Source organism: Panthera onca, chromosome X (assembly GCF_046562875.1).
Source record: "Panthera onca isolate mPanOnc1 chromosome X, mPanOnc1 haplotype 2, whole genome shotgun sequence".
Taxonomy (NCBI): Eukaryota; Metazoa; Chordata; class Mammalia; order Carnivora; family Felidae; genus Panthera; species Panthera onca.
The window spans coordinates 27,758,843-27,903,021 of record NC_138357.1 but is presented as its reverse complement, the minus strand read 5'-3'; the positions used below and the strand labels follow the sequence as shown (position 1 = coordinate 27,903,021).

At 38.1% G+C, this 144,179-nt stretch overlaps 1 protein-coding gene and 1 pseudogene across 14 annotated transcripts; one reads left to right on the top strand and one right to left on the bottom strand.

The window, feature by feature from the left end:
* Positions 1 to 29,655: 29,655 nt before the first annotated feature.
* THOC2 (THO complex subunit 2) lies at positions 29,656 to 143,117 on the bottom strand. Of its 14 annotated transcripts, none has more exons than XM_081794261.1 (39): positions 142,872 to 143,117; positions 127,839 to 127,897; positions 122,732 to 122,823; positions 119,606 to 119,657; positions 115,738 to 115,808; positions 114,745 to 114,866; positions 114,054 to 114,187; positions 103,637 to 103,803; positions 92,833 to 92,925; positions 89,783 to 89,938; positions 89,016 to 89,188; positions 87,591 to 87,786; positions 76,093 to 76,134; positions 75,524 to 75,654; positions 75,325 to 75,426; positions 67,103 to 67,199; positions 66,419 to 66,512; positions 65,946 to 66,026; positions 64,263 to 64,359; positions 61,934 to 62,051; positions 61,265 to 61,444; positions 60,078 to 60,242; positions 55,401 to 55,676; positions 54,212 to 54,353; positions 53,599 to 53,756; positions 52,552 to 52,680; positions 52,074 to 52,205; positions 51,799 to 51,983; positions 51,127 to 51,305; positions 50,757 to 50,859; positions 49,413 to 49,843; positions 49,147 to 49,205; positions 47,472 to 47,603; positions 42,503 to 42,640; positions 42,091 to 42,160; positions 41,851 to 42,008; positions 39,633 to 39,708; positions 39,107 to 39,147; positions 29,656 to 30,501 (listed from the first exon to the last, which is right to left on the bottom strand). In XM_081794261.1, exons 1-38 carry the CDS (start codon positions 142,940 to 142,942, stop codon positions 39,125 to 39,127), a joined length of 4,884 nt encoding a protein of 1,627 aa, XP_081650387.1. In that variant the 5' UTR covers positions 142,943 to 143,117; the 3' UTR covers positions 29,656 to 30,501; positions 39,107 to 39,124. The 14 variants fall into 14 exon arrangements, with proteins under 14 accessions (XP_081650387.1, XP_081650383.1, XP_081650388.1 ...); XM_081794257.1 differs by having other exon boundaries at positions 39,107 to 39,152; positions 39,632 to 39,708; positions 142,872 to 143,116; XM_081794262.1 differs by lacking the exon at positions 29,656 to 30,501 and adding an exon at positions 32,504 to 34,646.
* Positions 31,927 to 35,528, top strand: LOC145713711 (tyrosine-protein kinase Fer pseudogene; annotated as a pseudogene).
* Positions 143,118 to 144,179: the final 1,062 nt, after the last annotated feature.

Sequence of the window (144,179 nt, the reverse complement as noted above, 5' to 3'; positions counted from 1 at the left end):
ATTTTTCTTTTCAATTTTTATCAAAAATATTTTTCTTTAATTTTTTTCTACTATATTTTTTACTTTTGGGTAATTTTTTTCAAATTCTATTTTACTTCCATCATTTCATTTTAGTCTATTTCAGTGACTATTCATTTTTTCAAATTTTCAAATGATTTCCTTTTTTTCTCTTTTTTTCCTTTTCCCCTTTTTCTCTAATCTATCAAGCCCCTTTCAACACCCAGACCAAAACACACCTAGGAACTAGCATCATTTATTTGATTGTGTGTGTGCGTGTGTTTGTTTTTAATTTTTTAATTTTAATATGTTTAATGTTAATTTTTTTAACTTTATTTTTTACCTCATTAATTCATTTTCTCCCTACAAAATGATGAAACAAAGGAATTCACACCAAAGAAAGAGCAGGAAGAAACAACACCCAGGGACTTAACCAACACAGATACAAGCAAGATGTCTGAACCAGAGTTTAGAATCACAATAATAAGAATACTAGCTGGAGTTGAAAACAGATTAGAATCCCACCTTGGAGATAAGAGAAGTAAAAGCTAGTCAGGATGAAAAAAAATGCTATAACTGAGCTGCAATCTCCAATGGATGCCATGGCGGCAAGGATGGATGAGGCAGAATTGAGAATCAGTGATATAAAGGACAAACTTATAGAGAATAATGAAGCAGTAAAAAAGAGGGAGATTAAGGCAAAAGAGCACGATTTAAGAATTAGAGAAATCAGTGAGTCATTAAAAAGGAACAACATCAGAATCATAGGGGGTCCCAGAGGAAGAAGAGAGAGAAATAGAGGTAGAAGGGTTATGTGAGCAGATCATAGCAGAAAACTTTCTTAACCTGGGGAAAGACACAGACATCAAAATCCAGGAAGCACAGAGGACTCCCATTAGATTCAACAAAAACCGACCATCAACAAGGCATATCATAGTCAAATTCACAAAATACTCAGACAAGGAGAGAATCACGAAACCAGCAAGGGAAAAAAAGTCCTTAACCTACAAGGGAAGACAGATCAGGTTTGCAGCAGACCTATCCACAGAAACTTAGCAGGCCAGAAAGGAGTGGCAGGGTATATTCAATGGCCTGAATTGGAAAAATATGTAGCCAAGAATTCTTTATCCAGCAAGACTGTCATTCAAAATAGAAAGAGAAATTAAAAGTTTCCCAGACAAACAAAAATTAAAGGAGTTTGTGACCACTAAACCAGCCCTGCAAGAAAGGGGGACTCTCTGAAGGGAGAAGGGATGAAAAAAACCAAACAAATAAAGACCAAAAGCAAAAAAGACTAGAAAGCACTAGAGAACACCACCAGAAACGCCAACTCTACAAGCAACATAATGGCAATAAATTCATATCTTTCAGGACTCACTCTAAATGTCAGTGGACTAAATACTCCAATCAAAAGACATATGGTAACAAAATTGATAAGAAAATAAAATCTATCTATATGCTGTTTACAAGAGACCCACTTTAGATCTAAAGACACCTTCAGATTGAAAGTAAGGGAATGGAGAACCATCTAGCGTGCCAACGGTCATCAAAAGAAAGCCGGAGTAGCCATCCGTATATCAGACAATGTAGACTTTAAAATAAAGACTGTATCAAGAGATGAAGAAGGGCATTATATCATAATTAAGGGGTCTATCCACCAAGAAGGCCTATAATTATAAACATTTGTGCTTCAAATGTGAGAGCACCCAAATATATAAATCAATTAATCACAAACATAAAGAAACTCATTGATAGTAATACCATAATAGTAGGGGACTTCAACACCCCACTGACAGCAATGGGCAGATCATCTAATCAAAAACTCAACAAGGAAACAATGGCTTTGAATGACACACTGGACCAGATGGACTTAACAGATATATTCAGAACATTTCATCCTAAAGCAGTGGAATATACATTCTTCTCCAATGCACATGGAACATTCTCAAGAATAGACCACATACTGAGACACAAATAAGCCCTCAACAAGCACAAAAGATGGAGATCATACTGTGCAGATTTTCAGACCACAACTCTATGAAACTCGAAATCAACCACAAGAAAAAATTTGAAAAGGTAACAAATACTTGGAGACTAAAGAACATCCTACTAAAGAATGAGTGGGATAACCAAGAAGTTAAAGAGGAAATTGAAAAGTTCACGGAAGCCAAAGAAAATGATAACACCACAACGCAAAACCTCTGGGACGCAGCAAAGGCGGTCATAAGAGTGAAGTATATAGTAATCCAGGCCTTCCTAAAGAAGGAAGAAAGGCCTCAGATATACAACCTAACCTTATGCCTTAAAGAGCTGGAAAAAGAACAGCAAATAAAACCCAAAAACAGCAGAAGACAGGAAATAATAAAGATTAGAGCAGAAATTAATGCTATCAAAACCAAAAAACAGTAGAACAGATCGATGAAACCAGAAGCTGGTTCTTTGAAAGAATGAACAAAATTGATAAGCCACTAGGCAGTTTGATCAAAAAGAAAAAGGAAAGGACCCAAATAAAATCAAGAATGAAAGAGGAGAGATCACAACCAACACAACAGAAATAAATACAATAATAAGAGAATATTATGAGCAATTATATGCCAATAAAATGGGCAACCTGGAAGAAATGGACAAATTCCTAGAAACATATACACTACCAAAACTGAAACAGGAAGCAATAGAAAATTTGAACAGACCCATAACCAGTAAAGAAATCGAATTAGTAATCAAAAATCGCCCAAAAAACAAGAGCCCAGGGCCAGATGGCTTTCCAGGGGAATTCTACCAAACATTTAAGGAAGGGTTAACACCTATTCTCTTGAAGCTGTTTCAAAAAATAGAAATGGAAGGAAACCTTCCAAACCCTTTCTATGAAGCCAGCATTACCTTGATTCCAAAACCAGACAAAGACCTCACTAAAAAGAAGAACTACAGACCCATTTCCCTGATGAACATGGATGCAAAAATCCTCAACAAGATATCAGCCAACCGGATCCAACAATACGTTAAAAGAATTATTCACTACAACCAAGTGGGATTTATACCTAGGATTCAGGGCTGGTTCAATATCCACAAAACAATCAATATGATTCATCACATCAATAGAAGAAAGGACAAGAACCATATGATCCTCTCAATAGATGCAGAGAAAGCATTTGACAAAATACAGCATCCTTTCTTGATAAAAACCCTCAAGAAAGTAGGGATAGAAGGATCATACCCCGAGATCATAAAAGCCATATATGAAAGACCCAACACTAATATCATCCTCAATGGGGAAAAACTGAGGTTCCCCCTAAGGTCAGGAACAAGACAGGGATGTCCACTCTCACCACTGTTATTCAACATAGTGTTAGAAGTCTTAGCCTCAGCAATCAGACAACACAAAGAAATAAAAGGCATCCAAATCAGCCAGGAAGAGGTCAAACTTTTACTCTTCACAGATGACATGATACTCTATATGGAAAACCCAAAAGATTCTACCAAAAAACTGCCAAAACTGATTCATGAATTCAGCAAAGTCACAGGATATAAAATCAATGCAGAGAAATTGGTTACATTCTTATAAACCAACAATGAAGCAACAGAAAGAGAAATCAAGGAATCGATCCCATTTACAATTGCACCAAAAACCATAAAATACCTAGGAATAAATCTAACCAAAGAGGTGAAAAGTCTATACACTGAAAACTATAGAAAGCTTATGAAAGAAATTGAAGTAGACACAAAAAATGGAAAAAGATTCCATGCTCCTGGAGAGGAAGAACAAATATTGTTAAAATGTCAATACTACCCAAAGCAATCTACATATTCAATGCAATACCTATCAAAATAACACCAGCATTCTTTACAGAGCTAGAATAAATAATCCTAAAATTTGTATGGAACCAGAAAAGGCCCCGAATAGCCAAAGCAATCTTGAAAAAGAAAACCAAAGCAGGAGGCATCACAATTCCAGACATCAAGCTATACTACAAAGCTGTAATCATCAAGATAGTATGGTACTGGCACAAAAACAGACACTCAGATAAATGGAACAGAATAGAGAACCCAGAAATGGACCCACAAACGTATGGGTTTTATATGGTCTTTGATAAAGCAGGAAAGAATATCCAATGGAATAAAGACAGTCTCTTCAGCAAGTGGTGCTGGGAAAACTGGACAGCGACATGCAGAAAAATGAACCTGGACCACTTTCTTACACCATACACAAAAATAAACTCAAAATGGATAAAAGACCTAAATGTAAGACAGGAAGCCATCAAAATCCTCAAGGAGAAAGTGGGCAAAAACCTCTTTGATCTTGGCCTCAGCAACTTCTTACTCAACACATCTCCAGAGGGAAGGGAAACAAAAGCAAAAATGAACTATTGGGACCTCATCAAAATAAAAAGCTTCTGCACAGCGAAGGAAACAATCAGCAAAACTACAAGGCAACGACAGAATGGGAGAAAATATTTGCAAACAACATATCAGATAAAGGGTTAGTATCCAAAATCTATAAAGAACTTCTCAAACTCAACACCCAAACAACAAATAATCCAGTGAAGAAATGGGCAAAAGACATGAATAGACACTCTCCAAAGAAGACATCCAGATGGCCAACCAACACATGAAAAAATGCTCCACATCACTCATCATCAGGAAAATACAAACCAAAACCAATACAAATGAGATACCGCCTCACCCCTGTCAGAATGGCTAACATTCACAACTCAGGCAACAACAGATGTTGGTGAGGACGTGGAGAAAGGGGATCTCTTTTGCATTGCTGGTGGGAATGCAAGCTGGTGCAGCCACTCTGGAAAACAGTATAGAGGTTCCTCAAAACATTAAAAATAGAACTGCCCTATAATCCAGCAATTGCACTACTAGGTATTTATCCAAGGGACACAGGTGTGCTGTTTTGAAGGGGCACATGCACCCCAATGTTTATAGCAGCACTATCGACAATAGCCAAGTATGGGAAGAGCCCAAATGTCCATCAATGGATGAATGGATAAAGAAGACGTGGTATATATATGCAATGGAGTATTACTCGGCAATCCAAAAGAATGAAATCTTGCCATTTGCAACTATGTGGATGGAACTGGAGGGTATTATGCTAAGCGAAATTAGTCAGTCAGAGAAAGACAAATATCATATGACTTCACTCATATGAGGACTTTAAGACACAGAACAGAGAAACACAAGGGAAGGGAAGCAAAAATAATATAAAAACAGGGAGGGGGACAAAACATAAGAGACTCTTAAATATGGAGAACAAAGGGTTACTGGAGGGGTTGTGGGAGGAGGGATGGGATAAATGGGTAAGGGGCATTAAGGAATCTACTCCTGAAATCATTGTTGCACTATATGCTAAATAATTTGGATGTAAATTTTAAAAAATTAAATTAAGGGGAGCCTGGGTGGCTCAGTCGGTTAAGCGTCCAACTTCAGCCTAGGTCATGATCTCACGGTTTGTGGGTTCGAGCCCCGCGTTGGGCTCTGTGCTGACTGCTCGGAGCCTGGGGCCTGCTTCGGATTCTGTGTCTCCCTCTCTCTGTTCCTCCCCCCACTTGCACTCTGTCTTTCTCTCTCTCTCTCTCTCTCAAAAATAAATAAACATTAAAAAAAAGAACTTATTACAGTTCAGACACCGTGCCTCTTTATATTGATTGCTGAACCTGATGATAGTGGTGATATAATTTGCTGTCCAAATCAGGACACTTTGAAGAGGAAGAGGGCACTATTACATAATCATGCATGGATAAAACACAAATCATGCATGGGATAGTCCCAGGCAAACTGAGATACAGAATCATCCTACCTATGAAACAGGTAGTATTAGCCTTCTCATTTTACAGATAAGAAAACTGAACCTCAGAAATGTAAAATAACTTTCCCAAGGTAACACAGCAAGTTAAGTAAGAGAAATGTGTTTCACACCCAGGTCCGTTTGTTCCCAAAGCTTCTGCTCTTGTTATACTACATGTTGCAAAGCTGCATTCATTGCCTTCACTCAAGAGAATGGGTTCAGTTGCTACATATATTTAACCCTCGATGCTCCAAAGTAGGTTCCCAGTAACCCCAAGAAAATCTTCCGGAAAAAAACTCATCAACAACTTCCCGTGGTTGCCCTACTATATTGGCTTTTATTCCTAGGACACTGGTTTCCAGTGGCAGGAATCCATTGTCTCCCAAGGGGCTTTTCAGAGTGATAACAAGTATACACTGGCCTGGCATGCAGTTGCTACTCAGTACTCAAAGCGGAAAGATGAGCTATCTCCCAACAACATCACCTGGGTGGTCCCTGCCATCTTGAAAGATGCTGATCTTGGCAAACTTGGTCCAACATGCACTTCGTAATCCTGGACCTGTCGAGCTTCTGCTTAAATTATGTAATAGGCGTCAATCTAAAATTGACTTCATTCTTTTAGTACATATGCCCACAAATGAGGACCACTGCAATATTACAGAAGTATCTTGTCAGGTATCCTGTCTGGGTCTGCAACATGATGTGCAAAAGTTAAGGCCATTCAGTGCTAAGCGATGGGTATTGCTGGAACAGTTCTGGTATGTTAAACGGCATGTACTTCCTCCGCCAGGCTTTCGTGCACATTGGATGTAGAAGCACAGTGCAAGCTACTGTCCTCAGTCTGGGCAAGACTGAAGAGTCTGCAATGACCTAAAGTAATATGCAATGATGGCAAGATGCTTGTTGTTTCCCTCTAGGCAAGTACAACCTTTTCCATCTTGATTATGTCAAGACAGAACAAAAGTCTTGATACAGATGCTACCAGGAAGCAGGCCAGCTACCAGCAAACTTACCAACATGATTCAGAGCGGCCATTTTAGCATACAGTCTATTCGTATTTTAGGCTGGATCCTGCATGATTGTTTCTCAAGGGCAATTGGGAATGGCCTGTCAGAGCCAGCTGTTGACCAACTTTCTAGAATTCTCTAAGAGAATCCTGTCATTATCAGTATTATAACAGGCAGAGGCCAAGGCAAAATGAACAACAGAAACTTTTTTTTAAAATAGAGGTAGAGGCTATGTAACTTACCCCAACCTATTTCCTCTAGCTGTATTTAGCATATAAATACCAGCATTTTAAAGGGTCAAAATCAGGGGCGCCTGGGTGGCTCAGTTGGATAAGCGTCTGACTTTGGCTCAGGTCATGATCTGACAGTTTGTGGGTTTGAGCCCCGCATCAGGCTCTGTGCTGGTGGCTCAGAGCCTGGAGCCTGCTTCAGAGCCTGGAGCCTGCTTCAGATCCTGTGTGTGTTTCTCTCTCTCTCTGCCCCTCTCCTGCTTGTTCTCTGTCTCCCTCTCTCAAAAATAAATAAACATTAAATAAATAAATAAACAAACAAACAAACAAATAAATAGGGTCGAAAATCAAACAGAAAAAATTCCAACCCCCTTTTACCCATAATGATCCCTAACAGCCACATCACCCCTCTTTACAGCTTTCAAAGATGGTTTTGAATAAAGGGTACCAAGAATCCCTCCATCAACACTCCACTGGGGCATGGTCTATCAGTTGGCCTAGGATTACAGGAGTTATAGATCAAATAACTTTTATCTTCTTGGATAAAAAGGAGAAAGAGTGTGAGGAAACATGGCATGGGAATCAGAAGTTCTTCAAACCACATTCTCTGTGGAGTGGAAGTTTCCTTAATAAATGCCTAGAAATCAGGGAGCTTGGGTGATTCAGTCACTTGAGCATCCAACTCTTGATTTTGGCTCAGGTCATGATCCCAGGGTTATGGGATTGAGCCCTGCATTGGGCTCCACACTCAGCATGGAGCCTGCTTAAGACTTTCTCTCTCTCTCTCTCTCTCTCTCTCTCTCTCTCAATCTCTTTCTCTCTCTTCCTCTGCTCCTTTCCCCCACTTTCTCTCTCTCAAATAAAAAAAAAATTTAAATGTCTAGAAATAAAAATTTTAAAACATACCAGCAAAAGTATAAACAATTAAATGCCTGACTTGGAAATGCTTCATGAAGCTGGGCCTAATCTTCTTTCTGGACTGTGTGCACTCATCTCACTTAGGGAATAGTATCATGATCCAACCCCACATGCTAGGACAAGAGCAATGACAGGAAAAGGTGACAACCCAGGCTCCAGAGGGACCCGCTGGGATCGGAACAATAAAGGACAATAAACTCCTGCAGGGCCTTGCTCCTTCTAACTCTCCCCTCTCTCATCTGCAGAGAAAATTTGTATTTGCAAATCATGACTGTCTGCCATTTAGAAGCTCCTGAGACCTTAAGTTTTTCTAAGAGTTTGAAAAACCTAGTCTGGCTTTTCAGCCAGAGGTCAAGACGGCAACCACATTTCCAGGGTGAAAACTGGCTGGATATGACTGGACACCTGTCTTTCAGTTTGAGACCAAAAGTCTGGATATATATCATCCTGGCTACAGTAAGACTTACCTGAAAGTTTTTAAGTTTCAAAAAGTCGAATTATGGACTTACAGGGGTTTTGTCAGTGTTTCTCTTATTTAAGTAATTCCATGGATTAGGGATGATAAGTCCCAGATCAAATAGAAAGAAACTAGTGGTTCACATCAGTGTGTCATATGGCTGAATAATGGTGACTATCCCATAAAAAATTATTAGGATGGGCATTTTTAAAGTTTATTTATTTTGAGAGAGAGAGAGAGAGAGAGAGGAACAGGAACAGAGAGAGAGAGAGAAAGAATCCTAAGCAGGCTCTTCTCTGTGAGGGCAAAGACTGATGCGGGGCTCGAACTCACGAACCGTGAGACCATGACCTGAGCCGAAGTCAGATGTTTAACCGACTGAGCCACCCAGGCGTCCCTAGGATGGGCATTTTTATTTCTTTTTCCCTCTAGTGAATGTCACATATGTATTTGTCTCTGTATTTCCTTTTGCTCCCGGGCTAAAGACACTTAAGTGTGTGTTTAAGTGAGAAAAACTTTTACTCCCTCCTCACAGAGGAAATTAGCCATGTACATTCATCTGTTTGCAATCGTAACCCTTTGTGTCTGGCTTTTGGGAGGAGCATTTTCAGAGATTAATCGATGTAGGAATCTGCCATTTGTGCACCTGATGTGCACAATACCTAATCCAGACAGACAGACTTATTATCCAAGTAAGAGAAATAGACTTGAAACAGGCTTTGCATAGCTTACCGAGCAGAGTTTTCACTTCTAAAGAATTTACCTGGCCTGTGTAACAATAATATGAATGAGTTTATATAGGTACTTAAAGCCTTAAATTTTACATGGAATGAGAAAACAGGAAATGGGGTGTGCCCATCTGCTTTTGGTTTGTCCAGAAACTTTATGGCCTCTAATTATCTGAGAAATCTGAAGAATTCTTGAGTCCATTTTCTTTTTCTCTCTCTTGTAAGAAGTGAGGAAATCCTATAGACATACATGAATAAGCCAAGTCAAAATGTAAAAAAAAAAAAATGTGTGTGTGCTGACATTGAACCTCTAGCTCAGCTCATACATTGACTGGATAAGTGCTACAGAAAATAGCACATAACAAAATAGAGGAGCAAAAACTTCAGCCATGAACTCCAACTTGGGCATATCCAGCTTGTCTAAAAGTGTGATATGATTCTTCCACTATATGAATGTAAAGTATTTTCTAGAGAAATAATTTAAAACATTTCCTCTTACCTTCAGAGAGAGGTAATAAATTTGATTATAAGGTCTTAAAATTAAGAAGACATTCTGCTCTGTTTAGCTTATTGAGAGTAACAAGTGCTTATATAAACCTAGAAGGAAAGAACTCAGGAATTCCTACAGAAGGAAGAAATCAGATTTCTGATTTTTTTTTTTTGAGAGAGTACATGCGCATGCAAGAGGGGGAGGGGCGGAGAGAGAGAGAGAGAGAGAGAGAGAGAGAGAGAGAGAGAGAGAGAATCTCAAGCAGGCTCCACACTCAGCACAGAGCCCATTACGGGGCTTGGTCCCATGTCCCTGGGATCATGACCTGAGCCAAAATCGAGAGTCAGACACTTAACCATCTGAGCTACCAAGGTGCCTTGAGACTCCTGATGCTTTAAATGTACTGACCTTTTAAGAAAACTTGTTCACACACAGAAAGTACCAATTCAGAAACGGACAACCTGAGACAGTCAAGTGGTTGCATGTTAGGCTCCCAAGAAAGAAAGAAATGAAAATACATATCAAGCTATCAACTAGTAATCATAAAAAAGCACTACTGAAAACTTTTGTGAAGTATTTTTAATATTTTTAAATAAATATTAAAATTCACATATCCAGGTTCATCTAATATTCCTATCAAAGTGAACCCTCCCACAAATCAGTGATTTGATAAATTTGGTTTCTAAGAAGCTGAATGTCTTCTCCTTGATTTTACTCCATTAAAGACTATAACGCAAGTGTAATATTGCATTACATACATGCAACCATTTTTAAAGAAATTCAAATAAAGAGATACAGAAAAAGTGAAAATACCTGGTCATTATAAAAATTCACTTTTAATTCACTCATTAATATATAAATGTATTTGTTCTTCATGACATTTAGATTACAAGGGAAAACCCAGACAATAAAAGGTCTTACAATATGCTTGTAAGATTAACTTTTAAGCTAACATTTAAAGCTTTAGTGAGGTCATCTATCCTTTTATATATGTACATATTAAAGTCTACTATTTGACTGGGGCCCCTGGGTGGTTTAGTCAGTTAAGCGTCTGATTCTTGATCTCGGCTCAGGTCATGATCTCACAGTTCATGAGTTCAAACCCTGCATCAGGCTCTGTGCTGTCAGCGTGGAGCCTGCTTCAGATCCTCTGTCTGCCTCTCTCTCTCTGCACCTCCCCCGCTCACACGCGCTCTCTCTCTCTCTCAACAATAAAATGAGCATTAAAAAAAACTATTCGATTTTAAAAACAGAAGCTATGTAGAGGACTGGTAACTCAGGGGAAAAAAAGGTGGTCTTTGAGTATATGGTTTGTTCTCAACCATGAGGGTGTAAAATGTTATTTACCTCTGCAGGTTCTACCCACATGGCAGAAGGTTGTTTTTCTCACCCTACCCAAATACAATAGCTCAAAGGGGGCCTGTTAGTGTTCTTGTTTTTGTGCTAATTTTGCATACTTTAAAACTATACATGATTACAATTAAATAGAGTAAGGGCTTCTGCAGTTATAAAGTAGCTGAAATTACTAACCCTTGTTTTTTTCTTTCAGTTCTTACAAAGTATTTGTTTCCTGATTAATAACACAGACAAGGCTGTGGCCATTTCCTATTTGGGGATCTGTGTTATTAACTAGAAACCCTTGCTGATGTTGCCCTTCTCTGAGACGAGCCACAAATTCCAAGATTCAAAGAATTAAAATTACCTGGGTGTTTTTTATACCCAAATTATTGCCGTCACTTCCAAATGGCCCCTAGGTAGCACCAAAGGCTGCTTCCTCCCCTTTGTAACCTCTTGCAAAGCACTCACAACAAAGAGGATGCTAGAAAGAATTAGGTGCACTTGATAGCTTTTAAACTTTTCAGCCACTATTTTTCCACATATTTTGTCTTCCTTTTTTCCTCCTCCCCTTAAGGGATATCAATTACACATATGTTGGACCAGTGTCTCTTCCTGTTTCATTTTCTTCAGTCTTTTCTGTTCTTCAAATTTACATATGTATGAAACACACACATGTACACACACATATGTGTGTTATTCATCAATAACACATTTTCCTTTAATTCTTTCAAAAATTTCCTTTAATTCTTTGAACATATTCATAATATATGTTAAAAATTTGTCCGCTAAGTCTGATATTTGAACCCACTCAGAGTCCGTTTCTATTGACTGCCTTTTCCCCTAGGCCTGAGTCTCACTTTTCTGTTTCTTTCACGGTCTGGTATTTTGGTTTGAAAATTAGGCATTATAGAAAATATGCTGTAGTGACTCTGGATTCTGATGTATTCCTATAATTACTGGGTGTTTAATCTAGTAGACAGTTAACTTACCTGAATTCAAACTGTGAACTTTGTGTCCTTTGTGGTATGCAGCAAATGATTGCTTTGCTCTTATAGCTATCCACTTGGATTTTTAGCCTGACTCCCTGTGGAGTCTCTCATGGGCCCATGTAATTTGACAGTCGGCCAAGAATTTGGACAGAGACGAGGCTGAGCTTATCCATGGCTTCCTTGCCTCTAAGGTTTTATACCTAATTACCAGCTGTCCTGCTGGCCTTCAAGTCCACAGGCTTCATTTTTCTGCTGCTCCATCAAAGCACAGATGGGAATGCATTCAGTTAAAAACAAAAACCAAGCACTTCTAGATATATACCCAAAAGAACTGCAGACAAGTAACTCATAGCAACGCTGTTCACAATAGCGAAAAGGTTGAAACAGCCTGAATGTCCATCAATGGATGAATGGATAATTCTGGTATATAAAGACAGTGGACTATTATTCGGCCACGAAAAAGGAAAGAACTACTGATCTCCACTCCAACGTGGATGATTATAAGTGTGACAGGATGCTAAGTAAAAGAAGCCAGACAAAAAGATCACAGATTACATGAATCGGTTTATATGAACTATCTGGAATAGATAAATCCATAGAGCTAGAATGCAGATTGGTGAGTGCAAGGGGCTGGGGGGAGCGGGGGCGCTGAGGAGAAACCACTTAATGGGCGTGAATTTTTACTTTGGAGTGATGGAAATATTTTGGAATCAGATGGAGGTGGTGGTTTCACAGGTATGTATTAAATGCCACTGAATTGTCCACTTTAAAATAATTAATTTACGTTGTGTGAGTTTCACTGCAATGTTATTTCTTATTTTTTCAATACCATTAACCATTAAAGAAATGCGAATTAAGACCACAATGAGATATAAATACACACCTATTAAAACAGCTAAAATAAAAAGTAGTGACAATACCAAATGCTGTCAAGTATATGGAACAACTGGATCCCTCATACATTATTGGTGGGAACGTAAAATCAATGATTACAGTTTGACAGTTTCTTAAAAAACTAAACATTCAACTACCATACAACCCGGCAATCATAATCCTGGGCATTTATCTCAGAAAAGTGAAAATTTACATCTACACAAAAACCTGTACACGAACCCTCGCAGCAGCTTTATTTGTAATAGCCAAAAAATGCAAACCACTAAAAAATCCCTCAATAGGTGAATGGTTAAATAAACTATGGTACCTCTGTTTCATGAAATATTAATCAGAAATAAAAAGGCAAGGCGACTGGGTGGCTCAGTCGGTTAAGTTTCTGACACTTGATCTTGGCTCAGGTCATGATCTCACGGCGCGTGAGCTCGAGCCCCATGTTGGGCTCTGCACCGACAGCACGGAGCCTGCTCAGGATTCTCTCTCCCTCTCTCTGCCCCTCCCCTGCTTGCACTCTCGCTCTCTCTCAAAATAAATAAATAAACTTAAAAAAAAAAAGAAAAAGGCGGGGCGCCTGGGTGGCTCAGTCGGTTAAGCATCCAACCTCAGCTCAGGTCATGATCTCTCAGTTCATGAGTTCGAGCCCCACGTCAGACTCTGTGCTGACAGCTCGGAGCCTGTAGCCTGCTTCGGATTCTGTGTCTCCCCCTCTCCCTGCCCCTCCCCTGCTCATGATCTGTGTCTCTCTGTCTCTCAATAATAAACAAACGTTAAAAAAAATTTAAAAAGTAAAGAAAAAGGCATGAAATATTGAAAACGCATGGATCTCAGGGGAATTATGTTAAGTGAAAAAAAGCCAATCTTGTAGGGTCAAAAAAATTCATATGCTATATGATTCCATTTATATAACATTCTCCATGTAACACAATTGCAGTGATGGAAAACAGATCATTGGTTATCAGGGGTTAGGGATGGTGGGGAGGAGAGCGGTGAATGGGACTAATAAAGGAGTAGCACAAGGGACATCTTTGTGGTGACGGGATAGTTCTGCATCTTGATTGTGCTGCTGGTTACCCTAATCTATACACGTGACAAAATGGCACAGAACTGCACACACACAGTCTATCAATGTCAATTTCCTGGTGCTGATACTGTACTACAGTTATGTAAGATATATAACCACTGGGCGAAATTGAGAGAAGGGTACACAGATCTCTCAGTACTATTTTTTGAAACTTCCTGTGAATTTATAATTGATTCCAAATAAAAAAGTAAAAAAAAAAAAAACACAGCGTGAAATAAACCTCAATAAAGTTGGTTTTTAAAAATAAAGATAATTTTTTAAAAGTTAAACCAAACAGCCTACCAAAAAAAAAAAAAAAAAAGTAGCAAATACCCCGATCTTGTTCTATGTCGTGCCATATATCAAGTGTAGATTTCTCTCTGGTCTTTACCTGTTCTGTGTTGGGTCTCATGAATCCTCTTGCACACACATAGTTTAGCTGTCAAAAAGGATTTGGGCAGAATTTATATTTGAAATTTGGGTCTCATTCTTTCTATACTTCTCTTGCTGCCAGGATTTTCCTCATTTTTAAAATTTTTCTTATGAATATAATTTATTGTCAAATTGGCTAACATACAACACCCAGTGCCCATCCCAACAAGTGCCCTCCTCAGTGCCCATCACCCATTTTCCCCTCTCCCCCACCCACCCTCCACGCTCAGTTTGTTCTCTTTATTTTAGAGTTTCTTGTGATTTGCCCTCTCCCTCTCTGTTTGTAACTATTTTTTTCCCCTTCCCTTCCCCCATGGTCTTCTGTTAAGTTTCTCAAGATCCACATATGAGTGAAAACATATGATATCTGTTCTTCTCTGACTGACTTAATTTCCAGCTGATTTTCCAGCCCTGAAAGGCACCTTGAGCCAATAAGGCTGTGTTTTCCCGCTGCGACTTCTTCCAGCCATTAGCCATGAGGACCGAGAAATGTCTTCAGACCAGAAAGCTACAAACTCACAACTCACTCCTCGCAGTTTGGTCTTGTGTCTGATTTTGTGCACTTTCAGATGTCTTTAACGAGTTTTTTAAATCAATTTTTATAACTGTTACCTGCAAGAAGTTACATATGACCACTTCATTCCTCCACAATTACTAGAAGCCTCTGTTTTATATTTTAAAATTATATGAGGGTGCCTGGGTGGCTCAGTTGGTTAAGCATCTGACTCTTGATATGGGCTTAGGTCATGTTCCCAGGGTCATGGGATGGAGCCCCACATCACGCTCTGCATTGACAGTGTGGAGCCTGCTTCAGATTCTCTCTCTCTCTCTCTCTCTCTCTCTCTCTCTCTCTCTCCCTCATTCTCTCCTGCTCCCTCTCCCTCTCTCTTTCTCTGCCTCTCCCCTGATTGCATTCTTTCCCACTCTCAAAACAAATAAATAAACATAAAAAATTAAAATCATATGAACATTATTATAAAGGCTTTCTTGTCATCACACCCACAATATGAGAAACGTTGCCAAATAAAGAGAAGCTCCAACTCCACCAGTATTTTTTATAGGTCAAATGTTCTTAATACGAGTATTTCAGCTACTTTGTCCCTCAGGATGGACAGAAGCATAGTCAAGCTCACAAGCACTCTTCAAAAAAACTGCCCGTCTGGGGGTAATAGTTTTATTGAAATATAATTCACACACCACATAATTCACACACTTAAATCGTACGGTTCAAAGGTTTTTAGTATATAGAGAGGATTTTTCAATCAGTACCGTAATCAATTTTAGAATATTTCATCACCCTAAGGAAAAACCTGATACCTTTTAGCTACATCATTCCCCTTAATTCCTCTAGAATTAGACACTGCTTTCAACATCTACAGATCTGCCCATTCTGGACATTTCACATCACTTGAATCATATAATATGTAGTCTTTTGAGACTAGTTACTTTCACTTAGTGTAATGTTTTCAAGGTTCATTCATGTGATAGTTTCATTCCTCTTTATGACCAAATAATATTCCATAGTATGGATATAACACATTTTGTTTATTCATTCATCAATTGATGATGATCAATGGTATTGTTTTACTATTATGAATAATGCTGCTGTAAACATTTGGATACAGGTTTTTGTGTAGAAGAATGTTCTCAGTTCTCCTGGGTATATGCCTTCGAGTAGAATTGGTAGAGCAAAATTATAAACTCTGTGTTTAACCATTTGAGGAACAGCCACTCTTTTCCAAAGTGATGGCGCCATTTTACATTCCCACCAAGGGCATATGAAAGTTCTCATTGCTCAACATCCTGGTCAACATTTGTTACGATCTTTTTTAGTACAGCCATCCTGTTGGTCTCTATCTCATTGTGGCTTTGATTTGCATTTGCCTGATGGCTAATGATGTTGAGCATCTTTTTGTGTGTTTCTTGGCTGTTTCTGTATCTTCTTTTTTTTTCTCTATCTTCTTCGAAAAAATCATTTGAGATCATTTGCCCATTTTTTAAAGTTTTTACTTATTCATTTCAGGAGAGACAGAGAGAGCGAGTGGAGGAGCGGCAGGGATAGAAGGAGAGAGAGAATTCCAAGCAGGCCCTGCAGAGTGCGGAGCCTGACACGGGGTCAAACCCATGAACCATGAGATCATGACCTGAGCCAAAACCATGAGTCAGACATTTAACCGACTGAGTCACCTTAGGCGCCCCTCATGTGCCCGTCTTTTAGTTGGAATTCTGTTAAGGACTGAGTTGATTCTATAGATAAATTGGGGAAGTATTGCCATGTTAATACAAGAGGTCTTTCTATTTATTTACTTCATGTTTAATTTCTTTCAATAATGTTTTGTAGTTCTAAAAATACAAGGTTTGCACTCCTTCTATTAAATTTATTCCTATATACTTTAATCTTTTCGATACTATTAAAAGTGGAATTGTTTTCTTAATTTCATTTTCAGGTGGCTTGTTGCCATTGTATAAAAATATAATTGATTTTTGTATATTCATTCTGTATCCTCCAACTTTGTGGAACTCATTTATTAGTTCTAATCGTTGCTAATGGACTCCTCGGGATTTGCTATGTACTAGATCGTGTCATCTGTAAACAGGGATGGTTTTACTCCTTCCTTCACAGTTTAGATACCTTTAACTTCACTGTCTTGTCTACTTGCCCTGCCTAGAGCAGTGTTGAATAGAAACAGAAAGAATGGACATTCTCATCTTATTCTTGACCTTTGGGGGAAATCTCAGTGGCTTGCCACTTTTATTTTTTGTTCATATCACACGTAAGCTGTGGCCTTATGACAGGCTAGTTGCAACCATGATCAGCTCTTAGCTTTTCTGCATAGATATAAATAAATGTCTTCTCATTCTGGGATCCAGCCTGAGGCCTTACCTGGGCTATACTATTGTCCTGGCTAAAACAAGAGGTTAAGCCAAACTATGTAATCGCCTTGAACTTTACTTGGATGTGGCATGCATCATATCCACTCACACTCTATTAATTGCCAAAGCATGTCAGTTGTGCCCCAAGCCAAATCTGTACTCCTGCCACCAAAGGCGTGGCGGGTCACCTGGCAACTGGGCAGGAATACATAATCCTCTTACAGGGAAGGTGGAGAGTAAAGAACTGTGAACAACATCATCTACCCTACTGAGTCTACATCTAATTTCCATCACCTCCAAGAATTACAGAAAATGTGGGGCGCCTGGGTGGCTCAGTCAGTTAAGTATCCGACTTTGGCTCAGATCACGATCTCAAGGTTCGTGAGTTCAAGCCTGGCATCAGGCTCTTTGCTGACAGCTCAGAGCCTGGAGCCTGCTTCAGATCCTGTCTCCATCTCTCTGCCCCTCCCCTGCTCGTGTTGTCTATCTGTCTGTCTCTCTCTCTCACAAATATAAAATAAAACATTAAAATATTTTTTAAAAAAAAGAATTACAGAAAATGATTAACTAAGCAATAAGTCCAACTAATTGTCTTGACACAAAACCACAATGAGACCAGCTTTGTTGTGCGTGGCTAAGACCACTCTTTAGAAAGGGCCCAAGGTTGGGGCAACTGGGTGGCTCAGTCGGTTAAGTGTCTGACTTCAGCTCAGGTCATGATCTTACGATTCATGGGTTCAAGCCCCGAGTCGGGCTCCGTGCTGACAGCTCGGAGCCTGGAGCCTGCTTCGGATTCTGTGTCTCCCTCTCTCTCTGCCCCTCCCGCACTCACACTCTGTCTCTGTCTCTCAAAAATGAATAAACGTTTAAAAAAATAAGAAATGGTCCAAGGTCCCATAAGACTATATGGGAAAACTTACCTAAAACTTGAAAATAAGGAAAAATGATGACTGCAGAATGTATTAAATATCATGGCAGCACAGTTTCTAATAAGCCTGTCAGTCATCTGGCTCTAGGTTGTAACTTTAACTATCTACAACTCATTTAGGGTCCAGAGAATTTTAGTCTTATAAAGTTAGAGGCTAACGTGCAGAAAACTACCAAAATGCAATTTATTTCTTGGAGGATGTTTGGTTCAGTAAATAACCCCCAAAGTTTCAGTTTATTGCACTAGAAAACATTAGTCAGTTTTGAATATAACTTAGTCATCTTATTTTGGCATTCTTTTCCCAACTGGTTAGATGAAGCCCTATTTTTCAAATGCTCTTTGAAAAAGCATTCTTGTGTATCTGCTGATTCTTTCATTAATTGGTTGAATAAAACGTTGACATGTGCTAACAAATCACGTTGTCTGAGACTCGCACTTTTATAGACATCGCCTACCCCAAGCAATTTTCCCTGAACCCCTCTCCCTCCAACCTCCCACTCATCTTCTGTGCTCCCACAGCAGCCTGCACTTCCCTCTCAAAGTGCTATTCACGCTGCATAGGAACTGCCCATGGAGTCTCCTTCTCCTTTACCGGATGGCGAGTACCTTGGCACAGATCTTGCCTTGGTTGATTGTGGATCCCCATGGCAAGTACAGTACCTCCCACACCCTACATGATCAATCACCATTTGTAGAATAAACGATTGTTCTGTAACTGTGACAGTTGGCAACAAATAACCAAAATGAATAAATGAAGTAAGAAAATTTCATTTCTAGCATTCAGGGGGAATATCACAATAGCCATGGAAAAAAATGAGGGGCACCTGGGTGGCCCAGTCGGTTGAGCGTCCAACTTTGGCTCAGGTCATGATCTCATCGTTCATGGGTTCAAGCCCCACGTCGGGCTCTGTGCTGACAGCTCAGAGCCTGGAGCCTGCTTCAGATTCTGTGTCTCCCTCTCTCTCTGCCCCTCTCCCACTTGCGCGCTCTCTCTCTCTCTCAAAAATGAATACACATTAAAAAAATTATAAAAAAGAAAAAAATGAGAGACAGAAAACACAGCCAGTCCTCACTTTCAGGAAGGGAAATGTATGAAATCTGAATTTAGGACACAAGAGTACACATTTTCCTAAAGCTTCGTTGTTTCATGAAATAATTCACCAGAGTTTCCCTAAAACAGTAGAATCCCTTTCTGTGTTTAAGTACCTCTTATTAAGTATCTGACTGGGTTAGTTTAATAATCTGTTGACAAATGAAGATCAGAAGTGAAAGTGTGAGTTGATGAGAAAATTATTAGATTTATGTATGTGTGCACTCTGGAGAGCTTTCGAGGAACATAGTTATTGTGTAAAGTGAACCAGGAGTACCTAGGATGGTAAAGAAGTTTAGTTTACAGGCTACTAGCTCTCTGACCTCTCAAGGCTTTGGGTAAAAAAAAAAAAAAAAAAAAAAAAAAGGTGGGGCAAGGGCGGGGTGTTGTGCAGGGAATAAATGATGCTTCTATGCTTCATTCTAGCTGCTATAAAAATGCTTGCCATCTTGGGGTGCCTGGCTGGCTCAGTCCGAAGAGCATGTGACTCTTGTTCTCAGGGTCATGAGTTCAAGCCCTACATTGGGCGTAGAGATTACTAAAAAATAAATAAACTTTAAAAAAAAATGCTTGCCATCTTTTTTCACTTTCTCCCTGACCAAGCCCGTCCTCCCTCTCCCTCTAAAATAAGGTGTCCTACCATCCTTCCTCAAAAGAAAATACTGTTTTGTTCTGCTTTTTTAATTTTTTTCAATGCTTACTTATTTTTTTGAGAGAAAGAGAGACAGAGACAGAGTGTGAGCAGGACAGGGGCAGAGAGAAAGGGAGACACCGAATCCGAAGCAGGCTCCAGGCTCTGAGCTGTCAGCACAGAGCCCAACGAAGTGCTTGAACCCACGAGCCACGAGATGATGACCTGGCCGCTTAACCGACTGAGCCACCCAGGCACCCTTAAAAGAAAACATACTCTGGGGCGCCTGGGTGGCTCAGTCGGTTAAGCGTCCGACTTCGGCTCAGGTCACGATCTCGCGGTCTGTGAGTTCGAGCCCCGCCTCGGGCTCTGTGCTGACCGCTCAGAGCCTGGAGCCTGTTTCAGATTCTGTGTCTCCCTCTCTCTCTGACCCTCCCCCGTCCGTGCTCTGTCTCTCTCTGTCTCAAAAATAAACGTTAAAAAAAAATTAAAAAAAAAGAAAACATACTCTTAATAATGATAACATTTACCTAAGCTACATGAATCAGAATTTTAATAGAAATTCATTTGCCTCTTTAATTTTAGCTTGTATCTCAGTTAAGCCATTGAATATGTTCAAATGCGCTAGGTAAGTGGAAGTTTAGTTAACTGAACTATGGTTTAAAAAAGTCCTAAGGAAGCTTTCTGATTAAACATAAAAGTAAATCAATTATTCCATGCCTCAACAGATGTAATATTTCACCAAGACAAAGAACGCAAAGTATTTCTTACTTTGAGAAAGAGATTAAGCTCTATTTGGGCTAGCAGGCAGAGTCAGAATTTCCTGGACATATCCCACAGGGAACAGTGAGATGTGGCTCCTAAAATATTCCTAATGACTTCATCTTTCAACATACCAGCTCTAAAATAATTGGGAGCTGACGGCATGAAAGGTCCCTCTGGCTGATATCCTCTATTACCCATAATGTTCTTTCTTCAAAGGTTAGCCTATTCTAGTTCTTAGGACATTAGACATCTACATTTTATGTCTGCCAACAGAGTTGAACAATGACAGAGACCCTGGGAAATCTGCCATGTAAATTGCCTCAGTGAGTGTTATTTTGATTTTAAAGAGAAAAAAAATGTATTTGAAAAAATTTGAACTCCAGTATTTTTTTAAGTTGCTCTAAACTAATATCCTTCCCCAAATAATGGCCACTAACACCAAAATAAAAGTAACCAGAAAGAATTTTCTTTAGCCAACTCATCTTCTGTCAAAAATAATTATATCAACCTTGAAAAGAGAAACTTTTCTATTGGTCCAGAGTTATAGAAAAGGAGTTGCACCATTGTTATATATACAGACCAAACTGGAAATCCATTTACTCGAGCTTCGTGGTGAAAAAAGCGTGGATGAATTAGCCTAACAACCATCTCAAATTTTTCAATGGGCTGTGTTCCAAAAGTTATTTGTAGGTCAACTGTTTGGAAATCAGAACATATTTTCCCACAACAAAGGGTGGTCAGGGTCTCAGACCAGCTCACAAAAGTCAATAGACTGTAAATCTACCTCAATCATGGAACTACTGGTACCAGTCTGCAGGCTGGATCCTGAGAGCAATAGGTTGCAGTATAGAAGAGGAGAGGAAAAATACCTCCTTCTCCTTTCCTGTTCCTATTCACCTGGAAAAAATGACAAATGGGTCAAATATGTATTTCTAAAGATTTTATTTTAAGTAATCTAGGGGCGCCTGGGTGGCTTAAGCATCCGACGTCAGCTCAGGTCATGATCTCATGGTTCGTGGGTTTGAGCCCCACGTCGGGCTCTGTGCTGACAGCTCGGAGCCTGGAGCCTGCTTCGGATTCTGTGTCTCCCTCTCTCTCTGCCCCTCTCCTGCTCGTACTCTGTCTGCCTGTCTCTCTCTCTCAAAAATGAACATAAAAAAGTTTTTTTAAATTTATCTTAAGTAATCTCTACACCCAACATGGGGGCTTGAACTTACAACCCCGAGATCAAGAGTCGCATGCTCAACCCACTGAGTTAGCCAGGCGCCCTTGGGTCAAATATTTATTGAGTACCCTGTGCCATGTGTTAGGTGCTGGCATTAAACAACAGTTCTGCACTTGTGAAGCTTACATTCTAGAAGAGTACTGAACAATCCACAGGACCCAAACAAATCCTCAATGAAGAAACAAAAGGTGGGAAGGCACAACTGTTCCCAGCCCACCACCAGTTAGACTTCCAAGCCAGCCACCTCACCTTTTGGAGGTGAATAAAATATAAAGTAGGACCAAGTCCAAAATTGTAAAAGCCAAACAATTAAATGTCAGTTGTGACATATCCCTCTTACAAATGAACCTGGAGGAGGACAGCAGCAGATACAGAACCCAGAAGCTGAAGTTCACAAACAAACCCACGATAAAACCACCAATGGGGCCAGGTCCATTTGGGCAGTTTTCTCACGTCTCCTTTCACCCTCCGGCAGCCACCTCAGCTGCCCACTGTGGTGTTCTCCCAGCATCAGGCTGTGCCCCTTTCTCTGACTTTTGTGGAAGCAAAACCTCTCAGTGCCTTCCTAGGAAATATGGGAGCATGACGGGGTCATCAGAGATCATTTGTGCTTCGGTACTTCTGAGAAAATGGATTGACCCTTCTCACAATGCCTTAATGGATACGCGCATCTCCAAGTTCCTACAAAATGCTTAATGGTGAGAATTTCACACGCCTCGGCTGGCCAGTAGGGGGGATATTTGGGAATCAGGGCCTTCCAGTGCCCACTCAGACTACACCTGTAGACAACTACTTAACTGCCATGTATGTACATAACAGCTCTAGAACCAAAACTCTGGGCAGAGTTGACATCCTAAGGAGCTCTTCATCCTCTGATTAAAAACAAAATTTATCTAGTTCTATATAAACATGCACCAAGCACCACCATATAAGCTCTCTCACTTAATCCTTAGAAGTACTGTATGAAATGGTTGTTATGATTAGCCTCATTTTACCAGTGAGGAAACTGAAGCACAGTTCATCTAAAAGAAGGCAGGGAAAAAAGGAAGAGATGATGGGGCAAATTGGAGACAAATAGCAAGATGTCAGATTTAAACCCAATCATATCAATAATACACACCCCAATTAAAAGGTAGAGATTGCCAGGGTGCCTGGCTGAGTCAGCTGGCAGAGCAATATGACTTTCGATCTTGGGGTTGTGAGTTCAAGCCCCACACTGGGCATAGATATCAATGAATGAACAAATGAATGAATGAGTGAATTTTTTTAAAGGCGAGATTGTCAAATTGAATAAATAAGCTAGAAACCCATTTTCAAAATTAAAAAATATATATATATACCCTGCAAATGGAATTAAAAGCAGGAGAAACTATATTAATATGGAAGTGGATTTTGGAATGAGGAACATTGCCAAAAATAAAGACGAGTATTTCACTTTGATAAAGGGCTCAATTCGCCAAGAATACACAATCCCAAATGTGCATGCACGTAAGCACAAAGTTTCAAAATACATGAAACAAAAACTGACGAAACTAGAAGAAGAAATAAGATAAATCCACACTTCTCTTTGTAAATTTCAGTACACCTCTCTCAGTAATTGAGAGACCAAGCAGACAGAAAATCAGCAAAGACACAGATGTGGAACACCACCAACCACCTTGACCTAATTGGCATTTATAGGACACCACATCCAACAAAAACAGAAGACACATTCTTTTCGAGTGCGCATGGAATATTCACCACTGTTGACCGGCTATTGTGCTATCAAATAAGCCTCACTACATTTAAGATAATTTAAATAATTCAAAGTATGTTCTTTGACCACTACAGAACTAAAACTAGGTATCAACAACAGAAGGATACCTGGGAAATTTTGCAAAGATTTGGAAATTAAACAACACACTTCTAAATGACACATGGGTCAAAGAATAAATCATAAGGGAAATTGGATAATATTTTGAGCTGCATGAAAATGAAAATATCACATGTTAAAATTGTGGGATGCAGGGGCACCTGGGTGGCTCAGTTGGTTAAGCTTCTGACTCGACTTCAGCTCAGGTCATGAGACTGTGACTCAGAAGTTCGGGCCCCACGTTGGGCTCTGCGCTGGTAGTGCGGAGCCTGCTTGAGATTCTCTCTCTCCCTCTCTCTCTGCCCCTCCCCTGCTCTCATGTGCTCACTCATTCTATTTCTCTCTCTCTCTCTCTCTCTCAAAATAAATAAATAAACATTAAAATTGTGGGATGCAGCTGGAGCAGGGGTTGGAGAGAAATCTATGGCACTGAATTATGAAACACTTTATACAACCCGCCTCTCGCCAACATCAGGATATTATGCAAGGAAAAGTAAGGAATGGAGGATGAAACCCAGCCCTGAACACAACAATCATAGAAAAGTGAACCACTGCAAGTTAAAGGAGACAGTATGAGTAGTATTGAAAGCAGCTCTGAAGTCCAGACTGCTTACCTTGGTAGTGGACGCGTGCTGACGACATACGTCCAGGTTCACAAGCGGTTAGATCCAGGAAGGTAAGTGAAGGGAGGCCGTAGAAAGCAGGGGGTCAGAGCAAACAAGGGCAGCATGGGCTAGCAGAGTTGATGAACTCTGATCCCAGGACAGAAGCTGTCATTCTTACCTTTAAAATACTTCTTGCTAAGGATGAGTTGTCCCTGGAGCTTAATACTTGATAAGAAGAAATAAGAAGTCTTGGGGTGCCTGGGTGGCTTGGTCGGTTAAGCACCCAACTCTTGGTTTTTGCTCAGGTCATGATCTCACGGTTGGTGAGATCGACCTGCCCCCCCCCCCCCCCCATCGGGCTCCATGCTAATAGCACAGAGCCTGCTTGGGTCTCTCTCTCTCTCTCTGCTCCTCCCCTGCTCATTCTCTCTCAAAAATAAATAAATAAGCTTTAGGGGCACCTGGGTGGCTCAGTCGGTTGAGTGTCCAATTTCGGTAAGGTCATGATCTCACAGTTCGTGAGTTCAAGCCCTATGTCAGGCTCCGTGCTGACAGCTCAGAGCCTGGAGCCCAGAGCCTGCTTCAGCTTCCGTGTCTCCCTCCCTCTCTCTGCCCCTCCCCTGCTCATGCTCTGTCTCTCTCTCAAAAATAAATAAAACCTTAAAAAGGAAAGAAATCAGCAGGCTCTGGATGGGTTCTGTTTCTAACTGAGGGAAGAACAGAGACGTCAGGATTGCAGGCTGGTTAAACTCTGTAATTCCAAAATATCATCCCTACCTTAGAATCACCTGAGGAACTGCGTTAAAAAAAATACTCCAGGCCCATGCTTCAAAATATCTAATTCAGTACATTTAGAATGTGGAACCTAAAGTTTCCCAATTAAGTCTGATGATTCCCAGTTTGAAACTACTGGTATAAATATTATCACTATTAAAAATTGCTAACAGTTACTGAGTACGTGCCACTACCAGGTCCTCTTTATGTGCTTTACCTGTATTGTTAGATTTAATTCATTAACAAAAGGGCACCGCGAAGACCAGGTGAGGAAGTTTAAGTGGAGTTCATCCCCACTCAGAGGAAACAGGTACGGGAAAAATCATCTTGACATAGAGGCAATAACTTTGCAATTACCTGTAAAGTTATGAAAAATGTGATTGATGAATGCAATAAATAGACTGGTGATGTCAGACATAGTCATGAGAAAAGACAAAAAGGGGTGCCTGGGTGGCTCAGTTAAATGTCTGACTCTTGATTTCGGCTTGGGTCATGACCCCTGGGTCATGGGATTGAGCCCCCAATCAGCTCCTCACTGGGTGTGGAGCCCGCTTGGGATTCTCTCTCTCCCTCTGTCCCTCTCCCCCACTCGTGCTCTCTCTCTCTCTCTCTCTCAAAATCAATAAATAAACATTTTAAAAAAATATATCAAAGAGAGATAATTTTTTAAAGAGACAAAAGAAGGAAACTGTCTCGAGGCAGCATGGAACAGTATCCAGAGGAAGTATTTGCCTCTCAAATATGTTCCAATCTTGCAGTAGTATAGGAACAGTTTGGCTTCAAGGATTCTGCACGATACCAAAATGGGTCTGAATTCCAAGTTCAACATTCTGTCTCCTGAGAGAATGGCTTCCTGACCATCCAACCCTTCCTGAAGTCTTCCCAGATTGACCTGTTGAGAACAAGACTTCCCAAATCACACCTAGTCTTATGGCATTAACCCTGAGTAGCCCAGATGCATGTGCTAGGAATACCTGACTCATTTTACACTTCATTTTCTGCTTGTATCTTGAAAGCATGATCTTTTGTCTCTATTATTATTGATGTCCTGGATCAATTAACCTGAAAGGCACAAAAGGTGTCTGCATAATAGTAACTAGCAGTGGCATATCTAATTACAATTCATAAGTATTCTTTGATAATGATTATCTATGTAACCCTACAAGAGAAGTACCACAACAAACCGCATGAAACCAGGACCATGAAGTCCTTGAATACAGTACAAAAATATCATCCCATTTAAAATTCCGTGGGAACAGGGGTGCCTGGGTAGCTCAGTCAGTTGTGCCTAACTCTCGATTTCGGCTCAGGTCATGATCTGTCCACTGCATCCAACCCCATGTCAGGCTCCCAGCTGACAGCGCCTGCTTGGGATTGTCTCTCTCTCCTTCTCTCTGTACCCCTCCCCCACTCCCTCAAACCTTTTAAGTAAATGAATAAATAAATAAATACAACAAAATCTGTATGCAACTGGCATGAATTAGCATCTCTTACACAGCTCCTCTTTTTTATTTTCAACTCTAGACCCAATAAAATCTCTTTGGCCCTGACAGTGTCTCTAGAGATGTTACTTCAATTTAAAACAAATTAAACATTTAAACCATACTTCTGAAAAGTGGTAAGATAGAATATGAAGTGGCTGTAATATCATAAACTCCGTTCTACCTAAAAGGTAGCCTTAGAGATCAGTATTCATAAAAACAAACAAACAAAAAAAAAAAAAAATCAAAGGCCAGGCACAGCTTTTAAACTAAGGAGATCTTGTTTACGTTTCTTGTATCATGGAAACCAAACAATGGTCACATGAGTTTTCTGATCTTTGCAAACATGCTTATAAAAAGTAAGGCCATCACAAATCCCTGTTTAGAAAACCTGTCCTGAATATTTGAAAATGTTTTCCTGGACTGAACCAAATCATCAGAGACCTGGGTGCCTGGACCATGTATTTTGGTGTCATTGTAGAAATATCCTTACTAGAATGAGTTGAGGTGTTGGCCATCAGCTAACATTCAGGGCCCTTACAAGATATATCCCCTTGTTTTGTTTACCGAAGACCGCGCTTGCTCTTCATGAGAATGCGAAGGAGAAGTCTCAGGCTTCATTGTCAGAAAACGTTCTTCTCCATGACTGGTGTTTTATTTAATGGACACTGTAATTCTTGTAACTGACACATCACCTTCTGCGTGTGGCCTTCCAGGTTTCTCAGAACTGATTCAGGCCTAGGTGTACATGACATTTTGGGGTGTTAGCTTCATTTTAGGTATTCACCTCACCCAGAAATCAAATTTTCCCCTTTACTTTTTAAATACTGGACTGTTTTTGTTTTTTTTTTTTCATAAATCATTTCCAGAACATGGTAGGGTAGAAATAAAACAATTACACAATTGTTGGAAAAAAATAAGGCTGCTAGGATTTCCACCCATATTTGGCTAAGGTGCTTCCAGGAAATAGAGAATGGCCCTACACCATGGGCCAGTGACTTTCCAACAATAAATTGTTAATCACTTCTACATTGTTTGACAAGGCAAGGGAAGATATTCTAACTTTTGCCCCTACTGTTTAAGACGAGGTGGATGGAGGACTGTCTTCCAACTTCCCACCCACTCGAGAGAGACAGGTTCAGGGTTATCTGTATGTGTTTATGTAGTTTAGAGTTCTTTGGATCAAGACCCAGACAAACAGACTTGCCACCTTAAAATCCATCTTTTTGAGAACCGAGTGAAAGCTATAGACCAAGAAAAATGCACATACCACAAACTTGCACTCAATTTCTGGAGGGGGCAGGGGCCACAGATCTCCTCCAGGTCCATTTATGAGCCTAAAGGTACAAACTCCTAAAAGATGGCAAGATTAGGGGCACCTGGGTGGCTCAGTCGGTTAAGCGTCCAACTTCGGCTCAGGTCATGATCTCACAGTTCGTGGGTTGGAGCCCTACATCGGGCTCTGTGCTGACAGCTCAGAGCCTGGAGCCTGCTTCAGATTCTGTGTCTCTCTCTCTGTCTCTCTCTGTCTCTCTCCCCCTCCCCCGCTCACACTCTCTCTCCTAAAAATAAACATAAAAAAAAATTAAAGAAAAAAAAAAAAGATGGCAAGCTTAGACACCAGCCACTACAGTTCAGAGCCTAGGTCCTGAGAGGAATCCTGCATGTTACATGATTTTCATTTAAAAGGTTCCAAGATGGGTAGGGGGTTAGGGATGACTCCCACTCGTATTACTTAGTAATAAAATATTCATACCGGGGGAACTGCCTCAAAATATCCTGCTTTGCACCTCTTCATTCCACACGGTCCCTCTAAATAGAGAGCAATAAGCCCTGCCTCACCCAGGTTCCTATTTCCTCAGAGGTCCTCCCCCCACCTAACATCAAATATTCCTTTGGCCGCATTGAATAGAATGGAAGGCATGTGAGGGTAAGCAGGCACTTTGTTGTGCTCAAGGCTGTACCTCTACTGCCTAAGAGGCACTCAACTCTTTTTAAAATAAATCTTCTATAGGAGGCTCTATAGCAGGTTTTTGTAAATGAAATTCTACTAGAACTCAGTCGTGTTTAGCCATTTACATATCACCTGTCATTTGCATATAGCTGCTTCATGCTATAGTGGCACAGCTGAGGAGTTCCAACAGGGTATACATAGCCTGTAGAGTCTCAAGCATTCACTATCTGGCCCTTTACATAAATAGTTTGCTGACCTCCAATAGCATTCATTTGGCCCTTGTGTCTCAAGCTACCACGTACCCTAGGTACAGGAGTTACGTCTTAATAGTCCTTTGTACCAAAACACAGTAGATGCTTAAAAATAGCTATCACTACACAAATACAGATTTCCTACTTCCAACATAAACGATTTTGGCCCAGTTAAATCCAAAGTTAGCATTTTCTACCCTCAATGTATTTCTAGCAAGGATACAACCAAAGCTCACCTATATTCAATAATATGGGGGATAAGGAGAAGAGATACTGATGCCAAGTACTGAACTTTTTAGTTCAAACTCACAATCCTGTATTCTTTAAAATGTGAATGCAACATAACTGGGAAGCCCCCCTCCTCCCCGGTAGGTTTCAGACCAATGATTTTGAGGTTAACCACAGTTATTTTCTCAATGTCAAAATCATTTTAACAATGTAGAGTTTCTTTTTATGCCAGGCTCATTATGGGTGCTCAACAGTCACTGAATGGATCATTCTCCCATAATTATTGTGCCCATCAATTTTTGCAAATTACAATTACCTGAAAAGGGGCATCAAGATTTGTATCCCTTTGCCAATTCTAAAGTATGCTCAGCATTTTTCAATCCTTTAAAAAATTATAGCCTTGTCATGCTCTAAAAATTAATTTGCACAGGTATCACTGGTTCCAAAGAAATAGAGTAAATGGATCATTCTAGGCATGGTTTCAGCCCACTGTTTACCCGCCCCGGTGCAGAGGTGAGCAAATAAGATTTTTTCATATTATTAGGTGAGATATCATTTCAAAACACTGTAGACCACGGACTAGGACAGAAATGAAAAGAGAGAGCTGGGAACCCTACTGAATTATCTTTGCTAAGTTATTGTGAATAAGCAACAATATACACAATGATATACAATCATTTGAGAAAACTATTGTTTATTTAGAAAAAAGGTTACACTGGTAGAATTCAGTAGATAAAAAAATTTTCTTTTAAAAATGTCACTGTGAAACTTTTCCAGACGAAAGTTCAGCAATACAAAGCTCCTGTAGCTGTAGAATTAAAACACAATTAAGTTTTTGATTTTTACCCCCCAGATTTGTCTAACATAATTACAAGAAAAAATGGCAAGGGACAAGTGAGTGCTAGTACCTTTTTCTTTTTTAAACAGGTTTTAATGTCATACACGTACTATATAAAATGATTCTTAAGCACTGCATAAGACACTGCTCCCACTTTGTTTTTAGGGACTCATATTAAAAACAGGCCAAAAAATAAATTAAAACTTGAGTTTTAAAATGAGGTAAATTCAAAATGGTTCAATAATTGTTTATTTTCAGTTTCAAGCAATAAAAAGGAAGCATCTCAGATCGAAAGAAAACAAAAACAAAAACAAAAATCAAACAAAAACCAAAACAACTAAACCCAGGCAATATTTATAGTTAGCCTAAAGTGAAATTCTGTACACAAGTAACCTTATTTGCTTGTTGGGAACTGTATGCAGCACATTGTGCTAAAAATATGGAACAGTTAACACTTTCAGCCATTTACTGAAAATAAACATGTAGAAAACTAAGCAACAAGTTAAATACAGTAATGCACAACTCAACAATTTTTAAGTTTTCGGCATGGAGCAATAAAGCAGATAACTAAATAACTTAAGAAGATGCAAATGGGCCCTCTTGATTCATAATCCTTGGCAATCTACTCAGGAAAATAAATTTCTGGTCACAGCTGAACCATTTCATTCCAATCTCACCTGAAAGAAACAAAGTGATTATATTGATAGATAAGGAAGGAAGAAAAGAAGGCAGGCAACAGGGAGAAAGGGAAGGAGGGGAGGAACAGGTGGAAAGGAGGGGGAGAGGGAGGGAAGGAGAGAAAAAGGAAGCAAGAAGGGAAGGAGGAAAGGAGGAAAACAAGAAGGAAAGAAAGAAGGAAGACTTAAGAAATAAAAGCCAATGAGCTCTGTCAATAACCAAGGCTTGAATTAAGTCTCTAGATAAGAATGAAGTATTTGTGTATTTCTCATTGCCCACTCTCCGAAACCATTAAAGATAGGTACACTGTGAGGGCTTAAAAAAAAAAAAAAAAAAAAAACCACTGAACATTCTGTGAGGGAGGGAGGATAAAATGAAATAGAAACAAGTAAAATACTCCACAGGGGCAAGCAACAGCTTGTCAAAAGGAAACAGAACACACGGCAATGAAAAGGAACCGATTTTACATGACCAACAAAAAAAAAAGAGAAAAATGACATCACATTTTTCACAAGGACACGATTTTAATAGTGACTTATATTAAGATGCAATGTCTGCTAAATTATAAAAATTGCTTTAAAAATATATTGACTTAATTATACTCATTTCCTTTCCTTTATGTACTGACATTTTCAAATACTGCATATTGAAATAAATTCAAAACATGATCATTACAACATGTGGCAAATAACTTCATATCTGCCTAACATTATTCTCAAATTTTAAACTAATGCTTAAAGCATTAAACTTTATTGACGAAAATACTACATTCACATATTTCATAAAACCAGAGCTAGAAGGGCCTTGGAAAGTAATCACACTTGCATGAAATGCTGACAAATAATTTACACATCATTTCTATACAGCATTCTGTTCACACCATGTATAACCTTGACATTACCAATTATAGTTGTGGATACACTAATGTTGAACTTACAATTTTAATACTTAAAAATCATTGTTCCTGTCCATCACGGATGAATGGATAAACAAAATGTGGTACACATTCATACAATGGAGTATTATTCAGTTATAAAAAGAAATGAAGTTCTGATACATGCTACAACATGAATGAATCTTGAAAACATGATGCTAAGTAAAAGCCAGACACAAAAGGCCACACATTGCATGATTCCATTTTTATGAAATGTCCAAAACAGGCAAATCCATACAGACAGAAAGTACATTAGTTGTTTCCAGGGGCTGGGGGGAGGGGAGAACCAACCGGGAGCGACTACTAACGGGTATGGGGCCTCTTTTGGGGGTGATGGAAATGTTCCAGAATTAGTGGCGATGGCTACAACATAGTGAATATGCTAAAAACCATCTTAAAATGGCAAATTTTAGGTCATATAAATTTTATCTCAATTTTTCAAATTGAAAAAAAAAAAGTGTTGCAATAAAGAGATTATCATGGTATCGGGATGGCCATAACTAGAATAAGAAATGAGGGTCTCAGTCATGATGATGTCACAGTAGGAGAATTACCGGGCAAGGGAACTTTTGCTGACGTATATTTAAGGGCACATTAAAGGATAAAACTGCTGTTGCCATTAAAACATGTAAAGATGATCTTTCCTGGGAACTGAAATTAAAATTTTTACAAGATGCCAAAATCCTCAAGCAATATAATCATCCTGATATTGTCAAACCTATAGGAGTTTGCACACAAATACAGCCTATCTATGTCATTAAGGAATTGGTTCCAGGAGGCGACTTCCTCTCCCTTCTGAGAAAGAAGGATGAACTAAAACAGTTAGTGAAATTTTCATTAGATGCTGCTTCTGGATGGCGAATTTCGAGTAAAAATTGTATACACAGGGACCTTGCTGCAAGAAACTGCCTGGAGGTGAAAATAATGTTCTGAAAATCAGTGACTTTGGAATGTCTCGTCAAGAGGATGGTGGTGTGTATTCATCTTCTGACTTAAAGCAGATTCCCATTAAATGGACAGCACCAGAAGCTCTTAATTATGGGAGATATCGTTCTGAGAGTGACGCATGGAGCTTTGGCATCCTCCTCTGGGAGACCTTCAGCTTAGGGGTCTGTCCATACCCTGGAATGACAAATCAGCAAGCACAAGAGCAAGTGGAAAGAAGATACTGGATGTCAGTCTCTCAGCAATGTCCAGAGCGTATTTATAAAACAATGCTGAAGTGCTGGGATTACAAACTTGAAAACCACCCCAAGTTCAGTGAACTTCAGAAAGAACTGCCATCAAGAAGAAAGTCGTATAGTGATGAAACAGTGCCAGACTCAGCCTTTAGGACTCTATCTTCCGGCAGAGTAATATTTTCTTCTTATTACCCATGCGTTTATACCACATTACCCAGAACATTCTCCTAAGATTATTTTTTTATTTACTATTTTTTTAAACATGTGCCACTTTAACAATTGTAAACAAGAAAGCACAGACTCCAAATGCAAGAGATAACACAGATCTTTTTCTCACTTAGGACTGTGGAGGTTTCTCACAGAGTTTCTACTTCGGGCTTTGGTCCGGTCGTCTGTCCTCCACCCTACACATCTCTGCTCTATCGGTGCTACAAACTGCACTGGTAATACCACGTTTGCAGAAAGACAAGATTACATCTGTAAACATTACTTTCTACTGGGTATCATCTGGACAGGACATCCTGAGGTTTTTTTCTTTCCTCCCTCCAACACCCCCATTAATAGGCCCTGATGTATTAGTAAGGTTGCAATCTCCCTGATGCTCCAGCATACCCTCCCCTCCTTTGTCAGGGCATCAGAAAACCATGCGTGGAATGCCCTCAAAGAACACCCTCTCAGAGCTGAGGCAGCCAACTTTAAATAATGTTACTTTATAGAGAGTTGTGACAGCAAGAAGCAAGTTTGAAAAGTAGGGTGGTCTGGAGAAAAGTACAGCTAGACTGGTGATCAAAGTAGAGAAGAGAGGCAAACATAAATTCAGCCTTCTTACCAGAGGTATGTCTTTATGCACGTGCGCACGCACGCGCACACACACACACACACACTCTCTCTCTCTCTCTCTCTCTCTCTAAGATCAGATTCACCAAAAAAGTCCTAAAGAAATGTTTCAATAGTACATAGATTCTTCATAAAAGAGCCCTCTTAATGGCAACAAAATTTTTTTAGAGAAACTATAAAATATGAGCCCACAAAATAGATTGTTTTTGGTTAAGTGTCTTCACCTCAAAGGAGGCATCTGAGAGCTTAGTTACCTTCATTTTCACGAGTTTCTGAAACGGTCAGGATTTCGTGATCCTACTTCTCTCTCTCTCCCTCTCCCTCCCTCCATCTCTCTCTCTCTCTCTCTCTCTCTCTCTCTCTCTCTCTCTCTCACACACACACACACACACACACACGCACGCGCACGCAGTAGAAAGGCATGTATGGATGAAGCTGACAGAAAGTCAAATGAACATTTATGAGGAAGAAAGAAGATACAGGAGAAAGACACAGCGACAACCATCCTAATGCCACTTTACTCCTTTCATTTGTCCTTACACTGCTACCTAGGAATTCTTATCACAATAAACACACTTCCCAAGATGTTTCATGTAGAGAAATGTAACACAGAATTAAACTGGGATTCTGATGAACTGAATCTTAGCACACCCAGGGGTGCCTCTTAGGATAATGGCACGTGTAAGGGACAGTCACACTCAGAGGTATATGTGGCATGGGAGCCCTCTTCTAAGTGCTCATGCCTATGTCCCGATAGAAACAGCACAGCACCTAGTCAACATTTGGTCTACCTTAAATGGAAAAAAGGAAAAGAGAAAATTCCTCCTATTCTGCCCAATTGTTTGGTACGTACGAATAGCAGTATAAAGAATGCACACCCATTAAAGAGTATAAGTGATGGTAACGAAGAGAAAAATAGTCGGTGTCTATCGTTTCAATCTCCTAACAAAACTTTCTAACACATTTAATGATTACTACATACAGACCCAAATAAAAGCATGTAAACCCGCCCTCAAAAAATACGTTGCAGTATACAAAGAAAACTTCTTTTAAACAGGGTAATATCAAATACTGTAAGTAAAGTGAACCACCTTTTGAGGGCAATAAAAAGTCAACGCTCTTTCTCATCAATCCCAAAGAGGTATACGTAATACTTCTGTCCATAGCTCTCCATATGAAGTTAACAGAGTATCTGAAACATAGCAGGTAATAAAGAAAAATACCTCGTTGTGTGATTAGAAGGAAAGGATGAAGTCACTGCCTTCAACAAGATCAGAATCGAAGGAGGGGGATAAGTAACATACTCGTACATTACACAGGAATCTGTGGCTAGGACTCTAGGCAAACTGACATGCCCACATGTAAGCAATGGGAAACTGAAAAAGAAACTTAACCGCACACTCCCCACTCCAACACATATTACAAGTACCTAGGACTGTGCCTCACCATGGCAACATGTTCCTAAAATGAGCAATCTCTGAGCACTTAGGAAGTCAATTTCCAAGTATGGACTGAAGAAAAAAGGCTGAGAACAGGAATTGCAAAATCAATTGTTTACAGAGGCTAATACGTAATGGAAACAAATGAAGTCAACTGGGTGGGGACTGATTGAGGTAAACTATTTAAAAAAAAAAAAAAAAAAAAAGACCCACTCTCTATATAAGGGGGGGGGGGGGGGGGGCGGGGAGGTAGCCAGCACCTAGGCAGGTCTAGCAGGACGCAATGTTGCCAAATATTCCAATTCTTCGAGAAAAGCGGAAATTCGGATTTTGTCAACTCTTCTGATTTTTAAAGGAAATCAATTAAAACAATGTTAAATATTGTGTGAGGCCAAGAAAATACACTGACAAGCCACATTCTGCCCTGGGGCTAAGAATCTGCAACCCTGGGTTTAAAGGATAAAACAGGTTACAAGGAGGATACTGGAGGTGAGAGAAGAACAGGAGACCGATCGGGCCTGGATGGAGTGGGGGATCACAACTGGAGCGTTAGGACACTACGATTGCAGATGGACAGGGTAGCGCTTCACTGCTCATGTTCTCTGAAATCAAAAATTGAAGTCCAAGAAGACTGAGCTTCTCAAAGTCTAGGAGCAAGCCTCAGCACAGCGTCCGGCTCACAAAGGACTCTTAAAAGTTAGCTAACCTTGACACTCATGAACTGAGGACCACACATATCAAATAAATACTGAGAAGCTAAAGGATTGTTGTAAGAGACAAATTTTAATAGGCAGGAATTCTTAGAGATTAAACCTCGGGGAATAAAGGCAAAGCAGCTAGTAGTGTTCAAAAGACTAAATCAAGGAGATAAGATAAATGTGGACAAAAAAACGTTAGTAATAACAAGTAACAGAAGATTCAGAGAACAAGGAAAAAGGATTTTACCAATAAAAATTATGAGATAGGAAAAGATTACAGAAGACTTTGGAAGGAATTTAATCTGGGTCACATTTATGTATTTTATTCTCTTATCTCTAATCTTATCTCTTATCTCACTTTATTTTTTCTCAAATCAGGGCGATACTTACAAATCAATGTCATTTCCCTATCCATCCTACTCAAAAAAAAAAGTCCTAGAAACCAACAATGAATCTTGCAATTAATAACATTAAAAAAAATTTTAACATTTATTTATTTTTGAGAGACAGATAGAACGTGAGTGGGGGAGGAGCAGAGAGAGAGGGAAACACAGAATCCGAAGCAGGCTCCAGACTCTGAGCCTTCAGCACAGAGCCCAACACTGGGCTCGAACTCGAGATGGTGACCTGAGCTGAAATTGGACGCTCAACCGACTGAGCCACGTAGTCGCCCCAACAATTAACAACATCTTTCACGGGGTGCCCGGGTGGTTCAGCCGGTTAAGCATCCAACTCTTGATTTCGGCTCAGGTCATGATCTCAGGGTTCGTGGGTTTGAGCCCCACACTGGGCTCCGTGCTTGGGATTCTCTCTCTCCCTCGCTCTCTCTGCCCCTCCCGCGCTCACACTGTGACTCTGTCTCTCTCCCTTTCCCTCTCTCAAAATAAATAAGTAAACTTTAAAAAATAACATCTTTGAATCATGGAAATGTGACACGCGTCGCAGTTCTCTTTTCTGTAGAACATTAAAGGAAGCAGGAAGCAGGGAGCAGCAGATTTAAAGTAGCCTAAAGGTAAATGGTGCCAATCAGAAATGATGAAACTTCTAAAAGAAAAAGAAGAACAGAAAGACTTGACCAATTCTAGAATGTATCCAAATAGGAAGAGGCATCCAGGGGGGCGCCTGGTTGGCTCAGTTGCAAGACAGTGGGACTCGTGATCTCGGGGTTGTGACTTCCAGCCCCACGTGAGGTATAAACATCACTTAAATAAATAAAACTTAAAAAAAAAAAAAAAAAAAGAGGCAGCCAGAACAGCCAGAAGAAGGAAAAAATCAACCAGAGCTTCACAAAATTCAGAATCTACCCAAGGAGAAAGTACAGGACACAGTGGTCAAGAAGAAATTGAACAGGATGAACATCAAGCCAAATGTATCGTAAAAGGATATCTGAATTGAGAAGCTTTGTTACAAGACCACCGACCTAACATCTAACACCCAAGCCAATCTTTCATGCCTTTGGTCCTGAAAGAGTATAGAGAGAGGTAAAGTACAAATCCATGGCCCATGTGAGTAAGAACTCAAAGAAATCTGCAGTAAAACTTTCACGTGCCAAAGAATAATATTTAGGTACTGAGTAAAGAGAGAGTTGTATAGAATCACGGTGAAAGTGGTCAGTCACAATGGCTGACTCATTTCTAATGAAGATATAAGTGGTAGGTGTTTTCCTTCTCTTTAATAAGGAGACCAGGTGAGGGGCGCCTGGGTGGCTCAGTCGGTTAAGCGTCCAACTTCGGCCCAGGTCATGATCTCGCAGTTCATGGGTTTGAGCCCCACGTCGGGCTCTGCGCTGACAGCTCGGAGACTGGAGCCTGCTTCAGATTCTGGTCTCCCTCTCTCTCTCTGCCCCTCCCCAGCTTGCACTCTGTCTCTGTGTCTGTCTCTTTCTCTCTCAAAAATAAATAAAATATTTTTAAAAATGAGACCAGGTGAAAGCAAGCAGTTTTAAAAAGCAAGGGGCGCCTGGGTGGCTCAGTCGGTTGAGCGTCTGACTTCGGCTCAGGTCATGATCTCGCAGTTCATGGGTTCGAGCCCTATGTCAGGCTCTGTGCTTACAGCTCTGAGCCTGGAGCCCGCTTCCGATTCTCTGTCTACCTCTCTCTCTCTGCCCCTCCCCCACTCGCACTCTCTCTCAAAAATAAACATGAAAAAAAAAGTTTTTTAAAAAGCAAAACGTCAAAAGAAAGAGTAAAGTGAAGAGTAAAAAAAGAAGAAAGATTAAGAGTTTATAGTTCACTAGGGAAAACAGCTAGTTGTTGGGGGAGAGGATGACTTGAACTGAGGAATGGGCAATCTTTCTAAAGATTTTAAAGAAAGTCTATTAAATTCTCAACGTTCTCTCCTAACTCTCATTTACCCCATTCTACTACATAGATAACAAGCAGACAATAACAAAGCTGGAAAGGCACACCACCCATCAGGACATTACCAATCTGGCAAACTCAAGTCCCCACCCTGCGGCCAAAATAAATAGGACAAAACCCATTCCCTAAAACTCATACCCTAATACAGAACGGGCTTTCCTACATTTCTGACTCTTAATTTAACTGTGAACAGCCTTGGTTCTCTCTCTGGTTTCATAAAAGCAGCAGCAAATGTTAGGGGGAGGGTCTAGATAGCAAGCATACATTAGGAAGTGACAGCTAATAGGGAAGCAAGAAAAGGAGCTACCACAAAGTCAAGACCTTCAAATACAGTCATCTCAAGCCATTAAACGTAGAGGGCAAAGCAGCCTACGTATCCCAATAATCCTAAGGCATCACCGAACAACAGCTATTCAGATGATCCGAGTGCTCAAAAAAGACTGTATTAGGTTCTGAACACTCTTTTCACTAAGACAGAGTGAACTACTGTCCACATACCATTTATTTAAGATGGTTAAACACTTTTTAAATCTCATATAAGGCATAGTTACCTTGAAAACAAAGTTGCATATTTTAAATTCCAGAACTAAAAGCACAGACGGTATTTTCTGGCCTTGCAAAAACATGGGTTGTGGTAGAAAATGAGGCACAGAAACTTAGAAATTTCTGGATAACACGTACGCATGAAAAGGCAAAAAGGAAAACAGAACACTAAAGGGCAAGGAAACCTAGGCTCTGAATATTGGCTCTGCCAGCGCGTATCTCTGTCAGCCTCTCCAGCTTAACCTCTCAGAGTCTCCATTTCTTCACCTGTAAAGTGCAGATGCCAGCACCACCTACAAGGCTATACGTACTTAAAAAAGGTAAATAATTATCCAGAGAAGACGGGAATGAGTGCTGAAGAGAAAGCCAGATGTTCTTAAATATATCTTGGTGCTAAGAAAAAAAACAGTGTGGCTAATCAGCAAGCTTAAGATGAAAACAGTTTAAAAATAACTGTGAATCTTATTTTACATCTATACCCAAAGACCTGGTCATTACAGTTAGGTGCAAACTTCTAGTTGTAGCCTGCAAAACGTATCTAGTTTCCTCAGCATGATCAGACCTCATTTTATATCTCTCCCTTTAAACGAAAGGAGGTGAGAGAACACTCACCTTGATTGAAAGTCTTCATTATCTGTGCTTGTCCGAGGACTTATGAGTAGATGACAAATTAAGGGAAAACAACTTTGAAAAAACAAAACAAGAAAGGAATGGTGTCTCAACTTTTAGTGCAATCAATCCTTCAGCTCGCGGTTCTACTCGCCTCTGACTAGCCTGGTAGCCTCAACCTCTACCAGCCCTGCTCATCTGCTTCATCATCTTGCCCTTCTATTCCCCACGCCCCAGCCCAAAGGACTCTCTGTTCCCTTTCTTCCTCTTGGTGGCAATACAGCCAGAGAGAATCTTGGTGGCGTAAAACAACCTCAGTCACCACAGAAGTTAAAAAGAAAACATATCAAGTCTCCCCCTTCCACATTTCATATACTTGAGAGGGTTAACTGAAGAGACTACTAAAAGGCTAGTTAAGCCCTTCAACTTTATTCAGACTGCATACTACAAGGGTACAATTCTAAACATGACCAGTATCAAAGCTTTCCGTTACACTGATTAAATATGCCAATAAGATGAAAAGGATATTGTTTCTTCTCTTCCTTTCCTCCTGAACTGTCCCGTTTCTCTTTCTTTTCTATCTTTTCTTTATCATGCCTGGACTCCTATAAGGAATGGTGGAATTAGTTGGGGAAGCGAAAACCAAATATAAAAATCAGCTCAAAATCCCTTTTTATCACCCACCAGTCACATATTTTTCTTCAAAAACTTATTTAATGATGCCAAAAGCACAAGCAACAATAGAAAAAAATTGGACTTTATCAAAAATAAAAACTTTCATGCATCAAAGAACACTATCAAGAAAGTGAAATACAAAGTACAGAAACGGGAGGAAATATTTTTGCAAACCATACAGCTCATAAGGGTCTAGTGTCCAGACTATATAAAGAAGTCTTACAACTGAGCAACAAAAAGACAATCCAATTTAAAAGTGGCCACAGCATCTGAAGAGATTTCTCCAAAGAAGGTATATGAATGGCCAACAAGCACATGAAAAGACGCTCAATATCATTCGTCATTAAGAAAATGTGAAATCAAAACCATGATGAGATACCACTTCACACCCACTAGGATGGCTAGAATATTTTTAAAAAATGTAATTAAAAAGAAAAATTAAAAAAACAGAAAATAACAAGTCTTGGCAATGACGTAGAGAAATTGGCACCCTCGTACATTGCTGGCAGGAACATAAACTGTCCAGCCACTGTGGAAAATGGTTTGTCAGTTCCTCAAAACGTTAAACATGGCATTACCATAAAACCCAGAAATTCCACTCCTGGGTATACAGACAAGAGACCTGAAAACAGGTCTTCAGACAAACACTTCAGAGCAGCACACATTCATAGCAGCACTATTCACAACAGCCAAAGGGAACAACAAAAAAGTCCATCGACTGACAAATGGATGAACAAATGTGGTATATTCGTACAGTGGAATATTATTTAGCCATAAAAAGAAATGAAGCACCGGTACATGCTACGCCATGGAAGAATCTCAAAAATATTGTGCTAAGTGAAACAGGTCAGACACAAAAGGGCACATTATTATACAATTCCATTTATATGAAATATCCCAAACTGGTGAGCCCATAGAGACAGAAAGCAGATTGGTAGTTGGCAGGTGCTAAAAGGAGAGGGAAATTGGGAATGACTGCTCAATGGGCATGGAGTTTCTCTTTGGAGTGATAAACACATTTTGGAACTGGCTACACTGATTGCATAATACCGTAAATATACTCAATACCATTGAATTGTACATTTTAAAATGATTATTTTTATGTTATGTGAATTTTACCTCAATTAAAAAAATACTTATTTAAAAGGAGAAGCCTCACTTTTAAAGCATATAGAGACTTTAAAACAATCACCTTATAATTTTCCAAAACTGCTTTTAAGAACTATGACTACAGGGGCACCTGGGTGGCTCAGTCGGTTTAAGCGTCCAACTTCGGCTCAGGTCAAGATCTCACAGTTTGTGAGTTTGAGCCCTCCATCAGGCTCTGTGCTGCCCGTGCAGAGCCTGCTTGGGATTCTCTCCCCCACCCCCACCCCGCCCCTCCCCAGTTGCGCGCACGTGCACGCTCTCTCTCAAAATAAGCAAACTTTAAAAAAATATTAAACAAAAGATAAAAAAGAACTATGACTATATATACCATAATAATGCTTTCGAAACACTTTACACCTTAATAATGACTTGCCTACTTTATGGCAGATGCAGAAAATGTATTCTGAATATCATCCATGAGTATCTAAGAGAATGCACACTATACTTAGTTTGAAAATCAAATACAAGTTGCATACACATTAAGTCTATTAGGAGAAAATGTTACAAAAATGTTTAAAAATCACAATTAATAAAGACTTTATGAGAGTGTTAATCATCAGGGAGAATACATGTGACCGTATTTTAACCTCATGAATGTAAAGAAACTAAAATCACTGTTGGTGGAGTGGGGGGGAAAGAAAACAAAAAGGAAAAGCTAAAAGTCAATGAACAGAAGTAGGTGGGAGTGGAATGAAGGAAAAGGAAACTTCACTGATAAACTAATTCTACTCTCCCAGTAATTTGTTTGGGACCGTACTGGCTCGAATTTGCCAGATAAACTGCCCTCCCCCAATGCCTCCTCTTCCCACCCTCAAATAATTAACAAGAGATTATCAGATTACCAAAAAACTCCGTATGTGCTAATATTCAGAGAGTCAAACTTTTAAGAAAAAGCGTTCTGTCCCTTTGTTTTCCCAATTTACCTTTTTGCCACCGGAGGAGATTTTATCCATCTTTTCAGATTTAAACGAATCGCCGCCTTTTTCTTTGCCTGAAGATTTTGACTTATTTTTTTCCTTGTCTTTCTCATTTGGATAAGGAGACTCACATGGACTTTCACTTTTGTGTTTTGAAACCCCCACTAAAATTACAAAAGAGAATCATGAAAGCCTTTTCCAATTCAGTTTGATGATTGCTTCAAACGTATTAATAAATCTACCTACTTGTTCCATTTTCCTCTTTTCGCCTCTTGGCTAAGTCCGGTGGCACTTCACGGTCATTGTTTGAATGATCCTAGAACCAAGAAGTGTGAACTACATTGATCAAGAGGTTATGTTTTTGTTTTAAAATATTACTTTTACACAAGGGCACAGCTAACTAGAGCCGGAGAATATTGCCAATAGTGTCCCACACTTGGCAAAATGACATGAGAGACAGGCAGAGCTGGCAGGGATTATTAGGCTGAAGATCCGTATTACCGTAGAAGATTCAAACACACTTTAGGGTGAAAATATCAGTTTAAACACTAAATTAACAGTCTGCCAGGCAAGAAACTAGTACTTCAAAAAAGACAACAAACACACCACCATACAGGATATAACGGCTTTCCAAACTAGTTTTTAAAAAATTACAAACCCTTTTCCGTTCTTTCCTGTCCTTTTCATCTTTTTTCTCTCTTTCTCTGGATCTTTCCCTCGACTTGTCCAAATCTTTCTTGTCCATTTCTCTCTCCTTACTCTTGGACAGTGGTGGAGGAGTATGATTAAGGTAGAGCTGTTAAATTAAGGCAATATTACTAAAGATTATTAGTTTTCCAGTATCGGCATAACCTGCTTGACTGTTTATTTAATGAAAGACAACTGGTAGTTAGACCCAAAGTCAAAACTGGTCAGCTGTCTGGATTACAAGAGGTGAAATAAAAGAACATGGCACAAATTATGCAAAGACTTCAATTCTTGGCCTTACAAAATTATTCATTTAAACTCAATCAGTTCATTCCTGCCTTAACTGAGACTCATTAGTAAATCTACAAGCGACAGTTCCTTTTATAGCTCTGTTGTGAAGATCTATAACCACTACCTCTACAGAAGTCCGTATGTGAAAGTGTCTGGGCTTTCTCTACTGTTAAGAAAAAAATACAAACCTCCACACAATCATGGAAATTTTAAACAGTTTTGCCATCCACTTAGGAGGCAACCGATGACAGCAAGCAGAAGTATAAAAACCTAGCCAGGACTTTACTAATAAGTCTTTTCTGCCTCTACATATACCATGTAAACACTACCCTAAATTATTTTTATAAATGTAAAGGCTGCATACTCCCTACTTCTTAAAGCACTCCAATTTCTACCAAATAATCACAACTGACTGGGAAATTTGTCTTACTGGTTCTAATGGCTCAGAAAACCATTTGGCCAGCTGAGGATGATAAAACAACTCCCAAGACTGAAAAACGATGAATTCTTTCTCTGCCAAAAAGGCCCACAGGCAATAAACAGCCAAAGATCAAAACTACACTACCTAAATAATTAAGAGATAATCTTAATAACTTATGCAAGTTGTAAATATGGAAATCTCGTATAATTTACTAGTATAACCTAGTGAATATGGAAATCTAGAAAACATTAAGTAATCAGATTCCTATCCTTACAGCATTTTTAACTGTGCTATAAGCTTATGTTCAATTTAAGACATTACAAGTCTTAGGCAGCAGTGTACAAAATATAACTCATTACAATAACTACGCAATCCTAGATATACCTTAGGAATGAAAAGAATAGTGAGTCAAAAGTCAAATAGTTTTACATGAGGAAATCTTTTGGTATTCAAAGGAATACATGAAAAAAAGACAACCATCCATTTGAAAATTAAAGAAACACTTATTTAACACCACCAAATATTTTCAATTCAGTTGGTCAGAAATACTGCCATAGGAATGCAGAAGTAGATTCTTTAAAATGTCAGTGTTTAAAAGTTGATGATCAACTGAAATAGACAAAATGTTTATTAATAACAAAGAGTAAGAGAATGAAAAACAGTCATAAAAGTGCTTGTCCGAAAGGTGCTCTTGCTGGGTTAATGCCCTAAGCAACACTTCAAGATTTTCTAATTGTGAGGTTTATTCATATCTTAAGTTAATATTACGTATGAAACTGGTAAGACAAAAGAAATAATATATTCCTGCAATACTCAAAGATTTCTCTAAGGGAAGTATTCATTCTCCTGATAAAAGTAAAAAAAAGCGGGGGGGGGGGGGGGGGGAGTGTGATTACAAATAAGTACACACAAGCACACCCACGCACACACACACCCCCTCCAAAGGAATAAAGTTTTTAATTGTGCCTAACTTGAATTCTGTATTGCAGGGAACTGAAAAACCAATACATTCTTAGTTTAGGAACACACCTAACCCTATTCCTTCTTCCTACCCTTCTAAGAATAGTTCTGATCACAATATTCTCTTTTCCACAACAACAGGCAGTCTCTCATTGCCTGTGGAATAAAATGCATACTCCTCAGCTCAGGTATTTCCAAGCTCTTCGCAATCTCTGCACAATTATATCCTGCTATGGGCAAACTCAATACACTCTATGCTGTGGCTACCAGTGACTCCCTAACTCCCTGTCCATCCCAGCGGTTCTCTTGACCACAATGGCTGCTCACTTTGATCTTAATCTCTTAAAATCCTACTAACCTTCACAGATAGCTCAAAAGCCATCAGCACTTCAATCATCCCTCAACTCTGCAACTCACTTGGTGGTGATCTCTTGATTATTCTGTATCAACGTTTTTTGTGACAAGTATTCCCTATTAATTTCATGTCACTTATTTTTGCCCATGACACAGTTTCCAGTATGGTAGGGGAGCTCATTAATGTGTCTTTTTCACTTTTACATACTTCCTAATGCCTTGTACACACCAAGTACTCAATACTTGTTTGCCAAACAAAATTAATGATTTGTTAAATTGATCTGCAGATAGCGCTGTTGGACTGTGCTTTTGATTTGCTTTTATTCTTGACATTGGGATCAATGGGTCCAAAAAACAATAGGACTGATTTTCACAATCTGTTAACACTGCCACACTGACTTTATTAAGGCTACCGTATATAAAGATGGCCTCACTTCTAGGCTTCCATTTGATTATAAATCCTTGCTTTAAGATGAACAAAATTAAAACCTGAATTCTGTTTTGAGGATGGTTACTGCTGCCCTCCTAAATTATAGAGAAGCTTGGGTAAAGGAGGATGCTGCTTTTCACACTTTCTTCATCAAATACAGCTGCTAGGATTGCTAGGTGAAAACACAAGTGACCAAACTGGAAGTATGCCAATTGGAAATTGGGGGTGGAAGGTAAACAGACAGAAAAGATTTGGATATTAAGCTAGATTTTTCTCCCTTTAATCCACCTGAAAAGTCAAATCCATGTATTACTTTTACCATGGATTAGAAAGCAAAAATAGAAAGTAACTTAAAAAAAAAAAAAAAAAAAGAGGATCCCAGGGACAAAGCATAACTAAAAAATTAAACTAACACACAGAAACAATTTTATATGTACGGGTGACAACACGAAAGAAAGAGACACACGTTGCTCAAATCCTTGAAAAAGGAAAAGCTACCCAGAAACGGTGAGTTTATATAGATGGTCAATTTTAGAGATCAAAGTCCGGTAAAGTTGTTTTTCTAAGACATTCATATGCTACTGTACCTTCCTAGACATATAAGAAAAATGCAACATCAACTACTGTGCAGACCAGTTAACCTTTGAATGCTTTACCAAAGTCCAAAAGCGTAAGAGTTCATTTCAAATATTTATTGAACACCTAATCACATCACCAAGTTACCATACCAAACACTAAGGATCTGAAAAGTGGTATGAGTCACCTGATTTTAAGTGCATTCAGATGCCATTTTCAAAAATTTTTGGTTGAATGTGGAATAACTACTGAATTTTAAATACCCAGAAAATCACTATCTTTTTCTGAAGGGGGATAGGGAGATTGATTTGTAGTAGTATAATTTTAAAAACAAGGCAAACACATTAACAGAATTAGGAACTCCTTTCAACTACTGTTGAAACGGGTGCTAAGAATCAAGGGACCATACATTTTTTTTTTTTTGTCATTTTTTCATTGTAGTAGGAATACTTGAAGATCATCTTAATTTTAGTCCAAGTTCTGGTATGACTAACAAGTTACACGCCACTGGGAAAGGATCAAGAACTTTTTTAGTCTCTTATTTGTCAAAAAGACACTACCCTCCTGTTCTATCTACCTCACAGCACTGCTATGAACATGAAATGAGATAACATGTTTATCTCACATGTTTTATTTTCAAAAGGCTTCTGCAAATGTAAGGAACCATCATTTTCATCGTTGATTAGAAAATCCAGTTAACTATCACAGCAGGTTTCAAACTGCTTTAAAGTATGTTTCAGGAAATAAATACTCACAAGGTAACACTGTTAACCAATGAATTTAAAATAGCCGACACCAAGGCACTGATGGTTAAGACTGATATACACAATCCCAAACTGGTTATGAAAACCAACTATATTGCAATACAATTTAGCCAATAAAAAGTTTTACCTTAAAAGCAAGCATTCACAGTACAGCTAATACTCTTTTTATTGATACAGTATACTCTAAAAACAATGCTACAGTTTCAGCACAAAGGCACACTGGCTAACCTAAACTATTAAAAAATGTGTGCTTATTTGCCCCATATCCACAGACATTTCATTATAAAGGTATATATCTAAAAGCAGTTAATAATGTCAACTGGCTTTGTTTCAAAATTTCGTTTTGTGTTGGTCCACCAGTAAGAAATAATACTTAGCAGGTATAAGAGGAGGCAAAGTGGAAAATCAAAGTGAAAGAGGGTACAAATATTATAATAAGTAGACAAAATAACATGAACAATGGACAATTCAACTACAATAATGAAATGAACTCTGCAGTAAGATACACAAACTACACATTATTTTTAGTAGAAGAATACTCAAGAAAGTAGAGTAATAGGCAAGAATTAATACTGACATGTAATTACACACAACCATCAAGTTGAGTATTCCCCTCCAAGAGAATGATTAGTTTACATTAACCGTATTTCTTGATATTACGCTACAACTACCAAAAGGGTAGCTCGGCAGAGGCAATATAGAATTTTATGGATTGGAATGGGCTCAGTTTTTAGAACAGTTACATGAATGCATCAAATTTCTCTTCTGGCCTTTTGGGTTGTCCTAAAACGTCAGAAAACAACCTGACAGATTTGTTTTGAGAAATTAAGTAAGCCTACTCCCCAAAACAAACCAACAACCCCTTCCCCAAACCTTAAACGTTATTTCCAGATCTTGAAACATAAAAGAATGCATAACACAGCAAGCAGAGAGATATTATGGAAGTGTTGCCACATTACGCGCATTTGGTAACAATCTCATTAAAAAGGACCGTTGTCATCCATTGTTTCAGTTTGTGGTAGTTATTTTTAAAGGTTATTCTACTAGCTTACTGAATTTACTAGGGTGAAGGTATCTACTAAATAAATGAAGTAAAGAATTTTTTTTGTTTTACTTAGGCATGATGATTTTAAAAGACTCAAACCTTTGCTGAAGACTCCTTGAGTTCGATGAGACTGTCCTGTAGAAAATGAATGGAGATGACAGGTGAGCTGGCATAGTTCTCAGAACCCAGAGGAACTTTGGGAAGTATGGCTGTAACCTGGAAATAAACCAGCTACTTCTTGTGAGGATAAATCTCATGATGTCAATTATAATATGAATATCAACAATAAAAAACAAAAGCAAAACCATGTAATGGAACTGTAATGTTAAAAAAATAACTAAATTATATGTACTCAATGTAATAACAAATAAAAATCTTTATCTGCTCATAATTTAAAAATAAATGTCAATGCCACATTTTTCATAACACTGTACTTAAGCTATAGGTAATGTTAAGTTAAGAGGCTTAAGAAAACAAAACATTTTTTTTCCCTCCATAGAAAGTCTAAAATAGTGGAGGTCACTGTGGAAGAACGTTATCTTACGTTTTCATAGTTTTTCTTTACTTGGGAGGTTTCAAATTTTACTTTACTTATGACTCTACTATAAATACAAGCATTTTTAAACCTAGCCCAAAAAACTCAGTGGCATTATATTAACAAGAAAACAACATGTATCGTCTAAAAGAGTAATCACTTTTTTGCAAAGTGCCTCTGGTGGTGAATCTCATGCCTCCCACAAAAAAAGCACTTAAGAAAAAAGAGAGAGAGAAAGAAAGAAGGAAAGAAAGAAAGGAAAGAATAAAAGCAAGGAGAAAAGAAAAGGAAAGAATAAAAGAAAGGAGAAAAGAAAAGGAGGAAAGAAAGAAGGAAAGACAGAAAGAAAGGAAAGAAAGAAAGAAAGAAATCAATTACGGTATTCCACCACAGTGCTCTTGACGAAGAATTAGTTAACTTACAGTTTTAAAAGTTCAACGTACTGCAAATTCAAAGATTCCATGAAATTAGATGACTTTAGAATTAAAATTAAATATGGAGCAAGGAATGGCTACCCTGAGTCTTCAAGAAGGCTACACCCACGATTTTGTGCTGCAGTTGAATGCCTGGGGTTTCTCTTTGCTGGGTGGTAGGATTGGATGCCACATCTGCTTTTATCGTAACGCAAGGTTCAACTTGTTGGGAACCCAATGGGTATAAACAAACCTCCAAGGGAAGATACAACAGAAGCTGCATGCTCACTGAATATACACAACTACAGGAGAACTGATCACCAAGGAGACTTTAAAATGGAACTCCTTTCAAGACTCCTTCTTAGAAGGCACACATCGGTATGATGCTCATCAAGAAGCTTGATGAATTCAGAGGTATCTTGTTTATCCTGTATCATCCAGGAAGTCTTCACTGCTATATATTCTTCAATATTTATGCTGAAAAATAGGCTTCATTCTGCCGAAAAGATTCATTTGCTTGTAGCTACCATTGCGCTCCAAAAATGACTGCTTAAAGCAGTGAGGCACTTCTGGGTAAAATTTCTCTTGCACTTTGAAACACTACAAAATTAGTGCTAGGTCCTTGAAGTTTTAATATTTTTATAATAAAAATACTCAATAGGAAAAAATATCAGTCCACCAATATGTAAAAAATTCATTTTCTAATGCAATATAAAACCTCCAGTGGCTCCAGTGAATACTTGGCACAAGACTTGAAGGAAGTCAGGACACGTATTCCAACCAGGTGAGCCTAACATGGACGCTGCCTTCCTCAGGCTATACTAACCTTTACTGTTGAGGAATGCGATGGAGAAGGGTGGGTATCAATTTTGCGGCGTTTTTGTTCTGTTAGCACAAAAAGAAAAATGGTCACAGTAAGATTTCTACTTTTTTTCCAACCACTTAAGAAAAATCACCAACTTTTAAGGTCATCAAGTATTAGTTCCCCCGAGTAAGGTCCCTAGATAACTTGCCAGAACAAGAAAACAAGAACCAACTATTACACATTAACAAGAACCAAAAGTAAACAAATGTAAAGAAAGGCAAACTTGCCCCTTTCAGGCTCTGCAACATCTGATCGGGGAACAGGTGACTTCAAGGACCCAGAAACTGGTGTTTTTTCTCCTCCTTTAGCATTTTCCTTTGATTTCATTTCCTTTGCTATATCTCTTTCTCTGGATGGCTCCTTCTCTCTTTCCTTTTCTTGAGTCGATTTTGATTCTATGCTGGGGACAGTGGTTTTGAATTTCTCATCTTTAGCTTTTTCTTCCTTCTTGAATTTTTCTTTCTCTTTGTCAGACTTAGGTGTTCTTTCCTTCGTCTCTCTTGCTTTTTCATCTTTATTTGGCCGCTCTTCCTTCGGTTTTTCTTTACCATCTTTACCAAGTACCCTGGCCTCTGGAGTAGTAGCTGGAGTCTTTTCTTTTTTCTCTTTTTCTTTCTCTTTCCCTTTTTCTTTGTCATTTTCTTTAACAGCTTTGCTGCTTAAGAATAAAAACATGAGATTTTAAGACAGTCAAGAAACACACTCCATGTTATATAAACCATGAAGGGTTTCCTATGGACTTCAAAAATAACAGAACTAAGAGTAGCCCTTTGAAAACTAAACGACTTTAAGACAAATAAAAAGGAAGTACTTCTTTATCCAATAAATAATAAATGACCAAATTCATGAACAGCATATTAAAAAGAATGATTAAACTGATGGCAGGCCGTTTTCTGTATATGTTCATAACCTCTGAGGATTACAAGGTTAGCCAAAACTTATCCCACAAACCAACCAAGGGTGCTACTATCAGGAACTGGATTACTTGGCTGGATGGATCCCTGGTCTAAATCAGTGTAGGCTTCTTTTATGTTAATTATCCTTACCCAGAATGCCCATAGCAAGTACTCAATCCTAAAAGGTTTTTCTTTTAATTTTTTTTAATGTTTATTTATTTGGGGGGGGGGGGAGGGAGAGAGCACAAGCGGGGGAAAGGTAGAGCGAGAGAGAGAGACACAGAATCCAAAGCAGGCTCCAGGTTCTGAGCTGTCAGCACAGAGCCTGATGCAGGGCTCAAACTCACAAACTACGAGATCATGACCTGAGCTGAAGTCAGACCCTTAACAGACTGAGCCACCCAGGCATCCCAATACTAAAATGTTTTTTTTTTTTTAACTTCACTACCTACCTTCACCTGCGTAACTCAGCAGGGGAAACAGTGTCAGTCTTGGCATTATAGAAAACATATGGAGGATGGTTACGCACATCATCAAATTAGGGGTACTTAAAAAATTCAAAAGTCCAACATAAATGACTTTCATAGTATTCAACTACCACCCTCTTTCATTCATGGCTAATGAGATTAATCATGTAAGAATTCAGAACTGTGACATACAGCACAGCATTCCTACCTGTTAGAGCCACTGTTTCCATTGCTTGAATTCCCTTTTGGTGTGGCACTAGAAGCTTTATTAACAGCTTTCACACCACACTGAGATCTCTCCCTTGATTTATCTGAAAAAAAGGTAAGGTTTTATTTGACAAGTCCCTAATTGTAAATAAAGTACAATTTCACAGCAAAATGATTAGAGATGAATTCTAATTCATTCTTTCTAAAGAAACAAAGGGCTAATTACTTCTTGATAGTCTTGATAGTTACATACTCCTACCTAGGGAATAAAAAATAATACTAAGCCAGCATTTTACTTGTCACGTGATATAAAACACCTTAGTTTGTTCAAACGAAATGTATCACTTATAAACTTCTACAAATAAGCATACCAGTCTCCTCAGTACTGCTTTCGTCCGATTTGGATGCACTTCCTATCGACGAAGAAGAAGGCCCACCACCAGGCCCATTTTGTACACTGGCAACTGCATTCCTCGGAGGGGGGTCTTTGTGATGAAACTCATTTTCAGGTATCATGTATGACTTTCTACTTTTCAACTGCCCAGAGTAGCTGAAAGTCGCACAAAGTGTTTAAATATACAAATACAAATCAAAAAGTACAAACATGGAGTTTAAAAGAATAAAATTAGCAAATTATTCACCCTACTTGGTGCCAGAGAATAAAAAATATTAATTTTCAGTAAGTTCCTGAAGGTCTTTAGAGAGAGCCCCAGATGCTTTCTTAAAAATAAAAATGTAAACTGATCCTCAAACTGTCTTTTTTTCACTATTGAAGATCCAAATATCAACTGATGATAAAATTACATTTCCTCCAAACCAAGACATACTATATATGACTTTTGAAATTATCATCCAGTATAGACCGGAAGCTGATAATCAGAAGTGACAACTCTCACCAGCCTGTGGGAACATGATCGCATAATCTCCCATAATCTCCTGAAGTAAGGCAGAAGATAAACTTCAACACTGTAAAACATTTTAAAGTCTTCAGAATCCTTCTGTCATCTAGTCTCATAAATCACATTAAAGTATAATTGTGTTACCCCATAGCCAATGCATATAGATCTGGCCTCTTCTCTTTTTCTTCTTGGCAGATTTTATGCACTCTTCTTTCCAAAGCCTGACCCAGATTCAAAACTTTTGGGTACCAAGGAAGTATTTTTGTTAGCACAATCAAAATATTCCTGATGTGAGTATATTCGCCTGTTTCAAGGCAATGCACCGATGCCTACAACAAACATTTTAAGACCTATTATTATGAAAATATTAAGTATAAAGAGAAAAAAACCACCTTCAAGAAACACAATTTTTTTTTTACCTTGGTTAGTTTGTAATGCCATTTATGCACAACATGTCGAAAATTTTCATAGTCTAATTGATCAGCTTTATTTCCACCATCAAATCCAGTTGCTCGTAATATAGTAAGGAATCCTGGATAATTTCCACATTCCTTTAAAAAAAAAAACAAAACAGGCTGTTAAAGAAAAATTCTGCCCCCAAAATAGCAGGAACTGAAAACTTAAGAGGACTAGTTTAATGATTCCATGCAAAAACAAGATCTGAATGATAGGTAGTTTTCACAGAAATGTTAAACTTATTTGATAGTATTAATTTGGCATGTCAGGTCGAGATATGACTTTTTTAAACAGCACTTTTTAATAATGAATGAATTATGCTTAAATTTTAAAAACTGTTTTACAACTCAATCTTAAACTCACAAAACTGAACAACCTAAAGATTACTGCGAGTGGTTGTTATACACAGGGGTAAAATGTTAGGGTGTTTATTAGCCATACCTTTTCATATGTGGCGCGATCACTGTGCCACCTGGTCACAGTCTCTAACATGCAGCAAAGAAATCGCCCATATCGACTAGCTTCATTTTCAGTACAGCTTGCAACTGTGTAAATTATATCAGAGAAAACCTACAGGAAAAATGTTTGAAAAATAAAAACAAATCAATGTCAAAATTAGTCCAAAATGTTAAACGGTCGTGTTACAGCAAATCATAATAAACTAAACAGGTTAGTTTATATATCTTCCCCTTTTATATTCACAATTCCAGAAACCTTTAAAGATTTTTGGCTTTTGTGAGGAAATGGCACATTCATAAAGCAACAGCAACAACAAACTTTTATTTTAAAAAGCTGATGTACAATGACAGAGGAAAAAACTGTAATGATTATTACAACATAACTTCTTCAACAAAGACTTAGCCATAGATATTACTGGGGTTAAGGGGACAGTAAGCAGAGGCGAGGTTCATAGAAACTAGAAAAAGGCAGCTGACATGCTGTGACACAGGTTACATTTTTAAACCATAAATGCAGTAATTTATTAAGAAAAAAGCCAGATGCAAAATTACATAAATGTGACCATACTGAAAAGCATCCCTGCTTTTATGTGTGTGCAAAGGTGTAAGCCGTTTTGTTGTTTTTTGAGGGGGTGAAGGTTAAGAACGAAGAAGAGAGTTCTACCTATTATTGACAAACGTATAAACCCATATTATGAGTTAACAGATTAACTAGGGGTGCTTATTACGTGTCAGGCACTATTCAAAAAGCTTGTGTGTAGTGACTCATTTAATCCTCACAATAATGTTCTGAAGCAAGTACTATTACCCCATTTTACAGTAAGAAAACTGAGGCACAGAGAGGTTAAAAAAAACTTGCCAAAGATCATATAGCTAGAAAGTAGCAGAGCTAGGATTCAAGTTCAGGCACTTGGCTCTTGAGTTCATGCTTTTAACCACACACACAATAAATACCTCTATAGCTTATCATGTTTAGCTATCTTTGTGTGAGACTTTTTTTTTTTTAAAGGTTGCAATAAAAGGAACTTACTCGATCATAGCAAAGAAGTGTGGAAAAATTTGGAGTTTTCTGTTGATGTACCAATTCAACAAAACGAGCACAGTAAACAGCATCAATTGCTGAAAAAATACATCGAGGAAATATACACAGCTGTAGAAATTTTGTGATGGTCTCATTTTTGGTAGATTCTAAAAATAAGGGAAGAATATATTAAGTGGTAAACTTCTTCCTCAAGTGCCTCAAGGCCACTAAACATGACAACATATTAATTTTAGTGTAGAGAATGCTATAAAAAACCACAAACTCTATAGTTTGTAACCAAAAGGTCATGCCTGGGATAAGACTTTCATTTTCACTCTGTGGACATTTTTCTATCTATAATTTCTCCAGAAATATGATTTCATCCAGAAAGGTTGAAGGATAAGCTGCCAATATTGTAGTTTATAATTACTTTCACCAGCAAACTAAATCAGTTCCTTCAGCGAACATGTGAGGTCGACTCTGCATTAATGAATCACCCAAGAACGGGATAGTGAACGCTGAGTTGAAATACAAACATAACACACTTCAACACCTCTGAAGTCATAGAGGTTTGCTTTTGTAGTTTAGCAGGAGCAGGAATTTAACAAGTCCAACCACTCACTTGCTAAAAGCCAGTTGTCCTTCTCCAGTTTCAGTCTCTGTAGAACTCGCTGTACATGTTCCATCTGTTTCTTTTCTTCTTCAAGAAGCTTGTCCTGAAGGGCAGTACAACGCTCCTTCTCCTTTTTCTTTTTATTTGGAGGCTACAATGTAGAAGTTAGATACTTTTCTAACTACAGGAACATTACCTCCCTCTCTCTGAATTAAAAAATTCAAAAAGAGATAAATGCTGACACTTCATCTTCATTACTTCACAGGGGTATCGAGGAGTCCACCTGAGTGTGCTTTCACCACCATTCACCACCATTCACCAAATCCAAACTGTCGTCTTCCCATCAAAACAGGCTACCTTTCCAGCACTGGTGCTTCTAGTCTGCGGCATGGAGTCATCTTTGACTCTTCCTTCTTCACTCCAGCATCCCAAATGCTTATAAAGTCTCGTGCATTCCCACTCCCTCAGTACTTCACAACAAATTGCCCAAAGTGCCACCTACCTGGTCTCCAGCCTAACACCAGCCCCTTCGCCCTAACAAACGCATCCTTCATACCACTGTCAAGAGTGCTTTTTCCAAAGTACCATTTTTACCATTATCACTTCCCTGCTGAGGAATCTAATACAGCCCTCCTTTTTATTAGTCTTCTTTCCTAACTTCCACTGCTCTACATAATCTGGCCCCATCCTAACCATTCGAATTGATCACTAAGCCCATTCACTAGAATAAAAGTGGTCTCTTTAAACCTTAAATTACTTCGCACCTTTGCTGGAGCTCTCAAGTGGCCAATCTGCCTCCCTATTTCCAAACCTAATCCATCTTCAAAGCCTACCCAGCTTAAGACTCACCTCTTTCACAAAGCCTTCTGCTAAAGAGTTCTCCTTTTGGGAACTCCTACTGCTCTTGTAATTGGAGTCACACAGATCATTTTAAGTTGCTAACATAGTCTTCGGTAAAAAAAAAAAAAAAAAAAAAAAAAAAAAGGCAAACTCATAATACCTTTTGTGTGATCATAACCTCCATGTATTCACCAAGCCCCTGCCCCCTCCCACTGAGAGGTCACCACTAACTCACTTAGAAAATATTATATAGCAGTAAGATCATAGCTTTAAGGAACTTGAGTTAATACAAAGTATGGGTAATGTTGAATTAATACCATGAAATTATTGTACCTGGGCTACTAGAACAAAAACCTACCATTTCCTGATTGTCATCAATTGCTTTCATCTGGACTTTAAGTTTATTGACTTCCCGTTCATAGCTGGTATGTGGAACTGCAAGGTCATACATTGTCAATGACCAGAATGTGGCATAGAATTGAGGGCTGATGTCATCCCAGACTTTGGAAACATGTAAGGAGACCACTGCTTCATGGACAGGAGCCATCACCATTTCACACGATGTAATGTACTTGTGAACTTTATGTTGCTGTTTACTTCCTTTTTCTGATTTTTTAAGTTCATCATACTTGGACTGGAGATAAAATGTAGAAACAAACACAACACAATTTATAGCATTGACTTTCAAAGTATAAGAACCTATGTTCCCTTCTCAAGAATCAGAAGATGACCAGTCCAAACATTCTGATTTCTTACCAACATTTATTTTAAGATAAATCATCCCTGGAAGCTGTTCCAATCTTGTGTGCTCACTAGGAGCTTTTCAGCAGATTCTTATTAAACCTGACCTGTTAAGTAAAATAGCGTATGTGTGCCCACTCCACCATCCATGATCACCCACCCTACTCTCTCTTACTACTATATCAAAGACTGAACATGTAGGTTTTCCATTCCTGCTTTTAAGATCTTCAAGGGAACCCAGTAAATGGTCTTAACACCAGTAAAGAGGCAGAATGGAACTAGTAATAGTTAACCAGCACAGAATGTTTTATCACTACACATAGCCCCTACTGGCCGTTACAATTTGTCAATTAAGAATCTCGATCAACATTAAGAAAGGGTATGAGAGGGGCGCCTGGGTGGCTCGGTCGGTTAAGCGTCCGACTTCGGCTCAGGTCATGATCTCACGGTCTGTGAGTTCGAGCCCCGCGTCGGGCTCTGGGCTGACAGCTCAGAGCCAGGAGCCTGTTTCAGATTCTGTGTCTCCCTCTCTCTCTGCCCCTCCCCTGTTCACGCTCTGTCTCTCTCTGTCTCAAAAATAAATAAACGTTAAAAAAAAATTAAAAAAAAAAAAAAAAAGGGTATGAGAAAGTTACTATAAGACTGCCAAGTAGGGTGCCTAAGTGTTCAGGTTTGGCAGTGAACGAGGGGATTCCCAGGATGCAAGAGTACCGTGCCAAAACTGGCAGTCCCAAGCAAACCAGGATGAGCTGGTCACCCTGCTGGTAAGCTAAATAAGACTTTCTATGAAGGGATATGGTAGATTAGAGTTTAAAGCATGTGGGAACTGGCTCTGCAGCTTTTTTTAGGCCTGACTGGTTTATCCTAATTTTGGAGGAGGGTCAGAGGAAGGCCATACTCTTAATGGTAGGAGGAAAAGAAGCTGTTAGTACAATGGGAGGAACTACATATCAATTCATAGGGTATAATACCAAAGGTCAAAAAAATAAGAAGAAGAATACAAAGTGTTGTTGCTACTGTCTCCTATCCTTCCGTCTCTTTAGGATGAAAATTTTGTTGGGATGAGGCATCATCCCTGAAGATGAACCTAACAGGAGATCTAAAACTCACTTCTTCTTTATGTTAAATAAAGAAGCATTTAAATCATCACGGTTTGTGCTGAACATGGAACCCAGAACCAGAAGGTCAGACATCAAAGGCTCCACTTCCAGGGCTGGACTGTGGATGGTAAGAGGCTCGGCTCCTTACAGTCCCACTGTCTTCCCTCCGGAGTGCCTCTCTACCCCAGGCTAACCGGACGGAAGACATACCAAGTACTTGGTTCCAGAGGGTAACTTAAGCAGCATCTTACAATTATGAGAATTACAATCAGAGAATCTTACAATTATTCTATAGGTGGAAGATTTACCTCCTGTTACCCCATTTTAGAGAACTACACAGGAGACAAAATTACAAAGAACATTACTTTTGAGAGAGAAGCCCCAATTACATCATAGACCCGAGAGAATAGCCAGGATAAGGAAGGGTCTTTCACCTCTGAGGCCAGGTCCTGTTGATGGTGACTAATATGAACCTATGTGAGGCGGAATGACATCTGCTGAGGTTCTAACAAAACGTAGGATAATCAGCGCTAAAACTATCTGTACAAGATAGCTTGGCTACCTGATTTGGGCAAGATCTAGAACATGAACTGGGGGAAAGCCTTTCTTTCATAACTGTGTTGCAAGGTGGGTCTCAACAATTAAAACTGAAAATTAAGTTATAGGCATGAGGGGGCAATGATGTGGTATGACAGCCCCCGTCTCCCCAGTCGTCTGGTTCTGAATATCACTACTATTGCTAGGCACCCACCTAGTCCCTATCTAGTTAAAAAGAAAAAAAAAAAAAAAGGCTTGATGAGAAAAGACAGCTGTACTTCATATTTAACTAGGATGAAGATTTCCTCATCTGAAGTCAGTATAACTCCCTCTTCAAGCTTACACCTTCAGTCAAATAAAGAGGCATAACAGCTCTACATCTCAAGTCACTTGGGGCACTAAATCCATGACTAGAACTGATATCCACAGTTATTGCTATACTTCTAACGACTGTTCAAAAAGCTCCTGTTGGCCCAGTAACCTGAACAGTGTTTGGTCGGCTAAATCACTCCCATGAGGGCCCGATGGTAGTCCATTTACGGAAGGGACCCAGCAGTCCCCCAACATTCACACCCTCTCCTCGAAGTTTCTTCAAGAGAGGTCCTCACCCAAGAAGCAAACGCAAGGCTCCTCTAGGGAAATCTGGATGTCCATCTAGCGCAACCAAGGTTTCCAAAGAACTCCCTTTCCAATGTGGTCTGTCAGTAACAGACTTATCCCTGACTTGGCTGTACTGTCACCTCTATATGGCCCTTTGTTTTCTTCTGCAACCCTGACGGGGAAATGACATTTCTCAGTTTAGAATTTGTATCTCTTAAATGACAAAGACATAATATTTTACACAGGCTACAGAAGAGGCAGCTATTGGTAGGAATGACCTGCTCCATTTTCTGACCTGGAAAAGTTCAGCCAACCTCAGGCAAGCAGGTGTTCCTGTTTGCTAGGGTTCAATATCGCTGATTAGTGTGTTCACTTCTCAGTATAGCACAGGGCAGGTCAGAATTCCTGAGATGAAGCAATTCTCCCACCTCAGTCCTTCAAGAAATCAGGTCCCCTGGTGCATAGCTGAGACTGACCTACTGCGGGATGGGGCGACAACACAAGACATAACTATGCAAAAAGAGCATACAATTTCCTGGATTGAGAGATTCTAAAGGGAAAAAAGAGGCCTAATCCTACCCCTTGTCCCCCTTTTCCTTCAGAGAAGATAGCAGAAATGGCAACAGTATTGTTGCATAATGCTGAAAGTGATAATTAAATCAATTAACAGTTGTTAGAGGGAAGTGTGACACCGCACCAGTTGATATGTAAACACTAACAGCTGATGGTTGATTAAATGATCAATTAGACCCCAAATTTCTCAGCGTCTTTTCTCCACACCTATACTACACAATTCTGTGTTTCTACTGGGAACAAAGAAGGATCCTAGTTTAAAAGAAAGGACAGAGATCTTCCCCAAAATCTGGAGCGAAAAGCCTTACCCAGTACAGACAACAACAAATAAACAGAAGGGCCAGAATTCAAGCCTACGCAAGGATGAAGAATACACTGGGGCTCCAGTCAGAGTGGAGAAGTACCACGGTTTCCAAACAGAGGGCTGACCATGGTCCGAAGGGAAAGGAAAAGCCCATTCCCCTTCCAGGTCACTGCTTTGCAGGCAAGAGTCCAGGTGGCAGAGAGAGAAAAGGAGGGAGGGCAGTGTCCTCTTCCCCCAACATCCTTACAGTCGCTAGTGGGATACTCTGCTTGGGAAGGCTCTGGTTTGCTTTTGTCGTTTTTTCTTTTTAGTTGTCTCATTTAGGGGGGAGAGAAAGAAAACAAGAACCATGAATGTCCCTTTCTGAGAAGTTACACAGCACAGACTACAAGAGTTTTTAGAGTGTTTGGGGTGGTTAAGTCTTTCTGTTAGTCTCTTTATTTCTCTCAAGGCAGTACAAACAGCAAGTCAACTATCTGACAGGGATATTGTCAACTGAAGAAATAGTACCCTCTGTATTCCATGGGAGTATTCCGCAGAATGACATTACCATATTTTCCTGCATCAGAATCAACCAGTGCTTATTAAAAAACAAAAACAAAACAAATTCCCAGGTACTATGCAAGTCACTAAATTAGAATCTGGGGACACAGGACGAGTTTCTAGGATGCTTCATTGGTGACGCTCATCTACACTAATGTTTGAGCACTATAGTTAGCTCTAAAGGGCCCATATGACATCAACCTGGACAACTGGGGGTACAGTAACAGTAAAATTATAGCACCAGTGAGACTTACATTTAGAGGGAGCATTTTCATCATACACCTCTCAGAGATGAACGTTAACAAAAGAATAACTCTCCAAGGGGCACCTGAGTGGCTCAGTTGGGTTGAGCATCTGACTCTTGGATTTGGCTCAGGTCATAATCTCATGGTTTATAGAATCGAGCCCAGCACTGGGCTCTGTGCTGACAGTGTGGAGCCTGTTTGGGATTTTCTCTCACCTCTCTCTCTGCCCCTCCCCCCTTTGTACTCAGTCTCTGTCTCTCTCAAAAGAAATTAACTTAAAAAAATGTCTCCAAGAGACATGTAATCTGTATCTATTTCAAACTAAAACATATTTATAGTTAAGAACTACTTTGGAATCATTCTTGAATGGCAGCAAAGACACTTACACTTACCGAAATGTGGTGTGCATACATTGGCCTAGACAGGAAAAATGCTGCATCATGGGGTGTATGAAATTCGTTACAGAGCACATCAATTGAAGGCACTCGCTTTATATAATCTTCTGTGCTTAGATTAGATGCTAAAAACCCACCAAACTGCACCAGGGTATCATGACACTAAATTTAAAAAATAAGACAAAAAACACAAATGTGCTACCACTTTACAAAACCGACATAAACATTTTCCAAAATGATTACGATATGTCATTTTAACAATATTTTGATTAACAATAAAGAATTCAAATTTTACAACTTAGAAGAACTTTAAAGACAATCTATAAACATCATCATGTAATCATATTACCACAAAAGATACCAAGGCCCTGAAAAGTTCATCAATCTAAGGCTTTAATGTTCAACCAGGTCTCAAGTTCCAAGCTATTATTTCATCACTTTTAGTAGAATATACTTCCCCTACATCACATAAAACAACGGTTTTACGTATACAGAATTTCCTTGCCCTTAAAAAAGGAAAACTTCATTTATAAAATATATGTGATCTCTTTTTTTCCCTTGTAATACAGTTGGTGGTAAACACATCTTGTAGGCTAATCACAGGTTTTGGTGCCTAATATTTACAGAAATATTTTATAAACATCACATCTACTTTGTTCTGACTGAATTTCCAGATTTCCAGAGATCAGGAAAAGATATGAGAGCAAATAACTTGAAGTTAACTACTTAAATTGAAAATCTTATACATATGATTACATTTCCTAGAGCCTTCTCTTAAATACCATAATTTGCACAGAAATACGCCCTAGTTCAAGAATGCCTATTTTACATTAGAGCTGTTTCACACTCATATGATGTGCAAATGACATTTTAAAAATTATATTGCATTCTGGGGCGTCTGGGTGGCTCAGTCAGTTATGCATCTGACTCTTGATTTTGGCTCAGGTCATGATCTCACAGTTCCTGAGACTGAGCCCTACGTTGGGCTCTGTGCTGACAGCGCAGAGCCTGCTTAGGGTTCTCTCTCCCTCTCTCTTTGTCTCTCCCCTGCGCGTGCTCTCTCTCAAAATAAACATTTAAAAACAAAAAATAAATAAATAAATGAAAATTATACCACATTCCATATTTTCCACTATCAGGATGAAAAAGAAATCCACACAAGCACAAAAGCCACTTTAACTTGCCTGATCATAGAGTTTTCCCACAAGTTTCAAATGTTTCTCTCCACCTTCCTGGAAGATTACCCCATTCCTCTGCTGAGCCATAAGCAAACAGAGAGGAAGAGCAAGATCATGGTCCAATAGTGCATCTTTTAATCTCTGGGAGGATTTTTTAGTGTTTCTGATCTGGCCAAAATAACCACCCTGCACAAGAGAAGACATAAATTTACCAGCGCATAGTATGTAACACATGCTATCTGATTTGAAAAAGACACAGAAGAGGGTCAGTTACAATCCTGAAGATTAAAAACTTATTCTACATTCCTTTCCTCTCTTCACAAATTTATTTTAGTGACACAATTGCTGATTACAGTCACCAGTTTAAAGATTCAACAACAGAGTGATGATGTTCAGATTAACACCAGTTAGGATATCAAGGACCACAGAACACTTGGCATTTACTTCCCTTACAAATGCACTGCTGTCTTTTATACTTTGTTTCAGCTGTTTGAAAGGGCTTAAATAACTAGTAGATCACAGTTTTCAAAAGGGAGATGAGGACAGTCACGAGAGGAGGGTTATGCATGGCTTTGACATTTGGCTTCATGTACTTACGCGTTGTTTGGATTCTTTAGTATGAGCATGCATCTATTTTGAACTTAAAAAGTCCATAAAAAAACGAGCAACTCTCACCTCAGCTTTTAGTTGCTCTCCACCAGTCATGGCCTCTAGTTGCTCCATCGTCATTTCCTCTGTGATTTCTATTCCTGCCATTTTTTGTACCACTTCTTTCAATATAAGCAGGTCAAAACTATTTGGAAAAAATAAGAAACAGTCTAGAGTTGAAACTTCAAACATAAAAGTTACAATATATTATAATTAACATGCTGAGAATCCCTAAATTGCTTGTATGTAAATATGGAGCGGAAAGGGGCTAATGTGGTTTTTAAGGAAAAACTGCATTCCTGGAACTATACTGAACAATATTTGAGACATGTAATATGTTTACTTTAACATTTTCCTGGGAATAATTTCAAACATACAGACAGTACGTAAAGATAAAAAATAGCACAAAGCACTGCCATATACCCTTTACCCTGACTTCACCTATTAACATTTGGACTCCTGTTCTCTTTATCGTTTGTGTTTTCTCTCCCTCTACACACACGCGCGCGCGCGCACACACACACACACACACACACACACACACACACACACAATTTTTTCAAACCATTTGAGAGTAACTTACTTAGTAAGTAACATCACTTTTAAGGGCACATTTTACCCCTAAAATTCCTAAGAATGTATTTCCAAGAATATAATTATTCTCTTACATAACCACAGCATAGTTATCAACTTTAGTAAATCTAACACTGATTCAATACTTTAATCTATAGTTCATCTTTTATTTTTTATCACTTGGCCCAAAAGCCCTTCATAGCATTTTTAAATGTTTTTTATTTATTTTTTAACTCAAGTATAATTAACATACAGTTTATGTCAGTTTTACTCATACAGTGATTCAACAATGCTATACATTACTCAGTGCTCATCATGGTAAGTGTACTCTTAATCCCCTTCACTTCTTCACAGCATTTTTTTATCCTCCAGTACAAGGTGGCCAATATATATATTTGACGGTATAGAGCCATCTCTCTAAACAATCACACACACTTGGAAGGAATGGAGGGAGTGAGGGATAGGAGAAAGAAAAAAAAAAGGAAGGGAACGAAGTTCCAAGTTGCAGTGTATGAGCCTAAGATGACAGCCTTAAAAACATTTGTTATTGTGCCAATAGTTACTCATTTTAATTCTCAAAGCTTAGGACTATCAATGGAAATAACAACATATGACTTTCAAGATCCTCTTTAATTAGTTAAGTAATGAAGATTAAGTGGAAACCTTCTTTCCTACAAAACAAATACAGACGTGTTCCCAAACGTAAAGCTAGACATACGCAAGACACAAGTTAAAAATAGATAAAAGGCAGTGTTTGAAGATTCTTATTGAGTGCTTACTCTCTCAACTTGTCTTGCCTTCCCTAAACATAGGTTTTGAAAACAAGAGAGCCCTCCGGGCAAATTAGTATGCAACAAGTACCAACGAAATATTTTAATTTTTCTTTAAACTATCTTTTAATTAAAAACTATATTCACAGTACAGAAAACTGAACTATAGACTTAAAAATAACATTACATTCTCCTGGCCCATAGACACAGAAGAGTAAAATGTATAGGAATGGTGGACAGATGCACAGAGTGTGATGTGCTGATAAAATCCTAAAATCTAATTATTTTTTTCAGTGTTCTCTAATCCAAAATAAGAATCTGTCAAGAATTACTTAGGTAATACTTGTGTGGAACAGCAGATAGCTTTAAAACTTTTGTTTGCTTTCTACCAGAAAGTTTTCAGGAACAATTTCCAGTTCTTCGAGTCTAGTCCGTCTACTGCTGAGGAGGTTTAAGATACACACTAATTCCAACTCTAAGCAGTGATATGGGTCCAGAATAAAACAATAAAATTCAGTATTTATAAAGAAAAGAGAACGTTATCCAAAAGGTATGCAAGCTGTACGTAATCTCTGAAGTCCATATTTTTTTAAAAAATTGTTTCAAAAATACTATATACACCCTCAAAATAAACATGTTCCTACCATATGCTTAATGTAAAGTTCAATTACTGTCCAGCAGCATAATCAATAATGTAATATGTCTTGTCATAAGAAGATTTACAATATACCATATTAACTAACCACTTATTCAAGAGCCTAATAGGTAGTCAAAACGAATTGTCTTTTTAATGAATTAGATATATGGCCAAATATTACATTTGTGTAAAAAAGTATTTATGTATGAAATTACAATTTCTTTTAATTAAAGAATTCCATATATATAAGTGAGCAACTATTCTACTTAAGCCTACAACCAACAGTTTTTCAGGATAATAGCAATCTCAATATCCCAATACCACCAGAAGTACTCTAATTACTGAATTTCATTTACATATAATTTGCTATGAATACCTTTTGCCTGCCTTTAGCTGATTAGCCACATATTGAAGAAGACCAGCAAGATCAATTGGATATTTACGAAAAACTGCACCACAGAAACTAGCCAGACCTATATGAAATAAAAAAATAGGGCTTTTAAAAAACAGTTCATAAAACAAAAAACAAAAACAAAAACAAAAAAAAAAAACACAATATTAAGTGCCATTTCTCAACTAACTCAATCTCTAAAACAAAATGAGCTAGGAATACTTGTATTGCTGATGCCATTGGAGTTTTAGAATTAATAACAGCTAATATTTCTTGAGCATACATATGCGAAGCACTGTACTAAGTACTTTAATGTTAATTATCTCATTTAATTTTTGCAATAATCATCTCAGGTTGTTATCAACCTATCAATAAGGAACATGTCACATAGTTGGTATGAGGTAGCACAATGATTCAAACCTATACGACCTGATTCCAGAGCCTGTTGGGCCACAACAATTAATCAGGCCACAACAAAATCTTGCAGATCACTCAGTAAATTTGAATGATCAACAAAACACCTGCCTCTCAAATGTTTGAGTCACACACAAAAAACCTCTTTTTATCTAGAAACATGCTACTAGTTGTGGAGAGGCAAGCAAACAGGTAAAGCATTGCCAGACCAAGAAGCAAACAAACGACCAATTTTTACCAATAGTCCTTATCACATCATGAGTAAGGAGAAAAACCCCAGTCAAGACAAGAAGAGGAGATCCCAGTAAAAATCAAGTGATCTGTAGCCTTTTCAACAATTATTTGCTGAGCATCTAAAGGATAATGGACAAAACACAAGTCCTGCCCTCAAGGAGCTTACAGTCTAATGAGGGATACAGAAAAGTGAACTGTCATAACTATGATGAGTAAAAGGTTCCATGGGAATACAGAAACAGAGCACCTAATTCTGACCTTTGGGTAGGAACATTAATAGGGAAAGCCTTCTGAAGAAAAGTGACCTCTAAGCTGAAATCTAATGAATAAGTAGAAGACGTGGTGGAGGAAATGAGGCTGCAGCATGGAAGGGTATTCCAAGTAGAGGCAATAACACGTGCAAAAAAGGCCATGGAAAGTACCAGTTCAGTATTAATGGAACCTAGAACATTGGGGAGGGGCAAAAGATGAGGCTAATACACTGAGTAAGGACTTGATTCCAAAAGAACTTACTTACATGACTTAATCCAGATTTCAGACTTTAAAGGGCAATGGGGAGCTACTACAAGATTCAGCTATCAAACATGATAGGTTGAAAGAAAAGGGAACTCACTGCTAGAAATCAAAAGCATAAGAAATTTAAAAAAAAGTAGTGTTTTTTGTTAACAAACAAGTTTTTGTTCTTTTAAGATGACCGAAACGTCAGGATAGAGAGAAAAGACAATAGTTCCTTTAAGATTAATTCCACTGAAATAATAGAAGGGAATTTTCATCTCCCCAGGAATGCTTGCACAAATTCGATCATAGCCAATACTGGACTCTTGAGTTGGAAAATGAATAAGTACTATATGAACTTCCTTACGCAGCCAAAGACTTGGACGTCCAGCTTGAGAACAAGCCAAGTGGCTAAGTATTCTCAGCACCTCTTGACAAACAGGCTCTTAGCATGGGTAATAGAATATATAACATGGCAATTGCAACAGATGGAAATTTCATCCTTGGAAAAATAAAAATACTTACTCTGAAGCCAGCTTGAGATGGTTGTGTCGTCATGTTTCATTCTCTCCTTTTCCGGATTAGCTAAAGCTTCGATGATACAATCTTTCATACATTAAGGAAACATTTCAGGTCACTACAATCTCTAATAAAGCCCCTTAAAACAATTGTTAGCTTCAAGTTATTATAAATCATTGAAAATTACACTCCATGTAGTACCAACTTTTCTTCTTTAGCCACTTTTCCATCTCTCAGCAAGCAAGACAGATTTCACCTGTATCACGATGTTTAGTAAACATAACATTGTTCTCTCCCTATATACAACATAGACACGTATACACAAACTCCTGGCTGGCCAACCTTCAGATCAGCCACCTGAATCAACCTCATATGCCTACTAATGGAACTTACAATGAAAAAAAATAATGAAACTAAAATGTTCACCATTAAGGTCTATGAAATGTGAAATCTATGTGTTAGTTCACTTGAAAGGATACAGGCCAAAACATCATAATTCAATGAAGTCAGGTATTTCAGTGAATCTACTACAGGTGTTATTAAGTTATCATACTTCTGTATTTGTGATAAGATCTGGAAGATAAGAGCAAAGAATAGATGGCATTAACTCATCAAAAGAGGCGTTCTGTGCTAAATTATGGCTATATTTGTTAAGAAACCATGCTTAAAAATAAAGTAGCTTCTATTTTGTATTTACATAAGATCTATTCTGTTTCTGTAGAAAATATTTTCATAAGCTACATTTTCCAATTAGGAAACAATTCCAGGAATAAGTTGAATTTCAGAATGATAAATGCCAAATGTCTTTTAGAAATCTCTTTCTAAATATGAAAGTGCTATGCTTGAATGAAATGCTATTCAAATGTTTCTAACAACTAAAATCATATATAATGCATCTCTTTATTACTATTTCTCTAAATCAACATATGGTAAATAAGACAGTATTAGATTATTTATAACAGTAGCATTGTTATATATTACCAAAAAATTAGATCAATGTGTTAAATATATTCTATGCTGTTTTGGTTTTAGATTATATGATGTCTCGTTTACTAAAGATTTTTTTTCCCCTAAAACTACCATTTTTAAAACCTCATCATTCCATTTCCACTTGTCCTGATTTAAAGATAACAAAAAGAAATATCCCTTAAAACAATATTAACCTCAAAACATACATAATCAAACAAAATGGTTGGATTGCTGTGGCTCAATTTCCCAATTTGTCTTCCAGAAGGCTTCACATTTTCCTTGGTTAGACGCCTACAAGAGGAGAAAAAGGTGGCACGGATCATCTTAATTAAGTCATTTCCCTCACAATGTTGACAGCTTTGTTGTATCATAAAAACAAAAACAAAAGAAAAAACAGGTATTTCCCAAGTATCTAAAATGGATCTACGTAAACAACCAAATTCTTCATATACTTTACTGTAGGCCTTAGGCTATTTTGATTAGGCATTCTACCAAAGGATATTAAGATTTTATATTGATGCTTAACATTTGTAATATAGACATTTCCATTTTACAGTAAGTCTAATAAGCAAAAACTCCTAATGTACTCTACGAGCACATAAAACTCTTGTAGCAAATCAGAATTATTTTAGATTTAGATGGGCTCATTTATCAGCTTAGGGATTAAAATACAAAATTTAGTGTAATGCAATGAATACCTCATACCATCTGTCTCAGTTACCCTAATAGAGTAATAGCTAATGCCGCATTCCTTGATATAGGAAGTTCTCTGGTTTTCATGTAAATAATTTTTGAAAGGAAACCATTTCTGAAAAATCAATTCTACTCCTTTTCTTCCTCTTTAATTCTTCCTCTGCTCAGTATTCTTTTACTAACATTCTGGAAAACTTACATCTATGAAATGCTTACAGTTCAAAATTATTACACAGCATCTTAAATTCTTCTAACATTACATAATACATCTACAAACTTAAAGGGGCACCTGGTGGCTCAGTGGTTAAGCAGCCGACTCTTGATTTCGGCTCAGGTCACGATCTCACGGTCCTGGGATCGAGCCCCATGTTGGGCCGTGTGCTGAGTGTGAAGACTGCTTTGGATTCTCTCTCTCTCCTCCCTCCTTCCCTCCCTCCCTCCCTCCCTCCCTCTCTCTCTCTCTCTCTCTCTGCCCCTCCCCTGTTTGTGCTCTCTCTCCTCTCTCTCAAAATAAATAAATAAACTTTAAAAACAAATCTAGGAACTTAAAAAGCTGACAACTCAAAGCTTTCTAGAATGAAAATACAATATGAAGAAGCAAATAATGAATTCAGTTGATAGTTCAAAGAATGGAACAATTCTGGAAGTAACAAACTTAAGAAGTTTCTTATGACAAAACTGACCCATCAATCAAAATTATTTCATCATCAACTGCTTCCCTTTCCCATTCTCCACGGCCCAGTTTCCCTTTTCCCCCACAGAAGAGAGATCTATCAAGTTTTAAACTTTGGCTATACTCTGCTCCACCTTCAAACTTACTACCACCTGTCCTTACTTCTGAGCCTACTATTTCAAGTGGTCATCCTACTGCCAAAGCAAACCCTTCTTCTCTATACTTTTTATCCCATTCCCTTCTGCCTCCACCCTGGAGAGAAAAAAAATAAAAATAAAAATAAAAATAAAAATAAAAATAAAAATAAAAATAATAAAAGGAATAGATTCTTGATTTTTGTCTCCCCCTCAAGCTACCACGCACGGCGTCTGGCATATGGAACACAATCGGTGAGCATTTGTGGAATGAATTACTGAATGCCTTACAGCAAATTCATTTTTTAAACAGCAATCAAAATTTGTGAAATTCTGCAAGTAATAAATTAATATATTCCCTTCCCAACATACAAACTTCAATCAATACCAAAATCATATTGTTCAAGCCTGGTGAAATAGTTATAACTAACAAATACAACAAAAACCCAAGTACATTAAAAATTCTACACATATCCTTCTGTGGTAAATATTTTTATTAATCAATTCATTCTTATTAATGTCTTCTATGACAGGCAAAGAGCTAAGCACTAGGAATACAAGGATGAATAATAGCTCCTGCTCTCAAGCTTAGTCCAGCTGGGGAGACAGAGTCAACCTATTTTTTACATTTTACATTCTCTAACAAGTACAGCAAATTACAGAACAGTACTAATTATATGCTATCAATAGTACAAAAAGGGAGAACAGTATCTTTGTATTCACCTGTATACACATAAAAATATCTGGAAGAATAAATAAGAAAGTAAACAGTGGCTCCTTTTTTCCTTTTAGGAGGACTGAGTGGATGGGGGTAGGGTGTGAGACTTCTTACTATCTACCTTTTTGTATTTATTGAAATTTAAACAATGTGCATGTATAAACTATTCAGAAGATTAGATAATTATATAAAAGACAAATAATCCTAGCAATGTATCTCAGTGGTATGATAGCATCACATGCATATGGGACAGTGGTGGTGCAAATAAAGAATAGTCAATTGTGCTTGGCAGTATGTGCTACAGAAGCCTTCATGAGATGGTTAACACTGGAGCCCACCCTCCAAGGATGAGGTCACCAGTTAGGGAGGAAAAAGAGGTAAGGGAAAACCTGTACCAACAAAAGAAACGAAAAACATACGCAAACATAAAGAGGACCACAGCACACTGAGGGAAACTTGACTCAGTACGGTTGGAGGTAGAATTGGCAGGGAAAGAGGTTGGAAATGGGGAGGGACAGATCACAAAAGATGTCTCACATCACCACACCATAAAGGTTGACACATCGTAATCTGCAGGCAATGGTTAGTCACCAAGGGATCTTGAAGAAACAATAAATACAAGGCACCATAATACTCCAGATAAAAGAAATGAGTTATAGTGGCAGTACAGAGTGGAAGAGACAGATTCAAGAGATTTGGTAAGATCTAACATACAGTTGACCCTTGAACAACATGGAGATTAGGGGCAATAACCCCCAACAGTTGAAAATCTGTGTATAATTTTTAACTCCCCCAAACCTTAACTATGAATAACAGCTTACTGTTGACCAGAAGCCTTACCAATATAACATAAAGAGCCGATTAACACATATTCTCTGTATGTATTACACGCTGTATTCTTACAATAAACTAAAGAAAACGCTATTAAGAAAATCATAAGAGAAACAATTACAGTACTGTATTGTATTTATCAATACTGTTAAGTTTACATCATCTATTTACAAGGTGAACAGTCTGTCAGTACCTACATCAGTATTATCTTATATGATATAAAACACTGTAGATGTAGGTACTAACACTAGACATCAAAAATGAAAAGATAATGTGGAAAAGAAACTCATATTCATTCACAGGTATAATGATTCATACACTGATAATGAAACAGCAGCAATATGATTGGTTTTAGGACAGCCTAGTATAATCGATACAATTGCTTCATGGTAGCCTAGCCTATAGACTAATGAATGAATCATTATAAAATTTTAATGGCATATAGCATTACACTCATATTCATAATACAGTATTGGAAACACTGTTACATTTATTTAGAAAACCACTTACCTGTGATGATAGGCTGATATGCAGTTTGTCCAATTACAAGAGAAAGGCATACTACAGTAATAACAATTCTTTGAAAGCAAAGTTGTAAACCAGTAAGAAAACGAACACATTATTAATGTTGTTAAATATCATTCACCGAATGCCTACGTAAGGACAGCCTATCCACTTCCATACAAGTCTTGCACACAATGTCCTACATGATGAGGACAGAAAAACATCTCTTATAGTTCTTCCCACAGGGTTAGATTTTCATACAGAGACACACACAAACACAACAGGTAAGTTTCTTAACTGTATCACAGGATGCTTATTAGTGGAAGTGGATCATCATGAAGTCTTCATTCTCGCTGCCTTCGCACTGAGTAGGCCGAAGAGGAGGAGAAAGAGGAATGGTTGCCGTTCTTGCTGTCTCAGGGATGGCAGGGTGGAAGAGGCGGAGGAGGTGGAAGGGAGGCAGCTGAGGCAGGCACACTCAGTGTTACTTTATGGAAGTACATGGTAATTTGCCTGACTTTTTTGCTTTTCCACTTTAAAAATGTTTCAATGTGATACCCATTCTTCTCCCACTATTTGCTTTAGGTTCAGTGCCCATATCATAGAAGGGTCCATGTCATAAGAGAAGTCAGAAGCAGTCTTGAATAATCAGAACCTTCTGCCAGACTGTCTAAGGTCAATCTGTTTTCTGTCACTGCTTCTTCTACATCTTTTTCTTCATCTTGCATTCATTCAGAAGCACTCGTCTCCATCAAGTCATCTGCTATGTGGTGTCTAATAGCTCTTGAATTTCTGAAAAATCCAGATCTTGAAACCATTTACTCCCAACCTTTTTTGCCATATCCACAATCTCTTTCATGATTTCCTTGACTGGTTCTGTCACAAATCCTGTGAAGTCATAGACAACATCTGGACACAGTTCCCTCCCTCCCCCATCAGAATTCATTATTTTGGGCTTGATAGCTTTTACAGCTTTTCTGCAACAATCATGGCATCTTCAATGGTGTAATTAATTCTTCCAGAATTTCATAATGTTCTCTCTATTGGGGTTCTCTTTCATAGTGTTCACAATCCTTTCCATAAAGTACTGTGTGTAATGAGTCTTAAAGGTCCTTATGACCCCCTGATTTAGAGGCTGAACTAGAGACACTGTGTTTGAGGGCAAGTAGACCATTTTGGCACCTCTGGTGTTGAATTCATGGGGTTCTGGGCGGACAAGGGCACTGTCCAATATGAAAAGACCTTTAAATTTTTTTATTATTATTTATTTTTGAGACAGAGAGAGACAGAGCATGAGCAGGGGAGGGGCAGAGAGAGAGGGAGACACAGAATCTGAAGCAGGCTCCAGGCTCTGTGCTGACAGCAGAGAGCCGGATGCAGGGCTTGAAACCACGAACTGTGAGATCATGACCCAAGCCGAAGTCAGATGCCCAACCAACTGAGCCATCCAGGCACCCCTATTAAAAGAACTTTAAAAGTCAGTCTTACTGCAAGGTATTTCCCAACTTCTGGGACAAAGCCCTGATCAACTGAATCAACTGAACCAGTTGATCTGAATCAATTGACTGATTCAACCAATCAACTGAAAAGATTGGATTGATTCAATCCAGAAAAAGAGGTTCTTGTTGTCCAGGCCTTCTTGTTGTACAACCAAAAGACTGGCACTTGATGTTTATCTTTTCCCTTCGAGGCTCAAGTGCTAGCAGCTTTATAGATAAGGGCACTCTAGATCATAAACCTAACTGCATTTGCACAAAACAGTAGAGTTAGCCTATCACTTCCTGCCTTGAATCCTGGTACTTGCGCCTCTTCCTTAAGGTCTTTTGTGGCTTTATTTTCCAGAATAGGGTAACTTTTGTCTGCATTAAAAACCTGTTCAGGGGTCGCCTGGGTGGTTCAGTCAGTTAAGCATCCAACTTCAGCTCAGGTCATGATCTCGTGGTTTGTGAGTTCAAGCCCCGCATTGGGCTCTGAACTGCTGACAGTTCAGAGCCTGGAGCCTGCTTTGGATTCTGTGTCTCCCTCTATCTCTGCCTCTCCCTTGCTCATGCTCGCTCTCAAAGATAAACAAACATTAAAAAGTTAAAAAAAAAAAAAAAAACCTGTTTAGGCAAATATCCCTTCTCCATGATTTTTTTTGAGTTTAACTTTATTTATTTTTTGAGAGAGAACTAGAGAGCAAATGGGGAAGGGGCAGAGGGAAAGGGAGGATCCACGCTGTCAGCACAGAGCCCCATGCGGGGCTCAAACTCCCCTGCTCATGCTCTGTCTCTCTCTGTCTCAAAAATAAATAATAATAAATAATAAATAATAATAAATAAATAAATAAATAATAAATAAATAATAAATAATATCATGACCTGAGCCGAAGTCAAGAGTCAGACACTTAACTAACTGAGCCACCCAGGTGTCCCTCAGTGATTTTCTTAAAGGCATCTGGGAACTCATCTACTTTCTGCCTCTTGGTCAGCAGAAACCACTTCTCCTGTTATCTTGACATTTTTTTAAGCCAAACATCTCTAAAATTATCAAACCATCCTTTGCTGGCATTAAATTCTCCAGCTTCAGATCCTTCACTTTCCTATATCACAAAATGACTTGGCATTTTCTCAAATATTAGAGTCTATACATATTTCTTCCTTATGGTAATCCTGCACCCATAAAAACAGCTGCATTTTCAATACAAGATCAAAAAATATTTCACAAAAAGTACAAATTTTTCACATCTGCTCATATAGCTGTAGCAATGGCTTCATGAATTGCCCCCCCCCCCCCACCCCGCCGCACCTTTTTTTTTTAAACAACAATCCTTAGGGGCGCCTGGGTGGCTCAGTCAGTTAAGCATTTGACTTCGGCTCAGTCATGATCTCATAGTTCGTGGGTTCGAGCCCCACACCGGGCCCTGTGCTGACAGCTCAGAGTCTGGAGCCTGCTTCAGATTCTGTGTCTCCCTCTCTATCTGCCCCTCCCCTGCTCCTCACACTCGGTCTCTCTCTCTCTTTCTCTCTCTCTCAGAAATGAATAAACATTTAAAAAAATTTTTTAAAACAGTCCTTAGGCTGGATTCATTTATCTTGAAATGGCGGGTACCTGAGCCACAGACCTCAATCTAAGCAATTTTTTCTTGTAAGCAATTTTTTCTTGTACACATTAGCAATTTTTTCTTGTAATGTCATGACTCTGCTCCACTTGGGAGCGCTTCTGGCAGCACTAGAGGCAATTCATACGGGTCCCAGGCTGTTATGTAAGGCTTATGATATTGCAATAAGCACGAAAAATACATAAGAACCATGAGACATCACTTTTTATGGCAATAACGCAATTTACTGGAGAGAGAAACTGCTCAGAGATGATTAGCACCACACAGTGTTTTAAGCGGGTACTCACAACACTTGAGCTCACTGCATAGCAACAGGAGGTGGCTACGAAATTATTACAATGGTACACTAGGTACTATAGTTAGTTTTATGCAGTTATGACTTAATACTAAATCTTTACATTCGTTTACATGTCTCTTAACTACCAATGGCACCATGTATGGTCTGTTAAGTATACATATAAGTTTTGATAAATTTTAACTTTTTATAATAGATTTGTGTATATTCTATGGTAGCAAATGATAAAAGACTAGTATCTACTAGTCATATTTTATGCATTAAAGACATACCTTTTTCTTAACTTTTTCAATATTTCTACGTTATGTGATTTGTAAGTTGTTCCAAATCTCCAAAAAATTTTCCAATATATTTACTGAAAAAACAATCCACATATAAGTGAACCTGCATAGTTCAAACCGATGTTGTTCAAGGGTTAACTGTATTATTAAATAATCCCTATAAAGCACATAGTGCAGGGCCTCACACACAAATATTAATGGCTCCATAAACATTAGCTTACTGCTGTTGTTAAGCTAGAAACTCTACTTGGGGAAATCTTAAGACCGAAGTCTTTTGGAAGGACCAATTCTAGTATCTCCTTCCATGCCTTCCCCAACTTCCCAAGGGTGAAATAATTCACTCTCTTCTCTATCTTCTCAAAGAACATTATACATACTATATAACAGCAACTATTAGATCTGATTGTGATTGTGCACACACTTGTTTCCCCAGCAGACTATAGCCAGGGACGATATCACTGGGCACAAACACTATCATTGCATACTGTTGAATCTAGTTAAACTAGAGAGTGAACTATTTTAATTAGAATAACCATACCACTGCACAAACATAAAAGAAACGACAATCAATAGCCTTGCTGAAAACACTTGCAATATAGCAGTGTATTTAGTATACAAACCAACTCTAATCTGAAGTATATGATGTTGATGATTAAATTTCAGTTTACCAAGAAGTAAAATAACATCACTCTTCTGTTTTTAATGACATGAAAATAAAGCACACAAATGAAAAAAATAAAAACTTTCAAAAGTTGACTCAAGGAGATAGTTCTGCATAATTCCATTAGATCTTCCAAAAAAGAAAAATCTTCATTATAATAACTTCTGGCAGAGGAAATTTCAAGAACTTTGATCACCTTGTACAAGTCATTAAATGTCTTACGCAAATTGGGCAAAAGCCATAGTAGGCTGTCCTTTAAAAAAAGACTCATCATTAAAGAGGATTATTGGATTTTACAGCTATGCAAACATGACAACTATAAAAACTTAGTAGTCAAAATGAGCTAAAAAAAAAAAAACACAAAAACTGATAGTCATTCTATCTGCAGTATATCATAAACTATGCCATCAGCACATACTCCTGGGCTTCCTCAGAATTGAGACTCAGACATAAGTTGGTTAAAAGAAAGTAAATTAGACTCAGATATACGTTAGATTAATATGAAGAAAAACAAATTAAAACTTACTTCATGATATATTTGGCTCTGTCTATTGTTTGGGCCTTAACTTTTACTAAAAGTGGGTGACTGTTATAAGTTTCATTCTTCCACTGGCCATACAGACGATACCTTAAAAAACAATGAGATGAAGAATTAGGAAAAGTTAAACACTCAGAGGCTAATGCACTAGAATAGTAGTGAAAAATATAAAAATTTATGTATTTACCTATGCTGATAGGGAAATGTTTTAAACATTCCCCATAGTTCCTCAGACATACAAGCATTGCAGTCCATCAAAGAAAGAGATGGAAGTAGTACCTGGTCAGTAATGCTAAGTAAACAGCTAAGGATAACTTCCTATGAAGAAGGGAGGAAAAATTATTTCAGTAAAAGGTCCATATTAATCCCCCCCAAAAGAAAAAACAAGTTTATGCCAGCCTTGGAAAAACTTTCATTCCTTCCTCTCATAAAACACACCTAATTCCCCACACTATCACTGTCCTTTTCACAATGGATATTTGTGTTTCTCCATCTAAGAAAGCAATGAGGTGAGGTAAGGAAAGGGGCAGCAAGAGAAGGAGGGACTCATTAATCCCTCTTCCCTTCTCAACATGGTAATCTTCCAAAACAGGAACTGTCAATCTTAAACGATAACTGTATGATATTCCAAAAGCTCTATCCAGCATGTAGAGTACAAAATATTCACATAGGTGATTAAAGTCTGACCACAGTAAAATTTACAGTATGCTATACATAGACAAATATCAGACACATTGGATTTTTCTTGTCTCTTACCGTTTTCTCTTTATCTTCTTGTTTGCTTCCATCAGACTGAAACTAAAATTAAAAATAACTATAAATAAAATGCAAAAAGGTTAAGATTATGATGTCACAATTTAGCTTCTAATGTGAAAAAATTAACTTGTCCATGGTTGTGAATTATTTCCTTACTTTTTAAACAAATGTAGATTTTAAATATAGCCAGCGTTACCAATTAACAATTAAAAATTTCACCTATACTTCTAACTTCCAAATCATTTTGCAACATTCATGAATTCTAAATGTCAATTTCATAAGCCAATTCTTTTCTCAACCTCATTATCAAAAACTAAAGCATCCTAAAACTGATTTAAGTATTTACTGTAAGATTGTATCCAGCACAACTCAGTTTATAATGCATTTGCATTTTTCCATCCAGAAGTTCTGGTTTTCCGCTACAGAATTAGTAAAAGCTAAGACTAAAACATTAACAACAACAACAAATTTAACCCAAAGCAATTTAAACTATGTTTCAATTCACCATCACTTAAACTCTCAATGAGAAATAAGCCCAAAATATTAATAACAAAGACAAAACCATTGCCTAAGTTGGACAGAATGAAAAAACCTGGGTCATTTTGTATCAGTGATTTGCAGGTGGACCACTGAAGTGTCATGTTTGATGCTGATGCTGTCCATTCATTCAAAACGAAATAGTGAGTAATACTTGTGTGTGTATAAGCAGGTGGACAGTTGGAGGACCATGCAAAGGCCAAAAGGACAACTGAAGCACTGATAATCAAGGACAATCTAGATTTCTGGGAAGGATTTAACTCAATACCAAGTGAGGGAAGAGGAAAAGCTAACAGGCAGCTAACAAGCTTATTATTTTCTTGGCAGAAAGGGGTGTTTTGTGCATCTATGCTTTCATACTTGAGTAATTTAATGGGTATCACTACAGAGAAGCCTAACTTCTGTGCAACATTTTCACTTAAGACTAATTCCAGGAGACTGCCATGTCACCTTGAAGGGAAAACATACACAATCCTTTTTTTAATCAACAGTTTTTTTAATTTTTTTTTAACATTTATTTATTTTTGAGACACAGAGAGACAGAGCATGAACAGGGGAGGGGCAGAGAGAGAGAGGGAGACACAGAATCTGAAACAGGCTCCAGGCTCTGAGCTGTCAGCACAGAGCCCGACGCGGGGCTCGAACTCACGGACCGTGAGATCATGACCTGAGCCGAAGTCGGACGCTTAACCAACCAAGCCACCCAGGCGCCCCTTGAATCAACAGTTTAAAAAGATACGGTTCCCTTTCACAGAAACAAATGTTAAGTCAATATATTTCCTGGTCAGCAAATAAGGATCAGGTTATGAAGGAGTGGCCTGACAGAAAACAAAGTAATAGCTGCTTAGGTTTTGTTGGCGGACTGGGGGTGGGTAATTCTGGTGGCATATTAGGTGTATAGTGGGAGGCAGAAATAAGGGTATGTCATAACTGGAAGAACTAGGTGGGGATAAAAGCTACTCCTTTTCTAGTATACTATGATTCTAATAAAGCTACATGTAGTTTCCTCCATAGAAATAAAAAATTTTCTTACAGTATTACTAAACTGTCCTAATTCCCTAACTATTTAAATTTCTAATGTCTATGTCAATTCTGTAGATTGCATAACCAGGAAAATTTGACAAAGACAAAAAAAAAAAAAGGAAAACACAATGTAACTATCGAGAAGAGCACTGAGAAAGATTTCTATCAAAGGCTAACTACAACAGAGATGAACAAAAAAAAAAAAAAATCAAAAGGTACATGCAAGTAAAAGTAATTTCCTTTTGTTTGGTAAGAATGTAAACACACATTAGACTCCCCTGATGCTTTTTCTTTTAGTTTAATTTGCTGTTTAATTCAGTGTAAATAAAAACTCTCCATTCCCACAGTACAACACTAGAGTTTTATTGAATGGCCAGCCCAGGAAGAAATGGGAGGAAGAAAGGGGGGGTGGACAGAAGACATCCACTTCATTCATTCATTCATTCATTTACTATGTGCCAGACACCGGGAATTCAAAGATGAACAGAGTTCCTATCTTTGAGAAACTGACAAAGACAGTTCCTATCTTTGACAATCTCTTGAAGATCAAAAGTAAGGCTTGCCAATGTACTATTAGGAGCTGAGGTTTTAAGTCTGAATAAAATCAAGCACTCATAATTATGCTGAGACAAACTATCAGCTATAAATGGCCCCAAGCAGGTTCCATTCTTGCCCTGTGAAGAGGGAGCAGATGACAGGACTGCATAACAAAACTGGGCACAAAAAGAATGTAGGTCCACCAAGAGGGGGCTTCTGGAGAGTAAAGAAATAAAGCTTGGGAAAACATTGTAGATTTAATTAGATAAATTACTTTTATTACTAACGACCTATTTTTAGTACCTCTAACCTGTGAATATTTGAAATGCTACTTTAGACTATATTTAAGGGGGAAAAAAGTAAAATACTGAAGATTGTGACTAGATTTCAACCTGAAGCTACATCTAAGTAAATTATGACTCTATTTTCACCTTCCTTATTTTTCTCATTCTTATTAACCACCATTTATTGAGTACTATGTGCCATACACTAGGCTAAGAACTTCACATTTGTGTCTTAAAACTATCAGGAAAATCATTTTGCTAGAAAGGATCCAAAGAAGACCCACGAAAATAACTTAGAAATAGGAAAATATAACCTATAGGTCAAAAGTTACAGGAACAAGGGTTTACTGAACCTGGAGAAGAGAGAACTGAATTGCCTTTCAATGTTTTGATTCAAAGCTTTGTTTTTATTTTTTGATCAGAAACTCTTAAATCGTTATAAAATGCTTAGAAATAATCAGTAATATTGATACTACATAATTTCTGAAAACAGAGATACTAAAGGAAAAACTTCTATCTTCCAACACACTTCATTTTTAATCAATCCAAATCTGTACTAAGACTGCAAATCTGTACCAAAGAATTAATAATATGGTCACCTATACACAGAATGACCATATGTGCTCGTTCTTTTTATCCCAGCATAAGTAACGGCACAACCTTTCTATCCCGTGTGTCCTGGTTTAAACAACAAAGCACATGGTCTCCCTACCTACCACATGTGTAGCATTCAAACTGCAGTAAATGGACTTGTGGGAGTGGTTTAAACATGAAAATATAGCAAACAAATAAATAGCTATACTTGGTTCCATAAAATTTGCCCCCAAAAGTAATTACTTTGCTTAAAATGCTGATTATGACATGAAACTGTATTGTTTTACACAAGCATAGTTCTAACAAGCTATGTGTAAAAATGGGCATTTTCAGTGCACTTAATGAATACAAGTATGTGATTTATTTAAATGAATTCTCTTTATAAATGGAGTTCATAACAGAAGTCTTTTGTAAAACAAAAAATTGCCTTGTAAATCTATCTTTAGGGAAAATTAAGGTTTTCATATTGAATTTATTTAAAGGAATATGCCCCCATGTTTTAGCTTCTATTTCCCCAAAAGCAGACTCTATTCAAAGTGCTGCCATAGTTTATTTGGGAAGTAATCCTAGGAACTCCCAGTGGGAAATTATTCCTGTGGTTTAATGGGAGCTTAATCCCACTGGGGACTTAGAGGGTCTGTGTAGAAATACATTTTAGGATTATCCCATCTCAAGGCATGATAGGTATACACCAATTCCTATCATTTCACTGGTTGAGAGCTAGGGAGAGGAAATGAGGTGAGTTAGTTCTCCAGCAATTCTAGGACACCAATTTCTATACTGCTTACACAGGCTCCCAGGGCCAGAAAAGCCCTCATACAAAAGACCTGCAGGTGTCAGCAGTTGAAAATTGGGCTGGTACACACCAAAATGTTAAGGACCTGGCGTAAGAGCCAAAGGATTACAGACAGAATCAAACAGCATCCACAGAGACGAATGGCCAAACCTCTAAGAGATGAGAGTTTTTCACAAATATTTTTTATGCTTATACACTTTGAATTTTTTTTCTGAAACTGAACACTGAAGTTCAATTTCAGAAAACAGTCTTTGAGAGGAGGCACGGGGGTTGTTGACTCAACTGCTTACAATGTGCATTTGATACACACTAAAAATTCTATCTTCTTTCTTGTATAAAATATATTGTTAAAATTATACTGTTTGTACATAGTCTACATTTGCCTATTAATAGGCTTAATATCTGCCTATCCTTGTATGTTTATATGTCTCTCTTAAGTAAAAAGCACAGCTAATGGCAAAAATTAAGACCTTATTTGTAATTTATTACCTTAAGTATGATTCTACATCTTGATTAGAACTGTCACATTAAGATACCCAGTAATAGTGAAGGTGACCTTAGTTCAAACCAATTAGTACATGTGACAATATAAGGACAAATATAAACATCCTAACAGTTCTTCCTTGCTCAGCCTCATTAAATAGCAAGGATGTTGTAGATTCAATTTGGTCTACCAAATGCAGAGTTCATTTGCTTTATATAAGGCTTATAACAGCAAAAGTACACAGAAGAGCTTAACAGACAGTGCCAACGATAGCAGTGTCTCTTCGACAGTAAGAATTATAATGCAAGGTTCTGTCTAAAAAATATGTTTAAATATTTTATTTTTTAAGTAATCTCTACACCCAACGTGGGGCTTGAACTCATAACCCCAAGATCAACAGTTGCATGCTCTACCAACTGAGCCAGCCAGGCACCCGTCTTAAAAATATCCTGGATATCTGTATCCACTTAAAGTTGGAAACTGACATGTCCATATACCCTTGACTACTCCACTCACAAAACCCCAGCAATAAAAATTTCATTTGATGAAAATTTTTGTTACTAATTTATAAATTTCCACAATGGGGGTGGGGGAGTGACATCTGATTACCACCACAATGTAAAGAAGCCAAAGGCATTCCTATATAAAATCAAATCTGCTCTTGTGGGAAATGACGTTGGTACTTTAAAGTAGTACCTATTATTTAAAGATGGAAATAAGGTATATTAACACTGTATTTTTTTATATTTTCTTATTTATTTTGAGAGAGGGGGGAAGGGAGAGAGAAAGAGAGCATGCATGAACACAGGGGAGGGGCACAGAGAGAAAGAGAGAATCCCAAGCAGGCTCCGTGCTGTCAGCCCAGAGCCCAATGGAACCTGACGTGGGGCTCAATCCCACGAACTATGAGATCAAGACCTGAGCCAAAATCAAGATTCAGATGCTTAGCCAACTGAGTCACCCACGCGCCCCAGTATATTACCACTTTAAAACAAATCATCAAAAGCTAGTATAGTGACAACTTATAAAAGTTACAACTTTACTATGTTCTAAGGAATTCATGACAACATTTTTTAACTCTAAATTTGAATACTTAATTAACGTTAGTATCTAATTAGTGTTTAGATCTCATTTGATTCTCATTGCAACCCCAGGAATAGATACGGCAAATTATTACCACTCATCTTTGGCTTTAAAAAAATGACCAGTTTAAAAAAAAAAAAAAAAAAAAATTTAAAAAAAAAAAAAAAGAGGGGCGCCTGGGTGGCGCAGTCGGTTGAGCGTCCGACTTCAGCCAGGTCACGATCTCGCGGTCCGTGAGTTCGAGCCCCGCGTCAGGCTCTGGGCTGATGGCTCGGAGCCTGGAGCCTGTTTCCGATTCTGTGTCTCCCTCTCTCTCTGCCCCTCCCCCGTTCATGCTCTGTCTCTCTCTGTCCCAAAAATAAATAAAAAACGTTGAAAAAAAAAAAATTTTAAAAAAAAATGACCAGTTTAAGGTCACATAACTAACAAGTAGCTAACAGATCATTCTGATGAAACCTGTTAACATAACAGTCAATGCGTAATGCCTTAATTAATTTGTTTGGGGGACAGCCCTAAATAAAGATTCTTTGTGGGCAAGTTAGGTTCTAAAGTCAATACGTACAATGAAAACTACATATACTCACAATTACCCTTAAAATCTCTTAAATTATCTATAATGTACACAGACACATTATCTTTCATTCAAGTCCAACACAAGACTGTTTTTCCTCTGTAGTATTAGAAGAAATCACTATAAAATGAACATGGGATGGGAACATGAAATCACGTGAACATGAAATGAAGTAATTGGCTTGTATTTAGGGGCCATGTCACATGAAAACCCATTACTTTAAAAAATAGACTCCCACTGAATGTGGCAAGAGACCTGAGCAACTGAACCAAACAGAGAGAAAACAAAAATTCTCCAATTCACCCTTACTCCTAGATATACACACCGAGTGTTTTGATGGAACAAGTCTGGCCACATTCGCATGATGAAGTACAAGTATGGTATAATTCCACTGTACTTGTACCTTCATCCAAAAGGAATATGAATTTTGGGCTCTAACCTACACTGCCAGGGTAGATCTTCAATTTTGAGAAGCAAAACAAAAAACATCAACCCAAAATTCTAAAGTAACTAGTTCCTAGAGTTTTGGAATCAATGGTCTAAGGTAGATTCTGTTCCTAGAAACCCAAATTTTTATTATTAAAAATTTCAAGTTTACATAAAAGTTGAATGGATAGCACACTATCAATAAACACCTATATGCCTACTTTGTAGACTGCCCCCTTTTTTGACTGACCAAAAAAAAAATAGCAGACATGACATCTCATCTCAAAATAATTCAGTATGCATCTCCTAAAAAGGACATTCTTCCACGTACTACAGTATCATTACCCAGCTATTCCTAATATCATCTAATGCCCAGTCTAAGAATATTCTGACCCTCTGACTCTAGGTTTCTCTAAACTTCATCTGTGAATCAATTTAAAGCACTTCGGCTTTTACCAAAGGCCAACATAAGAAACAATGTATAAAGAGCCTTGCCAGACAAATGAATCAAGATGACAGAGTGAAGCATAAACACAGAATTTCTCTCCCCTAATCCCTAATGCAATGAACAAGGTATGTCTTGGGTTTTGTTTTTTTTTTTAAGTTTATTTATTTATTTTGAGGGAGAGAGAAAGAGAACACAAGCAGGGAAGGGGCAGAGAGAGGGAGAAATAGAATCCCAAGCAGGCTCTGTGCTGTCAGTGCAAAAGCCTGACACAGAGCTCAAACTGACAAACTGTGATATCAAGACCTGAGCTGAGATCAAGAAGAGTCAGACAGTTAACCAACTGAGCCACCCAGTTTTCACTGAGTAAAAGTATTCACCACCAACCAAGCAAGAAAAGGGGAAACTATGCTATTAACTTCAAGGGAACACACACACACACACACACACACACACACACACATTCTGGTAGTAGACACAGTGTGGTATAGCTCCTGCCCTTAACCCAATCCCAGAAGCAGTACAGACCAAGGAAGGTAAGTCAACAAAATCCTTCAGGCAATAAGACATGTAAGGTAAGTGAGTAGACTGAGGGAAAACTCTTGTGAATACAAGCCCAGCAGGACTCCAGCAAAGGAAGAACCAGCTGCTAAAGCCCGCCATCTTTCAAAGGAACTGTGCTGAGCTGGCTGAGGGAGTCAAAGCCCAAAGGAGTTGGATACTCACTTGGGCTGGGCATGCCTAGTACAGGATAGGTAAGAGGATCTCAGAAGAGAAAGCAGAGGTACTCTAAACGAGGGCTATACTCAGCCTCACCAAGCTCATCCGCTCTCCTATCATAGGCTAGAGAAAACACTGAAAGGAGAACCCAGTACTCAGACTGTAGCTTGGCAGGGGAGAGGACTGGTCATAAATAAGGCAGGAAAGGTAAGAGGATTCACTCTCACTATATCAGAAAGAAGTTCTGAACACAGCTATACATATTAAGATGAAACGAAATGCTGTAGCTACAATGGAAACATGAATAGCACCCCCCCACACACACCCCCGTCAAAGAAAGCAAAGTTTGGAGATGAGATACACAGACTGACATGAACACAGAGATTTCAGAGATAAACAAAATAACAAAATACCACTAACAAAGATCTGATTTAAAATAGCAAGGAATTTCAAGAACTAGAAAATTTAGATAACCTACCATTTCTTTAATTTCAGACACAGTGTATTTGTATAGGCAGGAGAGTGTGGAGATTTTGAGCTTGGCCTCTGAATCCAGACTGCCTGGATTGAAATCTCAGCCCTGCCCCATGTTAATTATGTGACCTAGGATAATTTACTTAACCTAAAGCATAAAGGGTATAGGGCCTGGCACAGAATAAGAGCTCAATATTAGCTATCAATGTCATAAACAACTTAATCCATTAACATCAGCTGGATGCAAAAAAAAAAAAAAAAAAAAAAAGTACCAAGGGACTCTACTGTCAAAAACATTGAAATATGTCAGGTGAGCCACATTAAAGCTATGCTCTGCAATTAAAAAAAACTAAAGATAGCAAAATGTGTCTGTCCATTCATACAGAAATCTTCTTTAGGGCTACCCCCTCTTTTAAAGCTGAAATAACTTGTTAGAAATGCAAATTCTCTTCAGTAGGTTCCACCCAAGACCTACTGCATCAGAAATTCTGAGGATGGGACCCAACAATGTGTTTTAAGATGACTTCCAGGTGATTCTAATATATGCTAAAGTTTGAAGATCATTGTACTAGATGGTCCTAATGTGATGTACCTCAAATTTAAGAAATACACAGAGATAAATTATTACAAATAACTGTAGGCTAGAAGACTATTCTGCTAAATGACAGCTGGTAAAAGTATATAACCTATATTTTTAAAATATGCATTATTCATATATACAAGCAACCCTCAAGCTTATAAATAAGAGAACTGTTAAAGAAGTTTACTTGGAACCAAGGTCGCATCTGCCCTCTAGGAACAATCTTGTAAACCTTAGTTAAATTCTTAGCTAGGCAACAAAAGACTTTTAAACTTGAAAACACAGGACAAATGATTTGTTATAGTGAAATATTTTTATGGGTAAAAATAAACCAAAATTCTAACTCAGATCATTGGAAAGATTCACTTTCCCTACCACAACCTTAGCAATGAGAGAAGACAGATTTCTTCCCACACTGTGATCAAAATAAACATTTTTCCTCTTCCTTTCTGCCCTTCTACCTCTGCAAAAATAGAGACTGGAGTTAAGGGCAGGCACCAGGCACAACTGTGACAGAACAGAAGTACAGGAGAGCTGCAGTGGAGATGGCAGAGGGGAAGGGTGACCACTCTAGCACCTGCACATCTTGGTAACAACATTGTATACATTTATGCATATGTCTGTCTACTATAGAACTTCCACGAGTCAGTTGTTTGGTCTCCTGCTCACAGGTTTATAATACTTGTAGCCAAAGAAAGAATTTCAGAACAAGAGATCTGAACATTAAGATGTTCAGTTAAAGAGAATAGCATTAGTGGGTGAAGGTAAGATGAGAAAGAGGCTGTTGACAGAGTCTCAAAGTATCTCCCCACCAAGATGCATATTAACAACAAAGGAGAAAGAATAATTGTACCCTAGAGAAACCTGGTAGCCCATCACCTTGACCAAGTGGTCGATACTAACATCAGCAGTAAGGGGACAAATTGACTTCATATGCTTCCCAATATGAGGCATTAGGAAAGACAGGACCCTTTTGTTTTTCTGAACAGGCACTAGTTAACATAACTCATCCCTTTCAGACTATAAGGATTAAGATAATGAAACATCATTATACTTCCTTTTTGTACATGTTATACAATAAATGATTTGTACAGTAATAAACTACTTAGCAGACTGCTTTAGTACCTTTACACACTGTATAATTGTGAGCATTAAAAAAAAAAATCTACCAGCTAAGCAGTCAAAGCCAAATCAAATATTTCAGGTGTCAAGGGATTAATATACAACAGCTGATAAATTTTGTATACAGTTACTGTTGTCAAAAATTAAAATTAGATGCAATCACCAAACACTGGAGAAAACTGTATTTGTGCTTGTAACAATTTGCAAATCCTTTTGATAGCCTTGTTTTACAATTGAAAATAAATTATGTATTCTTTTCTGCTTCAAGATTTTAAGTTAGGCAAAGATCTCTTAGAACACAAAGAGGAAACCATAAAAGAAAAGTACTACTAAATTAGAATTAATCAAAATTTAAAATTTTGCTCTTCCAAAGACATTTAACATAATGAAAAGGCAAATCAAAGAAATAATAAAAGACAACCCAATTAAAAATGGGTAAGAGATCTGAATAGACAATTTGATACATGATGATTACAAATGGCAAATAAGAACACGAAAAGATGCTCAACATTTCCAATCATCAGGGAAACAAATTAAAAGCACAACAGTACCACCACACACCCATTAAAATGACTAAAATTTAAGAGTGACAATAACAAGTACTGATGAGGATGTGGAGCCATTGGATGTCATATACAGGAATGCAAAATGATACAGACATGTTGGAACAGTTTGGCAAAAAGTTAAACATACACTTACCCATATGGCCCAGCAATCCCATTCCTGGGGAAACAAGAACATACGCCCCCCCCCCCAAAAAAAGACTTGTACAGGAATATTCATAGCAGCTTTATTTACAATAGCCCCCAACTAGAAACAACCCAAATGCCCACCGACTGGTGAATGCATAAACTCTGGTATGTCTGTATAATACTGCTCAGCAATAAAGCTACTGCCACGTGCAACAACTTGCACGAATCTCAAAAGCATTCAGTGAAAGAAACCAGACAGAAAAGAGTACATTCTATACAATTCCATCTATACGAAGCTCTAGAAAAAGCAAAACTATAGTGACAGAAAGCTTATCAGTAGTTGCCAGGAACCAGTAACAAAGGGACAGAATTGAAGGCAAAGGGGCAAGAGGGAACTTTCCGGGGTGATGAAAATATTCTCTGTGATTGTGGTAGTGGACACACAACTGTGTTCATTTGTCAACACTCATCAAATTGTACACTTCCAATTGGTGAAGTAAATTGTATGTAAATTATAACTCAAAGCTGATTTAAAAATTTAAAAATAGCAAAAATGGTTACCCTTAGGGTACTGACTAGAAGGGAGTACAAAGGAAACTCTGGAGTACTGGTACTGTTCTATTTTTTCATCCGGGTTGGGGATACCTGGCTGTTTGGTTTGGGAAAAAAGTCATTGAGGTGTACAATCATCACTTGCGTTATGTTCTGTACATTTTATTTCAACACAAAGTTTACTAGAAAAGAATGGCTCCTCAACAGTCTGACTTCATACAAATAATGACAATGATTCAAAATTGCAGCCAAGAAAATAAATCAAAAGTAAAGGGGATTCAAAAAGCAATCACTTGTCCAAAGTATATTTTCCTATGCGGGGGACTTGACTAATATTCTACCTAGATTAACGCGCGCGCGCGTGTGTGTGTGTGTGTGTGTGTGTGTGTGTGCGCGCGCGCATGTGTGTGTGGTTAGGACACAATGGACTTTTCCCCAAACCTTACTCAAAATATGCTTTTCTTAAATTAAGTTCACTTTCTTTTTATTCCTAGTGATACACATAACACAAATATACGCAGGACACCTTCACTCCAAAACTCAGTTTTCTACTTGGAAGAAAAAAAAATCTTACTAACCTCTTTCATAAATGACTTGCCTATGCGCACCACTTTTGCAAATAAAATGGGATCGTGAGAAAGGTGAGGACCAAGGTAACAGAACATATTGAAGACATCTCTCCTCAAATCTTCAAAGCTCTCTGCTTGTTTTGGTGCTCTCTTATTTTGCAAAGCATTAACAGGTGAGCCTTTAGCACCTTTAGGAACGCCAACTCTATAAAAAGAAGCAAAATTTATATGTATACTATGTAATACCCCACTTTAAGTTACCAGTAAGTAAAGCTTTTCTTGCTCAAATTTGCTTTCTATATATCACTTGTGCCTAACTTCATTAATACAGATAATTTATCGGGTAGAAAAAGACAAAAACAATACTCATTTGGAAAAAGCCAGAGCTTAGAGAATGTTTCCAATGAACTGCATAAGGAAATCAGAGAAACGCAGATTTCAAGTAACATTTAACATACACCGTATGAATTTGTTGTTAATTAAACTTGGCCAGTATCAGGAATTTGGATATGGGAATGGGGAACAAGGGATGGACCTCAGAGACACTGGAAGATAAAACAGAAAAATATGGATATAACAACAGTGGTTCAAATAAATAAACATTTCTCAGTCTGGGTTCCCCTACTTAGACTGAGTATGAGGTGGGTGGTGGTAGGGAAGGTGAGCAGCATAATGAAAGAAGGTGTCACACTAAAAAGGACAGCATGCCCAGAGTTCTCACCTGCTGAGCAGGTGTCCCGCTGTGGAGTCACAGGGGTCACTCTTTGAGAAGAAGCCTTCAAGGTCCACAGCCCCAGTGGCACTGAAGGCAGCAGCCGGCAGCTACGCACGAGTCACAAGACTGGGGCCTTGGACGCAGGCTCTGATCTGTGGGGCTGAAGCCAGAGCTGCTGCCAGTACTGCTCCTAAGTAACCTGCAAGCAGGCTGAGGGCTAGAGGACGGGTGGACGGACACAGTAACTAGGGATGATGAGAAAGGCTGCACTAGCAATTTTCAGAACAGCAGCCTATATGCCAGGAGAGGTAAGGCAAGCAGAGAGGCAATGTCCTCACTCAGAGCCACTCAACCCAGGACAGAGGGAAATTACACTAAGTAAAAACCTTAGGAATTCTCTGCCCACCCCCAAGAGAGGAGGAAAAGTCAAGAACAGAAGAATGGTGTTTTCACTCTCAATGGAGCACACCCAACCTAGACATCTAAGCTACAATTTTTAGACTGCATTGCAGCACGCATTCTGCACCACCTGGTCTAGACATTAGGAGACAAGTCACTGATTAATACGTGTAAGACTGATACGCTCCGAATGGTTCTTATCTTCTAATAAAACATACAGAAGTATTTGCTTGTTTGAGGAGACAAGATAAACATGCAGATTTTTTTGTAGTCCTAAGCTATTTCTACCTCAATGATTAGAAAAGCATACAGTAACATACCTTCGGTAGAGAGGCTCTATAGTTATGTGAATGAGCTTGCAAATAGCAAGGGCTATTAGCTTATGTGAAGCTGCATAGTACGGAGGCATCTGATCCATAATGTTCTGTGCATGCTGCCAATCACCAATCTTCAACAAGGCTTCCAACAAACCAAGTTTTTGGTTGTCAGGAGGCTAAAAATGAACAATTATAGTGAAGATCCTCAGAATATAGGCACCAATAAATCTCGGCATTTTTTAATTTAAAAAACTGAGCTAAACACGACAATATTGTATGTCAACAACGGCTGCCACCATGGAAAACGCAGTATTTTCCTAAAAGTAAAATCAAGGTTTTTTTTAGCTATTGAAAAAAACAACAGGATTTGCTCTTTGATTTAGCAGACCCAGCATGAGAGTTTATAGACCTGGAATTAAATCAAGTTCTATTTAATGCTTTATTGTGCCACAGGGAACTAGAATTCATTCATATTTGAGAATCCCCTTAGGACTTGAGAGACATTAATACACAGAGCACAAATATAGTCATATATTTTACTTAGAATACACTTTGAAATGTGTATAAGAAAAACATAGCGGCCTCTTTTGGGAAGGTGCCAATAAGATTAAAACTAAAACCACCTTTGCAAATTAGTATTCCAAAAACCAGATTTCACTACATTTAAAGTTAATAAATTATTCTCCCATAAGTTGATGAACTATTACAAGTTAAATTTCAAATTCCAAATCCAGAAGACAATGTTAATCTTATAAAAATGAACTATATACCTTCTCTACTTTCTCCTCTTCTTTTTCCTTTTCTTTCTCTCGCTCATCGATTTTTTCAGAAGACAATACAACCATCGTAAGTTTTCTAACAATTTGCTTAGCTTCTACAATTTCTCGTTTGTGTTCATCCATAATGCAATTATCAGCTGGAAGAAGCTAAAAATGGTTCATTAATGTTTCATAAAATAGCTAATACTGTTTGCACATATAAAAAGCAAACACTATCTTCCCTGAATTGATAAAACTGTAAATAAGGCCTAGCCTATTAATGGCCATGGTTTGCTTTCAAAATAAGCTTCTCTCAATTATTTTCTTATAATCTAACAAGGTTAAGTACCTGAATTTTGTACACCTTTTAAAATCAAGTAGCAGTTCGAAGTTCTTTTGTCTTCTTTCTGTTAGAGGTCCTAAATTAATACAATAATACAACAGTGATGCTTACCATTCAATTTATTAATGTACCCAAGAAAATGTATGCCTGTTCCATGAAAGATATCAGAGTTCCCCTTTAAAGGCCAAATTCCATATTTAAAAAGTACTTCATAAGGATCCAATTTGGGAGAGGTTAGCTACTGAATTATAGGAAGGGGTAAATTTATTTCCTCTAGATGAAAAATCTCAAGTAGAAAAATTATGAACAACCTGACATCTCACTTTTCATTTCCTAATACCTACTATTTGACTTAAGTCACAAACTAGTTTCTAGTTTATTACAAAAGAGAAAGCAGCACGTGTACAGTCAACTCTCCATTATGAAAAAGGATCACGTTATCTCTAGTACAGCCATCTTTTACACGTGGAAGATGGTTAATGTAGATATTTCATAAAATAAATAAAAAACCCAGACACAGAAAAATACAGCCAACAAATCGTTATTTACTAGTTTCTTCTAAGCACTCAGTGTTCCTGCCCTCAGAAATGCATAATATATTTCAGTAACTAAGTCTAATGCGAAGTGAATAATCAGTAAACAATGAAAAGAAACATAGTGAAAGATTAAGCTACATATTGCAGACTTCATCCCATTAGTCAAAAATGGGAGAAAAGTCACTAAGGACTGATGCAAGGAGGTAAGCAAGACTTTTTCTCATTCTTTCTGCTCTCCACTGGCCACCAAACCCATTTTTATTGCTTTACTTATGTACCTGCTGTAGGTCCTCATCTTTTACCTAGATTAATACAACTGCCTCTAAAAATATCCCATTATAATGAACTGTAAGTTTCTTTTTCTTCAACATTTTATTTTTTTAAGCAATCTCTACACCCAATGTGGGGCTCAAACTCACAACCCCGAGATCAAGAGTCACATGCTCTACCGACTGAGCCAGCCAGGCACCCCTGTAAGTTTCTTACAGTTCTCTCAATTTCTAGTTTTTGTATTTTGAGAATATGCAATTAAGTGCATACAAAGTTACAACTGTTTTATCTTCCTAGAGAACACAACTTTATTAATTATGAAGTGACCATCTCTTTTTGCCAAAAAGTTTATTTTGTCTGTAACAGCAATAATTTCCCTGGTATATTTTTCCCACCCTTCTACTTTCAACCTTTATTTGTCCTTAGGTTTTAGAAGTCTCGTGAAAAATAAACAATAAACTGGTTTTTAATCCCATCTCAAAATCTTTGACACCTTAACAGGAACAGTTAGGCCACTTGCATTTATTGTCAAACTCAAACATTTCAGTAATAAATCTATCACCATCTATCATATTTCCATTTGTCCTAGTCTATACTTGCCTATAGACTCATACCTGTCTTTGAATTCCCCTTTTACTGACAAATTTTCCATGTTCTCAGTTTGTACATCACTTTTCTACTTTAAATCTTGAAGGGCTCTTTACTCCCAACAAGAAAAAATCCAAACTCCTTACTATGGTGCTTAAAAGGCCCTGGAAAGTGTAGCCCCAACCTACTCTTCTCCATCTTCATCCACCTCCCCATAAACTACCCGAGGTTCCAAGTACTCGGAGCTTCCTGATGTTCCCCTAAGATAATAATGAAGCCCTTCAATACTCCTGCCTTTATATTCAGTTAATTCTACCTACAAAGCTTCCTGCCTTTAAAGCCAGGCCAACACCGTGTCATCTACCAACATCCCAGTTCAACATCACACTAGTCTGGAAAAGCCTTCCAAAATGCCCCCAAACAGACATGGTTACTATCTATACTGAGCCCCCACAGCACTTTGTGAGTACCTCCAATATAGTAGTTACTATATAATGCAAAATGTCTTCTCCATTGCTAGACTATGACTGCTTCCAAGGTAGAGACTAAGTTTTAGTCTGTAACTATAGTACATGACAGACAAGGAAGTCAGAAAATGATTTCAAAGACAATGACGATATTGTCAGCTTTGGACAGAGTTAAGTCCATAGATATCCTACTATATAACCAAATAAACAGGAATTTCTATACTACAAACCTAGTTTTTTCAAATTGACAGGCTAAACTGTTGCTAAACTGAAGGTCATCAGTCACAATCACATACACACCCTTCCAGATCCTGGGTTCAGCAACAGAAGCACAATACCAGTCATTTATTACCATTAAAAACATTAAAAACATAAGAAAACCATTTTAAATGGTTTTGATGGTTTTTAAATGGTTTTAAATGGCAATTACTGTTTCTTTGTTTTTTAAATATACAGTTCCCCATTCATCTTGAATGCCTACAATTAACATTTTGGGAAGAAGGAAAAAGTATCTTAGGTAATCCCATATTTCTGACAATTTGTGTATAACAGAAAAGTCTAAAACCACATTGATTAGGACTTGGCTCCCTCTCAATGAGATACACCTTGCTGACATTAACAGCTTTAATTTCATAGCCAACCTCAAACTCTGTGACAAAAGGTACTTAATTTCCACAGTTTGTCAAAGAATTACATTCATTCACTTCATAAAGTAAACACAAAGCAATAATGCATTAGGGCTTCCAAAATCAGAACCGGAGAGCCTAGGACCAATCTTGAAGTACTATATGGCTGCCTACTCCTCTTCCCACCCCTGGGATAGACAGCCAAATATCCTTAGCAGCCCACTTGACTTACATGTACATAAAGATCATCTAAATCAATAAGATTAAATTGTAGAAGGACTGCTGCAACTCTGTATAAAGATGAAGGAGTCTCTCCATTTGGTTCCTTGAAAAAAAAAAAGTTTCTATTTAGTGCATAAAGTACAACTAAAATCATATTCTTTACCTACCAATAACTAAGAACAATTACATCAAATAACTCTAGATCAACAATAAGCTTCACTGCTCTTCCTGATCATACATAACATCTGAACTGAGGACAAAGATAATTAGGTAAACAGCCCTTTTCATCTTCTGATGAACACAAAGAAAGGTTTCAAAAATGGACAAACTTCACAGTACATGCTAATATTTTTTTAAAATCTGAAAATTAAAGAGAATAAGTGATATTTTACCCTGCATAATAATTACTTTTGGTTTCAGTTTTTAATGTGTGTTTTCTTAACTCACTTTTCCAAGTAGTTCTCAGTGGAGATGCAGACAGACAAGAATGACAAATTTGGAAGTGCCAAACTATCTGTGTCTGCTTTATACTTTTCTCCCCCTTCTTTTATTTCTGCGGTTTTGTGCTAAGTGTATCTGCTGGTCAATTGATTTACCCTTCCAAACAGGTCTCTATACTTATTACACATGGATAAATCAACATTTTAAAATACAGCATGGTCAATTCCAACCAAGCCGGCCCTGTGGACCCTACACAGAAACAAAAAGACTTTCTCCAAATTTTTAAACTGCTCAGGGTCAGATGAATGGAAGACTGAAGCCAGGACAACTGGCAATTACTAAACGGCAAAATGCAAATAAAAAGCAAACAGTGACAATACATTATGTTCTTCTTCTACTCAGCGCTGAAAACAAGTTCTTTGTGAGGCTCCCCACAATTGCGATAGGTGTTATGGACATAACAAAGGAAGCTAACCAAACTAATGGATATCATATAAAGAAGTCTTTGTTAATGGATATCATATAAAGAAGTCTTTGTTCACTCTATTAAGACAGGTACATCTTCAACTTAACAAGTTTAATTCTAAATACATAAATGATTATTTAGTATCAAAACATTTTCCCATAAAAACAAATGGTCAAGGATTCAGAGCAAACCCACAAAAGCTTATTATCTGACTTGGATCCACCAGGAACACTCTCATTATTCCCATTATCTCTGTTTTAATGAGTTCACAAGAAGCCCCTGACTCCCAGGCCAAACATCAACTCCCATACTCTAATCCTCATATTGCTCTGCACAATCCCTGTCCTGTCCTAACCCACCTTTCTGCATTCTTGAAAAACTTCCATGGAATCCTCTGGAATTCATAATCCATCCTCAGCAAAACCCCCTATATATCCTGAACCTCTCCTCTGTTCCCTTCACCTTCTTGCTCGAACAGACCCTAACACTCTACAGGAACACTACTCTCACTGTAACCCAGTCAAGTGGTGGCTATTTTCCCCAGACCCTCACACTACTAGGCGTAGAGGTGGGGTACGAGCCATCTTTGCTCTTTTATAGTTGTTTTCAGAGTATTTATTCTCCCTCCACCCTCCCCTAAAGCCCACTCAGCTCTGAACTTCCAGTCATTCTCCCTCACTACTGCTGTGATCTAGTCTCATTCCAGTGTGGTCAAAGAAAATATTTTGTATGATTTCAATGTGTTATATTTACTGAGAAGTGTTTTGTGGTCTATGATAGGGTCTATCCTGGAGAAAGTCCCGTGTACACTAGAGAAGAATATGTCATCTGTTGTTGCCAGGTAGTTTTCTGTGTGTGTCTGTTAAGTCTAATTGGTTTACAGTGGCTGTTCAAGTCCTGTTTCCTTTTGTCTAGGTGTTCTATGCATTAATGAGAGGGGGTATGGAAATCTCTAACAATTACTGTAGAACTATTTCTCCCTTCAATTCTGTTAGTGTATGCTTCATGTATTTTGAGGCTCTATTTGGTGCACATGTGTTTATAACTGTTTTATCTTCTTAATGGGTTGACCCTTTTATCAATATATAATGTCCTTTGCTGTCTACTGTAAAAATTTTTGTCTATCTTGCCCTATATTAGAATTGCCACCCCAGCTCTCTCCTGGATACTATTTACATAGGATATCTATTTTCATACTTCCACTTTGAACACATTTCTATCTTTGATCTAAAAGTGAGTCTTACAATAAGCATACAGCTGAATGTTTTATACATTCTGCCAAACTGCCTTTTAATTACAAATTTTAATCCATTTACTAAATTTTAATCCATTTACATTTAAAGTAATTACTGACAAGGAAGGACTTCTGCCATTTTGCTATTTGTTTTCTACATATATCATTTTTTGTTCCTCATTTCTTCCATTACTGCCTTCTTTTGTGTTTGATTTTTTTCTCTGTAGTGTACTTTTTTGATTCCCTTCTTTCCTTTGTTTTTTAGTTATTTTCCTAGTGGATACTGCAATTAATATTTTAAACTTCTAACAGTGTACTTTGAACTAATACCAACTTAGCTTAGATAGTATACAAAAACTCTGTACCTATACATCTCAATCCTTCCCCCTTTTATATTGTTACATTATGTTCCAATTAGATTTATAATTGTTTTTATTCCTTTGTCTTTTAAATCATGAGAAAAAAGGAGGAGCTACAAACCAAAAACTACAATAATATTGGTAATTTTGGCTTTTTTGTTTACCTATGTAGTTACCTTTACCAATATTCTTTATTTCTTCATATAGCTTCAAATTACTGTCTAGTATCCTTTCATTTCAGCCTGAAGGACTCTCCTTATCATTTCTTGTAGGGCAGGTCTACTAGTGACAAACTCCCCCAGCTTTTGTTTATCTTAGAATGTCATAATCTCTCATTTCTGAAGGGTAGTTTTGCTGGATACAGAACTCTTTACTGACAGTTTTGTTCTTTCAGCACTTTATATATGCCACCCAATGCCTTCTGAAGAAAAACCAACTGTTAATCCTATTGAGGATCTTTTGTATGCAAGGGATATCTGTTTTGCTGCTTTCAAAATTATCTTTGTCTTTCAACAATCTGAGCATAATGTGTCTTGGTGTGGATCTCTTTGAGTTGATCCTGCTCGGTGTTTGTGGAGCTTCTTCAATGTGTAGATTCACATCTTTCATCACATTTGGGAAATTTTCAACCATTATTTATTCAAACATGCTTTCTGTCCCTTTTCTCTCTGCTTCTGGGACTCCAATACACATAATGGTACTGGATGGTGTCTTCTAGTCTCTTAGACTGTTCATTTTTCTTCATTCTTTTCTCTTTCTGCTCCTCATACCGGATAACCTCAATTGGCTCATCAAGTTGGCTTGTTGTTTCTTCAGCCGTCTCAAACCTGCTGTTGTACCTCTCTAGTGAATTTTTCATTTCAGTTATCTTACTTTTTTACTCCAGAATTTGTTTGGTTCCTTTTTTATAATTTCTATTTCTTTACTGATATTCTGTCTGGTTTCCTTTAGCTCTTGGCCTATGGTTTCCTATAGATCATAAACATATTTAGGACTGATGATTTAAATTATTTATCTAGTAATTCCATCTCCTGGGCTTGCTCAGGGATAGTTTCTGTTTGATTTGTTTTATTTTTTTCCTTGTGAATGAGCCATACTTTGTTTCACTGCATACCTCATTATCTCTTTTTGAAAACTGGATATTTTGACTATTATGTGACAACTCTGAAAATCAAATTATGCCCCATCTCTGGGGTTTGTTGATGCTTAATGTGGATTACTGTTGTTTTCTTATTTAGTGACGACTTACAAAGTCTATATTATTGTCGTGTGTGGCCACTGAAATCTGTTGTTAGCTTAGTGGTCAGCTACTGTTTTGAGTTTTCTTAAGGGCCTGAAGCCCGGAAAAAAAGAAAAAAGAAAGAGAAAAAACACTCTCCCAGTCTTTGCATACTGGCTCTGTGTTCGGGCATGCCTCAACACTTGGGCAAGCCATTTACAATTCCTAGTCTTCACTTCCTGCTTGCACAGAGCCTGAATGCCAGCCAGAGGAAAAAGCTTAGGATCTTTTCAGCCCTTTTCTAAGTACTTATCCAGTTCTGGACATAAGCATGGCCTTTTGTTCCAATTCCCTGGCACATGCTATCTCCTTATCCAACTTCTTTCTTCCCAGGCTTTCAGTCTCTCTATTGCTTCTCTCACTGCTGTCTCTTGTTCCAGGCCGCAAAAGCTAGTAGCTGTGCCTTCAAATCCTTTTGGCAAAAGCCACCCCAGCTCTGGAGATGTTCCTAGTCAAGCAAAACAAAACAGGCCCTTACACCAGTCCTTCAGAGAAAAGCCAGAGAGGTCGCAACTCACAATTTTTTGTGTCCTCTGGCATTACCAATCTACACTAGGAGTGCAGGCTTCTATCTTCATGGCCATCATTGAGGGACAGTAGGCAGGCAATTTATAAGATAACAGTGCTCTCTTAGCCCAAAGCAGCAGCTTCTTTCTTCACTAAGCCTTTCTTCAGTTGCTGTAAGTTATTTTTACTAAATTCCAGAATTCTGTTAAAAGTTTATTGACAATTTTTGCCAGTTCATTAGTTGCTTTTATTGAGGGACAAAGCTCTGTTTTCAGTCAGGTCCTACTGTTGCCATCTATGTACTCGTGGGTCACAGCCCTTCACTTAGCAATGATCTTATAGCTTCTGATTCACTGTCACTCTGTCTGACTCTATTCCTTTAATTTTTTAGAGGTTTTCACATATATGTAAATGATACTTCATCATGCTGGCCTCTTGGCACCCTGAGCTCCTCTCTTTCAAAGATCTTCTCCTATTTCCCATCTCAGCCATTCACTCCATATCCTAAACTTTAATATTACCAGTAACTACAACCCCCTCAAAATGTCAATTTCACATATCCACCCTCAAATGGATCCTTAATGCTGCCGGACAATCATACTCTATTTCTCTCATCCATTCACTTTCCTACCCTCCTATATAAACTGTTTTCTACATTCTCTCCTAACCTTCAATACCTCCTCTCTCATCCTTTCATCTGATGACCTTGTTTTCAATTTCAGCAAGAAAACTGGAACAATCGTTAAAATTTCCACAAACTTCCACCATCACATCTATCCACCTACCAACAGCTGTACCTACATGTGCTGCCTTTCCAACCGTTATTCTAGATGAACTCTCTATGCTCCTGTTTAAAGTCAATCCATCCATTTATACCATAAACTCTTCTCTCTATCCTACTCAAGAACATTACTCCAATAATTCTGTCCTCTCTCTCCTGTATCACCAGTTTTCCTCCTTTCTACTCAATCATTCCCATTAGCATAAAAATATGTTCTCTCCCCCATCTTCAAAACACCTTCTCTCTTGAGCTCACTTCCTCTGCCAGCTACCTTTGTGCCTCTCTGTAACAACTCCTTTATAGATTTGTCTATTCTATCTCCAATTCCACTCTCCCTATTCTTTAACACCACCCCAACTTTACCAAAATGGCTAGCTTTGCCCTCCCCGATGATAAATCCAATGACCAAATTTTAGTTCTTTAAGATGAGGCATTTAACAGAGGTCATCGTTCCTTCTTCCATTTAGCTTCCAATATGCTACATTCTCTTTGTTTTCTTCTTATCTTGTACATTCCTTCTATATCTCCTTTGCTGATTGCCCCTCTTTTCCTAGGCCCTTTAACATTGGAGTGCCAAGGCTGGGCCCTGGGTTCTCTTCTTGTGTTCTTATACCCAACTCTTGATGATTTCATCTAGTATCACAAATTTAAATATCATCTACATGCTTTGGACACCTACATTTCTATTTCTAATGCAGTCCTTTCTCCTGAATACCAGATTTATACATCCAGTTATTTACTCGACATCTCACTTGGATATCTAAGACATCTCAAATTTTACATATGCAAAACTGAATTTCTGATTCCTACCCCCAATACGCCAAACCCATTCCACCCGAAATTTACTCTACCTCAGTTGATGATGACACCATCCTTTTTACTGCTCAGTCCAAAAAAAAGTTAGAAATAGCCTTAACTCTAATTTTGGACATTGTGTATCTAATCAACCAACAAATACTACTGGCTCTACCCTTCAAAATATATTCAGAAGCTCATTAACTTCCAACTGTTACCACAACCATATTGCTTCTTTGAAAACCTAAGTCAAACCACACATGTACACAATGTCTTTTGTCTCTCTTATCTTTCTCTCTCTCACATACACACATACCACTCATGTCACCATTAGAGGCGGCCACTAAAGAAACTCTTTACTCTGAAAGCTAGTAATTAACGGGGCATGGGGGTGGAGAATGAAGCATTTGTCCTGCCTTTCCAGTAGAACTGTATTTCAGGACAACAAGCAAGCCAAGTTGAGAAGGAACAATTCTTCTTTACAGACGAATAATAGCTAATAAATGTAGAAGACACGGTAACATTAGTAAGTCAGTAATTTGGAACCCCTAAGAAAATAACTGATTCAGGAAAAGATCATCCACGTATTCTAAGCCACTTAATGTAAGGTTAATGAAAAACTGGATATTCACATGGTGCCAAAGTATCAACCTACAGATAAACTTCCTATTAACATGAGGGGAAATGTCATTGTTGAATAAAGGAATTAGACTGTCATCAACTTATCGGAACATTAAAAATCAGGCAGGTATGAGACGTTACGGTATGAAACATACAACACAACCTATGAAGCCTTTTGCCATTAAATATTTTACCTGAACACAGTCAAGCTCTTAGACCTAACTCTAAGTACACACGACAAACAAGGAATAAAAAACAAATTAAACCAACCATGGAAAAGCAATCAGATATATCTAATGCTTGGAAGGCTAACGGAGTCTTCCACGGTAATGGTCCCAACAAGTTAATGCCATTAAAGGAAGGAAGGTGGGTGGGGGGGACACACTATTCTAGATTAAAAGAGACTGAAGAATCCTAACAATCAAATACAATGCACGGCCTCTGATTGGATCGTTGTTTGAACAAAACAGTTGTAAAATTATTTGGGAGACAATATGGGAAATCTGGATATGGTCTGAGTTTATTATATAGTAACAGTCTAGTTAGATATGAAACTGGTATCACGGTTATATAGAAAAAGTCTTTACTTTTAAAAAGTACAAATTCACGTATTTAGGAGTAAACGTTCATGGTATCTGTAATATAAATTATTTCCAAAAAGAGTATAACAACATGTTAATAAACTTACTTCTAGGTGATGGGATTATGGGTATTCATTACATTATTCGCTCTTTTCTATATGTTTGAAAATGTTCATAATAAAGTGAAAACATAAAAGAGAAACAAAATGAAAAAATTAAGTCAGGTCACATCACTCTCCTACTCAAAATCTTCTAAGAGCTTCACAGCATCAAAGTCAAAACCCTTGTGGCACTAGCCCTATGTGATGTGGTCTCTCATCTTTGACCTCATCTCCTACCACACTCCCACTCAATCAGTCGGATCCAGCCACACTGGTCTCCTTGCTGTTCTCCAGCACATCAGGCATGCTCACACCTTAAGGTCTTTGCACTGGCTGTTCTCCTTCCCTAGAGGCTCTTCCCCAAATATCTGTTTACACCTACCATCCTTTGTTTCTTTGCTTAAATGTACCTTTTCAATGAGGTACATACTCTCACTATTCTATGTAAAGTTGCAACCTACCACTCTGGCACTCCCACTCTTTCCTTATCCTGCTCTACATTCTTTTTTTGTCCCATCTCACTGATCACCTTCTAACATACCATAGTTTACCTTGAACATAAGCGTCATGAAGGCAAGAATTTCTATTTGTTTCCAAATGTAGTCCCAGCACCTAGAACATTATTGCCTGGCACATAAAAAGTGCTAGATCAATATTTCTTTTTTTTACGATTTTATTTAAGTAATATCTATACCCAACGTGGGGCTCAAACTCACAACCCCAAGATCAAGAGTCTCGTGCTCCACCGAATGAACCAGCCCTGTTGATTAACATTTCTTAAGTGAGTGAATTTAGGTTATAATAGTACCTAACCATGACACCACTATTACTACTATTGCCGTGTTCTGAATCCAGAAATCAAGGGCCTTGATATGGGTGAGAGTCATCATCTCCTTCCTCTTTCCTGTGGCAAGACAACTCCAGCCAAGTTTATCTTTTGGTACCCTCACACTTTCTAGGACACCTTTCTTTCTGACCTTTACGCTGATCTTCATGCTATCCTTAAGCCCTCTATTACAGCCATCCCTGTGACAGGAATCAAGCAGATGTGCCTGCCAAATTTTCCAAAATGTGCTCTAAAACTGCTTATATCCCCTACCATCCTTCCAAGTCAAAACATCCAGTATAGCTGATCCCAGGCTGGAACTAGAATAAAATCACTCTCACAGACTTCACAGCAGATAATAATTAGCTCTGTCTAGAAGTCCTAGCATTAAGGGGGGGGGGGGGGGGGGGGGAGAGAAGCCTATTAATCCAAATAATTCCCAACTGGTTGAAAATACAGGTTGTGGGCAAGGGGAGTAAACATTTTCAGGCAGTGAAAGGAAGAGGGGAGGACGGGGTCAGGCAAGGGACCAATACACAAGGGTGACCATATATGCCAATTCCCAGGGTTACATCCCCTAAGCAGTTCTTCATTTTCATGGCTGTCCTTACTTTACCTCCCAGACCACAATTTATCTAATATCTTTGACATTTCTTCCTCTATCCTCAGTGGTCCTTAAGACTGCAGATTTGCACAACAAGATAGCTCAGGCAACAGAAACAAAAGAATGGTGTTACACAGAGCCAATACAAGGGTTACTCTTTCCAATAATAGGTTACTTCTAAATCAAATGTCTCCTGATTGGGTATTTCTTATATAAGAACATCTATTTTTAAAAAAAGATTGTTCCAACACTGTCAACCCCAATATTTTAATTCAGCTGAAAAGTGTTATCGTTATGAGGAACATTTTCATATAAAGATCTTTAAATTCTAAAACTCACATTCAACTAATAATACTTGATGTTATGCAGCAGGTCATCATTATTCACTGTAGTATGTTCTGAAACCTAGTCTCCTAAGCCCTAACCTATGTTCTAATTAATTATGCCCAAGTTAAATTTTAGCTACCCTATCACTTCAGCAGTTGACTTCATGTTCTCAAACCCAAAGCAATCACAGCACATCTTAAGATGTGATGAATACTTCAACTTCTCTTTCCCTGTACTAAGAGTGGACTCCTTGGTTGCTGGTAGGAACAGGAAAAGCTGCCATCGCTAATTTTTGGACAAACGTGAAGTACTCCAGCCTAGAAACCCTGCCATGTGTCTTGTTTGGTATCAAAATGTTACATGAAGTTCTGATCTGATTTCTCTTCTGGAGCATCCCAGAGAATAGAAAATGCAAGATAAGCAGAGGCATTAAGTGGTGTTATCTTTTGAGAATCCTAAAAGAAATGTGAATTTGAGCTCTAGACGACAGGAATAGATACTCTTTACCAGAGTATCATCATTGCCTAGCAAAGCAACAGCACATCATAAACACCCCATAAATGAGTATTTCTTGACTGAATATCACAGGCAGGTAGACAAATTAGCAAAGCTATACCAAAAGGACAATAAAGGCCTTATTGTGTTAAAATCTTCCATGCTATCGTGAGCACTAGCTTACTAAAAACACAGATCACTCATTTACAATTACTGAGCATTTATTGTAGGCTAAGCAGTCAATTAATCCAGAGAAATTAGTAAAAGAAAGACCCTGCCCTAAATGGCTCACAGTCTGGCAAAGGACACAGATATAGTTTATGCTAATATAACCTGCTAAGTGCTAGAAATCTGTGTCAAGTTTTAGGAGACGAGATTAAGAAGTAACTAATTCCACATGGGTAAAGTGCCAGCCAAGACTTTAAAGAGCAAGTAGCACTTGATCGTAAAGAATAAATAGGAGTCCTCAAGATGAAGAAAAGACAGGTGAGATGGGTAAGAACAGTTTTCTAGTTATAAGGAACTGCATGTAAATAAGGGTCTATACATAGCAACATCTATACCTAAGTTCAGGAAATGGCTAGTAATTTAATATGACTAGAATATCAGATTGGGGGGGGGGGGGGGACACTAAAGATAAGGCTGGAAAGATAGAATAGGGCCAGATTGCGAAGAGCCTTTTCTGCCACATTTAGAAGTTTGAATTTTATCCTACAGACAAAGGTTTTTGAGCAGTGTGTCAATGCAATCTCTTTTAGAACGTAACAGTAGTAATAACATGAAAGAAGGACTTAAAGAGAAATAATCAGAGGCACAGACTTGCTAGGTGAAAAATGATGTAAAACATACATTAAAAAATTCCCATGGTCATTGTCTATACAACAGAATTCTAAACCCTTGACAATCTAAAGTGTGCCTACCTTTCCAACTTTACTTCCTGTTTCTTCTTTTCCCTCCCTGCATATTACAATCCAGCCACATCAGACTATGTATCATTTCTTCAATCTGTCATATACGTTCATACTGCCACATCTTCACTCACACTATTTGTTACTTCTGAACAGACAACTTCAACAAACTCCTATTCATCTTTCAAGGACCAGGTTAAAAAAGGGTTATATCTATAAAGTCTTCTCTGATTCCATCTCCCCCAAAGCAAAAATTTATCATGCTTTCCTCTAGGCTTTCACATCACGCCAATCATACTACTAATACAGTACTTAGCACAAGGCATTGTTAGTTATCCATTTATCTACCACCTCTGCTAGAATGGCTGAGCTAAAACCAATTTACAAATGTAAGTTGCAAATATAAAACCATGAGATTAATCTCTCTATATATATACATATATCTGTGTACACACGCACACACACACACACACACACACATTTTTTTACCTGGTAAAACTTGAATTTGAACCCAAGAATATGACACAGTGTTTGCGGTTCACACATACTCATGTAAGATTCTAATAAAGATATAAAGAAGTCATCATGTTCTGGCCTGCATTCAAACACTTCTAAAATGACATCCAAAACTCTATTGGGATCCAGATTAAAGCATCCTGCAACAGATGAGATATACACAAATTCAAAAGTGATTATACATCATTTCTAATAAAGCCATTAGCTTTCAGGGACAACTTACATAAAAAGACAAAATGTTTTTAAGAACAACTTCTTTTATAAGTTTGCTTCCCCTGCACCAGAGGAAAATCTTTATAATTTTTAAGATGATCAAGTCCACTGCCCACATTTTACAGATGAGAAATAGGACTTGCCCAGGATTACAAAGTAGGTTAATAAGAGAACTGGGGCTGGAGCCCAGGACCTGTGACACTAAGTAAACTTTCTTCTATACCACACTGTCTCAGTTCTTGATTACCCAGGCTAGTGAAAAAGATCCACATTTTTAATTCTCAGGATAATATGACAATCAACTATTTACAAGTTAGGCAACTAAAGGTTTTTCTTTAATGTTTTATGCAGAAGCACCTGGAATGTTGGTAAATAGTTAAAAGCTCAGGTTCATAAATGTAGAATATCATTTTTAGAATCATTTCTTAGTTCATCTTACATACACAACAAAACTACAAAATATAACTGTACCATTGATTTATATCTGTGGTTTCTGGCAGCATTCTAAAGAGAAAACAGGTATACTACTGATACTGAAGACAGGAGAGAATACCAAGGGGTTGGGGACATAACAAAAGAGTATAGATAACACAAGCAAAGAGAGGACAAAAACAGACAATGTAGGTAGCCAAGGAAAGCAAAACAAGCACTGAATAGATGCCGATGGCTACTTATCCTTGCTAATCTCTTAGGGTAAGCTAACAAGGGCCGATGGACACAGATTTAAAAGACATTCCTATCAGCCACCCTATTCTTTTTTTTTAATTTTTAATGTTTATTTATTTTTGAGACAGAGACAGAGCTTGAGCGAGGGAGGGGCAGAGAGAGGGGGAGACACAGAATCTGAAGCAGGCTCCGGGCTCCGAGCTGTCAGCACAGAGCCCGACGCGGTGCTCGAACTCACAGACCTCGAGATCATGACCTGAGCCGAAGTCGGACACCCAACCAACTGAGCCACCCAGGCGCCCCTCAGCCACCCTATTCTTGATACATTATTAATTTCACTTGCATTCGGCTTCACTTGTTACCAAAATTACATTATAGTGCAGTCATATCATATGTGTGCTCAATTTATGAGAATGCAAACATTTACACACAACAAAAAAGAGACAAATAAATTAAAAAAAATTTTTTAACATTTATTGAGAGACAGAGAAGAGCACGAGCGGGGAAGGGGCAGAGAGAGAGACAGACAGACAGAATCCGAAGCAGGCTCCAGGCTCCGAGATGTCAGCACAGAGCCTGATGCCGGGCTCTAACCCACGAACTGCGAGATCATGACCTGAGCCCAAGTCGGATGCTCAACCGACTGAGCTACCCAGGTGCCCCAAAGAGACAAATAAATTTAAACAATACAGATTATACCCACCATTCCTCTCAATAAAATGAATGCCTATGACCCAGAGTGAGCATGAGATATCAATCTGTTCTTCCCTCAATGTATATCAATTCCCACAGGCCTTGTACATCAAGCTGAATGGAATTCTAGAATTTTAAATTACATTTTTCATTAGACGTAGCTCCTAAATGCAAGCTAGCCACTTCATTGGGGCAAGCAAATAAATACTGATTTCTTCTAATGCTGGAGGAAGGAAAAAAAACAACTGTTGAACTTGGAAATGTTAGTTCTGAACACAGTGTGTTATACATGAGTTAAGAGATTTTTTCAAAGAAAATTCTTATATAACCTATTTTATAAGAGAGTTTGAGTTACTTCTATTAATTCCACACTTATCTTTAATGCTGTAAAATTAATATCTGATTCATAGCATCTTAGCAATCACTTACGAAACCAAACTCTCCAAATATAAAAAGTGTTTCGTTTTATTGTTTTGTTTGTTTTTTATAAAATCCAAAGAAAACATATTCTTCTATTTCTCATACCAAGGGGAAAAAAGACTAACAAAGGATCATGTCTTACTGAAAAGAGCTCCAGATTCTCATAAATTCTCCAAAGAAATATTTACCTGAAGGTCTGAGAAGAAAACTTCTAAATATTTTTGCCTCTCCCTATACCCCCAAAAGGTATGGCTTACGAATGTAAAAGTGACTCCAAAATACCAAATGGAATTTTTTTTTTTTATAATTTGAGAGAGAGAGAGATAGCAAGAGCGAGCATTTGGAGAAGAGGGGCAGAGCAAGAGAGGTAGAGAATCTTAAGCAGGTTCTATGCTCAGCATGGAGCCCAACACAAGGCTTGATCCCACGATCCTGGGATCATGACCCAAGCCGAAATCAAGAGTCAGACACTCAACCTACTGAGCCACCCAGGCACCTAGCAAATGGAATTTTTAAAAGCAGCTGGTGGAAATATAAAATGTAAAATGGTACAACTACTTTGTAAAACTGCCAGGTCCCTCAAAAGTTAAACTGGTAACTACCCTATGACCCAGCTATCTCATTCCTAGGTATATACCCAAGAGAAATAAATGTCTACATTCATACAAAGACTGTACACAAGAACTGATAGCAGCTTTATTTGTAATAGTACACGCTCAAGTGTATCAACATATAAATGGACAAACTGTAGTTCAGTATAACTGTAGTATGTAAGGGGGAATAATTACTTAGCAATAATAAGAACTAATAATACAAGCAACAACGTGGATGAATCACAAAATAATTATGCTGCATAAAATAAGCCAGACCAAAAAAGAATACTCACTGTATGATTCCATTTATAAAAGAATTCTAGAAAACGCAAACTAATCTACAGTGACAGAAAACAGATCAGTGGTTACCTGGAGAGGAGGAAACACAGTGAAGGAGGATGAAATACAAAGGTGCAAGACAAAATTGGGGGGGGGGGGGGGGGGGGCGGGAGGTGGCAGAAATGTGCATTATCTAGATTGCAGTGATGTTTTCACAGATGTATATATACATTATAACTCAAATTGTATGCCTGAAATATGCAGTTTATTTATGTCAAATATGCCTGAATAGAGCTGGAAAAAAAAATGCCTCCAACCTGCTCTAACACTGACAATAAAGATTATGAAAGCAAGACCTAGCAAATTCTCCAGCTTTATAACTGCTCTTAACTTACTAAATATAAAATCCAATCACTAAATAAAAATACTCTATCAGAGATGAAAAAAAGATATATTAAATATAATTTTGATAAGATTGTGGGTTTATAATTACCTCTTAAGCTACATACACAAAACCTGTGAAATAAGGACTAGAACAGCAACATGTTACATAGAAAATGTTTTGTTTCATTAACATTGCAAAAGTTGAGACCTTCAGCATGCTAGTGTGAACCACCCTCATGTCTTTTTTAACAGTATTACAGAATAGCATCAAGGCTATTCTATCAGCGACCTGCACTGTGAGCTACCAATTTCTTTCTAGGTTCAATTTAAGGTAGTAATCTAAAAGAAAAGCTATGTACTTCTATTTATAACAGATATCAACCTTTGCATCTTTCACAAAAGAAAAACTGGTTTTTGAGTTTTCTATTAAGTGTCTCAGGTGTCATAAGTTAGTCCAACCAATTAGAATGACTTTTGCTCCATAAGATGTTACAAGTAACCAAACCCAGGATTTAGAAAATGATTTTTAAAGCCTTAAAGATTTGCTAAGTAACAGTTAAGCTATTTCATATAGAATAAGATTCTAGTAATAACCAGTAAGCTTAGAATGTCCAAAATAATTTTTTTTTCTAATGGCAGCTGTGGTAGAACATAGGCACTCTTGTGCTCAACCATCTTAGAAAGGCTTTTTTGTCTAGCCCAAGCATCAACAGTCATGTGCTCTTGAAAGAATGCAGAAGCCTAGCTCCCTACCTCGATCACCAGCTACATTAGGGATATATACACACATATAATGCCTTTATGGCTTTCAAGGAACAAACGGAACCATATTGGAAGGGAGCAAGTAGAAAAATAAGTGACAGATCTGGAATGTACTCATTCCTTCATTTAAATAAACATTAAATAACTACCTGCTATGTGCCAGGTGCTTGTGATATGGAGATCAATAAAAGGCCTAAAAGAGTTCACACCTTTTGGATGACAGGCCTTTGAAGCAATGCACTGAAAAGTAACTCAAGTTTCCCCCGAAAGATAGACAAGATGACTAGTATATTAGAGCAAGTGATTGCAACTAGAGTAAAAAAAAATATATTGATTAAACTGACAATGCCTGTTTTAGCAGTGGGCCAAATTGAGATTCCGGACAGAAAAAAAAAAAAATCCCAAGGTAATATTGTAAACAAGACTGGGAGAGATGTCCAGCCTGTACATTTCAAACAAGAAGACAGAAAGATAGCTTCAATCATCATGTTCTGAACAGAAACGACCTTATGAGACAGAGAAAAACCATGCTGTGAACAGAAGGACATGATCTGGCATCTATAATGACTTCAGAAACTGGCCAGGTCTGAATGCTTGTGCCCCACCTCCCAAATTCATATGTGGAAATTCTAATCCCCAATATGATGGTATTTGGGAGATGAGGTCTTTGAGAGGTGATTAGGTCATGAGAGCAGAGCTCTCATGAATGAGAGCAATGCCCTTAAAAAAGAGAAGTCCCCTACCTCTTGTACCATGTGAGGATGCAGCAAGAAGTCAGCAGTCTGCAACCTGGAGGAGGCCTTCACCAAGAACCCAACCACGCTGGCACCCTGATCTTGGATTTCCAGCCTCCAGAGCTGGGAGAAATACATTTTTGTTCTTCAGAAGCCACCCAGTCTGTGGTAATTTGTTATAGCAGTCCAAACGGACTAAAACAAGCTAATAAAAACCTATGCTGGACTATTTCTAAGAAGTAGTAGTATTTGCAAAAAACTGCACATCTGAAGGAAAGAACCAGAGAACCAAGATGCAGAGAAACGTACCTAACAAAAGTATAATTGTAAGAAAAAAAAAAAAAAAGTATGTTTAAAAAAAAACAAAACAGTATGCTTGAGAACAGCAACTGCCGTCTTCTTTGTCACAGTGGAAAAAACAACTTCTTTGTAATTAGTATAATAGTAAAGAAACTTCAATAAAGCAAAAACATAGGTAAAGGAAGCAGTCAACTGGCTTCCCTTTCAAAGGGACACAGAGATAAGATGCCTCTAGGCTGAATGGCCCTTATATCCAGATTGGTCCAATCAAATACTTGTAGTTGGTCCAATACAAATATTTTATTGGTCCAATAAAATACTAAGTACGTATATACTTAGTACACCAAAGTACACTCAAGAAAAATTAGTCAAAGGGGTTAAATGTCCCACAATTGCCCAAGAATCCTTTGGCCTGGCGTCTTACTTGGTTTTTAATGGCTCTCTGGTCACTTGCCAAGTAACCAAGAGGACTTGTGGGACTGAAGGTGCAGAGGCCCCCACCCCAGGCTTCCCCACCCCCAGCAAAATCTACAGCCTTGGACACAAGACAACAAATGAAGGTCCCAAGGCTTGGTGAAGAGGGTTCTGCTTTTGGGTGAGAAGGAAAGGGTTAGAGTCTAGGCCAAACAGATCCTGGACCACTAAACCCAAAATCGGGAAGAACCATTTGCACTCCCTAAAACTAAACTCCAGTTAGCCTGCCCCAAGACTAATTTTTAGCCAGAACTCTTGATTTAGAGCAGAAATCAGCATTCTGCGGCCCGTGGGTCAAATACAGTCGGTCTCTATAAATAAAGTTGTACTAGAACACATGTATTTACATATTGTCTATGGCTGCTTTCACACTACAATAGCAGAGTTGAATAGTTGCAACAGAGTTGAATAGGGCAACATATGGCCCACAAAGCAAGCAAATATTTACTATTTTACCCTTTATAGAAGTTTGCTGACCTCTAATTTAGAAGAAAGAAAAAGAGTACCCAGCTATTACTTTTATTTAAAGGGCATTCAGAAAAGTAGAGTGCCTATAGTTTGGTTCAACAAAGGAGTCCATCTCTGATATCTTCCTTTGAATTTCTATAAGATTTTTTAAAAATATTTTTATATTTATTTTGAGAGAGAGCAAGCAGGGGAGAGGTGGAGAGAGGGAATCCCAAGCAGGCTCTGCACCATCAGCACAGAGCTCGATATGGGGCTTGAACCCACGAACTTTGAGATCATGACCTGAGCCAAAACCAACAGTCAGACGCTTAATGGACTGAGCCACCCAGGTGACCTCTAAAAGATGCTTTTTGCCATCTGGATGCAGGGTTCATTTGCGTGGGGTCTATGACTTGGTAGCTGAAGAGCCTACTAATTGCTATCCATTCCATTTCATAAGTTTTTAAAATCTAGTGTCAGACTTGAGATCACAACCATCAGGTGGACTCAATGATTCTGCTTCTTTGCTTACTCATGAAGTAAACAGCCACTGTCTCACAGGATATAAAACACTGTTTATTTTGTTTAGGATATACACATTTTAATGTGCCAGAAGAATCTTTTAGGGAACAAATGACTAGGTTTTAATTAAAGTATGATAAATAAGGAGTTCTTCTGATCAGACCAAGTGTCCTGAAATTTAAGCGCATTTAAATGCATACCTCTCAAACTAGGCATCAGTTCTGCCAACGGTTAGTGAAGGAAATCAGACCTGAGATAGTTTTGTAAGAGGTGTTATGTCCAGATTGCTCCTATAGAGAAATCAATGGGAATAAACAAGGGAAAACTCATCCAAAGATGCCATGAAAAATAAGATGCTGTGTCAGTGAACGGCTTTGGCCAGATGAGACAAGGCCTGCATGGAGTCTGCATTGAGGGGAAATCCAATAAATTTTTAACACTGAAAAAATACTCATTGGAACTGGAGTCTTAACCTCAATTTTCACGTCGATGAAAAACTCCTTTCTCAGACAATGGGGAGGAGGATGGACTCAGCTACCCAGAGAGAAACCCTGAGTCAGGGAGTTGAGCTTACTAAAATTCTACATGTCAAAGAAGAGAGGTGAAGAAATCACTGTAAACTCTATGAGAAAGAGAGAAAGATGCACGCATTTTTCAGCAAGTATTTATTTGGCACCTACACACTAGGCACTGAGGTTAGAGATACTAACCAAACAAGACCACTGCTTTTGTGGAGCTTGCACTCCCATGGGGGTAGAAAATAAAATTCATGTCATATTATATGGTGATAGTGCTCAGAAGGAAAACTAGTAAATGAAAGGGAGTGTTGAGGGAGGTGGCCAGGGAAGGCGATACTGAGGAGGTAACATGTGAGTGCTTCTGGTCTAATGTGCTTGGGGGTACAGCTGATAAACCAGAATAGGGGTTTAGCCCAAGAAATCAAATTGTTTATATTCATGGAAAATCCATATATATCGTGAGCTTGTAGTTGTGACTACCACATTGTTCTTCAGAGACAGTAACATAACCTGTTCCGTATGAGAGCAAAGTTCAAGATAAGACAGTAGTGTTTATTTTCCCAGTTAGATAAAAGCATACCTTCAAGAAAATCCTTCTGTGAAATGTTCCTAAAATAGCAAAGGACTAAAAAGGTATAAACCCACAAGGACAAAACTTAAAAGAAACAAGGATAGACAAGAAATGTCAACAGGGGCACCTGGAAGACTCCATCAGTCAGGAGTCTAGGTGTCCAATTCTTGATTTGGTCCCAGATCATGATCTAACGGTTGTTTAAGATCACTCCTGAGATCCATGCCCAGCATGGAACCTGCTTAAGATTCTCTCTCTCCTTCTCCCTCTGCCCCCTCCCCGATGTGCACACTTGGGCAGGCATGGTCTCCCTCTCTCTCTCAAAAAAAAAAAAAAAAAAAAGTCAACAACAGATAAAACACAAACAATGAGGAACTTACAGAGCACAATGAAAATTTTTTAAGTTTATTTATTTGAGAGAGATAACCGGGGGGGGGGGGGGGGAGGAGTTAGGGGGCAGAGGCTCTGAAGCAGGCTCTGTGCTAACAACAGAGACCCTGAAGTGGGGCTTGAACTCATGAACCTCAAGATCATGACCTGAGCCAAAGTCAAGACACTTAACTGACTGAACTACCTAGGCGCCCCATAGCACAAAAATTTTTATGTGAGAAATATCATCTTAAAAGAGTCCATGGCAAGATGTAAGGAAAGACAAACCTAATGGAGAGCAATACTGCCAAGCATCTGAAACTAGATCAAAATGCGACAAGAAAAATGTAGCGCCTATCCTGAAAAGAATAGAAAGGAAACCCTGTAGGAGGATTTTTAAAAATGGTCACTGCCACACAGATCAGCAAGAGCCCTGCAGGCATGGGCTACCAGTCTTGGTGGTAAATTAACAGGAGAAAGTAGCAAAGAGAGTAAATCAGCTGCCAGAACTAGACTCACTTCAAAGGGGGTAGGGGAATGTGTGAAATATGTGATAGGCATTAAGGAGTGCACTTGTGATGAGCACTGGGTGTTGTACAGAAGTGTTGTTTATTTACATCTGAAACTAATATTACACTGTATGTTAACTAAAGGGTAAATTTAAAATAAAAGCTCCTGGGGCGCCTGGGTGGCTCAGCTGGTTGAGGATCCGACTCTTGATTTCGGCTCAGGTCACGATCTCACAGTTCGTGAGTTCAAGCCCGGTGTTGGGCTTGGAGCTATGCAGAGCCTGCTTGGGATTCTCTCTCTCCCCCTCTCTCTGCCCCTTCCTTGCTCTCTCTCAAAATAAATAAACATTTTAATGTAAATAAATAAAATAGGGGCACCTGGGTGGCTCAGTCGGTTGAGCATCCGACTTCGGCTTAGGTCATGATCTCATAGTTCATGGGTTCAAGCCCCACATCAGGCTCTGTGCTGACAGCTCAGAGCCTGGAGCCTGCTTCAGATACTGTGTCTCCCTCTCTTTCTAGCCCTCTCCCACTCACACTCTGTCTCTCTCTCTCTCTCTCTCTCAAAAATTAATAAACGTTAAAAAAAATTTTAATAAATAAATAAAATAAAAACTTCTTACATGCTATACCTGCTGATCACCAAAAGCCTAAGCTAAAAACAAAGATAACTATAGTAAATCTAGCTTTGTCTGGGACCCTACATATAGAATGGAGGAAGGGGATAAGGATTGGGACACTTCCTCTCTCTTTCTTAGTCATACATGAATTTCAAAAGCAAAGAAAAAACCGAGAAGTCGAGCATAAACATCCCTTAAAATATAATCAGTGAAGCAGGGAACAGGACTTCTCCAACAGGTCTCAAAATCTAAGACATCTAGGTGCTGTGAAATCTTCCTTAAGATAGCACACACCTAAAAAATAAGCAAAAACTCTTTCCATTCAGAAAAATAAGGATTACCCTACTTTTCTACCATTCACTCCTCCTTTCTATAGAAGCCAATGATTTCCTGCACTCAATGCAAATAAAAAGAGTAATGCTAAAGAAATTCTCTATTTAAAAGGTAGGGAGAATAACACTTCCCTATCTTTTACAACATCTGCTGCACTTAACAGGCTGTTGTAAAGACAAAATAAGGTATGTATCAAAGTCCCTCATAAAGATATTTTTTAAATCAAGTTCAAAAGAACTAAATATCTCCGTGTTTCAAGAGTTCAATAAAGATTTTATTAAAGTTTCACATTTGCTTATTTTGCCTATAAAATTACTGAAAAATACTTAAAAATTAAAGCTAGAAATACTAGAGAGAGCAGAAACTAATACCAACACAGAGGTAACTGTCACAAAAAGATTTCTCATAAATACCATCCCAAATTTTTTTTAAGTAGGCTTCATGTCCAGCACAGAGCCCACCACAGCGCTTAAACTCACGACCCTGAGATTGAGACCCGAGCTGAGAACGAGTCAGGCGCTAGGGATGCCTGGGTGGCTCAGGTGGTTAAGCGTTGGACTCTTGATATCAGCTCAAGTCAGGATCTCACGGTTCATGAGTTCAAGCCCCAAGTTGGGCTCTGCACTGTCAGGACAGAGCCTGCTTGGGATTCTCTCTCCCTCTCTCCCTGTCCCCCACCCCAGCATACATGCATGCACGCGTGTGAACTCTCTCTCAAAATACTCAAAATAAATAAACTTTAAAAAAATTCTTCAATTAAGAAAAAACAGATGCTTAACCAACTGAGCCACCCAGGCACCCCAATATCATCCCAAATTTTGTTAGTATTGATAAAATCTTAAAAGTACAAGCTAGACACTTCTCTCATTTCTTAATTAAAAAAAAGAAACCTATAGGGAACACACTCACTTTCTCTTTATGGATATTCTCCAACAGTTAAAAAAAACTTAGTAACACATACTGTATATAGATATTTGTCTTACCTATTAAAGATTTGATATTTTCTAAGATTAAATCACTAGTAATATTTCCAGATAAATCTTGCCCCAATTCAGCAATCAGCTTGGCATAACCTTCATTCTCTTCTCTTAACAAATTGAATTTTTGCTGCTTATAACTGAAATTAGATAAACATCATAAGGGGGATAAAATTAATTCAATTAAAAATTACTGTATTCTTCTCATTGAATTTTCTTATCTCTCTGATTTACAACAATCATAAGAATGGTTGTTCAAAGTTTACTTCTTCATGTAGCTTTTAAAATAAAGATTAACAGTGGCTCACAAGAGACACCCCAATGTTAATCATACAGGGAAAACCAGTAACACAAAGAAAGAATACTGCTAATCTCAAGGAACAATAACATACCACTATTTCCATCACTAAGATGTACTAGAGTGTATCCATAGTTGTAAATTATCTTATTGATAATAATAAAAGCACTATTATTTTAACTTCTAATATGGAGAAAAGTTAACATTGGTTTCATACAGGTAAAGTTCACTGCTGACTCAATAATCATAGGCTATTTTTAAAAGGGAAAAAACACAATACATGCTAACAGCAACAAAAAAAATCTTCAAACTGCCTTTAGAAATTTCTAGTATTCAAAATGAGAACTAAGAAAACATACTCAGATACTTGATCTGCAACATAAAGATACATGTACTTACAAGAGCTTTGTCTTGATTTTAACTGACTTTTGATTGAACTGCTGTGATTGTTTAATAAGCCCTAATGATTCCAATGTTTCTGGATCCAGGCGTTCCTTTAGAACTGTGTCTGAAACTAAATACTGTATTAAAAAATATTAAAGGCCATTTATTCCTTAGCATTCCAATGCATATGCAATCTTAATGTATTCAAAATAATTTTTCCCAAACAAGAATATTAAAAGTCACATTAAACATATATCAACAACTTTTAATTTATAAAAAAAAATCTTGGAACTTCAATTTAACAAAAAGGATGACTCCCCAAATACTGAAATTATGTGACATATAGCTCTTTTAAAAACTCACTAAAAAATTACATGCGTGCTGTACACAGCCTACAAGTAAGAACTACAGATGAAATTCTGATTAGAGTCTGTCAACTGAATTTTTCTTTAAGATTAATACAGCACTTCAGCCTTCTTTAGTTTCTACTGTTTAAGTCAAATTCTAGCACAGCAAAGACAAGGACACTCTTCCAGGTCTGAGTAATAGCATTTCTCCTCGGTTCTAAATTTATGAACACAAAATGGTTTACTAGACAATGATTATGACAAGTTCTTGAATTTATTATTTTTAAACTACCTCCATTCTTTTTCTCCTTGCCTAATAAAGAGTTTATGAAAAACTGTTCAGTTTAAAAGCTGTCCACATCATTTCTACTCACTTGATAGATGCTTACCTTTTTCCTTATTTAGGAACTTTCTAGGTCATGAATATGACCAAAAGTTTAAAATATACAGATTGTTTAAGTGATATGAAGCATCCATATTTCATAGAAATAATCAGCATGTCTAATTTTACAAAGCATTCGATTTCAAAATCCAAATCTCACCTTATAATGAATGAATAGCCAAGTGAGTGTCACTATCCTCCTCCATTAGCATGATTAACTATGATTACAATTGTTCAACATAAAAATCTAGAAAGGGAAAGTATTTTTTTATAACTTACCAAACATGCTAATACCAATTGTGTAAAATAGTCTCTCTTGCTTTTTTCTTCTAAACAATTTGTCTCAATATCTATAATGATGGAAGAAAAAAAGACAAAAGTTTGATTTTTCTAGACTCTTTACAGCACTATAATAGGATACTTATTTTCTTTAAAACTAATTTTTAAACCCCTCTTTCTGAATTTGGAAAAAAATGTGTAAATATAGTAAGCATGAGCTGTCCTTCATATGCATATGAATGCTTAGGATTAATTTCTCCTCATGCTGGAGACTGACCCTGGGACCAATGGCATACCCATAAAACGGTAAGTTGATTACACAGGAACTACATGTTATGGCACTAGAAGCAACAAAACTTCGAAAAATTAATGTTCTCAAAAATGGAAATATTCAAGCAAATTTTAAATGACCACACATCAGAGATACTAAAGAACGATTGTTCCTTAGGTGGAAAGCTGGACTGGGTGAGAACAAAGATCCCTTCTAACACTAAAGATCCTCTTACTTGTGAAGATCAAACCCTTGACTCTGGCCACCTTGGTACCATGTACCACATTCTAACCAAGCTACCTGGCCATCAACTCTATGAAGAGACAGTATTAAAAGAATATTTTTAACATCTTATTTTGAATTACAATTCTGGTCAGCAAATAAAAATTTATTCATGATTTTTATTTTCTTCCTACTGAAATAGTTAAAAACTGAGACCCGAGTTTCAGTAAATTATTCAGAAAATTTGTCAATTTTATGATGTAGGAAATAAAACAATTAGCTTTTAATGCCAAGCATCCAAAAAAAAAAAAATTCAAGGAGGATTGACAGGATTACAAGGTTGATCTCAGGATTACTGCTTTAACTCAACTCATAATTTAGAAGAGGCACCGATTTTAGAGATGTAATAAAATTGTCTTCTAAGGGTTCTACAGTTCTACCCAGATGTCCTACCACTGCTTTGCTTCAGTTTACTTTCTATTGCCATCACTGAGAATCAAAAGAGAAAGGAATTTATCATCAAACATATCCATTTTCCTGGCCCTACTCCCCTTTCCCTTCTTCGACAGTGCCATTTCCCAATATCCTGGCCACTGTAGCTAAGCACATGGTTAGCTCAAGTGTATTAAGAGAATTTCAGGGTATAATTTATACAATGTAACTGTAATACAATCTCATCCTCTCAATAAGACTTTTAATCCATGTGGATCTCATCAATCCCTTCCAGGGACTCCTAGCTGCTTCCCTGTTGTCTGGTCTTCTGGTCCCTCCTCAACCTAGAACTTCAAGAATATTAATCTTGAGGGGTCAAGACTAAACTGGACCCATTCTTTTAACCAACATCTACCAAGGCCCAAAAGTCCCTAAGATCTATCCGAAAAGTCCCTAAGATCAGAGCACCTGGGTAGCAGGTTCATTCTCTTCAAGCCAAGTCTGCTCTCCTCTTAGCTACGTGACCTGATCAAAATACCGCTCTATGGGTTCTGTCCATGTTAAGAACTCCTTAATAGGACCTCAGTAAACTTCTCTGCTGATCCACCTCAACAATCAATACAGGACTCTATTATCACAAGTATGTATGCCTTCCCTGTTTTCTTTATTCTTTTTGTCCTAACTTATGAAACTATTCTAATAAATTCATTCATTATCTTTGACTCATCAACCTTGAGTCAGTACTTGGTAAATTCTCTTTAATTTCCCCTATGATTTTACTAAAAAGCCCTCAGCCATTTCCAACTCTAGGCCCCAGGATCACCAACCACCCAATCCAGCTCAGAGATCCCATCAGTGCATCAAGTTACTTCAGACTTCCCCTTCCAGGTTAACATAGCTCTCAGGTTCCCTCATCCTTACATAATTAGTCTTTTAAAGAAGTTGCTATCTTAACCAGGAAAGTACAGCACTGATTTCTCTTATAACTGTTAAAATATTAGAAAGATAAAATGATGTAGTAAAAAGATTATGGTCTCTGGAATCAAAACACCCAAGTTCAAACTCTGCCTTACTGGCTAAATAAAAGGCCTTGAAAAATCCCTTCTCTGAGCTTCAATTTTCTGATCTGTAAACCTACCTTACAGAAGTTGCTGTGAGGATTAAAATGAAATTAAATGCGTAACATAATACTTAGAACATAAAAGGTGCTCCAAAAATGGCATCTACGTTATTACCGTTATCACTATCTTACAGGTAGCTTCCATTCTTACTCCTATTCCCCTAGTTTGGTCTAGGGTCATCCTTGGATCTTTTTTTTTTTCTGCTAAGGGTAGGGGTGGGTGAGTGAGGGGACAGGTGAGTGAAATTCTCTTTCTAAGTTTGCCATTCTAATCTTGCTTGTAAAAATTGATAGGCTAAAAGAAATTTCCCAAGAGAAACCAAACAATCCTCATAAATTCATGTTATCAGTAAAAAGCAATGACTTGTAACAATAATTCATATTACTAAATAACTATGAAAGGAAAATATATCCTAATAGAATAAACCAATAAAGAAATTCTTAGAACTTACTAGTAAGCTAACCTATGATCACCCAAAGAAAGACATAAAATATACTCCTGACACTATCAAGGACCAACAGCTTCCACAAAATGTTACCTACAAATCACTTTCAGTCCTACAATTTCATAGTAAAAAGAATTTTTTTAATTTTTTAAACTTGTCTCATGCTATATTTATACGTAACATAATGTAATACCTTTACTGCCTGCTTTAAAAATTCAGCTTAAGAGGTTTTTTGTTGTTGCTGGCATAAATCAATTCAACAGACAGTATGAACATACACTTTATGATCCAAACCAGGACAGTTTTAAGACTGAAATAAGGCACTGTTAATTATGCCATGGAAAACAAGACAAAGTGGGACATATGGTCACCCTATCAGTGGTGTGCTCTTTTCATTTATCACTCACAGTCCACATACATTTTGACCTGTTCCTGACATTACTGCTGTTATGAAATCTTAAATATCCTGAAGGATCAAGCACCAGGCATTTAGATTTGTTGAGATCAAATTCCCAGATTCTCAGTAAGACACTTAAGTAACCTACCTATTCTAGGAATTAAGATTAATGAGCTAAATTAATTCACTCCAGCTTGACAAACTCTCAGAGGATATCTTATTTTAAAGTGAATACTATCATGTCTGCTAAAGGTTTCTATTAGATCACAGTTCTAGAAAGCATAATACTGATGGAGAAAACTGCTCAAAGTTATTTTAACTCAAATCTAAAATTAGAGAAATAAATTTATAATATATATTATTTTTTAAATCCATGCTTCCCATGGAGAGACACTACCCTTTGTTCTAAGTCAAAGAAATATTTCTTTTCCATCTTGCATAAATTCTTATTTATTCTGGAGAGAGAAATTGCTATTTCCAAAGCTGGTTTCTCATCCTCAAAACAAAAGTACTTTTAATTACTTTGGCTCTTCTTGCTCTTTCTAAAATTAAGAGGAATCAAAAGAGTATATATAATAGCAAAGTAAATATCTCTTGAGTGTCCTAAGTTTGGGATTCTCACATTCATTGATAACCTGAAGTGAAGAAGATTAATCCTGTGGTTACTAAAATATGAATAATTCAGACTAACTGAACTTCAGAAAACTTTTTTTACTTGAAATAATTTAGCTCAATTTTATATAAACATACATTCCGAAAAACTCCCAACTATTTGAATTATAAACTAAAACCATCTAAAGTTAGTTTATAAACAGTGATTATACTCACATTTGACTTACAACACCACATTCTCTATAAAAGTAAAATAATACAATCTAGATTTGTAGAAACATTTGTTTGAAAGAAAGCATTTTATTTAACACAGTATATTAATTTACCAAACAGCACTTTCACAGGTGAAATAAAGGCTTAATACCTACCTAATATGCAGAATACATCAGCAAGAATGGAGGGCATATCCTCACGAAATTCCTAATTATAAAAATATAATTATTCACAGTAAATACATGAATAGCATACCAGCAAGTATGGCTTCAGAATAACACTCTTCAGTAAAACTTAAAACCTAACAAAACCCCAACACCACTATGGTGACAAATAATAAAATTCTTCAAGTTTCATAATACAGAGAAAACAGAAAGAGGGAGACAACACTTGGAAAAAAAATGTTTAAATGTCTACAGTGTAGTAACTTCATAAAAAACAGAAACCTAAGCAAGCACTTCAGGAAATATTAAAGAGCACAAATGAGTGACATTTTTCCAAAGAAATTCATATTAGAAACCACTGGAATTTGGAGTACCTTACACCTACCTAAAACAAGACTGTTAAAAATGGTACATTTTTCATCTACAACTTTAAACGTTGTGCTCATGCCTGAATTAACACTGATCTAGGCGAAAGTCCTAGTAGTATCAGAACAGAAATCTAAAAAATACAAAAACAATTACAAGCTGTCGTTCCAGAACTCAAGATTTTCTGAAGATGAAAATAATACCAAAAATCTATCTTTATTTTCTTTATGCACTGATGTTTGTAGCCTTTGAAAAAACCCAAAATTCTCCCCTCATTTCTGGATGAAAATTTCAACATTTATTCTAGATTTGTCTCCTGACTTTAGTAAGGATCATAGTTCAATCATTGCAATTAGTTTGCTAGCACTACAGCAACCCTTAAACTAGCCTTTTTCAGATACCAAAGGAAAAAAATATGATTCTAACGAAAAAACTGGCAGCTGTAAGAGACACGCAAGATATGCCTCCATGGCTAAGAAGATATGGGGCAGTGAGATACAAGACTATGAGAAAGCCATGGCAAAGATCCAGCTGCAAAAGTATATAGAAGGACTCAAAGGAGAGGGGAAGCTAAGTAAGAACAAAATACATATTAAATCTATTTCAGGGCACCTGGGTGGCTCAGTGGGTTGGGCGTCCGACTTTGGCTCAGGTCACGATCTCACGATTTGTGAGTTTGAGCCCTGTGTCGGGCTCTGTGCTGACAGCTCAGAGCCTGGAGCCTGCTTCCGATTCTGTGTCTCCTTCTCTCTCTGCCCCGCCCATGCTGACGCTCTGTCTCTGTCTCTCTCTCCCTCTACCAAAAATAAATAAACATCAAAAAAACTTTTTTTAATCCATTTGAACTATTCATTTTCAAAAAATGGGAAAAAGTATTAGAATCAAATCCATAAATACACTAAACTCTATACCAGTGGCCAATTTACAGAAGGAAATAACCTTAATTGCATACCAGACTTCAGTCTCAAAAGTTTAAGGGCTATGAACTTTCACTAAGTCTACTTGAATGCAAGTACTCAGGCTACTTAAAGACCAGAAATGAGGGAGCCAGACCAGAGTGTTCAACATGGAATATTAGTTGTTGAAGATACAGACTACTCCAATAGGAATTAATACTGCTGTAGTGAAATAGATACAGTTTAGGGATAAAAGAGAAACTCATACTGGGCCTCTACTGTATGTAGGTGGAAAAAATCCCACAGCTAAACATAGAAGTTCCTTAAGACTATCCTTGAAAAGCACAAAAAGCATACAAAGGAGATTACCTATCCTAACAGCAAAAGGCTACAGAAGCTTAAAACAACACAGGGGAAATTCATACTGGTATCAAGAAGCTCCAGGTCTTACCTCACTGGAACTTATTACGAAAGCTCTTCTCAACTGGGTAAGTAATTTATTTATACAAGGTTAAAACCAAGCCTAATAATAACAGAATAATACACTGCACTTAAGTGAAGAAACTTAACTACTGGTTTACAATAATTAACACCCTTAACAATTTGAAAGCTCATCATACAATTCAAATACCAAACACCCATGAAAAGTATCTGGTCTGAATCTAACTTAAATTCTCTAATAAATGAAAGAGTGAAATAATAATCACGTTAAAAAGGTTAGAAAAAAATCTAGTTATTCATATTTTCTAACACAGCAAACACATGAAAATTGGCATCAAGTGAGCATTAGTTAGAACTATGTAGGGGCGCCTGGGTGGCTCAGTCGGTTGAGCATCCGACTCCTGCTCAGGTCATGATCTCGCGGTCTGTGAGTTCGAGCCCCGCGTCGGGCTCTGTGCCACCAGCTCAGGCCTGGAGCATGTTTCGGATTCTGTGTCTCCCTCTCTCTCTAACCCTCCCCCATTCATACTCTGTCTCTGTCTCAAAAAAATAAACGTTAAGAAAAAAAAAAAAGAACTATGCAACCTCAATGTAAAATAATTTAGGGGTGCCCGGGTGGCTCAGTAACCGACTCTTGATTTCAGCTCAGGTCACAATCTTCCAGTCGTGAGATCAAGCCCCTCATCAGCTCCAAGCTGGGCGTGAAGCCTGCTTAAGATATTCCTCCCTCTCTCTCTCTCTCTCTCTCCCCCTCCCCCTCCCACCCCTCCCCACATTCGACTTGTCTCTAAAAATAATTTTAATCCTCAAGTTTTAAAAATATATTTAATATCTAAACATAACTACAAACAAAAGAAAATGCTTTGATATGCTATATTGGGAGAAAAATATTCTAGCCAAATTATTTTTATAGTAGCATTTTTAATTAGGTATACCCTGATTTCATTATAATGCAGGATTTTTTTTTTTTTTGCCCTCCCAGCTAACCTAACATTTTCTGCTGTACTCGCAACGAGACAAAAAGATTAAAATATCTTTAGTTCCGCCTAGCAACAACGGCTTACCAATACTGCCTTAAAACATTACTATAATTTTAAATAAAATGAAATGCAAGTTTTACACTTTAGAGATCTTTGTATCAAAAGCAAAATACGTGGGGCGCCTGGGTGGCTCAGTCAGTTAAGCGTCCGACTTTGGCTCAGGTCATCATCTCACAGTCCGTGAGTTCCAGCCCCACGTCGGGCTCTATGCTGACAGCTCAGAGCCTGGAGCCTGCTTTAGATTGTGTCCCTCTCTCGCTCTGCCCTTCCCCCGCTCGTGCTCTGTCTCCCAAGAATAAACATTAAAAAAAATATTTTTTTAAAACAAATATGTAATAATTATTAAAATAGAAAACATATGTATATATACTTACACTAATGTCATTAAGAACATTAGATGCCTGATCATGCTTTAGATTTCCTTTAATGACATGGTATGATAACTCATAAAGAGCTTGCTGGAAATCTGTTGAACATAAAAGAAGGAATGTGAGAACACAATCTCTCGAACATAAAAGACCCTCTGAGGGAAGACCTCTATATTTCCTACTTCTCAGAATTATAAGTATCAATAATGATGAGAAAATACACTTTTGATGCTTTTCTCTAGCATGTTTTTTTCCTTTTACTTTCACAAAAACACAATACTAAAAGTAGAAAAAAGTTAACCTGGACTCCACTACAGTAACTACTGCTTTAAACATTTCCTTCCCATCTTTTTCTACATGTCTACATATTTTACATATTTGCATCCACAGTGCACATCATGTGGTATTTTGATTCCTCCATAAACACTTTTTAAAGTATTTTCTCATGCTACCAAAGTCTCCAAAATTATTTTTAAGGACAGCATTGAACTCCAGCAAGTGGATATAAACTAAATTAACCATTTATTTCACCAGGAAATTTCACAGATTTTTCTAAATATATTCAGATTATAGGCAATTCAATCTCAGGGCAACAGGTAAAGAATAATAGTCAATATAAAATTAAGTTTTATCCATATCCTACTGTCAGAGAAATTTCTACCCAAATCTAGATCTTTTCTCCTCTATTTTCATCAGAATTCAAACTTAAATAATTACATATGTACATACATAAAATGGCAGTCTAACGAGAACTGTCAACCACAAGTAGTCTCATTTGCTATTACCATAGCCTCCTTTCCTGGAGGAGGAATTTGGGGGTCAGGGGGAGTTAGTGGTCAGGTGAATACCTCTTTATAACCATATTTTTCTTTAGTCCTATACACTGAAAACTTTACCTCCTTTCTCCCATCCAAAGTAGAAAAACAGGGGCATCTGGATGGCTAGTCGGTTAAGCATCCGACTTTTGGTTTCAGCTCAGGTCATGATCTCCCGGTCTGTGGGTTAGAGCCCCGCATCAGGCTCCATGCTGACAGTGTGGAGAATACTTGGGATTCTCTCCCTCTCCACCCTCCCCCCGCCCCTCCTGCATGTGCACCTGCACACTCTCTCTCAAAATAAACAAACTTTTTTAAAAAGTAGAAAAACAATTGTATGGTGACAAATGGTAACTATGCTTGTGGTCAGAATAGCATAACGTATAGAGTCAGAGTTGTTGAATGACTATGTTGTACACCTGAAATTAATGTAACATTATGTGTCAACTACAAAAACTGAAAAAAGTAGAAAAACAAGAAGCTCTAAAAAACAGTTGTAAAGTAAAGTCAATTTATAATCCCCTTTTGAAGGGAATCAAAAATCTTTCAGGGCAAAATAGCAAGTAAACCATCAAATATTTAAAAATCTTCTCCCTTGGTTTTTACTAGTCACAAAAAAGGAAGAGTATAGAAATCAAAACTTATATCGATACCCCTTTAAACAACTTTATTTATTTGCAATTTTATTAATTTATAATTATTTTACAATGAAATCAATTTGTCCATTAAATTATTTGCTAAAGAAATATAGCCAGAGTATCCCAATTCCTTATGAAGAATTCATTATTAAACATGGTCGAGCACCTTTTTCATAAATATGCCTTCATTATACTTATGATAAACTATACAAAAGCCAAAATGCAAAGGAAAAAATTTCTATTTGTTAGTATGGTAGAAATATGAGGTCAATTTCATGCTTTCAATTTCCAATAATAAAATGCTTTTGTAACAAATAATATTCATTTAAAGTTATCCAGAGGCACTTGGGTATACATGTTGGGTATAGAGATTACTTAATAAAATCTTGGGAGCCTGGGTGGCTCAGTCGCTTAAGCATCCGACTTCGGCTCAGGTTATGATCTCACAGTTCGGAGTTCGAGCCCCATGTCAGGCTCTGTGCTGACTGCTCGGAGCCTGGAGCCTGCTTTGGATTCTGTATCTCCTGGTCTCTCTGCCCCTCCCCCGCTCGTGTGCATGTGCACTCTCTCCCCAAAATAATAAACATTAAAAAATTTAGTAATAATAAAATAAATAATAAAGTCTTTAAAAAAAAAAGGTACAGGCAGGGGCACCCAGTTGGCTCAGCTGGTGGAGCATGCAACTCTTGATCTTGGGGTTGTGAGTTCATGCCCCGCGATGGGTGTAGAGATTACTTAAAAATAAAATCTGGGTGGCTCAGTCGGTTAAGTGTCCAACCTAGGCTCAGGTCATGATCTCACAGTTCATGGGTTCAAGCCCCTCATAGGGCTCTGTGCTGACAGCTTGGAGCCTGAAGCCTGGCTTGGGATTCTGTCTCCCTCTCCCTCTGCCCCTCCCCTGCTCGCGCTCTGTCTCTCTCAGTCTCTCAAAAATAAATAAATGTTAAGGAAAAAAAATTTTTAATAAAAAAATCTTTTAAAAAATTCAAAATAAAAAAAGTTATTCAGATAACTTAAAAAACAAAAAAGCAGTCACTCTTAGAAGGACAAGTTGAGCATCATAAACTAAATTCCCAGAAGAATATGGGCTCATTAGGGGCTGAGGGAATACTAATCTTATTCAGAGAAGGAGATTAGAGAACATATAGCCCAGGTCATTTTGCTGACATCAAGTGACATAAAACAATCACAATGTCATCCACAAAATAGCGAAGACAGTCCTCAATTCACATGTTTTTAAATACCCATTTAAGTGGTTAGGAAAGTCTATCGTATTTTATTTAGCCAGAGAAACAAGAAGCGGTAGTGTAAGATTACCAAGGCTAACCCCACAAAATCCTGTAAATTCTATACTAATGTTGAAAACCATTACATTTACAATGTGAAGGAAAACCTAACAAACATCATTATACACAAAAATAAAGATTTTATCCTAACGCCAACATTTCAGAAAAAGCAGGGTTTTTTTTTTAAGTTTATTTACTTATTTCTTTAGTACTCTCTGCGCCCAACGTGGGGTTCGAATTCACGACCTGGCGATCAAGAACCACATGCTCTTCCGACTGAGCCAGCCAGGTACCCCTCAGAAAATTAGTTTTAAGGATAGCCAAAAGTAAAGGGGACGTCTAGAGATTCTTAGATATTCTCTGTGGGATTTAGAACACTGAAGACGCTAGTTCTTGGTTCTGTCAGGACGACTCATGTTTATCAGCCATCATTACAATATCATTATACTAGGGGGAAGGGACTTACAAAAAGGAGAAGTAGTCTGTGCAAGGGAAACTGCCTCCCTCAAATTCAAAGGAAGGGCAGAAAGGGAAAGGGCTGAGGGAACACTACCCAAACGCAATCCCCCTGACAGATTAAATGAAATTCTGAAGAAATAACATTCAGTTAGTTTCCTGCATAGACTACCAACTGAGGCCTTTAGACCAAAGCCTCATTGGAGGCAGAGACTGGCCAAAGAATGTACATACTGAGAAAGCATGCAAGGGCAGGTGAAAGAGAACACTGGCAATTCAGCCAATGAGGCCACACTCATGACTGTTTTTGGTTTCATATGTGAATCAGAACAACGGTACAAATTAACAATAATCTGATATTTATTAAAGATCCATACAGTCCCATTTAAAACTGAAGAGTAATCATCCTGTGTTACACTATTTATAGTTTTTCTGAGAATTCTTTCTCTTATTCTACCCACGTAAGATTTTAATCATAAACAAGACAGACGTTAACTGAGAAGTTATAAACTTGTTTTAAACATAGGGAAGCCTGGGTGGCTCAGTCGGTTAGGCATCTGACTCTTGATCTTGGCTCGGGTCATGATCTCACAGTTCATGAGTTCGAGCTCCACATTGGGCTCTGTGCTGAGGGCGTGAAACCTGCTTTGGGATTCTGTCTCTCCTTCTCTCTGCCCCTCACCCGCTTGTTCGTTCTCTCTCTCTCTCTCTCTGTCTCTCTCAAAATAAATAAACAAACCTAAAAAAAACATAAGGAAGAAAAAAAGTTAAGTACCCAAGTGCTTTTAGAAAGGAATTTTTTTTTTTTTTTTACTTTCTTACATTTCTGGCAGTCAACTAATTTATTCAAAAGAAAAGGCATTATAGCAACCTCAGAAATCTTTATAAATGATCATGCAACTTTATAAGCAGGATAAATTGGAAAATAAGTGGGGGTGTGGGCTAGGAATGTTAGGTGTTAAAATAGGTCTTACCCAAATGACAGGAAAAGCAATGGCTAATTCATTTGTTTAAAAAAATGCTTTCCACTAGCAAAATACAAGCATTCTTTAAAAAATATACACTCTCATATTAAGATAATATTTAATTTTTGATAAAACAAAAATAAATCTATAAACATGGCTTTTAATTGTCTTTTCACAGACATAATTTATATAACTATAATTAATTTTATTCAATCATTCTTTATTTAAAATAAATTATTGATTATAAATTATTTTTTCCAGATTGAAAAAATGTTACAGGTTCTACCCTCAGTGAAAGCTACATATGAAAATGCTTTAAACTTACTAGACATAACTGCTTTTGTTTTTGCCTCTCCTCTTCTAAATCCAATGCCTAATTTTAAATTAATAAATGTTAAATTGTAAAATCCTTTAAAATTTACATCCTGTTTAATTACATTTTACTTAATAAATCATACTTGTGATATGCAGTAAACAACTCCTTTGCTTTTAATGTTTTCCATGACAACTGTCTTTAATAAGATCCCTAGATACCACCTAAACATAACCAGCTTTAGTAAAAACACAACCTCAGTTTCTGGAAATTTCCTAGTGCAAACAAGATCAGAATAGTTTTTCCAGGCTAGCTTTTCTCTTCTGTTTATGACTGATAACTAGCCTCTGTAATTTTTAATACAGCTACCAACTGCTGATATTTAGCTAATCATGTCGCAATTATAAAAGCCAACATATGACTATTATGCAGATCAAGTAACATCCATACAGAGATATATAGTCTTACCATAACTATAATTTTAATCCTAACTGTAATATATTCACATAAAAGCTTTATATAATATGAACTATATCTCAAACCTTTTGTTTTTAATTCATAACAATTTAACAGAAAACAGGACATCTATTAATGTTGACCAGACCAGAAATAATAGCTATGATACTTTTAAAAGTCTTACCTCTGTAAGTTGAACTATCATGGCTTTTATTTTCACTGAGGATCCGGCATAAATGCAAACTAGAATAAAACAGAAATAATATGTATTAATTTCCAATCCTAATATAGATGATCCTTATAGAGTATATTATATCAACTAAAAATATTTGGAAACGTATAAGATATGTTTAGATCCATTAGTTTATGATGAGAATAAAACAAACCTAAAAACCCTAATTGGTCAGAACTGGAGGATGCTAGTGAATCAATTCATTATTTTTTTTTTAACGTTTTATTTATTTTTGAGACAGAGAGAGACACAGCATGAACGGGGGAGGGGCAGAGAGAGAGGGAGACAAAGAATCGGAAGCAGGTTCCAGGCTCTGAGCCATCAGCCCAGAGCCCGACGCGGGGCTCGAACTCACGGACCGCAAGATCGTGACCTGAGCTGAAGTCGGACGCTTAACCGACTGAGCCACCCAGGCGCCCCCAATTCATTATTTTTGAAAAGTGGTAAATAAAAGAATAAAAATCAAGCACTTACTCTGTTTTTCACATATGAACCTGTAGTTGATAAGAAATGTCTCTGTACTGAAGTATTTCAGCTAATAAAGAAGGAATGACAGAAGAACATAACCATTTTAAGATTCCTAATAAATTGAAGGATCTAAGTCAGCATCTATTAAGAACTGTTTACATCACAAGAGACAATCAAACATTATGTGTATCCTGATCCTGATTTTGAAAGAATACACCAAGCCACCTATGAAGTTGTCTTTTAAAAAAAAAAAAAAAAGCCATGAACCTAAATTCAGACTGTGGAAAACTCTACAGACAATGCCCTTCAATAAATATACTGCAAGGAAAAATTAAAGATGCTAGGGAATCCTCAAGGTAAAAAAAGGCTTAAGAGATGTATCAATCACAATGTTTGGACCCTATCTCAAACAAGTATTTTTTTTAATTAACATTTCTGAGTCAATTGGAATATTTTATAAAGATCTTATAAATTCTATAAAAAGTTATCTTTAAAAGATAATGCTGAAATATTCACAGATGTAACGGTATTTACTTCAGTAGAATGGGAAAACGGGTGGGGTTTTAGATGAAACAAGACCGGCCAGCAGTTGAGAACTACTGAATCTGATTGATGATTTCATTGGTATTCCACTTTCTCATCTGTTTGAGATTTGTTTCCAATAATAAAGTTTAAAAACAAAAAAACCTGAAAATTGAAAAAATACTTGTATTTTAAAAACCTCTTCATTAGATTAACTTAAATGTTGCAAAGAAGGATAGATACATAGAATACAGTGAAAAGGGATAAGCTTAATTGGAATTCCAGAAAGAGAGAACAAGGGCAAAAGCAGTTATTTGAAGAAATAATAGCCAAGACTTCAGTTTTCTAGAACCGAAGTGAAATCCACAACTGGGCATACCATAGTAAAGCTAGAGAAAATCAAAGACAAAATCATTTAAGAACGGGGGGGGGGGGGGGGGGGGGACTATCTTCAGGACTTCTCAACGAGAGCAATGAATACAAGAGATAGTGGAAAGATACATCCAAAGTGCTGAAACAAAGTACCTGCCCACCTAAAAATTCTATACTCAAAAAACATACTTCCAAGACAAAATAATGACTGAAGTTCAGACAAACAATAACTGAGTTCACGCACTAAAATAAATACTTAAGGACATTTCTTAGGCAGGATAAAATTATTACAGAGAGAACTTTAGAGTTACAACAAGAAATGAGGAAAATGTGGCAGGTACATGGGTAATTCTAAATGAATATTAACTGATAGTTAATAATAGGGTCCTGTGATATTTAAACATGTGCAGTATTAAATATCTAGATAAATGGAAAAATATATTGAAATCCCTCAAAAGTAACGTGTTTATCCCAAATACACAAAGTTGGTTCAAATTAATTCACCACATCAAACTGACTTTTAAAAATCATGAGTTAACAGATGCATAAAAGACACTTGGCAAAATTCAACATTCATTCACTAGGTTTTTTTAAACTGTATTTATTCATGGCGGGGGGGGTGGGGGGAGAAAGAGAGGGGAGAGAGAGAGAATCCCAAGCAGGCTCCAAGTTGTGAATAAAGAGGAGCCTGATGACACGGGGCTCAATCCCACAAATGGTGAGATCACAACCTGAGCTGAAATCAAGAATCGGACAATTAAACAACAGAGCCACCCAGGTGCCCCACACTAGTTTTTTAAAAAGATTCAAAAATAGGGATAGAAAGGAACAGTTATAATTTGGTAACACAGCAGCTCTCACAGTGTGGTTCACGAACCCCTAATCCCCAAGACACTTACTAGAGTTCTGCAAGGTCAAAACCATATTCATAATAATACTAAGACATCATTTCCCCTCTTTGCGGTATTAACATTTGCACTAACGGTTCAAAATAAAAGGAAGGAAAGACTGCTGGCACCTTAGCACGTATCAAAGGCACTTGCATCAAATTGCCTCACTGATTCTTCGTGATCAAGAGATCAAAGGAAAGCATAAAGCCAGTCCCATGTAAGATGTCACTAAACTGTTTCATTTTATTTTTCATGACCATTCACAAAACAAGAGCTGGTTTCATTTCACTTAAAAAGGTACTTAATTGGAGTGGCATCAGCAAGATGGCAGAAGAGGAAGCCCCAGGCCTTCCTTCCTCCCACAGAGGATAAAAATTATAGAAACACCAACTTAACAACAATATACATGCCAAGTCCCTTTATGAGAAATTCAGAAACCACTTAAGAGGCTCCAGGTGAGCACTAAAACAACTGCATCAAAGCCAGCAGTAAAATTCATGTCACCCTTTCACCATTGTCCCTCCTCCTGGCACAGCACCACACAACTGGAAAAAAAAACTCCCAGCTCCCGAATTCTCCCTGGGGAGGGAAAGAGAAGACTGGACTTTACATCTAACATTCTGACTTGGGGTGGGGGCTGCTGCCAGAGAGACTAGTTTCTTTCCGTAACATCACGAAGCACACAAGGACCTGGCGTACTCTAGGTGCCCGAGGCCTGCTGACAACAAAAAACAGCTGGGTGGTGAGCTGCAGATCCAGAGAATCCACAGTACAGCAAACAGAAACCAATACAGCTCAGCAACCTCTCCCTCAGGGGACAAAGAGAAGACTGGAGCATGTGCCCAACGTTCCAGCTTTTGGGTGGACTGCCTGAAGAACTTCTGTTTAGCCTGACCTAGGGCACTGACAGTACCCAACATACTCTAGCCGCCTGGGGGCCACTAAAAACAAAAAAGAGCGGGATGGTATGCTGCCACTGCCCAGGACAACAGATGGACACCAAAGGAGTCCAAGCAAATGAGTACAAGCTTCTGGAAAAAACTGGAAAATACCTTTAATATGGAATCTATACACATAAGTCCAAAAGACATATCCACAGAGAAGGTTTGAGAAGCCCCCAGATGATCCAATAGCCAGGATAATTGGTTAAGGCCTTTCCCTGTACTATGCCAATCCATAAACACTGGAAGAAAAGAGTGTTTTTTCAAATACAGTCATACAAGCACAAAATTAAAAGGATGTAAAGAAACAGGGAAAATGGCCCAATAAAAGGAACAAAATAAGTCTCCAAAAACTGACCCTGAAGAATTAGAGGTGTATGAGTTACCTGATGAAGAATTTAAAATAACTATCATAAAGATGCTCAATGAGTTCAGGAAAATGATGCATGAATAAAATGAGATCTTCAACAAAAGGATAGAAAATATTTAAAAAGAACCAAACAAAAAGATCAGTGGCTGCCAGGGGTTGTGGACAGCCAGAGATGAACAGGCAGAACACAGAGGATATTTAGGGCAGTAGAAATACCCTGATACCCTAATGGAGGATACATGTCATTATACATTTATACAAACCCTTAGAATGTACAACACCAAGAGTGAAGCCAAAGGTAAACTATGAACTTTGGGTGATTGTGATGTGTTGATATAGATGCATCAATTGTAACAAAGGTACCACTCCGGTGGAGAATGTTGAAAATAAGGCAGATAGCTATGCACGTGGGGACAAGGGGTAAATGGGAAATTTCTGTACCTTCCTCTCATTTCTTCTGTGAATCTAAAATTGCTGCAAAAAAATTAATTCTTAAAAAAAATAAAACATAAGGCGCCTGGGTGGTTCAGTCGGTTGAGCGTCCAACTTCGGCTCAGGTCATGATCTCACAGTTCACGGGTTCGAGCCCCACATCAGGCTCTGTGCTGACCGCTTGCTCAGAGCCTGGAGCCTGCTTCGGATTCTGTGTCTCCTTCTCTCTCTGCCCCTCTCCCGCTCACGCTTTGTCTCACTGTTTCTCAAAAATAAATAAATGTAAAAAATAAAATAAGTATTAGGGAGGATGTAGAAAAACTAGAACCCTTGTGCATTGTTGCTGGGAATGTAAAATGGTACAGCCACTATGAGAAATAGTATGGAAGTTCCTCAAAAAATTAAAAATAGAATTATAATCCAGCCATCCCACTTCTGGGTATTTATTCACAAGAACTGAAATCAGGATTTCAAAAAGGTATTTCTGAGGGGCACCTGGCTGGCTCATGTGGTAGAGTATGCAACTCTTGATCTTAGAGTCCCGAGTTCAAGCCCCAAGTTGAGCATGGAGCCTACTTTAAAAAAAAAAAAAAAAAAAAAAAGAGGTATTGCACTCCCATGTTCACTGCAGCATTATTCACAATAGCCAAAAAGTAGAAATAACCTACATGTACATCAACAGATGAACATATAAAGAAAATGTGGCATATACATACAAATGAATATTATTCAGCTGTAAGAAGGAATTCCTGTCATATATTGCAACATACATGAGCCTTGAGGACAGTATGCAAAGTGAAATAAGTCAGTCACAGAAGCATAAATATTGCACAATTCCACTTATATGAGATGTATCTAAGGGAATCAAACTCACAGAAGCAAAAAATATAATTTGTGTTTGCCAGGGACTACAGGGAAAGACAAATGGGGAGTTGCTATTCAATGGGTATAAAACTTCAGTTACACAAGACGAAAAAAATCCAGAGATATGTTGTACAACATTGTGCTTATCCTTAACAATATGGTACTGTTACTTAAAAATGTGTTAAGGCTATTCTTGTTATGTGTTTTTATCTACAATAAAAAAATGTGCTTGATGAAGCAGTAAAACATATTAGTGAAATTCTGAGCCTGAGAGCAAGTCTTTTTTTTTTTTTAAGAACATGTATTTTAATATTCTATGTGAAAAATGGAAAGTACACACAGAGCATTTCTGACACACACCAAAATACTACGGTTGTCTCCAGGAAAATCACTTAAGCAATTATTTAAATTGTGAGCTGATTTTTCATAGAACGCCATCTTTACTTGAAAGAACAACTCAAACCATGGTTATTCAGACTTGGGTCTTTGGCAGGCATTTTCTCAAAAATAAACCAACTGAGCCAGTCACTTCAAGGAAAACAACTGAGACAATTTGTTGTTGCCAATGATAAAATGTAAGGTTTCAAATAAAAATTTGAATTCTGAAAACTTAGAGCTGCCACCACAGACTTGACTAGCTCCCAATTCATAAATCTTTCCTGATTATCTCAGTGATGATACTAAAGAACGTGTTTTCTTATTTAATACAATGTATTGTGTTAGTATTTGGAAGAGCTGCATCATTCAGTGAACCAGTATTTTCCAATTGATCAATGCATGATGTTGCAAAATAACGCATGGGTAAAAGATTCCAAGTAAAAGAGAGACAAATGCACTTTAATTTAACAAAGTACAAAAAGTTCACTGATGCAGTTTTGGATTTGGCATTACAACAAATCATTAAGAAACTACCAGTTGACAAATTTTGACATGATATCAAAGAAGAATATTTACAATTACCTGAAAAGACTATTAAAATTCTCCTCCTTCTGCCAACTACTTATCTGTGTGAGGCTGGATTTTCTTCATACATATCATCCACAACAATATAATGCAAACCTTACTTTACAGCACACATAAAAATCAACTCCAGTTAGGTAAGGCTTAAAAATGAAAAGCAAAAGGGGCACCTGGGTGGCTCAGTCAGTTAAGCATCTGACTTCAGCTCAGGTTATGATCTCAGAGTTCTTGGGTTCAAGCCCCTCGTCAGGCTGTGACAGCTCAAAGCTTGGAGTCTGCTTTAGATTCTGTGTCTCCCTCTCTCTCTTCCCCTCCCCTGCTCTCTCTCTCAAAACTAAATAAAAAACTTTTAAAAATGAAAAGCAAAATAGTAGGTTTCCAGAAAATCATAGGATAAGTTCATTTGCCTTGGAATGAGGAGAGTGCTTAAACACAAAAAACTACTTAATCATAAAGCAAATGATCAATAAATTTGACATTAAAATAAGTAACTTCTGTTCATCAAAAAGTACCATTTTAAGAATGGAAATACAAGCCAGAGTAACAAAAGATATCTGCCACACATACATTATAACCCACAAAGGGCACAAATAGATACTATATAAACTCTTACAAATCAATGAAAGAAATGCAAACAACCCAATAGAAAAATGGGGGGGGGGGGGAATATAGAGAGGCCTTTCACAAGAAATCAAAAATCCAAATGGCCAATAATATATAAAAAGATGCCCATGAAAATACAAGCACCAATAAACTACATACACATACATATCATATTGACAAAAAATTTTAAGTCTGACAATATTAAATGTTAGCCAGGATGTGAAGCAATGTGAACTCTCATACACCTGCTATTGGGAGTATATTTTGAAACAGATTCACAGTTTATAGCAGAGCTGCAGTTTGTCACAATCTAGAACCCAGTGATTCTACACTTCAGTATACATCCTACAAAAATACATGCTTGTGTACACCAAGATACCTATATAACAATGTTTCCATTGGCACTGTCGGTAATAGCTGAAAATTCGAAACAGCAAAACTGTTTATCAGTGCACAAGAGAAACTGTGGTAGACTTATGCAATGGAGCATCTTGTAACTATGAAAATCAAAGAATAACAAATACTTACAAAAACATGAATGCATACTAAAGGCATAAGGTTGAGCAAAAGCAGCCAGATACAAGAAAACACACCCGCTATGATTCCATTTATAAGTAATTCAAGGCACAGGGGCACCTGAATGGCTCAGTTGGTTAAGCACCAACTCTTGATCTCACCTCAGGTCATGATCTCACAGTTCATGAGTTCCAGCCCTGCACTGGGCTCTGTGCTGATGGCGTGCGTGGAGCCTGCTTGGGATTGTGTCTCTCCTCTCTGCCCCTCCCCTGACTGTGTGTGCGCTCTCTCTCACTCTCTCTTTCAAAATTTAATAAATAAACTTTGAAAATTTTTCAAGAACAAACTTAAGCTCACTGGGTAGTAAAACTGTAAATAAGGGGCGCCTGGGTGGCTCAGTCAGTTAAGCGTCCGACTTTGGCTCAGGTCAAGATCTCGTGGTTCAGGAGTTCAAGCCTCACATTCTGTGCTGACAACTCAGGAGCCTGGAGCCTGCTTCGAATTCTGTGTCTCCCTCTCTCCCTGACCCTCTCCCACTTGTACTCTTTCTCTCTCTCAAAAATAAACAAACATTAAAAAAAAACTAAAGACAAGGAAGAGAAAATCATAAATGTCAGGAAAATGGTTACCATGGAAAGGTAAAAAGTGTGCAATCTGGAAGGGCAGTTATGTTGTCTTGACCTAGGTGAGAGTTACATGGGTGTGCATCTTACACTGATTCTTTAAGCTCTACATTTAAGTTTTATGCACTTTTCAATATTTTTTTAATTGCACAATTTAGAAAAAGAAATCTCCTTACTACAAGTTGCACAAGGCTCTAACAAAAAAGAAAACCCATGAATGCACATGTTTTTTACTTTTAGGTCCAGCAATACTTTTGCCATAATCAATAAAACAAATAATTTTTAAGACTTAGAAAATATGACTCTATATCACACCTAAAGTGAAATATGTCACATCACAATCACCCACAGAGTGGGTGATCATCTACTTTGCAGATTATCTATGCTGGTGCAGCTCACCATTCTGTGTCTTTTTATTATTTCAATACTCCATCATCATGATGAGCAGAGTAAAGCAGTTTAAAGTCAATAAACTTTTCCTAACAACAATTCAGTTGTAGGTCACAAAACCATCTTCAAAATCAAAGAATAAAAAGGCCTTGCCAATGGAGGATAATTATGAGATGAAATCTGCATAGTTTGAAAATCTCATTTAGTTACTAGTTTTTAACCAACTCCTATTTTAAAAAAATAAAAACAAAGAAAAATTTGCAGAGAGCACATTATAAATGGTAAAATAAACTAAGTTTTACTGCAAGTACTTTCAACTACTTCCCTGGAAAACTAAACAGGCCTTCCAATGTGTTGAGAACAGTGGTTAAGCTTTTAATTTCTCAAAATGTTAAACCTACCACAAGCTTATCTGAAATATAAAGCAAAATCAATCTTCCTTCCAATACGCAACACAGAAATATCTGCTTCAGACAAGCATGAGAAATGTAACCGAAAAATGTCTACCATGTAGCTTTTATGTTAAGAATAAATATATAAGAAAGTGTATCAAGATCGCTTCTGTTAAGAATAAATATATAAGAAAGTGTATCAAGATCACTTCAATACTGGGGCAGCTGGGTGGCTCAGTCGGTTGCATGTTCAACTCTTGATTTTGGTTCAGGTCACCATCCCCCAGCACATGAGATCAAGCCCTGCATTGAGCTGTGTGTGTCAGGCTCTGTGCTAACAGTGTAGAGCCTGCTTGGGATTCTCTCTCCCTCTCTTCTCTCTCTCTGCCCCTCCCTCTCTTTCTCTCTCTCCCTCTCTCTCTCTCTCTCAAAATAAACATGTAAAAAAAACCAGATCACTTCAATATTTGCTATAAAGTATTAAAACAGTTCCTTGTGATTCTAACTGTCCCCAAAGGTTCAATTCCCTTTAGAAAGTAGTAGTAGGAAACTGGCTTTTGACAGAAGAATGTAATGGAATCAAGTAACCATCCTTCCCTTTTTACCCAGGCTACTAAAAAGCAAGGTCAAATATTCCTTTTTTCTTAATTTTTTTAATGCTTATCATATTTGAGAGAGACAGAGCATGAGCAGGGGAGGGGCAGAGAGAGAGGGAGACCCAGAATCTGAAGCAGGGTCCAGGCTCTGAGATGTTGGCACAGAGCCCGATGCAGACTCCAACTCATGAGCCCTGAGATCATGACCTGAGCCGAAGTTGGATGCTTAACCGACTGAGTCACCCAGGCGCCCCCAAATATTCCTTCTTATGGTGAATGTACTTGCTTATTCACATTTTCAGTAGCTTCATTTTCCATTTGTTTTACTAAGCTTAATGCATATATCTTTCACAATAATCCTTCCAGTGGGAAGGGGGGAATGTCAGTGTTCCCACTTCATCCCACTTAATCCAATGGTACAGCCAATGTTAGACAATTTTAAGAAATACCGTAATTGAAATATAATTCCATCTTGCCAGTCACAAGGCCACATATTCATTAGGATTCAGGTGACAATGTCATCGTGAAGTATTAACTGGCATCTCAAAGATTTACCCAAATTGTGTAAGGAATCACTAATGGTTTATTAGGGTAAGGCAATTCATTTGCATAAGATACTTTTATTTCCCTAGTATAAAACAGTTCTTCCTTAGTTGTAGGAAGAAACTAAACCAGTTGCTAAGAATGTTCCCCCAATCAGAAGATTTGTCCATATTCTTCTCCCTAAGTAATTCACAAATAGAAGATCATCAAGTACATATCCTGAAACAATTCTGTTTCTAAATGCTGCATGTCTTACCACACCTGTTAATCAGTTTTTATATTATAAATTGTAAGGGGAGAACTCCCTAAATTATAAAGGGAGAAAAAAACAAAACTACCTCTAATAGTTACCCACTTAATGTGCATTTTTTTTAATATTTATTTTTGAGAGAGACAGAGTGCAAAGTGAGAAGGGGCAAAGAGAAAGGAGACACAGAATCTGAAGGAGGCTCCAGGCTCTGAGCTGTCAGCACAGATCCTGACGCGGGACTCAAACCCACCAACCATGAGATCGTGACCTGAGCTGAAGCCAGACTCGTAGCCAACTTGAGCCACCCAGGTGCCTCTAATGTGGCTTTAAAAATAATCAAATATTGGGGACCCCTGGGTGGCTCAGCCGGTTAAACATCCAATTTCGGCTCAGGTCATGACCTGATGGTTCCTGGGTTCGAGCCCTACCTGCATCAGGCTCTGTGCTGACATTTCAGAGCCTGGAGCCTGCTTCAGATGCTGTCTGTCTGTCTGTCTGTCTGTCTGTCACTCTCTCTCTCTCTGCCCCTCCCCCACTCACACTGTCTCTCTCAAAAATAAACATTAAAAAAATAATAATCAAATATTCTTCCTCAGTCCAAATGATTATTTGATTTCCCTAAAAACCTCCAAATACTTGAGTTCACCAGTTTTTCCACTTTTAAAACAACTTGGTACTATTGTGGAGATGCTGTCTCAAGTCCTTGAGAACAAAGACAGAATCTACTTTCTGTCAAAGAAACTTAAACTGAATGTCTTAGGTTCTTCCAAGGACTCAAGTATTTTGTGAATACTTGAGTATTTAGCTTTCCACCTCACTTGATCCCGCTTTTCAATAAAAAAGGAAAGAGCACAAGCCTGAGCTACTTGAGATGTTATGATCAACATCTCAAAGGTGGCTTCACACTGATGTTGATCTGTGCTTCAATTAATTCTTAAAAGCAAAACAACAAAAAAGGCTCAATTTGGTGAAGCAAAGTACTACCTCTACTACCATTACCAGAATAGAAATATAACCCACAAAAATGAATACTGGGCATGCAGTTTTATCTTGAATCATGCAATTATGAAAATGAAAATATTCACTTATGAGGAGGAAAGGGAACAGGAAATGTTTAAAAAAGAACAAAGGTTCCTGCACACAAGTACATTAAATAGCACTCTCTCTACCTTAATATTTAAGCGCTGGAGAATAATTTTTCTAACAAAGAAAGCAATAGCCTAGAAAAATCTCCTGATGTTTGCTACAACATTTTTTTGAAAAATGCATTTCTCTTACCAGGAAAATGGACCAAGACTTATTCTTAACTTGTGAATACAGATCAAAATGAGAAAATAAACGCCAATGAAAACTAAAATACGAAGAAAGGGTTTCAGATAAAACTTCAGCTGAATTTAGAGCATCTTTTGAAGAAAAAAAAAGACCCAACTACCAAGACAAATCTCTTAGAATGATTATTTGCCATAACCGCCCCCCCCCCCCCCCCACACACACACACCCCTCCAAAAAATTCAGGTCAGACATTTAATGAACATCCACATGCACTCAGAGAAGTTCTGGAAGGTATAAAATCATTTAGTAGCAGAAGAAAAAGAATGGCAATCACAACACCTGGCAATTAAATTTTAAAAGTTTATTATAATTACCAATGACTAATAAGGTAATATCTAACAAAAATTCTAATATATAAATTCTTAAAAAGAAAAATAATGAAGATCTTCAAACAAACAGATAATATTCAACAAATAAAAATATTTCTAAACTAGACCAAGTATGGACATAAGGCTAACATCTTCCGATTAAGACCCTGGAACATAAATCCTCCAGTAAGGTTGCTTGTGACACAAAAGAATGCTGAGTTCACTGTGTTAATGATTTCTACTAAAACCAGAATTCACCACTGGATCTACCAGTACATCCAAGTTTGTTAGCATAATCGCGGCAAGTCCTATGCTAACATAAAGTTGTCAAGAAACTAATTTCAAAATTAAAGTGATTAAATGTGTATCTTTCACGTGTGGCAGAATTCGAAAGTTTACATTTAGTTGTGAAACTTGTAAGAATAGCTCTAAGTGTTAGTAAGAAAGACAACAATTATGTTTTGGTAGTCCTAAGAGTTCTATAATTTATCATCAAAAACATCAGTATCTCTCGAAACAATAGGTTAGCTAGGTGTGTGATGGACCATTCAGACAAGCAAAATAGTTTTTCTTTCCCATGATTACCTAACAAAGCTTATTCTTCAAAGCCAACACTTTCCATCTTAATAGTTGCTTTCCATGAGGCACAATTAAGAAACTGCCCTCTCTGCAAGTTACTAAATGCCCCATACTCTCATGTGTTGCTTTAGCACTATGTTCCTGAAGTTGACTACAACTCCCAAAATATACTGGTAGGAAGTGAGAGACAAGAAATGAACAACCTCATGAAATACACCATACATTTTTCTTAAAAAGGTAGTTTTCAGTCAAGTTAAAGCTCATCTGCTAATTTATCTCATAAAAAACTAAAAACCCACCCAAGACATTATCTTAAATATTGGTCATATTCTAAAAGCCAAATCTCTAAAAGGATTCACTAATACTTTGTCGGCACACTACCTTCATTTTGTTATTAACAGTTCCAGTTGCTGGTTTACATTTAAGAGGCTCTGTTTTCAGACAAAGGAAAGGATTTGGGGTAATATATTTACAACACCATTCATTCTAATAAGATGAAAATGCTAGGTACAAATACTCCAAAGTCAGACTGTACACAACAAAGTTTTCAAAGAAGGGAAAGAGGTCAGATAAATGAAGCCCAAGTACTGGATGGTGATGTATTTGTCTACTTAAAATATTTCATTTTGCCACACAACTAACAACTTTACACTCTTCATATAACAGAATACAATTATAAAACTGACTATACTGATTTGAATTTACTATACTTCAAACTACACTCCTCAAAGCACGGAATAACTACATACAAATAAGCCCTAACAACAGTTTTGAAAAAGCTCTTCAGGAACAATACAGGGAGCATGGATCATGCAAATATACATAAAGTGAAACCAAAATCTCATTTTGACAAGGTATTTCAATCTCCTACATCATTGTTTTTCTCCAACCACTGCCAGTAAGAAGCCAAGCAGAATTTCACCTTCTATCCCTAATACCACTCATTCTAAGGTGAAATAAAACTGTCAAAAACAGCTGGAAGGAGGAAGCTGAGCAATCTATAAAGATGACAGACCCTAAATAACTAAACAAAATAGTGAACTGATTTATCAGTTTGGGGAGATTATCCTAATCTAATACAGATGAAAATAATGGTTTGGTTAGGTAAAGTCCCATCCTGCCTTCCCTACACACAAGGGACTCAATAGCTATTTGTTAAACAGCATGTACAAGAATCTGGAACGTGTTCCTAACAGTTACAAATGAATGTTTATCAAATAGACTTTTCACTTTATAAACCAATAAGCACTCTAAGCAAACGCCAGGAAGGTGAGGGGGTGAGGGGGAGAGGGGGAGAGGGGGAGAGGGGTAGGGAGGCGGGCACGGGGCGGGGGCTGGCGCGGGAGGGTTGAACCAAAATAAATATGAAACACAGTTCCCTCTTCAAGGGTCTCTCAATTCGTTAGAGTACAAGAGTACACAGGAGAAAGTCAAAGACCAATTAACTGCTAACCTGAGTGGTACAGACTTTAAGAGCAAGAGCTGTCCAGAGAAGTTTAAATATCTAAAGATTGGAATAATATTACTTTTAATAGCTATCACTTGAGCACTTACTATAAGCCAAGTGCTTTAGAGGCATTATTTAGTCTTCACAACAATCCTTTGAGTAGAGTACTTATTAATCCCAATTTACTCAAGGGGAAACGGTCAAAGTGGTTAAGGAACTTACCCAAGGTCACTCAGCTAGTTAAGTGGCTAAGACCGCCGCTTACCCAGGAAATACAATTCTAGAGCTCACACTGCTAAGACTTCATAAAGCACTGCGAGTGCGCGCGGAGCGGGGGGTGAGGTGGGGAGGCCATACAGGCTGGCAATATTACACGTTCAAGATCGGGGAACGCGTTCCCCGATTTCGTTCGAAGTAACGAAGTTCCAAAGATTCGTTATCTTATGCACGAGCAACACGAGCAACCGTAAACTAACTAACGGGGGGGGGGGGGGGGGGGGGAAGACCGCAAAAATGGCCAAAGAGAGTTAATCTCATACAATGTTGAGCTTTAGCTAATAACGCGATTCAGAGAAAGAAATTGGAAATAAGTTACTTGTTTTTGAATCTGGGGTTTGTTTTGCTGCTTAAACGATTTCTTTTCTTTTTTTTTTTTTTTTTTTTTTTTTTTCCCGAGAGAGCGCAAACTGAAATTTTGGGCGAGGAAACCGCGGGTATGGCAAATTACTGTTTTCTGTATTACCGGGGGAAAAAAAAAAAAAAACAAGTTTTATGACTAAAGGAAACGCGTTATTCCAGGTACTCGAGAACCTTGGAGAGTTGCCAAAATTAGTTGCAGTCCCAGGACAAAATGGGGCTTAGGAAACATTTAATGACGAAAGTTGAATCAGACCCGAAATAGCTCTAAAGTGAAAAGACGGAGCAAAGAAATGCCGGTAGGTCTTCGGGGAAAGCGGTAATCCCAGCTACACTTCTCCCACGGCCAGCCGCGCCGCCCGAGGCCGGGACGATCCGAAAGACCGCTCCCCAGGAGGACGAGAGGTGCCAAGCGGGGCTCTTCGCGACGCCCCGGGCATCGCGGCGGCGGGCGGAGAGGAGGGGAAGGAGTCGGGACGGTTCGCCCTCCTCGGACTTCGGGCAGAGGAGGCGCCGGGCTCCAAACTGCGGAGTCGAACGGGTGCAGAGTGAAGAAATGGGACAGAGAGACAAAAAGTCCGAACCCCCCCGGCGCGGCCCCGTAAAAAAGAAAGGAGCCAAGTGAGCTCAAGCGAAGAGGGGGACAAAAAGAGACGGAGCTGGAGCGCGGGGACCCGCAGGGGCGAAACGGGAGTTCTGGTAAGAGACTAAAGGAGGACAGCCTACAGCGGGCAACGGGGATTTCGGGGAGGCCAGGGAAGGTAGGAGGTCGGCGGCGGTGACCAGCACCTCTCCTCCCCGAGTTCGAAACTCCTAGCCAACCCTCCACACCCGCCGCCCGGATGGGGGAGGGGGCACATCTTCCCCCCCCAACCTCTCCCCACTTGGGAGAGCACGACTGACGCCCGGGCCCGGCCCGGCCGTGCGCCCGCCTCCAGCCCGGACACTCACAATTCGCCTCTCCCTGATTTCTCCCAGTTCTTTATCCACTCTACGGGAACCACCACAGTTGCGGCCGCCATCTTCCCCTCACTAGTAGCAGAGGCCCGGATGTGTAGCACGCGAGCGAGGGGTCAAAGGGGAGCACCGCCCACGGGGAATGCCGGGAGCTGCGAGTTCGGTTTTCGATTTCCCGCCCCACTTTCCTCCCCACCCGCGGAAACCCGAGGCCCTGCCTCCAACCGGGTGGCTGAGACCCGTGGGTCCCTTTGCAGAGTGACCACGCCGACCGCGCCCCCTACAACCCTTGCCCTGTTGCCCTGGCATCCCTTTAGAACAGGAAAAAGTGCCATCCCCGGGCCGGCTCAGCTTCTCTTCTTCCGTGATACCTACTCCAGGCCACTAATTCAAGCATGTATTTTTCAAGCACCTAATATGTGCTAGGCACTGGGGATAGAGAAGCAATAAGCCATTGTGCCTACCCTCAGCGAGCTCACAGTCTGTGGGAAAGACGAGCATAAGCAGATCAGCTACAATACACCCTACCAACTGCTGAGAAAAAAGAAATTAATCAGAGAAGAAGCAGCCATTTACTATGTGCTAGGCATTATGCTAATACAAGGGAGACAAGCTAGCGAGGAAGAGAGAAATTGACCCTTGGAAACCCTTGCTGACACCCTACTGTAATCGGCTTCTGTCACTCTAACCTTACACAAGACTAGGGGGCGCAAGTACCATAAGAAACAACTTGTTTACATTACACCGTCTCAAAAGTATCTCCCGACTAAATACTATTTCAAAGGCGAAATAAAAACTTTACTGTGGGAAAACATGGCGGACTCCGTCCTAACTATGACGAAAATCAGCACGCCCAGAAATGGGCATCATGTGCCTCCTGATAAGGTGCTAAGAAAAACACTAACCAATTTTGTAGCGTTCATCACGCCAAAATTCGCATACCCTGAATTTACTCATGAGGGAGCATCAAACAAACCCATCTTGAGGGACAGTCTACAAAATCACTGGCTTGCTTGCACTCTTCAAAATCGTCAAAGTCACGAAAGACAAAGAGACATACTGAGAAACTCCTCCGGATTGATTAATAGAAACAACAGACAGGACAACTGATCCCCAGCCAGAAAAAGAACATTTTTGTTTTGCTAAAAAGGGCATTATTGGGACAATTGACAAAATTTGAATATCTATAGACTAAGTAATAATATTATATCAATGTAAATTGCATGATTTTAATACTTGTACTACGTTAACGTGGAAGTCCTTGTTTAAGAAAATACTTCGTGGAGTATTTAGAGATAATGG

Excerpts from the sequence above, each read along its gene's own strand:
- THOC2 (XM_081794257.1), bottom strand. The coding sequence starts at position 142,942 with ATGGCGGCCGCAACTGTGGTGGTTCCCGTAGAGTGGATAAAGAACTGG. Across the intron at positions 127,898-142,871 it reads AAATCAGGGAGAGGCGAATT|TTTGCATTTATGCCGGATCC; the intron begins GTGAGTGTCCGG and ends GTTTTATTCTAG. Across the intron at positions 114,867-115,737 it reads AATTGGTATTAGCATGTTTG|TATTTAGTTTCAGACACAGT; the intron begins GTAAGTTATAAA and ends TTTTTAATACAG.